The sequence below is a fragment of the Magallana gigas genome, chromosome 4 (assembly GCF_963853765.1).
Source record: "Magallana gigas chromosome 4, xbMagGiga1.1, whole genome shotgun sequence".
Taxonomy (NCBI): domain Eukaryota; kingdom Metazoa; phylum Mollusca; class Bivalvia; order Ostreida; family Ostreidae; genus Magallana; species Magallana gigas.
In genome coordinates, this window is record NC_088856.1 from 15154923 (window position 1) to 15288875 (window position 133953).

Sequence of the window (133953 nt, forward strand, 5' to 3'; positions counted from 1 at the left end):
CTTTCTTCCTGAACATGTTACTATTATCTGTGGAATTTCAACGGAAAGAGTTGTTTTGTATTGGGAGGGGGTTGAAGCGAAGTAAATGATTAAAAGGTTAATAGATATAGTTAATGGAAACATGCTTTTAAAAACTGCATTAAATATGTACATGTCAATGTATACCATGTCTAAAATAAGTCATAATAAACCTAAGAAAAGGTATAAATCGCAAAATCTTAAAATCACTACAAATTTGCATTAATTGCCTGATTAAAGCCCAAGAATTCTACCAGTCACTATTTTCACATTAGCTACGAATGCACATGCACTATTTATATTAGTTTGCCTTGATAGAGATCGGCAATAAATTTCATCACAAAGAAATCAAATAAACATAAAACACATTGTATCTTCATTATGGAGGCAAAAATTGTTATTATACAGCAAATGTTTTTGTATGTTGTAATACCTACGATCCTGACATGAACGCCCCTCTTGAATTAAACCTAGTTCAATTCAATTTTTAAAGTTCAAATTTTTAAATGTTGACTATTGATTACGTAGTAGTGTACGAGTTCTAGGCTTTTGTATTCTGCTGATCATGCAGACATCGGCTTTCTGAAAACGGTCTTATAACCACTGAATGACTCAGATTATTCCAAGTAAAGAAAGCGAAAGCACATATAACATTGGAAGAAGGTAAGAATCTATGTTTTTAATACAAGCGTAACCAAGATATGAAGGAAAAACTAAAACAAATACCATTTATTTAAAGAATATTTTAAATGAGAAAAGAACGTGAAGGAATCGACTTCCTCAAATTGTTGCAAAGTGATTTTTCTCGTTTTTAACTTGACAATATGTGCTCTTTCGCGAGTTAAGTTGACGCTAGGAACCTTGTTCTGTGTAGATTGATTGTCTGGTGACAAGAAGAAGAGATTTACACCATACACTCGTTACTCCTAATTAGTAACTCGTAATTAAAACAGAATGGAAACACAACAAGAAGACCTCTGCTGTTTGAGCAATGAAGAAAATCGGGCTAGTCCTGATGTCCCTCACACAGAGACAGGGAAAACCATCCAAATTACAGAAAACGGTCAATATTCTCCTGTTAAGATGACTGTACGTGATATTAAGGGCAATGGAACTGACGTAAATATCTATTGTGAAAGCAACGAAGCAGAGAAAACGCTTTCCGATGATATTATAAACTTGACGTCGCAAAACGACGGTCTGCAAGAAACCATTCCAGCTGCAACTTCCGAAAAGATAGAAATGCACGAGGAGCTATATACATCGTTTGTTAATACAGAATTGAATAAGAAAACCTATGATGTGGTAGAGATACAGGAAGATGTCACCGACTGTTTAATTGTTGGGTTTAAAGATAAAGAAACAAGGTCTGATGATCTTTGCGCAGACAGATGTACAACTCCACAAGACCGAATATCAAAAGACTCAGAATTGTGTAAGAAAACATATGATGTGGTAGAGACACAGGAAAATGTCACCGACTGTTTAAGTTTTGGCATAAAACATGAAGAAACAAGGTCTGATGATCTTAGCGCAGACAGAGGTAAAACTCCACAAGACCAAATAACAAAAGAAAGTCCATGCATTCCACCTGTAGAAAAGTTAAAAACTAAAACAAATGAAACATACAAGGATATAATCCAAGATGAGAAAAAGACAAAAACCGATGGACACGAAGGAAATCATACTGTTGAGTTCATGGACTTGAGGATTAGAAATATAATCAATGACCATGATATTCAATCCACATGTAATCCACAAGTGAAAACAGAGAAACAGGAGGAAAATCAACATTCATTAGACGTAAACTCGATACATGCTGCGGATTACAAAAACGGGAATACAAATAAATGCAAAGCAAAAGAAATATTGAACGCAAATGCAAGTACTCCTCAGTTTTTTGCAGGTGAAGGTGCTTATATTTCTGGACCATATTTAGCGCAAAACCCCCAAACTTGCAAATCGTTTTCATCAACGCCCATTGATAAAACAGAAAAAAACTCTCACACAGATTCAAAGATTTTAAAACAAATAAAAGAAGTTGACCCAAAACCTATAAGAATTGTTTTGATTGGACAGACTGGGACTGGAAAAAGTTCAACAGGAAACACAATTCTCGGAACAGAAACGTTCAGCGCTGTTACTTCCTTTGTCTCACATACATCAAAACCGCAAAAAGAAAGTTGCAAGTATAATGGACAAATTTTGGAAGTGATTGATACTCCTGGTTTATATGACACGTCCAAAACAGAAGAAATGGTCAAACAAGATCTAAAACTCTGTCTAGAGATGACATCTCCAGGCCCTCATGCGTTTTTGATTATTATGAGTGTTGGAAGAATAACAGAGCAAGAGAAGTGCACGTTGAAATATATGTCAGAGATGTTTGGGGATGAAGACTTCTTAAATCATACAATATTGGTTATAACACGAAAAGAAGACTTGGATCCTGAACTTGATTCGGATGATGAAGATGAAGATCTTGATGTTTCGGATCAACTGAAAACTTTTATTCAAGATTCAGAAGATCTTACTCGAATTGTAAAGCAATGTGGTGATCGATGTATGGCTGTTTCCAACTCTGGTCACGTTCAAAGCAGCAAACGCAGAAGAGATGCACGTAAAATAATCCAGTCAGTCTACATGTTGATAGATCAGAACAAGGGAGTTTGCTACAGCAATGATATGTTCAAAGAGTTGGAAAGACGAAAAGAAATCTTACGGAAGGAGGAAGAAGTAAAAAAACAGAAGTTAGCCGAAAAATATGAGAGAGAAGAGGTGGAGCGACAAATGCAGATCAAGATTCGAAAGGAAAATATTCAAAAGCTGGAGAAAAAAATTGAAAAAATGGCAAAGGAATCAGAAGACCAAATATCGAAGTCAGAAGATTTAAACCAAGAATTGAAAAGGGAGCTAGAAAAATTAGAGGCCGAAAATAAGGAAATTAGTCGAAGAACGAATGAAAAGATTGAAAAAATGAAAAGGGAAATCGAAGATATCGAGGACGAAAGTGAGGATTTGAATAACGAAATAACATGCAATCAAAGAAAAACAGTCCATGTAAAATCAAGTAGTAAGAGGAATTCCGCTTGTCAGATAATGTGACATCATTTCATGTCATGAAATTTGAACGTCACATTGGGTTTTAGATTGATGATCCAAAGGTCAATTCAATATTGTCTAACAAAGAAAAACGTATTCAAAGTAACAATATGTAACGTTTGTTAAAGCAATCACTCATTGATGCATTATCTTTTCATTAGTAACACTAACTAAATAAATTTTGTGTAATCAAATGCTGTGAGCATTTAAATTGTTCAGATTCATCTAAGGGTAACTAACATGCTTGTTCCTATAGGTATTATGTAAACCATCCAGAATAGTTTGCGAGCATATAACTGATCCTTACATTTATGCATAATTGAAATTTGAACTTGTATACAACCCATTCCTATTTTATAGTGCCTCGTGACTTGATATTCGAAAGAAAAAAAATTGATATACGTCAATGCATTTAAATTAGGATCTGCTATGCAGACATGGCAAATAAAATTTAGAAATATTTACCATTAGAAATCTTTTGAGGGTTGCCAAATATATACAGAACAAACAGTTGATCTCTGCACTGCAGAATGTAAGGAAATGTCAATGCAAATTGCGTGTAAATATCGACATCAATTGCTTTACGATGATAAGATAATTTTATTTTGTATCCCCATTATGATTAATAAAACTATTGTTGTCAAGTAAATGTGTTTTTAGGTTGAAGTCCCCTTAAGAAAAATACAACATTCACCTAGCCGAACCGAGAAGTACGTACAATATTCACCGGGCCATTATTGGCGAGGTAATTATTGTACATGGAGGGTAGCCAGATCATCGTTTTGATCGGGACCCCCCCCCCCCCCTCCCAGCAATAATTGTTCTATTATATGATTCAGCGGCGTACGATACGCACGTTATCAAGGAAAGAAAACCTTATTACCTCTTAGTTTGAGGCCATTGCCATCAAATTGAGAAACGCGATGTTTCATTGGACATCGTGAATAATGATTACAAGTCGTAGCAATTTTGAAATTCCCAATCTATTTTTCGTCCAATGTAGAAAACAATCAAATGTTATATTGACCCCTTTAGTAAGTGATTATTTTCTCTAGAATGCTGGATATCAGCCAATCAGAGAACTAGGAAAAAGCATATGATACAAACTTTTATTTCATTAATTAAATTACATGTCTAATATGTCATTGTATCTTATTTCTTTTTGTTGATTATGGATTTGATATGAATATATAATAAAATTATTTGTCAGTTTTTGATGTTGATTTTGAATTTCGTACAAATATTGTTTATAACTGCCGAGCTCGTTGCAAGCAACGAGGAGGTCTTCCGTTAAAGCTTTAAGTCAAGAAAGGATTGTCAATCAGTCTTGATAAAACCACCCCCTTCATCTTACGCTTGTCAGGGTCTGACAGATATTGTTAGGAGGTCATTTACACATTACGTTAACTTCTGACCAATTAGGGCTTTAGAAAATCAATTTGAACTCTTAAAGATTAGTTCATGCCTATTATCTATGCATGAATGTAACCACAGACTGCTGAGTATTGAAGAGTTAGACCTCTTGTAAAAGAGATAAAGGCACGTTTATAATAAGTTTGGGATATATTTAGACAAGAAAAGTGTTAGCTGCGACTTTAAAACACTATTACGCACATGAAGCTATTCCCTATAAGCAAAATGAAAGCGAGTATGCGTGTCTTCATGTGAAGCTTTTAACTCTCATATTACGCAATATCCAAACAATTCTATATTACAATTAGATTGCTAAGATAATGAAGAAGTACTTTTCCAGCGACATCATTATCGTAGCATGTATCGCTTTTTAGTTATACAGCAAAGACTTTCCAGGCACCTAGATCCCTTTTTTAAGGGACCAGCCCCTTTTTTCTGATCTAAAATGAAAACCCTTTAATTTATGCACAACTTTTGTTCTATATGCATTTAAAAAATATTTCAAACTAAAAAGTTAGGAAGCAAAAGCATGAGTAAAAATTAGCAATTAATAAACATAGATTTAGATTATATAATTCAAGTGGTAAAATTGGAAAAAACGAAAATGCAAAAATCAGAGGACAACATTCAATTTTAAAGATTTCTAACTTTGGATTATTTGCTACGGACCATTTCGGAGCCTTTGTCCGGAAACGAATGACCCTAAAATATTTTAAAAAGGGGAATAACTCAAACCCGGAAGTTACCATTTCTTATCTTTTTGTGACTTAAAAATTAAATTTAATTTACAATACATCCTGAAAATTAGAATGAAATCGGATGCCAAACAGAAAAGTTATTAAGGTTTGAAAAACGTCTAGAAGAAGAATAACAATAAGGAAGAATTACTATCGGAATCAGTACATGGTCTTTCGTTGGAAACGGAAGACCTTAATTAACATAATACATTAAAAAAAAAATGTTTGTGTGTTTTTTGGTTATGTGTGCACGTGAAAATAAAATATCATAGAAAGATAAACGGAAAAAAAATATGTTATATTTTTATACCCTTATAAATGATTGCATAATTCTGATTTTTAAAAGAACTATATTTTAAATTATTTTAAACAAATAAACATTGCCAGTCCGTCACAGACAGATGTGTTAATTTAGTAAAATAATCTTTTGTAAAATTTGATAATGGCAAGGTTACGTAACCATTGAAAGAAAATAAACACGACTGATATGAATGTATTCTTATTTTGTAGGTTAACTTTCAAACATAGCGAGGAGTTTGTACCTAATTAAACAGGTTGAGAGTGAACCTTGAAAACCATTAGCTTCCCAAGAATTAGAGAAAACTTTTAATACCCTGGTAAAATGGACCAAACCGCTAACGAAGAAACAACTGGAAAAGATATAAACATTAAAATTGAAAACGATCATAGGATTTTGGATGAGAAACAAATAACAGATTCTCCATTTACCGAGAATCATATTTCTAATACACGTTTTGGTCAAATGGATATACCAGGTGTAGATCAAGACGAAAACCCATGTCGGAGAAGAATAGAACAACACCGGGAAAATAATGAAAAAGAAAAACAGGAACTACATTTTGTGGAGGTTCACGACGATTCAACAACAACTCTTTCTACTGTATGTCATAAAAACGCGGCTGCTCTAGGAGAAAACCAAGATAGGAACATCCTCGGGGAAGGAACAAACAACGGCCTTAAAACCGACGAGAAAAACAAATCAGTACAACCCAAATTAAAAGATTGCAAATCGAAAGATGAAATCACAAATATTTCAGGTAACGAATTGCAGAATGGAGTTTTCATTGATAATACAATCCCATATGATGCTGAAATTACATCGCAATGTTTTGTCTCACATCAAACTGATAATAATAAAGGTGAGATGATCAGTAACTATGACGGAAACGAAGTCGGGAAAATCGAAAAAGCAACAGACACAGAGATCAAGAAGCCATGTTGTGTTGTCGATAGCGATGTTTCTGATGAAATATTGGATGTCGCAACTTCTATGAAAGATGAGTTACAAATGAATTGTTCGAAATTTGAAAAACCCGAACAACATCGTAATAACGATCTTCTGAAAGGTTCAAATGATGTTCTAAAATTGAATGCTGCGTCGAAGCAGTTCAAAAGCGATGAATGCACTGAAAAAGAAGAAAATAACCATAAAGATCTGAAAGACGAGTTGGTACAAAAAGAGCTGACTGAAGGAGACAGTGCCCAAAATTCAACTGTGAAAAATGAAGTGGTTATGAAAGCAAATAATGTAGAAACTTCAGCAACAAAAACAATCCGTGTCGTGTTGATTGGGCAGACAGGGGCAGGAAAAAGCTCAACTGGAAATACGTTATTGGGTGCCAACAGATTTAAAAATTCATTTTCCTCAAAATCTTGTACAGAAGTATCTCAGAGAGAATCGACAGTGAAAAGAGGGTTCATTCTAGAAGTCGTTGATACCCCGGGGTTGTTTGATACCCACAAACCACCAGAAGAATTAAGAAAGGAATTTTTGAATTGCATGATGATGACAAATCCCGGACCACACGCTTTCTTATTGATTCTTAAAATGAATCGTATCACAGAACAAGAGAAGAAGACCCTTCATTACTTAAAAGAAATATTTGGTGGAGATCAATTTCTGAACCACACAATAATTGTTATCACCAGGAGAGAGGATTTCGAAGAAACAGCTTTAAAAGGCACAGAAAAGACAAATGAAGACATACACGAATTATTTCAAGCCACCCTAGAAAATTCACCGGACCTGCACCACATGGTTATGCAATGTAAAAATCGCTGTTTTCTACTTTCTAACAAAAGAAGAGTTGATGGAACTAAACGTACCGATCAAGCTAATCAACTATTGTCATTAATTCTCGAAATGACACAAGCAAATGAAAACACGTTTTACAGTTACCAGTATTTTATTGACTTAGAAGAAGAACGGAAGCAAAAACTGAAAAGAGAGGCTGAAAAGAAAGAAGAAGAAGAGCGATTTAAAAGAGAAATGGAGCAAAAAGAAGAACTTGCAAAAATAAAAGAAGAGGAACTCCGATTGAAACTAGAACGCACAGAAATAAAACGCGAAAGAGACAAAGAAATAGCCAGGAGGGAAAAAGAGCGATTGGAAACCAAATTACGAAAGGCAGAACGTGTTAAAGAGGAGCTAAGAAGGCAAAGAGAGGAAGAGAGAGAACAAGAAAGATATTTAGAGAAGTTAGAAAGAGAAAAAGAACGTAAAGAACGCAAGCGGGAGAAACTTCGCCGAGAAGCCATACAGGCTAGGGAGGTCCAACACAGGTACACTGAAGAAAGTCCTAACTCAACATCATCGAGTCAATGGGGATGTGTGATGATGTAATATGAACACAATTGTGACAGTGGATTCCTTAAAACGTTTGTTTGAACTTTTGGTCACATGAAATAAGACAGATACATTATCTACTGATACAAGTGTCAATGAATATATAGAAGTATCCTTACTTCAACTTCATATAAAAGGTGTATATTATGTTATTTATGGGCGCGCTTGATTTTCCTGATAGTGTAAACCATGTACAATTTTGCTATTAATCGCGCCTTATATAATTAACTTTCCGTTATCCCTTGACACAGCTGTACTGCATCTTTATTTAGGAAGTATCAACAATGAACTTTAACTATCTACCTATTGAAAAAAGATCTTTCGAAAAGGTCGAAAATATCAAAGCAAAATATAATTAACTTGTAAGATGTTATATTTATAGAATTAATTGTCAAAATATCTTATTCTATTTTTTTGTAGTAGATTTTTTCTTTCAATATATTCTTTATTTTTTTCTAGCATCTGTGATTGTTTGGAGAAAAAATTGAATAAATTCATGATAATTATAAAGAATTATTTTATTCAATTATGTCTGCCTGGCCAAGTAAGTCGGACATGAAACACAAACGACTACTTGATATTCATGAATATACGTTAAAAATTCACGATGTGAATGACTGATTTGGTTTGACTTGATTTCAGATGTTATGCTAACCAAAAGATAAGGAGAATGATATATTTGATATAAGTACGACCATTTTGTAAATGTAACATCGCAAATGTAACCTTATACTAATGCAACGATTTTAAGACAATAATATTTTGGTTTCATAATTTAAAGGTACATTTCGTCGCTTGCACTGAGTATTTGTTCAAATGTCAAATTTATTATATATTCCTGTCTAGTAATATTATAGTCGTACAAACCTGTCTACAATTTTGAGATAGTGCTAGGTTTTTGTGAAAATAAACAATCTATATACAATGAAACAACAATCGATGCATTTTAAGCTTAAAATACAGATGTCAAAACTTTTTAAGTAAATGTCATCTTACATAACATATGCTGTAAAGACACACTCAGTAAAAATAATAGATGTAAGATGAATTTCAGATAATTGATGCAAATCAATTTTTTAAAAAAGGGCTATTATATGTTTAGATTTTTTAAAGCCAAACGCAGTTTGAGCGAAAGTTTTCCCTGTATACAGGGTATTTTGTGAAAATAATAATTGTATTTCTTCGTTATATTAAATGTAATCATTATTAGCAAGTTGTGTTAGCAAACAAAATATAGAAAACTTACAGTATGTAAATATGTAAGTTGACAGAAGTTAATTAGGTTATCTGTCCATTTAAAAGTTTTGTGACAAAAATGGAATCTAATAAAAACTTTTTGATAATCTTTATTTTAATATTGCAATATTGTAAGTGTAATAATAATGTATATGCATAGGTTACGTATGAACAATGTAGACTTCACAATTTCTATATTCAAATACATATTTCGATGAAGTAACATTTAAATAAATTTACATTGCAAAAAATGTTTATCTAATAAGAGTAAAATTTAACATCTTTTTTTTTCACACTGACCGATTCTAGACTAAGTCTTGCAAATTCTTCCAGTCTATACAGAGAGAAAAATTAGGGGGAGGGGGTGGCTGTCGTGTTGCAAACTTCAAAACAAAACTAGAGCCGATCTCGTTGCAAATCAACGAGTACGTCTTCCGTCGCAACTTCGTGTCGCGAAAGAATTGTCCATCAGTCTGATTAAAACACCTCCTTCTCCTCACACTTGTCAGAGCCTGACATACCCTGTATTGATAAAAGGTCATCTTTACACGATCATTTCTTCTTACCAATTAGAGCTTTAGAAAATTTATTGGAACTCTTCAAAAGGAGACAACAAATTAATTCATGCCTGTTTTCTATGTAACCTCTAGACTGAGTATTGCACCACTCATTAAACAGATAAAGGCATAACTTTGTTATGTAGGAGTTTATTTAGATTGTATGCAAATGTGGAGGTCAAGAGGAGATGATCTGTTATTGATACAGGTCTATCAGATCCTAACGAGTGTAAGGAGGTGGGAAATGGTTTTACTGAGACTGGATTATCAATATGATAAGTTCAAAAAATCGAAAACGAGACTCAGTTTTAAAGTATTATTTTCATACCAGGTAAGTTCTTCGTTTAATTTACTTCACGTTCAGGATTACTTTAAAAAGCACATCATATATGTACATGTTTATAATTAATTTAATTATAATAAAAGTGTGTGTGTGGCAGGAATGACCCAGAAACAATTTACTAAACGTTAACTTAAGGGAAATTTTGGTTGCGAGAAAGGGGGGGGGGGGCATTGCCCCCACTGGACCATCTAAAAAGTACTGTTAGCAAGCTCACAAATGATACCCCCGCTAAGAAAGAAGTCATTACTAATGTATTTCTCTATGAGAGAATAGTGGATGCTTCTTTTTCTTATAGTGAGTCAGACAAGACAGGGTATATATTTACAGGTCACATGTAATCTTTATGGCAAACTATAGCTTTTCCTTATTTCCTTTAATACAAGATATGACACATGTTAAATATGACTTTGAACTTGCGCAACTGACCCTGGGTCAAGTTCATGACACATCATCGGTCATAAGGAATCTTTACATGAAATAGAAACTCCCACTGTGCAGTTTTGTGAATTCCTTAAAGTAATCAATGGGTCTAATTTAAGATTTGTATGTGGTGATATGTTGAACTCGAATCTATCCCGATGAATGTCATTTTCAATGCCAAAGAAACTAATGGTCATACTCCCACCACAATTGAAAATCACTTAATCCAGAGAGAAATAGCATTTTGCTGTTTCCCTGACTTGTCCTTGACTATAATTGACCCAGTGACGGTGTCCGGTGGTCATAACATTGCAATAAAGACTAAGCAATGTTATAACTTTTAATCGCAAGTCTTTGATTGAGATTTTACTATTATCATGCCAAGACAAAAATAGTTCATCAAGGTCACGGATAAGAAGTACACAAATATTTTTTCATAGGTGCTTTTTGTAAATGTGCGAACTGTAGCATCTACCATATGCTTGACATTGTCAGACCTTGCTAAGCTCGGTGTACCAAAAGCACCATAGACTGTTTATAGACGCTGTTGCACAGTTAAAGGGGCATGGTCACGATTTTGGTCAAATCTTAATTTTCTGTTGTTATTATTTACAATGCTTTATGAATGCATTTCTAATGATCAAATGAAATTTGGGTGCCAGTCGCTGAGTTTTAGGCAAGATACAGGGCTCGCAATTCTTTGTCATGTAAACAAGGCTCATGCCCTGTTTTTGTTTACATAGGTTCAATATACCAGTAAAAAAAAATTCAAACTGATTTGTCTATCCCCTTATTCATCTTAAGCATGAATAAACTGTTCCTAATGATTAACACATTCATTTTGTGTTTAAAACTAGAATTTTCACTTCAACATTCAAAATGTAAACAATAGCTTTGTTTTCATAACGAAGAATTGAAAGCTCTGTAACTCGCTTATAACTCAACAAATGACACTCAAATTATAATTGCCCTTTTAGCCTTACTGATGCATTGTAAACATTTAGATTTAAAAAAAATTTTGACCAAAATCGTGACCATGCCCCTTTAAGCTTTGATCTTGGCCTATTTGAAGTCTCCGCCGAAGTTTGTAAGAAAGATACAATAATGTTTGACTGATCAGGCAGAATTCTTTTCCTTTTGTTACACAAAAGTCATTTACGAAACTGTTGTGAAGTGTCCAATTTTGCCAGCCCAGGGCGTTTACACCTAAGGATCTTAGGATGATAATACCAGAAATGTAAAATAATTCTGATAACCAACATGATATAACCGAGAAACAGTATTGGCTGCGCCGCATAGTAATTAATACATAGCATGTGCTACATAAAAAATAGTGGTTTTAAGATAATTTGGATTTAAATTGTACAAATTGGAAATAGTATAAGTTATAAGGAATTATTCTTTGAATATTATGAGGTGATAATTTCTGTCGGGGCATGGTCAAATCTATCATAAAGCCCTTTGGGCTTTATTGGATATGACCACGCCCCGACCAAAATTATCACCTCCTAATACTCAAAGAATGATTCCTTATTTCTTAATTGTACGAAACGCCTTTAAAATTAAATGACCTTTAATTCAATATCAGGAAAAGCTGTCTGGCACCTCAATGTAGGGGTCAAGAGTGGTTTAAATGTTTTAAACTAAAGCCCTTACACATGAAACAAAATAACTTCTGGCTCTTAGAATAAAGACCCCTTGCTTCTATTTCTTAATCATATTTAGCTGTTTTACAGGTGATACTCGATAAAAGATATTGAATTCAAATATTCAGGCATGGTAGACGAAGATTAAAGATGTGACTAAAGACATTTATTATTGCCTGCTTCAGAATCGGTGAAGCCCGCCTGTATCCGAAAATTTAGTTTAAAAAACGTCATGAATTTTATTCATTTTCTTTGTTTATCTCTTTTCTGAAAAAATATTTTGTTAACACATGTAAAAATAATTTAATTACACGAATGTTCGTTAATATCAAGAAATTAGTGTTGGCACGTAAGATTATGGACAAAGAGGGGTCTAAAATGTATCTATAGGACTTTTCTGACGGATATTTTGTAATATGTTATAGAAGCAAACATGTTTTTCCATACAATTATAAACCCATGCAATGATTTGCTCACGTGTTATGTAATTAGGGTTTTTCAGGGGTCAGAAGTTCGAAACTTTGATCATCTATATCTCGTAAAGGAAAACAAAATTGATAATCAGTAAAAAAAACAACCTAAAATGCTCATAATGATTCACTAAACAACATTCAACCATCAAAATTTCGTTAAATAGCCCCAATAAGAAGATAAGGGGTCGGTCCCTAAAACGTGTCTTGCAAGATATTTCAAGATAATACATTTCTAACACTTGTTGAAAAAAATGCATTACTCTTTACTGAGAGATATATAATTGTAAAATTATAGAAGCAATAGTATTTATCGTAGAGTTATTTACATATACCTGTATAATGATGATGATTTTAGGGACCAGAAGTAAAAATGTTTGATTTTTTTTTAAATCTAAAAGAAGAGAAATACAAGTATTTCAAAAACAATGTAGAAAAAAAAATATCCTCAAAAAATTGTACTTTATAGTATGCAACCACCAACATTTCGTTAAATGACCCCAAAAAGGAGGTTAGGGGTCTGCGCCTTAACGGTCTTTTTCCAAAAAAAAAACTCAGTTGTAACAAATTTATGAATACTTTTTAAACAACATATTTTAAGTCATCAAGCTATAATAGAGAATAATTGACCGGCTCCTCAAAATAGAGACTGGAATGTCTTAAGATTTGATCCCTTTTACTCCGATGAAACTTTATTAAAAAGAAATACAGAAAAGCATTACGACTTTTTCCCCTTTTTCCACATCATGTTTCGGTGGCGGAAATCAAAGTCGAGGTCATATCAACACAAAAAATTGGACGGAAGACCTCCTCGTTGATCGCAACGAGATCGTGTCTAGTTATTATTGCTATCATTTATGCTTATTGATGCTTGTATTACTTTACTCTATGATTATATTATATATATTTAGACACTTGACATTATGTGAATCATTTAACACAATTTTGCTCCTCATGTAGCATTATATTTAAATGGTTTGAACTAAATTGTAATACTTGAATAAAGTGTTTTTAGTTTTCGTATCCCATAGTTTTGGGTCGTACGTAAAAATAAAATAAACTCAGTACCGTTATCATTCGTTTTATCATTTTTGCTACTATCATGGTTAGATCGATAACCCTTAATAATGTGTCTTCCTAAACACATCGTTAGTGATCATGGCAGTGTTTATGCTTTAATCCGAATTTTAGTGATAAAGATAGTAAACTACCAAAAAAAACCCACTAAACCTGCTATCCTAGTTAACGTAATCTCAAAAGCCTGTGGTAACATTAGTTTTGGAAGGTGCGAATATTGGTGCGGGAAGAAATGTGTGAAGTAATCACACTAATACTCATAATGTCCAATTTTTTAAGAAATTTAAGTACATGTAGAATCTGTATGTTTAAGGTAGATCTTATAGGTTAATTTGTTGACCATCTAGCCTTAACTAAACTAAGCAAAGCACTCCATAGATAACATATACTATATACAAGGCTACCCCCCCCCCCCCTTCTACACTTGCAAACGGTTCCAGCAGTCTTAAATTCGCCAATACACGCTTGTGTACGAAAGACATCACTTTGGACATTGAGATTCGCCCAGTTTTAAATTTGCTCGCTGACAATTAGAGCGAAAAGGGCGAAAATAAAACGGGGCGAATATTTCCCTGTATACAGTAAATAATATTTAAATTTTTATCACCAAAGTGGACACTAGAATGTTTAATTTTTAAGGTTGCACGTAATTAAGAGTTAGGGATCATGTGTATGGGTTTAAAATCCTAAAATTATTGTTTTGATATGTAATAACTTTGACGTATATATTTCCATACAATTAAGAGATTTTGTTGATCTAAGAATTTTTTTTCTTTTGTTTTTTATTTGAAAATTTGAAAACTTTTATTTTGCAATAATTTATTTTATTTTTTAATGCACATAAATTATACATTCACTAGATTGCTTGAATACGTTGGGACAAATTCAATTATCATACTAATGTTTTGTCAAGTGCAACTAAAATTCTTTTGTGACTTGTGTCAATGTGTTGTATACATGGAAATACTGCAAATATAACGTGTTCCAAATCTACGAATAAAAAAAACCCCCGTAACATTTAATTTTTTATGTTGTAGTTTGGTATTTCCTAATGAGTAAATCACGGAACAACAACAGTGTCAATATGGCAACCCTCAGCGTCTTCCTTTTTACTGCCCTTTTGATTTTGCCGGAACACGTCTTCTCTCAGGGGTATAACCAAGCAATATATGGTCAAGGCGCATATTCTCAATACCCGGTTCTGCCTCAAACTCCACCGTTGGATGTTTCTGCTTTCATAGCTCCAGGCAATAACTGATATACCTTTAATTATCATCTTGATTACAATAATCATTAGTTGATCATGAACACAAATAGCCACATTCTTCTTGATAAGTAATTATATGTAAACCTAAAAATAATAATTTTCCAATACAAGTTCTAAACCTTTATAACCATTTTAAAGACATCGAAAGAAAAATATTACGGGTGTTCAAATATATAAGAAAAAAATTTATAAAGGAATGGCGACAGATTGTGGTAATTACCTTGAACTTGTCATTATCTTTTTAACATCAAAATTCTCATTATTTTCTTTAATTTGACGATTGTTTATTTTAAATAGCAATATTTGCCGGGTTGATTTTGGCCATCATACCTGTATTGATTGGTGGATCCTTGATTAACATAAACAAAAAAGATACAACAACAACTTCTACGACTATCCCGGCAAGAACAACAACAACAACAGCAACAACAACAACTACCGTGACTACTACAACGCCCCCGACGACCACATGGAGTTCCTGGTCACCATAAAACTGTAAACAGTTTTAGGCACGGACAAAGATTTTACTATTGTAAAATTATCACCTCATTCTTCTGTATATTAGGGAATTCGAATTGTCCAGGAAAACACTTGGTGGTGTTTAAACATATTATTTTTAAAGTGTGCACAGGAGAAATCGTTTGTGTTTTGTTGTTAAATTCAGCTTTATACAACAGTTTTGTATACGAACACCTAAGGATGATGTTTACTCAGAATGAAAAAATAAATATTGAATATTATGTCTATAATAATTTATATTATAAATACATTTTGTGCTTAGAACAAATGTTATGACAATGAACTTTATAGCAATCCCAATTTGACAACTCAAACCCTGAGTAAACAACATCCTTAATTCACCTTCATTCAAAATCATGCAAGCAAATTTAGGATATATATGATCCTGCAAGTCAACGTGTTAAATATGAAGAGGTTCATTTTAAAAAAGGGTTTGCAATAAAATTTAAAAATGAAGGTCATGACAGCCCACATTAAGGAGAAAAATTCATTATCTAAAGATTTTGATGATTCAAAAGTATGCAAGTATGAAAAAATTAAAAAAAGATTAAGTCATGATTACCTAATATTGGGTCAGCATTTTCAGGTCCTAAAATGCATCAATTGACAAAGACTTATGTAAATGTTAACAAAAACTTAAAGTTAATAAAAGGTCATATTTTGACAACTTTAAAGTGATCTAAAGAGCCTTGCGCTTTGCTCTTGAGTGATATTTTGAACAAAGGACTGTATATAATGATGAAAACCTAAAATGGTCCCCTATAATTAACACAATTTTACTGTAATTCTTTGTGTTCTTTGTACGGATATATACGTGATGTTTTTACATCATTTTCATATTGATTCAGCTGCCCACAATTTAGAAATATGACATTGGTAAGACAACAAAGACTCTAAGTTTTCTATCCCTTAACGTCTGCGGACTCAGGAAAAAAATTACAGTATCCTGATTTTGTTACTTTTGTTTGTAAATACGATATTTTATGCTTAGCTGAAACGAAAACCGACAATACTGATGTTATGAATATTCCAGGTTTTGTTGTATATATGAAAAATAGATTTGACATTGCAAAGGTAAAATCGGGAGGAATTATCTTAGCAATAAGAGAAAATGTGGTTAAATATATTGAAGTTTTAACAACTGAATGCGAGTATGTATTTTGGTTTAAGTTATTCAGAAACTTATCTAACAGTTCCTCAGATATATTGTTTGGAATTACATATGTTCCTCCGGAAAATACTAGATACTTGTCCAGCGACTGTTTTACTGACATAGAACAAGAAATGTTGAATATGTTAAAAACTACTCAGAATAAATGTTTGTTAGGCGATTTCAATGCAAGAACTGGCAAATTGAAAGATTATGTATGTTTAGATAATTTTTTAGCAAACCATAATAACATGGACGAAGAAACACGGCAATCATTAGAACAGGTTAATATATTGTTGGACTCAAATATTTCACTTGAAAGGTCAAGTTGTGATGATCACTGTAATAACTTTGGATACAAATTGATTGAACTGTGTAAGAATAACTATCTCTTCATTGTCAACGGCCGACTCGGAGAGAACCGGTTAACTTGTGAAGATAGAAGTACTGTAGATTATGTATTATGTAATGCGTCTTTGTTGCAGTCAGTTAATGGCTTTTTTATTCACGATTTTTGTAACTTATACTCCGATGTTCACAGTCCAATCACTTTTGAGCTTTTGGATCAATTACCAATAGAGAAACAATCAAGTAGCCAATCAGGCGAAAAAGTAGACTCAAACTTCTTCATTTGGGAGTCTGGAAAAGCTACAGAATTTGCACATAATATCAATAGCGATAAATGAAACGAAACTGTTAGAAATATTGAATATTTACAATGTAAACGCATTTTAGAACAGTACGATATGGACAAAATCACTAGTGAAGTCTGTAATATTTTTATTGCTTCAGCAGGAAAGACATTAAAAAATAAAACTCCCCCGAAGAAAAGACAAGACGATGCTAATAAACCATGGTTCAATAACACTTATCGCACAGTCAGAAGGAAATACCACATTGCAAAACGTTTATATAATACAGAATAATCAAATGAAACTTTTAATAATCTTAAAATGTATGGCAAAGAATACAAGAAAACATTGGATAAAAGCATCAAGGACTACAATAATAGTATTTCAGACAAGCTTAAGGAACTCCATAAAGGGAGACCTAAATAATACTGGGATATTTTAAATAGTACCAATAAGAAAGACAAAACTAGTGTAAATATTGATTTAATGTATGAGTTTATGAAAAAAAACAAACGAAGGCACAGTTGAAGACCAAGAGATAGATATAAACATAAATTTAGATAATGATAAACTTCTTAATCAGTCTATAACTTGTGAAGAAATTAGGAATGCTGTAAAAAAAATTGAAAAACAATCAAGCGCCTGGCGGTGACCATGTTATCAACGAATACATTAAGACAACTATGGAAACCTTCTTACCCTTATATGTAAACTTTTTCAATTTGGTTTTTGATAGTGGCCTAGTCCCAGACGACTGGCTATTAGGAATAATTAAGCCAATTTACAAAGGCAAGGGCGACATGAGTCAACCTGAAAATTAAAAACCTATTACATTACTCAGTTGTTTAGGAAAACTTTTTACTAGTATAATATGTGACCATTTAAACACCTTTGCTAACGAAATACACTTAATCAATGAAGCGCAAACAGGTTTTAGAAAGGGTTATTGTACATCAGATAATATATTTGTTATTGATTTTCTTTGTAAATATGCACTAAACAATAAGAGGAAAGTATTCTGTGCTTTCATTGATTTTAAGCAAGCTTTTGATACAGTTTGGCGAGATGGACTATGGACGAAAGTTCTTAAAAGTGGGATAGATGGAAAATGTTTGAGATTTATTATTAACATGTACAAGGGTATTAAATCAAAGGTAAAAATTGGTCAACATTTATCAGATTGTTTTATGTGTAACATAGGTGTAAGACAAGGAGAAAATTTGTCACCATTTTTATTTTCTCTTTTTTTTTTAACGATTTGGAAGATTATTTATTAAGAAACCAGATAGAGGGTTTTACTTGCCCGTCTCTTCAATGTTGAAAGTCTGTCTACTTTTTTATGCCGATGACACTGTCTTGCTATCTGAATCTGCGCCTGATTTACAAAAGGCATTAGATGTGTTTGCAAATTATTGTGATATATGGAAACTTAATGTCAATATAGCCAAAACAAAGATCCTCATTTTTTCAAAAGGTGCAATGTCAAAGCGTAAATTTCTGTATAAAGGAGTAACTACTGAAAACGTAAAATCATTTTGCTATTTGGGTATTGTTTTATCAAGAAGTGTAAAATTCAATAATGCTAAAAAGCATTTAGTAGAACAAACGTCAAAGGCATTATATGGTGTTTTACGAAAAATACGTTATTTTAGCCTACCAATTAATTGTCAGTTAGACCTATTTGACAAGGTCATTAACCCAATTTTACTTTACTCGTGCGAAGTGTGGGGTTACGAAAATTTAGATATTATTGAAAAGGTACATTTAAAATTTTTGAAATTTATTCTTAATCTTAAATCTAGTACTCCAAATTGTATGGTGTATGGAGAAACTGGAAGGTATCCATTGCCACTCTTTGTTAAAATTAAAATGATAATGTACTGGGCAAAAGTTTTGACAGCCCACGATTGTAAACTCACTAATGTAATCTATTTTTTTTTTTATAGATGTTACAAAAGTGGATCTTTTATACATCCATGGATAAAATGTATACATGATATACTCAACTCGTGTGGGTCATATATATGGGAAAATCAAACAATTTGTAGTTATAACTGGCTTCAGTCAATAGATAAAGAAATATTACAAAATCAATTTGTCCAAGATTGGAGAAGTATAGTAGATAACTCACCAAAATGTATTAATTATAGAATTTTTAAAACGTGCTTGAACAAAGAAACTTTTTTCTCACTTATTAGCCTTGGCTAGATTAATCTCTCATTAAAATATTTTTTTTGATATGCATGCGCTATATGTTTTCTGAAAGAAAATTGCTTGAAAACAAGCTGTTTTAAGCTAAAAAGCGAAATGGTGGGAAAAGGTTTTCTTATTTCAATTCAATTCTTTATTCACTCAAGACCAGTTCACTGGTATTTGAGGTTCTAAATCAGTGTATACAAATGTACACGAATACAGTCAAGGATCACATGTACAGTAGAAGTAATAATGACAAAAAAGTTAAAATCACAGTACAATAGGTTGTTAACGTTGGTTTCTGGAAGAACAAACTTTGAAAATTTTCTTAATAAATATTGACAAGTTTTTTAGTTTTTCTACATTAAAAGTATTCATGAGCTCGTTAAATTTTATAATATTTGGGTTTTCATAATATCTCTTGGGTAAAAACATTTTTCTGTCGTTTTCAAAATGTGTACATTCTTAAATATAATGAAATTCATCCCCAATACTATTAGAATCACACACTGTATATTTTCTTAAATGTTTTCCAATATTATGCGATCTACCTGTTTCAATGGGAAATCGATGATTACATGTTCGTAATTTTGTAAACGTGATCCGTAGATCTGTAGGTAAAATCAACAAGTACTTTTCTAAATTGAGATTTGCTTTAAAAATTCTATAATTAATACATTCAGTGTATGACGTCAGAAATGATAATTCAATCAAAATCAGTCAAAAATTAATATTTTTCTTATCTTTTTATGAATGGGAAATATAGAGCGCATGCTTGAACAAAGAAACTTTTTTTCTCACTTATTAGCCTTGGCTAGATTAATCTCTCATTAAAATATTTTGTTTGTTCATCATGCGCTATATGTTTTCTGAAAGAAAATTGCTTGAAAACAAGCTGTTTTAAGCTAAAAAGCGAAATGGTGGGAAAAGGTTTTCTTATTTCAATTCAATTCTTTATTCACTCAAGACCAGTTCACTGGTATTTGAGGTTCTAAATCAGTGTATACAAATGTACACGAATACAGTCAAGGATCACATGTACAGTAGAAGTAATAATGACAAAAAAGTTAAAATCACAATACAATAGGTTGTTAACGTTGGTTTCTGGAAGAACAAACTTTGAAAATTTTCTTAATAAATATTGACAAGTTTTTTAGTTTTTCTACATTAAAAGTATTCATGAGCTCGTTAAATTTTATAATATTTGGGTTTTCATAATATCTCTTGGGTAAAAACATTTTTCGGTCGTTTTCAAAATGTGTACATTCTTAAATATAATGAAATTCATCCCCAATACTATTAGAATCACACACTGTATATTTTCTTAAATGTTTTCCAATATTATGCCATCTACCTGTTTCAATGGGAAATCGATGATTACATGTTCGTAATTTTGTAAACGTGATCCGTAGATCTGTAGGTAAAATCAACAAGTACTTTTCTAAATTGAGATTTGCTTTAAAAATTCTATAATTAATACATTCAGTGTATGACGTCAGAAATGATAATTCAATCAAAATCAGTCAAAAATTAATATTTTTCTTATCTTTTTATGAATGGGAAATATAGAGCGCGTGCTTGAACAAAGAAACTTTTTTCTCACTTATTAGCCTTGGCTAGATTAATCTCTCATTAAAATATTTTTTTTGATATGCATGCGCTATATGTTTTCGGAAAGAAAATTGCTTGAAAACAAGCTGTTTTAAGCTAAAAAGCGAAATGGTGGGAAAAGGTTTTCTTATTTCAATTCAATTCTTTATTCACTCAAGACCAGTTCACTGGTATTTGAGGTTCTAAATCAGTGTATACAAATGTACACGAATACAGTCAAGGATCACATGTACAGTAGAAGTAATAAAAAGATAAGAAAAATATTAATTTTTGACTGATTTTGATTGAATTATCATTTCTGACGTCATACACTGAATGTATTAATTATAGAATTTTTAAAGCAAATCTCAATTTAGAAAAGTACTTGTTGATTTTACCTACAGATCTACGGATCACGTTTACAAAATTACGAACATGTAATCATCGATTTCCCATTGAAACAGGTAGATGGCATAATATTGGAAAACATTTAAGAAATAAACAATGTGTGATTCTAATAGTATTGGGGATGAATTCCATTATATTTAAGAATGTACACATTTTGTAAACGACCGAAAAATGTTTTTACCCAAGAGATATTATGAAAACCCAAATATTATAAAATTTAACGAGCTCATGAATACTTTTAATGTAGAAAAACTAAAAAACTTGTCAATATTTATTAAGAAAATTTTCAAAGTTTGTTCTTCCAGAAACCAACGTTAACAACCTATTGTACTGTGATTTTAACTTTATTGTCATTATTACTTCTACTGTACATGTGATCCTTGACTGTATTCGTGTACATTTGTATACACTGATTTAGAACCTCAAATACCAGTGAACTGGTCTTGAGTGAATAAAGAATTGAATTGAAATAAGAAAACCTTTTCCCACCATTTCGCTTTTTAGCTTAAAACAGCTTGTTTTCAAGCAATTTTCTTTCCGAAAACATATAGCGCATGCATATCAAAAAAAATATTTTAATGAGAGATTAATCTAGCCAAGGCTAATAAGTGAGAAAAAAGTTTCTTTGTTCAAGCACGCGCTCTATATTTCCCATTCATAAAAAGATAAGAAAAATATTAATTTTTGACTGATTTTGATTGAATTATCATTTCTGACGTCATACACTGAATGTATTAATTATAGAATTTTAAAGCAAATCTCAATTTAGAAAAGTACTTGTTGATTTTACCTACAGATCTACGGATCACGTTTACAAAATTACGAACATGTAATCATCGATTTCCCATTGAAACAGGTAGATGGCATAATATTGGAAAACATTTAAGAAAATGTACAATGTGTGATTCTAATAGTATTGGGGATGAATTTCATTATATTTAAGAATGTACACATTTTGTAAACGACAGAAAAATGTTTTTACCCAAGAGATATTATGAAAACCCAAATATTATAAAATTTAACGAGCTCATGAATACTTTTAATGTAGAAAAACTAAAAAACTTGTCAATATTTATTAAGAAAATTTTCAAAGTTTGTTCTTCCAGAAACCAACGTTAACAACCTATTGTACTGTGATTTTAACTTTTTTGTCATTATTACTTCTACTGTACATGTGATCCTTGACTGTATTCGTGTACATTTGTATACACTGATTTTGAACCTCAAATACCAGTGAACTGGTCTTGAGTGAATAAAGAATTGAATTGAAATAAGAAAACCTTTTCCCACCATTTCGCTTTTTAGCTTAAAACAGCTTGTTTTCAAGCAATTTTCTTTCAGAAAACATATAGCGCATGATGAACAAACAAAATATTTTAATGAGAGATTAATCTAGCCAAGGCTAATAAGTGAGAAAAAAAGTTTCTTTGTTCAAGCATGCGCTCTATATTTCCCATTCATAAAAAGATAAGAAAAATATTAATTTTTGACTGATTTTGATTGAATTATCATTTCTGACGTCATACACTGAATGTATTAATTATAGAATTTTTAAAACAAATCTCAATTTAGAAAAGTACTTGTTGATTTTACCTACAGATCTACGGATCACGTTTACAAAATTACGAACATGTAATCATCGATTTCCCATTGAAACAGGTAGATGGCATAATATTGGAAAACATTTAAGAAAATGTACAATGTGTGATTCTAATAGTATTGGGGATGAATTCCATTATATTTTAGAATGTACAAATTTCGTAAACGACAGAAAAATGTTTTTACCCAAGAGATATTATGAAAACCCAAATATTATAAAATTTAACGAGCTCATGAATACTTTTAATGTAGAAAAACTAAAAAACTTGTCAATATTTATTAAGAAAATTTTCAAAGTTTGTTCTTCCAGAAACCAACGTTAACAACCTATTGTATTGTGATTTTAACTTTTTTTGTCATTATTACTTCTACTGTACATGTGATTCTTGACTGTATTCGTGTACATTTGTATATACTGATTTAGAACCTCAAATACCAGTGAACTGGTCTTGAGTGAATAAAGAATTGAATTGAAATAAGAAATCCTTTTCCCACCATCTCGCTTTTTAGCTTAAAACAGCTTGTTTTCAAGCAATTTTCTTTCAGAAAACATATAGCGCATGCATGAACAAACAAAATATTTTAATGAGAGATAAATCTAGCCAAGGCTAATAAGTGAGAAAAAAAAGTTTCTTTGTTCAAGCATGCGCTCTATATTTCCCATTCATAAAAAGATAAGAAAAATATTAATTTTTGACTGATTTTGATTGAATTATCATTTCTGACGTCATACACTGCCAGTGAGTGCAAATGAATCAAATAAATAGGTGAAAAATGTATTTTACATCAACTCTTCTAAAATATAACATAACATTTGATTGTACCAGAAACAATTTTAAAAAATGGCAAATTATGGAGGCGAAAGTTAATTATATGTGATGTATTAACTTTGAAATTTCTTTGGCCAGTGACAACCATGTCTAAAGGCTTAAAAAGTTGACAAAATATCATAACTCAAGAGTGAAATTAAAACCCTTAAAATACATGTCTTAATACTGTTTATGAAATCAATGTATACCCAATCTTCCTCAAATTAAACAGATTTAACGCATTTTGCTGGTAAATTTGTTTAATATTAAAACTATAATTTTTAAAAATGATTATACAAAAGTGACACCAATATCGGCTTCCAGTTATTGTATGTGATTTTTTAAAAATAAAAACCGGAAATACAATTATCTTTAAACACATGTCAAAGAATAAATTATGAAAATGAAAAATCAAGAATTTACCCATGGATAAAAACTACAAATTGTCACTCTCATTAAACAGTAATTGCTATACAATCATATTTTATCGAGAAATTGAAACGAAATAGTGAAATTTAAGAAACATTGGAAAATCCTAAATTCGAACCGATCCCGGTTGTAATTAAACTGATTCCGAACAAAATCATATAAACTTGAAGTTATAATTTATCACAATTTTGCTTTGTGTTTAGCTGTAAAATCGGCTGGATATTTACTGACTTTATAATTCATATCAATCACTCAGAATAAACTGCAGCTTTTTTTGTAAAAAGATCACTTGTCTATACCAAAAGAATTAACCTACAGGGCCGATATTGGTTTCTGTCTTTACAAAAAGCATATTAATTTCTGTTCCACTTCTTGATTTTATCCCATACACATTAAACGTCTTGGTTCTAGTTTTCATAATGTATAATAATTGAAAAAAAAAGTTGCAGTATGACGCTTTTATAGTTTATTATCATTAAATCTCGTCTTCCGTTTACATGTAGTTATGGCATCTATGCTGGAAACGAAATTACTGTATTTCCTTACTGTCTTTGTTAGGTTTTGTTGATTGGCTCGTTGTGAGTCGTGCAATGACATGTAATTCCATATGTACATCGCCCCATTCGACTTGTCCTTTAGCGATCAGCAATCTAATATCCGTATCATAACCTTTCCAATTGCCCTTAGCATCTGCGAGGTCCTTAACCGCTTATAAGTGCTTGGCTAACCTTGCTGGTTGTTCCGGTTATTTGATACAGTCTATCGCAGCAAATCTGTTCCAGGCTGTAAGCCAATCATGAATATATACAACACTTAGCTCGTTTTGAGACTCGTTATCAACTAATGATGAATGATTATATTTCCTACATCACCCCTTCTGTTAATATTTGATTATTTCAATATGAAACGAGGGATGAGAAAGTTCCGGTCAATCAATTAAACAGCAAATATAACGTTATATATTACATATGTGTGCACATGTATTTGTTTAGTTTTTTTGCTGCTTTGAGAACAAACTTTTAAACATATGATTCTATCGATAAGCGGCGATTAAGCATTAGCAACTGAAAGTAGTAACTATTGATGAATTTATGAATAACTTTAAAGCGATAAGAGATACAACGAATGCATGATGCATTTATTTAGTTGTGGTATAAGTTGTCTTTGGTGAAGGATATTTGACAAATATTGATCTCTGTACATGTTTGTAATTACCTAATGGGCATCGCCAAGGTTTGATTTGTGACTGTTGTAGGATATTTGGTGTATTTAAAGATTTAAAAATACGCATGTGGGTTTATACTGAGATATGAAGCAGGTAATGCAAATATTAAAGTAAAAAAGAAAGGCACAATAAAGTAAATGGGTCTTAGAAGTACTAAATGTTTTGCAATGTAAATTGCATATGATAATTTTTAAAATTGATTTATTGTTTTTTCCCATTTTTTATTAATTAACCTTAACAATCATAAATGTAATACAAGAACATATCATTTATGATTATTTTAAAATATTTATTGCGCCATGGAATCATTTTCAAAACTTTGATCACCATGAAATAAGCTTTAGTTTATGAGTCATTTTGAGCAGATCGGATAACGATCGATTTCCGTTGTAATTAAACTGATCCCGAACGAAATCGTATTATCTTGAAGATAGAATATATCGCAATTTTGCAAAAATTCTAGGTTGTTAAGATTGCCTATTATGTATAATTCATATAAATTACTCAAAATAACTGCAGTATTTTTATAAAAAGGATCACCTGTATATACAAAAAGAATTGATCTACAGGGCTGTTATTGGTTTCTGTCTTTACAAAAAGCATATCAATTTCTGTTCCACTTCTTTATTTTAGACCATACGCATTAAACTCATTGGTTCTAGTTCTCATAATGTATAATGATTGAAAAAAAGTTGAAGTATGACGCTTTAATAGTTTATTATTATTAAATCTTATCTTCCGTTTATTACGATGAATTTACTTTAGATGCGTTTATCTACAACCAGGGACACATTAGCAACTACATGTATCAAAAGTCTCGCGTGACGCAATTTCAAAGGACGTTTTATGCATCAATTTTCTTTTTTCTATTGAAAAAATTAATATAGTATCCTTTAAAAAATAAGGAATGTGTTATTTCACTTCATTCATGTATAGGATCATTATAACGATGAATAAATTCTCACATATGCCGTGTCCACAGTTATGTTAAAATCGGGTATTTATTTTCGTTATATCTCATTCAGTTTTGAGCATGATAATTCAAAATTTACGAGACAGATTCGTATCAACAAGAAGAACACATTCATCGTCCACTCGCGGCAAATTTATCTGATGGTGTGCATGCACTTTAACATTCCCTGGACTTTCTCTGGGATTTTTTTTACGTTAAAAGACAGGTATATAATGCTATTGTCATTGTCCAAGTGTTGATGTTGTTTAAAGGTTTAAGTGCTGTTTTTTGGCCGTTTGTAGTTACCAGCTCACCTGTAACATGAGGGTCAGTCCGCAGGTCATGTGCCAGTTTTACTAACAATACACTGTCTCTGTAGGCCCCCTGTCCATATTAGGGGCACGTGACTGCCTATGGGGTCACAAATACTTGACTTGGCTGCTGGGCGACAAAATCGCACCTGCTCCCCAATCAAGAAACCTCCAATACAATGGCTTCTAACACTTGACCCAGAATCCAATCGGTTTACACAATCATTTCCAACAGCAGACGAATTCACTCCAAAAGTCAGTGGTGTTCATACCTGCGGCGTTCACGTTAAGGTGACCAAGGAGTTCACCGGTAACAATAAAAGACAAAGATGGACCCTGTGCTGCAGGCGTGATTTGGTCCTGCGAGACGACCTCTCGTGGGTGACGGATTCTTGGCTTAGCGGGTCCTCCAGTGCATTTCTTTCTGTTGACAGGGTTACAGTTGTAACAGCTTCGACCCTTTGATGATTTTGGGTGGCATTTTGTCCGATAGCCGCGGATACGTCTTGGCCTTTGAAAACAATAAAGATGTTTTCCGGCTAGTTTATCAGCAGATTGACTATGAAGAATCAGTTTGACTAGAGGCTTGATTATAAGCGCAATGCTTATCAAATTAATGGTCTCAAAAACCTTGACTCTGAACAAGCATGTACTAGTTGTCATTCCTGCACTGAAATTAAAAGTATTTATCTCCAAATGCAACTAAAGATGATGTGTTTATCTGAAATAGAGAATTTAATGTAGTAACATTAAATTCTCTATTTCAGATAAACATAAATATATATCATTCAAGTCACGAGCGGTAATGTTTTAACTCAGACTACTACGATCTGATTGGACAAGGTAAGTCCAAACGTTACTGGAGTTAACGCCTATTAAAAGTTTCTTTGTAATTTACTATAATGTGTAAAAGAATAAAACTAAAAATCGCCAACAAGTTAAGGTAGCTAAACACAGTTTCGTATAAAATCCAGGGGGGTTTTTCTCTGGGGAAAAGCATGATGGGTAGGGATTTTCCTGCTATTTTTATGCGGTATACATGAAAATAAAATTTTTAAACTCTCAGTTGCATAATATAGTGAATTATCTTTCGAATACATGAAAAAAGTATGTAGAAAATTTTTAAAAATTAATTCTGTGAGACTCTAAAATAAAGGGCGGTAACTCCAAAAACATCCGGATTTTACGCATGCAGAATTTCATGAATTTTTTAGCGGGTGACATAGCTCTTTAAAAAGCTGGCGAATGTACCCAGAAAATACTATGAAATGATGACTAAGGACTTGTTCTTGAAAATGTACAGAAATAAAAATGGCTGATTTGGTTGCATTCTGCTTTTAGGGGGAGCCTAAAATACATGGGTGTACTGCATTTAGAGGCACCCTTTTGTCTATTTTCCGCATGTTTTGAGTGCCAAATAAATTCTAGCATTAAGTTACATGTGCATTATTTTTAAATATTTATAAAATTCACGACTTTATCTTTCTATTGATATATAGATATATATGTAACATGTTTTAACAATTTATTTTTATGGGGGTCAGTTTTGCTTGCCCCTCATGTGAAAACGTCCTTATAACGTTACATATAAAACTGTGATTTGAACCCTAAACCTACAAATAAAGGTTTACAAAGTGTACATGTCATTTGAAGCTTCATTTCAAACATCTACACTGTCGTTATTTGTTATGTGTCAGGAACATTTGCATGTACACTTAACGTCCTATGGATGTAACAAGAATCAAAATACAATATCAAACGGTCCTGTGGTTAAGAAAATACAATAATTGTTTCACTACTATATTCAGAATTCCGCATAGGATTACGCGGAGTATTTTATTAAATAAAGACACATGAATGAAACAGAGTTTAGAAACTATTATGGGGTTGAACAAAGACAGTTTTTTTTTTCAATCAAGTATGATAAAATGTTGTTAATTTATTGAGAGCGTCTGAACATCAGCTGTCCTTAAAAGTTGCACCGACTTACAAGTAAGTCAACAGCAAAATATACAAATTAAAGCTGAAAAAGGTAATAGACTTTAAGGAAACAATTCTTATAGGCGAGAATATACGATACATTGAACATCTGTGGGGTTTTTGAATACATGTACATTTGTGCTCCCGAAAACAAATGTTGATGATGTAAAGATAGTAGTAAAATTTACATTGTAATTCATGTAAATGCACCTACTGTATAGTTTGAAACACATCAAATTACATTTATTATCCTTTAACCACAATGTTTTAATATTCACAGTAAATTTTATCCATTATAAGTTTATTAATGACAAAAGACAAATCATTTATGCATACATCAAGAACACATGAAACATGTACAATCTTACTAACAATTGCAACAACTTATTCATCAAATATAGAAATTTCTTTCAACACACTTTCTTATCAAGAGTAGGGACATTTTTATACATATAAATACTATTAAACAGAAAAATTAAAAATATAATAATAGGAGCAAATTTTCGTAGATCTCTTTGCGGCCCAGTTCTAAGTGCATCTGCTGTAATCTACATTACATCAGTTTGTGCCTGTTGATCCAAACCCACCGTCTCCCCGATCAGTGGCATCTAAAGACTGTCAACATACACATGTAAAATGAACAGATATATACTTTTGTAAGGTAAAACATATTCTAACTCCTCTTATATTTGCAAAGTTTCTACAATTTTAGGTTTTATCTTCTCTCTGCTTTATGAAAAACGTCATTTGAATTTAATAAGAGTTTCAAGAAATTATAAAATATTCAAAAGAAATCAAATATTCTGAGAAAGATTAGTATATTTTGTGACTTACTTCAACCTCTTGTAATTCTAGGATGAAAACTCTCTCACAAATCAATTGGGCAATTCTGTCACCTTTCTTCACTAAATCATGCAACAGATTTTGATGTTTCAAAGGCAAAATGTAAAATAACTAGCATGCATGTTACACAAAATTATGTTCGTTTTGTACCTCGAGCTCAGTACATGTAAGAAACCATAATGGTGGCTTTTACTCTGTTGAATACTTATGTAAATGTTACAGGAATATTCGATTCGCAATTTATTATCTTATAAGTGTCATCTGCCCTAACCTTATTTGTTTATATAGTCATTAGGTAGCACAGGAATGTATTCCTTATATCTTCGTTTAACTTTTACAGGTTATATCCAATCGAAATTGGATTGAGCACCGACTTCCAAAGAATTGTAGTCGTATTTTTTGGAGAAAAATATGAGTTTATCAAGATAAAAGTGAAACCTGATTAAAAATCTTTACAAGAACTCAAAACAAAGAAAGTTATAATAAATAGCTCACCTTTAAAATCTTCTTCACCGAAGTTGAACATGACCACGCCCACGTTACTTCTGTAATCTGGATCTATCACGCCAGCTTGTCAAGTGAAGTAGAAAACAATAAATAAACGATTTATTCCAAATATGGCTATATTCCTTATATCTAGATTTTGTTACAGTCTAATCGATATTCTTATTGAGATGTAATTCTAAATCGGACAAAAGAGCATACGAGGGAACATATTTTAATACTGGTAGCGATGAATTTAAATTAAATCCAGATGACCTTGAAGAGAGTATTATACTTTAAAAAATGTTTATATAGATATAGATATATATATATATATATATATATATATATATATATATATATATATATATATATATATATATATATATATATATATATATATATATATATATATATAATTTCCCAATACAACAAAAAATAAATCGGCACAGTTTTAAATAATTTAAAAATGATAAATATCCAGAATAAAATCACAAATTGATCCTATTAACCGCAAACGTTTTCGCCATTCCTGGCTCTTCAGGCAGTTATGTACAAATGACTAATATGTAACGTAGTAACGTCAATAAGCAAAAGTTCATTGTGACGTCATAATAACGTTAAAGTAGCGGAAAGTTAGAGTCACAGAGCAAAAAGGCGCTAAAAAAATAATAATCGCAAATATAACAAATGATTCAATTATATCACATGCATATAATAAATTTTTCACTGGGTGCGATTAAGTTTTGGTTTAAATAATTTAATAAAGTGGTCTTCCTTGGCTAAGCGCAGTATTTCATTTTCATTTGGAAGTTTATAAAATGGGAATAGGGTAAATTTTCCCTGGCCGCATTCAGCAAAATGTTCACAGCATGGAGTATTACGAACACTCGGGTCTTTAATCTGTTGCTTGTGGACACGAACACAATATAGTTAATTTATTCTTTAGCGAGCAATTAACAGAGTTTCAATATAGTTTGACGCCTTTAATATACTTTTGTATGTGAATTCGTTTTTCAAAAATTCGTTGATATTGCGTATTTAGGAAGAAACCAACTTACCTCCAATATCAATGAAGTGATCTTTTGCCAGACCAGATCTTGGTGCTGTAAAATAATATTTGAAATTCATAACTCGCATAAATCTGTCTGAACTGTATACGTATATTTCTGTTTCATACACGTGCATCTATTCATTAACATATATTTAGAGTAAGATCCTTGCATATAAAATCTAAGATTAAGAACTTCACTTTTTAAATACTAACAAAATCAAGATTTTGCCCTCCTCAAAACAAACAATGTGTTAATAACACATCCAGAGCAAGGTATTAAAATTTCTACAAGTGATTTTAAAAGATGAAATCGAATACAATCTGATCTCACATTTAGCAGAACCTACAACTTTATAAATGTTACTTACATCGAGAACTGAGGCTCTCGTGTTCATCAATTGGGTATTACTGAACCCTTCATGTGGCCTTTTTAACCCCAATTCAATTTATTCTATCAAAACTTCGGGTATATGCATACCATGTTTTAGATAATTTTGTCAAATGTATTATTTTGTGGTAGTTCAGTCTGAACATCAGCTGACCTGTCGGACTCCTCCATGTACTTTTTTTTTTACCCTGCCGGCCTCCCCCCCCCCTCCAATGTTGGAAAACATTAGAAATTTGGAATTCTGTAAATGTATTAGTTTTTCTTTATCAAGGTAGCAGCAGAACAGAGCTGCAAATGTGCTTCAGGTTATATCCAACAGTAATAGTAATGTAGGGTTTACCAGGATTTAAGAGCACATAATGTCCGTTTATTAGTCAGCTGCAAACCTGCTGGGATCTTCCCAGGGTTTGTTTCGTTTTCATCCTTAGTCATTGGATCTGGCAGACCCTGCTGGGCTCATCCAGGAGAGGAGTTTTCTCGTCATCGTTCTTAGAATCAAATTACTCAGAGCCTGCCGGACTCTCCTAAGTTTATTTGGTATTGTTTAGGTTTGTTGAGTAACCCCAAGAAGGCAATTTAGTTCATAGATAGAACATTTTGTTTTGTTCTCCGTTTTTTCATATCATAATCGTATTTTACATATGCATGTATTAGTTAAGCAATACAATATTTTTTTCTTGTACTGTTATAGGTATAGTTTTATATGTAGCTATGTAGATGCATAGTGCTGGCAAATGGCACGTGGCGATTATAAATGTATTTATCAAATCTGGAAAGTAATAAACATAAACTTACATCGAGAAATGTACATAAAAAAACTTAAATCTAGATGTCTTAAAATGTGCACATGTAGCTATTTAGCGTACATATTCTCATATGAAAAAAAATTGACATTGTGACTTAAACCGACTCCTTGTCTTTCACATGAACTTCCCATATAATACCTATTCTTCCATAGCAACCATTTGGTACTGCTATTTCAATATCTGTTTTCACAAAGGCTTTTCCTTTAGTTGGGATTGTGCAATCATATCCACTGTAAAGTGAAAAATACTATTTTCAAATTTTAATAAATGATCCAGTATGTCCTATTTAGTTTATATCAAAACATAATGTTTCACTAAAAAATACGGAAGAAGATACCAATATATATAGTATTTCTTATACATGTAGGATATGAAAATTGGTGTTACTATAAGTTTTAATGATTATATTTTTTGATGGAAACCATAGAATTACATGTATCTTGAAAATGAGAAATGATTTATCGTAACAGGATTTACATTCATTGGTGACAAAGACAAAATCATGATAAGTAAATATATATATTCATCTGACATAAAATTGCAATAAATAATACACAAATACTAACTAAGAATCGTTTCAAAAAAACATAAGAAATACCTGAATAAGTCAAATCCTACAGACCCGGGTGTTTGTCGTTTAGGAGTGGATGCATTTGCTGTACGTCTGACAAACCTGAGTATAGGCGGTTGATTAGGTGCATCTGCCATGATATATATCTCTCTAATAAGGATGTTTTTTTCTAAATATTATGATTGTCTTCTGCCGCACTAATACAATGCGCAGCGAAGTTTGATTCAATTTATATCGGATTTTATCGGAATCAATCGGATGACTTTAAAGTAAACCAATCAAAACAGTTTCATTTAAATACAGAGCATTAAAAATATGCATATGGAAAAAAATAATTTGTTACCATTTCTGCATTAGGCGGACGTTACTCAAACACTCTTGCAGTTTACAACTATAAGGCACTAATAGAGCAATGTCAGAGTTCTTCCATAATATAAATTCAAACTACGATTAATGGGACACGGAGTCTGCAAATAGAGCTTGTAACTGAGCAAATCAATGATTTGATAAGGATTTAGACCCATTCGGTGTAAACAAAACGCAAGTTGACACACACTGGTGTTGAAACACAAAAACCTGGAAAGTATAAACTATTGCTCAACATTAAATCAAAGTATTGAAGTACTGACGGGAGTTGATTTTATCGATTATCATTTATTTTAAAATCAACGCTATGTGATTTTGCATGGCAAGTAGTATCAGTAATCGAAATATTTCTGAGAAATGGTATGGACCCAGGCAAGACTGAACTCTAGTCTGTTCATCCAAATGCTCGGCTGTCTCCGTTTATCTCCGACAAGCAAAAATCGAGACTCTATGTTTTGTCGGATATTAACGCAGACAGCCGAGCATCTGGTTGAACGAGACTACATTGAACTCTAGCGGAGAAATACATACGACTTCAAAAAATATCTAAACTGTTTGTGCCATTTAAAATCTCACAAGGTTTAAATAATTTTTCCTGAAAAACAATGTTTCAGAATACATTCCATCGAATTTATCGATTATTTTAAAGAACTAAGTGTTGTCAGCGGTATTGGTTTGTGCTTAGGTCCAAACACTGTTTCACGTTCGGTTTTCTCGAGTAAGTACATAAGAGAGTTGATTAAAATCAACTCTCAAAAACTAGAATGCGCTTCGCAGCCATGCTCACTTGACCTACATATTGTCCTGGAGGTCAGACATTCATCTATTATAAGTTGTAAAAACAATCCAGCTTCACGCTATGAGGCATCCATCACAATTTACGTCCATTATTACTTTCCTCACATTTTGTGCTACGTTTATAATGTTACTAATTTATCATCAGAGTTGCTTTCCATATTTTCAAGTTCACTCAATTGGTTTTACCGGGCGGGTTCTTATCCCGTGCACTTAGGAATTCAGTCTGGGCGCAGCAATTGGAGGGAGCAGACGTTACCAACTAGCTCCCTCATTTCATAGGAAGCATTTCTTCATGTAATATAAGTATTACTGACCAGAGTCCAGCTATTCTGGGTAAGTTTGTTTTTATTTTATTTAGACGGATTTAAAGCCGTATTATTCCAAAAATGGCCAGATAACCTTATTCTATATTTTCCGTGAGTAATTTAGAAGTATTTGGAAGTGTTGTATGTATTTCAGAGTAAGGTGCGTAGTACTTGCCGCAAAATGAATGTATTTATGTATTACACAAGTATACGAAAGTGAAATACGCGTACGAGTCTAATGATTGTTTTAAAGTAAAGTATATGTAGTGAATTTGTAAAGTTTTGTACAGCTAAATGTGCAAATATAAGTGTAAATACAGGAAAATGAATTGAGTAAGTAATGTGCAGTAAAATGCAGTAAAAAGTATGAGTCAAAATAATGTTATCTGTGTATTTATCATTTCATTTATATTTCAGATCCCTTTTTGTACCCTTTATTTGATCTCTATGGAAGAGATGAAAATCTAATTGTCAATCAACATATGAATAAAAGCCTTGTAAACATACTGAAAATTATTATTTTGGAGCCGCAAAGTCACCCGGCGGCAAATGGCGTCAGAGGTGGGATGCTGCAGTGCATATCCAAAAATACCTGTTCAAGGATCCAGCAATATATATACAAAGATACCTATCCAGTGATCCTACATCGTTACGTTTAAGATACCTACACAGATAGATACCAATCCAGGGATACGTCTCCAAGGATACCAAATCAAAGATTTCAAGACCTACATCAGATTTCAATTCAACTAACCTACAGGAACAACTACTCATATCAATAATTTTTGAAATTATCCTCCAAGAGAAAATTGAAATATAATTATAAATATAATTTATAAATTGAATATAGTTCGACTCCGCAGACTAAATATCTACAATATTACTACACTCCTCAACGATGTCCTTATTAAAACCCAGGTACGTGATACAACAATTCCTCAAACAAGTTTTACTGTTTCTAAAACAAAACTTTATGTTTATAAAAAAAATGATTGTGTCTTGAAAAATAATCTGAAACAGAATTTTGACTTAAAAGTTATTGGATCAAAACAGATGAATTGGTTTGTACAATATTTATCTAAATTTAAGGTGTGTTCTACCATTCTTTATGATTGAATGCGCATTTGTTCATCTATTTAGTTATCATATATGTCTTTGTAGGAGAAACGGTCATTTGGTCATTTGGGATCCAGATCTCTAGAAGGGGTGTTGGTTGGACTTCCTCAGAGTGTGTTGAAACTGGTCAGGATAATTGTAGCGAAGTAAATGAAACAGAGTACAATTCTGTCGCCCATTCTAAAAAGTCAACTGCCAAAAGTTTTGCCATATTGTAATGAAGTTGGCTCATGAATCAATTATGTAAGGGCACTAAGTCTTAGCAATACAGGGAATTATTTTTTAGAATTTTGTTAGAATTCTTTTGGCCAGGTATGCAGTCTGAGATTAAACGGTTCTGTCAATCTTGTGATACCTGTCAAAGGACTTTGTCAAAAGGAAAGGTGAGTAAGGTTCCACTAGATAGATAGCATGCCTATGATAAATGTACCTTGTACCTGAAAGAGTTGCAGTCGACATTGTGGGTTCATTACATCCTCCTACTGATAAAGGTAATCGCCTCATTTTAACGTTAGTAGATTACTCTACAAGGTTTCCACAATCCATGGCTCTTCCTGGAATAGATACAGAGCGGGTAGCTGAAGCTCTTCTCGAATTCTTATACAGGCATCCCAGAGGAAATCTGGACAGACATCGGAAATCAGTTTACTTCAGGGCATATGAAGGAGGTAAGTAGACTCATTTCATTGAAACAGCTGACCACTACGCCATATCACCCTATGTGCAACGGGCTAGTGGAACGTTTTAACAGTACTCTCAAACAAATGCTGAAGCGTATGAATGGTACTGGAAGCAGACACCCTTTGGCATTGCGCTTTACTCTATTTCCTTACTGTCTTTGTTAGGTTTTGTTGATTGTCTCGTATGATTCTATCGATAAGCGGCGATTAAGCATTAGCGACTGAAAGAAGTAACTACTGATGAATTTATGAATAGCCTTAAAGCGATAAGAGATACAACGAATGAATGATGCATTTACTTTAGTTGTGGCATAAGTTGTTTTTGGTGAAGAATATTTGACAAATATTGATCTCGGTACATGTTTGTGAGTACCTAATGGGCATCGCCAAGGTTTGATTTGTGACTGTTGTAGGGTATTTGGTGTATTTAAAGACTTTCGGTTCTAACGAAAGCAAAGAACGGAGATTGGGTATGTAAAATATAGAATCATCTGTTTCTGGTTTTGGCCTGGTTGGATCACTGGTAAAATTTATAAGGCATAGCCAGTTGCACAGTTATTCAAGAACACTTATATCGTTTAGAAAATCTAAGAGCCATTTTCCTATTAATCGTATCATACATCACTGACACTTTTGTAGTGAACGATTACGCAATCAATTCTGTATGCCAAATTTAGCAACAAATTTTTACATGGGGTTTACGTTTTTCTTGTTGGCTAGTATGTAAATACGCTATCCTTTATATAATTCAAACAGCAAAGTTTTAAATAATTTCAAAATATTTAAAGATTAATAGTTCCGCTTTGTCCTACTGAGACAAAAAAATGTATTTTTGATGATTTTACTGTCACTTTTTTAAATTTGTTTTAGATTTTCTGAAGGTTTTATAAAATAAAAAAGAACAACTTACATTTGAACTTATTCTTCATACTTAAGAAAGGTGTAGTGTTTTATTTATCAGTAATAACTATTTTTTTTTCTTTTTTAAAAATGGCCCATTTATTATAGGTTATCTCCATACCTTTCCATTTATATTTTATAATAAAAAAAGGTATGTATAAAGGGTCCTGATTATATTGTCTACATTTAAACAATTGGTCCCCGAACACCAATTTTCCATAATCAATAGTTAGCTATGAATGGACTTTAAAATGCTCTCTGGTAGAATTCGTATTGATAGATTGGTGCAATATTTGATAAAAAAAAACCTGCACTTTTTCAAAATCAATTACAGGTATGACACTGGTTCATAATTCATGGGATTTTTTTTAAAGAAACGTGGTCATGATTTGAGCTATAGTATCAAACTTTTCGACAACAAAAGACTTTGTATCATTCAGGTTTGTTAGATGGTACATTTTGTAAACTCGACATATGGATAGTAGTACTAAAAAGTTGATCAATCAAACCCATTTTGTCTTTAGTATCATTCATGATCATTGTCAATTTTAATGTCAGAGGTCGTTTATTAATTTGTACATCTTATGATGTGTTAGTCAAATGATTCAGGTCTTCTCTACAGAATGAAAAGACAAACAGTTTGAAAATGGGACGTATGCTATCAAATATTTTTTTGCTTGTTAAAGCACTTGAGTTGGCAGCAGGAAATCCGGTGAGTACAAATATCAATAAATATTTTTAAAATTACGAATTATCTCGGGGAAAAAAAGTCCATTTGACAAAACCAGCTTGAAAACTGGGACAGGTGACCTTAATCACTATAGATGTGTGGAGAGGTTCACCAGTGGCTGTCCAACGACACCATATACCGATGATGAAATATACACACGTAGGTCTATTTTTTGTTCCAGACATATTATACAGTCAGACGGTATTTGAATAAAAAGTAAACATTTTCCGGGGAAAAAACACAGATTTAAGCACACGCTTGAATTTTTCTATAGTCGACGTTTACACCTCAAATTGGCTCAGTGGTTGTGGTCATTTTTATACAGTATTGATCTCCTTTAGAAGAAGAGCTCTATATAAAAATAAAATAAAATACCCAAATAAAAAAGTAAAAATCTATAGTTTTTTTTTAGTTAATAATAGATTATAGGTAAACAATTATATTTTAAAATTTTAGGTAGATCATAAAACTTAGACAAGCTCACTTTTGATCTAAGTCTCAGTTTTCTACTAAATATTCCTTGCGGAAAAGTGAGACTGAGATCAAAAGTGAGCTCATCTAACTTTTATGGCCCCGGGGCCTGATGGTTAATTTGTTGATCATCGAGCCTCCTTAATATTAAAATGAAGTGCCATAACACTGTACGTGTATCTCAATCATTATTCGATGGCTGGCACTCAAATTGTAGTTTACAATTGGAAATACCTCTTAAAATAAAGTTAAATTGAAAAAAGTGGAAAATTACAGCTGAAGTCGATTAAACTGGCACTAAAACCCATTTCAATTGACGCTGGTTGCAAGTGAAAGCGTATGGTGGTCGCCTGCTTGTTTTCTTTGAACAAGCTTCCTCCCACATCCATGACCTCCTCGCGCTAACATCAGTGCCAATACAAAAAAAGATAATAATATATTAAGTTATTGAACTTGTTTCTCAATCGTTGTAAAATAAGTAAAATTAATGTTAATATTTTGAATAAACTTAATATATTTTTTAAACTTCTTCGAAGTATTACCCATTTATACTTCAATGCTGTTGGAAAACGGTTTTTTTTTCAGTACGTTTTTGCTCAATATTATATAATGATCTAATGCAATTCACAAAAGACAACTGTGCTTCATCATTAAATCATGCATTCCGTCGCTGAAGCTAAATCATCAGTTTACATATCAAAAATTGTCAATGTATTATTCAAAGCTGCATGGTCCGATTTTTTCGCTATTACAGTATCAAATAATTTTCTATACAAACCAATTATCTTAGAAAGTTACGGACTTTTGCATATTTACACCAGCAGAGTCGGTCTCCTTTCAAAGTTATAGAATATTCAAAGTAAATAAAATAATTTCTTTTTGGGCAAACGAAAAAACACACCAAACTGCATCATGGGAATGTTTAGAAAAAGGAACCGTTTGGTTTCGTCCCCGCATGATTAGGTTTATTCAACCCGCATGTTATGCATCGAATGTTAACAAAGCAAACTTCAGAAATATTAGTGAACTTAATGTACACAGGTTCAATTTTGATTCGCCGAAAAATTATAACCTTTATATATAGCGATGACATCATTTCAAAGTCGTAATACTATCATAGCCGTCTCGACGCCAGGGGCGTATTTTAATATGAGACGAAATTACGCGGTAACCTTTTTGTGTCGCTTGTTTTCAAAATTAATTTTGAACATTATGTTTTCATTTAAATATGGCTTGATTGACCGGGAAAACTACTGCAATGTCCTTTATCATACACATACCTAGCAAACCCATCGTTTAAAAACGGTCACAAAATTTGATGTAAAATCGGACTAAGCAGCTTCAAAAAATTGTCACATCAGATAAATACCATAATATCGTGGTTCTTATTTTCACAACTAGAAATAGAATGATACTTTTATTTGCAAAATTGTAATTATTATACCCGCACTTTCTAAAGAAATTTCGGGTATACTGTTGTTACCCTGTTCTGTCTGTAAGTCTGTCTTGTTTTACTTTCTCAAACTGCTCTTACATCTTATAAACCAGCAAACTTAACTTTGAATTTGATTTGGGTTGTCATGATGTTTTGTAAAAAGGTTTCAAAAATCTCTAGTAGTTCTGGGGGTCAAATAATTGGTAAAACATGACGTTTTTCACAAAAACCTTCTTCCTCGTACTCCTCCTACATTTTCAACAGTAGACAAATCATCTCTTGAAATATGTTTTAGGGTATCCTATAGATGCACAATAAGGTTTTGGAAATTTCAATTTTGTCTTGGGGGTCATTTAATAGCTAAAAAAATGACGTTTTTTTGTTTTTTGTTTGTTTGGTTTTTTTTTTTTTTTTTTGTTTTTTTTTTTTTGTTTTTTTTTTTTACATTTTTTGCAGTAGCCAAATGATCTTCTAGAATATATTGGGGTGTCATTTTGGTGTGTGATCAGGTTACAGAATTTATTTTATTAAGGGGAAGAGTAGGCAACAAAAAATGACGTTTTTAGCAAAAAAAGTATGGTTCTCAGAACTCCTCTCACAACTTTTGGAGTAGCTACGTCATCTCTTGGGATATAATTGGGGCTGTCCTATAGATGTGCAATAAGGTTTTAAAATTTTTAATTTCATCAAGGGAGTCAAATAGTAGAAGAAAATTGACGTTTATCACTCAAAAAACACAGATCCCGGATCTCCTCTTATGATTTAATTGAGAGACACATCAAATTTTGGGATATGATAGGGATTGTTTTATAGATGTGCATTAAGGTTTTGAAAAACTAAATTTAACCCTGAAGCCCATGACCTACATACCGTTTGAGGGTCATGACTTACATACCATAATTATCTGATGCGCGATGACCAAAGGAGGAATGATATCTTTGGATTAAGGTGGGAATATCAATGGTTTTATGATATTTGATAATTTCAGGAAGAGCACATGGATCATGACCTACATACTATCTGAAATGCCTTGAACAAAGAAATAATAATATATGGCATTATATAGGATTCAAACACAGATATAGATCTATCGATCATTTATGTTTTGTAATACGTCCAATAAACATGTATATATACATGTATTAGTTTTCTAAACTATTCATGTTCATGACTGTAGTATGACTTAGTCTTATTTTAAATCACATCAAAAAATTGTCAAATATATGACTTGGAACCCTAACCCCCAAACAAACTCAAATAAAAACTGTTATATGCATGTGTATTCGCTTATTTGGGGCAGTGTAAAGTCTCCTAAACAAAGCAGTGTCATCATAAGGCTAGGAAATACCCACATGGATCAAACACTTCATATGAATAAGATAAGATACTTTATTATTTCTAGTTCTAGAATGTCAGAGTGTCTCCAAGGGGGCATAACCTATATACAATTTGATGCGCAATGACACAAAGAGCAGGAATAAATTATATGGTTTAGGGATGAGGATCTCAAAAGTAATCAAAATATACAGTGTATCATTATTTCCTATTTCATAAGGGGGTTAAAGACAACACATGGGGGTCATGTAGTTTTACACCATATGATGCATCATAATGACATTTGAAGATATTTTGTATTTTCCTGTTTCATTGGGTCAGAACAATCCCATAGGGTCATGGCCTATACATTGTATTTGATGTACTATTATTCATTAAGAAAGAACGCTACTTCCTATTATAACTCATATAAAAATTATAAGTCTCTACACTTACTAACATGTAATACACAAATTTAATACGAAATTGTTACAGGGTCAATATGTTAACTCAATAGTGTAAGTCTGACAAATGAAACTAGATGCTGTCATTAGACAGTAATACCCTCACCAAGTGTTTGCCCCTAAATAACACTGTTTTGTACCAGTTTAATTAAAAATGAAGGCCACATGCAAGTCTCATCATAATTTTCATAACTGAAGGATGAGAACCCTTCCCATAATACACATGAGCAGCAATTTATCTGCAATTTTGGGTTGACCCAGTGAATTTTCAGTTAATAAATAATCTTAACATTTCATGTCATAAAAAGTATAATGGTCTATATAATTATTACAAACACAATTAAAAATTAAATAATGCCCCCTCCCCGTGGCGGTTGCCGGCTTTAGATTTGCTTCTGTGTGCCTATATGTACATTATCGTGTGCACAGATTTAGAGAAGGGGTGGGAGTGAGGGGTCCAGACCCCCCCCCCCCCCCCCTCTACCCATGACAATTCAATATATCAATAGCAAAATTACCAAAAATACACCTTGGACCCCAATGCTCTTACAGACATGTAAACGCTCTAACCCATTGCGCTTCAATGTAAGGTAACATTATTTTGGGGGTAAATATTATAATTACACTTTATTGTTTATTTCAATAGGAAGTACACATCACAATATGCAGGTGTCGTTCACCACCAGAAAACTGTTATTTACCTAATCAAATAGTGCAAGGGGTTTTGAAAAATAGGTCATAAAAATGCATGCATGTTACAAATAACTGATCTTTGTCTGAAGTTAAGTACACAACACAGGTCTGCAGGTCTCATTAGCGGGTACAAGTTTTACCCAGCTCTTCGATTAGATGGGTTGTACATGTGTTTTCCATATGCAGAAAAGGATTAGTAAACATGCATAAACATTCCTTTTGTGATGCTCAGCTAAAGGAATTCATTATTGTGCTTTAATTGGATTATTATTATGATGTTGACCAATATAGGTAGGCATAATACATGTAGTAGCACAATATAATGAGATGCCAGCATAACATAAGTATTACTTTCACTTTCTAAATAAGAGATCTCCCTTTCACAGCAAACTGTATTATCATCTTTTAAGATTTAAAAAAGCTTATCATCGTTACCTATCATATCGCATTTTTAAAGTTTCTGTCATTTTAATTGCAAAAGTTATTTTTTCATTTGTCAGACTTACACTATTGAGTTGACCCTATATTGACCCTGTATAAACAATTTCTTATTAAATTTGTGTATTACATTTAAGTAAGTGTAGAGACTTATCATTTTTATATGAGTTATAATAGGAAGGACGGAAGGAGTATTTCTTTCTTAAAATGTATTATTATACATCAAATACAATGTAGGCCATGACCTTATGGGACTGTTCTGACCCCATGAAACAGGAAAATACAAAATATCTTCTAATGTCATTATGATGCATCAAACATATGGTGTAAAGTACATGACCCTCAGGTGTTGTCTTTAACCCCCCCCCCCTCCCTTTTTATGAAATAGAAAATAATAATATACGGTATATTTTGTTAACTTCTTAGATCCTCATCCGTAAACCATATAATTTATTCTTGCTCTTTGTGTCATTGCGCATCAAGTTGTATATAAGTTATGCCCCCTTGGAGACACCCTGACATTCTAGTTTGATCCATGTGGGTAATTCCTAGCCTTTTGATGACACTGCTTTGTTAAGGAGACTTTACAATTGCCCCAAATAAGCGAATACACATGCATATAACATTTTATTTCTAAATCTTAAAAAATGAATTAAGCAATTTCCAAAATGTTAATGTGCATTAGGAGAGAAAAAGCAATCAAGAAATGATTTAAAATTTGCTACTGTACAGAATGTAAGAAAACTGAATCTTTAGAACCAGGTTTGATTGGTTGGGGGGGGATGGATGTGGAGTATAAACATTTATAATTTGAATCATTTATTGTTATTAATTTTAACTTGTCAATGAATATTAGTTATTGATTCCAAGGTAGAAATATGACTTCTGATCATATCTCAATAGATCATTTGTCAATTATGCAAGGTGTAATGTATTTTTTTTAAGAATAACATTTTTTACTAATTTATAAAACTTTTTAGACCCCAATTATGTTTTTATTTTAAAAGATCATTCGACAATTAAAGGGGGGCAACAGTTTATATTTGAGTTTGTTTTGGGGTGGGGGTTCCAAGTCATATATTTGACATTTTTTTATGTAATTAAAAATAAGACTAAGCCATAATTCAGTCATGAACATGAATTGAAGACCAAAACACAAACTAATACATGTATATATATATATACATAAGAAGCATTACAAAACGTAGATTATTGATCTATATCTGGGTTCTTAAATTGAATCATATATCATGAACATATATTATTGTTTCTTTGTTCAAGGCATTTCAGATGGTATGTAGGTCATGATCCCAAGTGCTCTTCCCGATATTATCAAATATAACATATCACATAAGGGATCTCGATCATCCTTCAGTTATGAAAATTATAATTTAAAATGTATTACCGGAACTTGCATGTGGCCTTCATTTTTAATTAAACTGGTACAAAACAGTGTTATTTAGGGGCAAATACTTGGTGTGGGTATTACTGTCTAATGACAGCATCTAGTTTGAACTAAATATAAGAAAATTGGTTTTAAGGAACCAAATAACTTATTTTTAAATACGCCAAATTTTGATAGGAAAAGATTTATGTAATTACTGTAATAATTTAATCATTACATTAATAATATATCTATAATTCAAAGTGGCAGTAATGTAAATTGCAATTTTCATATAAATTACATTATAAATTATCTCACATACATGTACATAATAATCAAAATTAATATTTTGTTATGCTATTTAAGTTTGTACATGACATAATCATAAACAATATTATCTTAACAGACCCAATGTGCCTAGCGATCAACAGGAATTTGAAGTGATTTGCTGCTGAGAGAGATTGCATAGAAGGGTAATTTTGAATTTTTTAATGACTTTTAGCAGAAATTAAGGCTGTTTTATTTCCTTTTTTCTTTGGGTTCTGTCTAATGCTATTATCTATGAGTAAATTAAATCTTTTCTGCGCGTCGGTATTATGCAGTATTTTCTTAAATCTTGTTTGCTTTGGGTTTTTTTTTTTTTTTTTTTTAGACATTTAGCTTGATGTTATTTATTCCTTTACATACTCTTAACTTTTAAACTGGAACATATTACATTACTGTATAATAAATGAATGAATATCATTGTAATAGATAAATATTAACGCTTATCAAGCTACCTTCCATGGCTTTCTTTCATTTTGATGACAAAATGGGAAAGTTTTTCAGACTTTGCAACTTTGACATCGTAAACTATTTTATATTAAAATGGTAAATCATAAGTTCAATTGATTCGCTAAATCATACAATTTTACACGAGAAACACAATGCAGTGACGAATACATACTTCTTAGATCGAGGCACTTCATGCATTTCTACTTAAGAGTGTTTGAACAAATTATACAAAGCTTGTAACAAATAAAATGGGAAACGACATGGAAATTATGACGAAAGACTATCAGACTATATCACGATTTTATAAATTAGCATTTAAAGGTGAAGTTAATTGTTGATAATATTTGTAGATTACTATCTTCAACAACTGATTTACACGTGAATGGTTCTAAAACAGGAAATGGAGGATACAGTGCAAGAGCTGATCGTCGTAATACAACTGTCGTAATATTTATCTTCATGATCGTTTATCTGATTTTGACGGTAGGAATAGTGGAGTTTATCCTTTACAAAAGACGGGAAAAGGATAAAGGTAATATTTAGGATTATTTGAATCACAAAAACAAAATATTTTTGTAAGGTGTTTAGGGGGAAATCTATCCTTAATTCGGGACAAAATATAAAAGAATGTTCAGAAAATCTTCATAAAATCAAAGTACTGAAGTACTGACGGGATTTGATTTTATTGATCATAATATTTTTTAATTCAAAGATTTGTAATTTTGCATGATAATTAGTTTCTTAGCTGTATTTGAATAATTACGAGCTTTTTTCCTTATATGAATTCTAGGGATTTTCCTACAAGAATTTTGGGCTATAGACGGAAAACCCCATATGAATCATATTATGTAATATTTACTAGATATAATTAACGGCATCAAACTCAACGATTCATTAGATATGTATCAGTTATCGTAATATTTCTGGAAAATTGTATTCAAGCCATTTTTAACAAACAAATAATAAGTCAAGTTTACGCAAGTACTAGTTCTATCTTAAGATTGGATAGTCTGCTCTTGATTCTTCGTAATTAATGACAGCAAACCAGTCTTATTGACCTATAGCGTAAAAATACATATGACATCAAAAAATGTCTAAATTGTACCACTTATAAAAAATCTGGCTTTTTCAAGGCATTTATAAATAAGTTTCCTGGAAAAACCATGGTTTTGAATAAATTACATCGAATTAATCGATTATCAAAAACTAAGTCTTGTCAGCGGTGATGATTATTGCTTAGGTCCAAACACTGCTTCACTTCCGTTTTGCCATGTGCAGAGTAACTGCATGGGAGAGTTCATTAAAATCAACTCCCAAAAATTGGTCTATTTCACAAACTAGCACATTTTTTTTTACAAAAAAAAGAAAGGAAAACCACAGTAGTCTGATTGAGATGAATTTGTGCAAGACATTTAAAAATCGTTTGAGAGAAGTTTGATAAAAATCATTTATTAATGAGTCGTTTTGCGACCAATTACAAATAAAAAATAAGCTTACTTGGTATTAAAACTTAAAAAATCATTCATTAGAAAATATTATGAATTGCAATACAGTTTCTTTTCCATTATCGCTTTCCTGGTCATTTGATACAAGACAGGCAAATGTTTTGATAAATAATGAAAGTTTACAAAAATGTGTTCAATAAAATGTAAAATTTGGGGGCAACCACTCTGTCTCTAATTAAATAGTTCAACGATACAGTAAAGCTAGGGAAAATACATCATAAATAATTAAATACGATGATTTTTAAAAACAACAACACAAAAACAAGGTCACAATGTTTACTCATCCTTAAATTGAGCAAGCTAAGCTTAACAAATACATAGTTACGTCCATATTAAAAATTACTAAAACGTTAAAAAGATTCTATTTGCGTTAAAACAATTTTTATCAGTTTTTTATGATTTTTTTCTTTTCATATTCAAATGACAACGTTAATGACATTAATATACTGTGTACATGTATGTACATTTATTTGTTACAGAAAAAAACTCACTTTCTGGACTAGCAACAGGATTGGAACCTGATAAACCGCATTTTAAAACAAGTTCAATTTCCAGGAAAAATGAGAGTGAAAACGAACAGTTGATAAGTGTAGAAGCTGAAGTCAATCAACCAGATGAAAGCAAAGCAACAGAGGAAGTGATCAAACCTAAAACTGATACATATCAACCGAACACCGTTGAAACAGCACTGATTACTGCATGTTATAAAGGACAATTGAATCAGGTTGAAAAGTTGATTAAAAGTGGGGCTAATGTCAATCAAAAAGATAACGAAAAAACGCCTCTAACAACCGCATGTTATTTGGGACATTTAGATATAGTTAAAATACTTATCGAAAACAAAGCCGATACCAACCAAGGAGATGGAAATGAAACACCATTGACAGCTGCATGCTATTTGGGGCAATTAAGTGTAGTTGAAAAGTTGATAGAACATGGGGCTGACGTCAATCAAGAAGACAATAAATGTTCACCACTTGAGATTGCGTATGAACGAGGACATTTTAGTGTAGTTCGTGTGTTGATGGATGCGAACGCTGTTACGCCAAAAAAATATGAACATGATAATGACTTTCGTAAGTTTGTTGAAGAGTCAATAGAGAAAAGGCCGAACTTGAAGCCAAACAACAATTATCAATAGGAAAACTACTCTATTATATTAAGTACTCTTTATAATTGAATTTAGTTGTATATGTAGAATTTAGTTGTTGTATAGTTATAATTTAGCTGTTGAATAGTTATGATATAGTATTGTATATTTATAATTCTGTGGTTGCATATTTACAGTTTGGTTGTCAGCAAGTGTTGCTGCATTGCTAAAATTTAATTGTTATTAAGTTGAAATTTTGTAAAGTTACAATTTATATTTTAATTGTTGTATAGTAGTATGATAATTGTGATTAACTATAATTTAGCTGTTGTTTAGTTTAAATTTAATTGTTGGACGTAGGTATATATTCCACAATATTTTATGAACAAGAGCAAAACTCTAATGTAATGCAAACTGAGTTTTCTTTTGTGTGAATGGCATCCATAATCCATTTTTCAACCCTACATTGATAAACACTAACTATCCTGAGAAATGATGTACGCTATTGCGACATTTTGCAAAAAAAATAAAAAAGCTAAGTTCAACAGGTGGTATTTTTTCATCGATTATCAAACATAGGTAATCACATATTACAATGCTAACCAAGACGAGGTATCACCTTTAAGAGACCACCTTTATCATATAATATCATATCATATAAAAAGCATACTTCATGACCATTAAGAAAATATTGGATACTGTGGTGTAATTTGACAAAATATTATAATCGTATAACATCATATGATATAAAACTGTATGATAACCATATTATATGTTAATTTCATACTGTATTTTATGACACAATATTATTATTGTATTATCAATAAACTGTTATACAATACGATATTGTATCTTATGACACTAAACATGATTGTGTCATACGATATATCATAGCGAGCGAATCGAGCTCTAAGAACCAGTGCGCGTGGGAAAAAGAACGAGCTAAACCTACAGGTTCATCAAGAAATATTTTTGTCTACGTCTCATAATGCTCTCTAATGTTTTCTCCCGTAGTGCTATGCAAAAATGACTACTTTTTAACTCGTAAATTATGGTGCCTTGAGGTTTAAATACACCTTTTTAAGTACTGCACAAGCTTTGTTGAGACCAAAGACATTTTTTACATGTTTCCATCCCTTCGTACTGAGTCAAAACGTAAATTTTTAGAGGTGGACCAAACATATGAGTACGTGTACTAGCTGTTTCTGAATAGACTGTGATACCTGCCTCAGATAATGTTTTAATTTTTTTTTTGATAGAGAGAATATATATATATATATATATATATATATATATATATATATATATATATATATATATATATATATATATATATATATATATATATACACACACACACACACACTAGCAAGAGCCATACTTCACTGTCACGTCGCTCCAATTTTAAGCTAAATTTGCTTGCATGTTCAGTAAATATAAGTAGCGAAGCTTAAAAAAAAGGTCATTTTGACGGAATAAAAGGGAGAAAAAATTTCAGATAACAACATGGCACAAAAAAAAATAATTTTGACCAAATTAAACACAAAATACGTTTTACAGACTTTACTCTAAAAGTAAAGAACGGTTTTAAGTGGAAGGAAGCCAATGTATTTTGTATGAATTTTAAAACTGACAATCAAATCTCATAATTCTCTCTCTCCTTTCTTTCTCTCACTCCGTCTGTTCTCTGTCTCTCAAATTCTTTGATTTTAGTTGATAACTAAGTTGACAATGATGCAATGTATGTGTAATTCTTGGTGCGCTTGCCACAACGGTAGCACCGTAAATCATATTATGATACACTATAAAGTACAATATCATGACACAATATGATATCCTACAATATGATATATTAATTGAATCATGTATTATTGAGTCATATATGATATGATATTAAATAATATGATATTGTACTATATGATATTGATTTATATAATATCATATTATACTGTATCATTAAATTGTACCATATGATAGAATATCACATTATATTATACAATATCATATCATATGATACAAGATCAATTATTACAATTTCATCATACAATTTTATATTATGATATAAAAAATAATAAAATACCATATAATTTTATACAATTATGGACTTCATTGTAGGTCGATTGTTGATATGTTGTTATATGGACCCATGTCAAGTGATATCGCGTCAATATCGGAAAAGGACGAATGTCACGTGATGTGCTTTCAGCCAATGAAAATGACGAAAATTATTGTCTCATGTAATATTTTACAATATTATATCATATCATCTGAAGCTTCCATTGTGATTCATTTATATAGGTCAATCAATTATGCAAGTTTGAAATAGTACTATCATTTATAAAAACATATGACCAATTCCAAAAAAATTAACCTACTGAAACATCCAAAACCATTGGCTTAGATTCAGCGTCCACGCTTGTTAAGTGCATTATTATTATAAGATGCATCATCAAACCAAATTTGGTAAAGATTGGACCAAAAAAAACCCTAAAATTTGTCTTTAACCAGCTCAAAAAACCTTAACCTCTACCAGCATTCAAAACCTATGACTCATATTAAGCATTCAGGCCTATCAAGTGCACACGTATCACAAGACGCACCATCCATGAAAGTTTAATGAAGTTAGGACCAGTAGTAAGTAATATATATTCATCAAAGGGACCCTGCTCCAAAAACTTTAACCTCATCCAGCATCTGAAACTTATGGCTCAAATTCAGTATTTAAGCCTGTCTAACCATCTCACCAATTTGGTGAACTTAAGACCATAGTAAGTAAGTTATAATCATCAAAGGGCACCTGCTCTAAAAACTTTAACCAGCTCCAAAACCTTAACCTTATCCAGCATCCTAAACCAATGGCCCAAATTAAGCATTCAAGCCTTCAAGTTCAAAAGTATCATATAATAAGTAGGTCCAGATGCACAATCCATGCAAGTTTGGTGAAGGTAGGACAAGTAATAACTTAGAAACAGGATATGCTCCAAAAACTTTAAACAGGTACGGACACTGACACGTACAATATAGCATAAGCTCCCCCCCCCCCCAACCCCGACTTCCCCTCAGTGAGTTAAATATCGAAGTAACATGAACATCTCTGATATATGCTATTTACAATTTATTTGCAAAACAACTTCATAACTTGCAATTGAAAACTGTATGAGGAGTTATCCATACAATAGAGGTACCCTATATTTGATATTTTGCCATAAAAATAACTTAGTTCAACAGATGGTATTTTTTTAATAAATTATTAAAAATCAAAATCTAAGTAATATCTCTGAATTACAGTTGATCTGCAAAGAAAACATCCTTTCTTGAAAACTGTAGGAGGAGTTATCCATACTATAAGGGTACCATATATGCAGTATTTGGCATAAAATGACGAAGTTCAAGAGCTGGTATTTTTTTTCATAAATTATCAAAATTCAAAATACAAGTAATATGCACATCTCTGATACATATACAATTAATCTGTAAAAACAATTTTTCTATCTTGAATACTTCATGAGGAGTTATCTGTACAATAGGGGTACCCTTTATGCCGTATTAGGCATACAATGACTTAGTTCAACAGCAAGTATTTTTTTCATAAATTATCAAAAAACAAAATTCAAGTAAATTCAAATATCTGACACAATTGTTTGCAAAACTAGAAACTTTCCATCTTGAATACTGTAGGAGGAGTTAATTGCACAATAGGGGGTGCCTAATATCTCATGATATGCAAAAAAATGACCAAGTTCAGCAGGTGGTATTTTTGCATAAATTTACAAAAATCAAAATCCAATCCTATCCAATCTTTGAAAACTGTAGGAGTAGTTATATGTACAATAGGGTTTATACCCATCTACCCGCCTGCCCACCATTTTCACTATTTCAATAACCTGATTGTTCTTTGGAAAACTATTCTTACATAGCTGTTTGGTACCTTAATATCTTATATGGCTATCTTCTTAAATGAATTATATTCCAAAAACCTAACTAAAGCAGCAAAAAGAATAGGATATGTCACATAAATTCCATCATAATATTCATAGACCTAAATATCTATAGAAAGGATATGCATATTTTTCAACTACAAATGCAATGAAATAATGGCATAGCATTTAATTTGACTTATGTCATCACAATCAATAACACATACATGTATAGCATAATATTTGTAAAAATCTTTCATCTCTTACTTCACTTTAAACAAGGTAGAAAAAAAAAACATCAATACTATGAAGATGTACAGATTCAGTTATAAGCCACAGACATGTCTTTGTACAAAAAAGTCCAAATCACATTTTGTAACCTTGGCTAAAAAGTTCCATTTTTAAACATTAATGTTCTCTTTGCTTTTTATTAGCTTTTATCCCTTTCTTTCTCATTCTTGTCAATATATCACTATAGTAATCAAAATCATACATAGGTTTAAAGGCTTTTCCACATCTCATTTTCCTGAAATCTTTTAATCTATTTTTAGCATGACTATGAAAGTTCGATCTATTCAGTTCATATGCATCTGCAAGGTCTTTAGATGTGAAAACTGTGAAGTTCAGAAACATCCAGATCTGGACAATGGATGGAATATGGAGACCATTGAATCCCCATATTGGAATTCGATCCACACTCTGAAGCAGAACATCATTTTTGGGGTCATAGAAAAGTGCAGTCACATGATCCAGAGTGCAACCAATAGTCGGTATTAGCCACCCAGATAACGCTGGTGTCTTATTGACTTGGGAGAAGGCATTTGTGATTGTTTGTGCAATGAGCTGGTCCATTGCTTTCATTGATTTGTCCTCTTTGTGCTGTGAAGTCATATTAAGGGTGTCTCCTTCTTCATTGTCATCGTTTTCCATGCAGATTCTCTTTATTCTTGTTGGGCCTACCTCTTTTGCTGTAAAATCATCATCAAAAAAATCTGAAGGGTTGTCCTCCTCGCAATCATCCGGATAATCATCATGCTCAAATTGTTTGGTTTCCTCTTTCAATGGGCATTCCAAGAGTAAAGCTGCTACATTCTGATTCAAAATAATATCTACATAACCATGCCAGGTCTCTGGTGAACCTGCAAAGGGTAAATAAAAAAAGTCAATATCCCTACCTCTAAAAACAGAATAAACATATATTTTTAGCTAAAAGTTATCACTCTTTTAATCCCCTCCTCCTATTGGTCTTCAAGAAGAGAAGAATATGAAAATGTGAAAATGTAGCGATATCTGCTCTACTCACATGAAGTCACAATGCCTAGACTAATCATGTGACCTTAATTGTAATGAATAAAGAGATAGTCGAATCTAACTATGCACGTTTCTAATGAATCTGACAGTAAAATTGTGTGAAATTGTGATCATGCTTTTGGCTTTGCCTGACACAGACAACCACACCGTAGAATATAAATGTTAAAACATGCATACTGAAGGGTAAAATATTTGATTCATTTTTTTATCACGATACATCCATTTGGTAAATCAAAATATAATAATTTTCATCATTATGAAACGTATTATACCTGTGTGTTTTTTAATTCAAATGCAGAACTAATTTTTTTGCATTCCATAAGTGCTGGTCATAGAGAAAATGGACAAATGTAAGGGAGGAGGCTTTATTCTTGTGCAGTTTTTTGCTACAACCACTCCATCATGCACCAGATTCACAAGTACCCATTACTTTGAAAGCACTCAGCTTTGATGGGCTTGGATGCAGACACAACTTTATTGCCAGATGTCCCCATTTGTCAGACTAAAGTGAATGCCTAAATGCACTCACCCCCCCCCCCCCATGCAAGGGTTTTCTTTGAACCTTGCTTAAAGGGCTGAAAAGGACACCATATATACACACACATGCACAGCAGCAATGCTATATCCTCTTCATAACACGCTGCGCGAGGGGATAATAAATGTATCCATGAATATCAACACAGTTTTAATTAAAGCAGTTTACTTCACTTCAAAATATGGCACTGCGCCTTTGAAATAAACCAAAATGTCAATCTTCAAAGTTAAGACATCAATGAAGAATATGGGTTTTGAAAAATGTTGAGAGAATTGTCAAATGTACATGTACATGTATGTGTCACATATAAAGCAGGAAACTTATTATCAAAGAAGTTCACTTGAATCTTTACCTCAGGTAAAGTGTAAGGAATTACTAGCTGTCTGACCCCCTATGGTCTCCTGGGGCATGTTTAATGAATATAAATTTACATTTTTATCTAAGCAATCTAGAGAGCATTAGGTGTATATAATTGGGCAAGTAGTTTAAACTGTTAAAACATGTAATAGTATTACATGGCTCAAAATAAAATGCAATCAAACCTCATTATCTAAAACTCAATGGGACAGAGAAAAACCTTGAGATATATCCCAAGATTAAAGATATTGAGGTAATACTTAAACCACATTGAATCTGAGATCTGAGAAATCAAAGACTGACCTCCAAATCACTTCGACATATCCATGGTATTCTAGATATTGGTGTTTGAGAGCTATATTGAAGTTCAACAATACCGGTATTTGATTTACCTCGGACTGAAATGTTAAAATTTCATTACTTTAAACATGATACGCGACTACCAAATATCTCAATGTATGTCTTGTGAGAATAAATATTTGGCAATATGGCCAACACTTTGCTGAGTGATAAATCATTGACATTTCATAAAATTTAATACATAAATGTGTTCCTTAAGTTCTTCAAATATTTAGCATAGTTGCCCTCTGAAATTACTTTTACATGAAGAAAAAAGTGAGCAAGCTCACATATCACACCTTCAGCTATTACTTGACAATGATCCACATAATAAATGGCAAGGTGTGCATTAATACACAAATTATTTGATAACAGGCATAACTCACAAAACAATTTCTGCAAATATGCACATCTACTCCTTTGTCTTCAACAACTAAGTCATTTTAAGGTCAAAAGGGTCAAAATTTCCAAAAAAATAATGGAATCAGAATTTCCTTGTAACATGCAAATCTACACATTGTGTCCTAAATGCCTTATACAAAGTTTCACAATATTCTGTACAGTGGTTTAAAAGGAGTTGCCCTTACAAGAAAAACTGGATTGATGGACTGACTGACTAACTGACTGACTGACTGAGGGACCAGTCAAAAACATTAAACCCCTCGCAACTTTGCAAGAGGACAGACAGACAGACTGACTGACGGACCAGTCAAATTCAAAAACATTATACCCCTTGCAACCAACGTGGGGTATAATCAGAGTAGTTGCCCTTTGAATTGCTGTCACATTATCACATTATTGAGTCTGAAGCTGAATAAAATGGCAGCATCAAGATCTGCACTAATCACTGCAGAGGGAAGGGAGAAAACGATTAAATAGCAACAACTGTTAATTAAATTTTATTAAGTGAATGAGAGTGCAGGGTATATTTTCAAAGACATTTTGAAAGGTAAGAATGAGATTTTGAAAATCTCAGCTGATAAGCAAGACCATTTTTACATGGAGTTTTGAAAATCATCACTTCTTGTGAAATAAATGTCTCACTTGATAGTCCTTCAGAAAACAAAACACTTATTGGGTCTGACTGACGACAGAAATATATTGGGTTAATCAATCTCATGAATGGAGAGGTGAGGGCCGAGCCATCTATGAGATTGATTAACCTGATAAATTTCTGTAGTCTGTCGCTTCGCCATCTATGAGTTTGATCAACCCAATATATTTCCGTAGACAGTCAGTAACAAACCTTATAAGTACTATAGTAATATTATGGGTGGGTTAAAATTGCTGTAAGACAACTGGACACATGTACCTACCTATTGCTGTGCATCCACTTTTCATCAATGCTTTGCAATTTTCCTTTTCACATGGACAATACAGGTATCTTGGGAGGTTTTCTGATCTATTGTCCATCAAATAATCATTGCCTGCAATCAAGGGAGAGAACAGATGTTGTGCCATCACAGCTGTCAATGTGGCTGTATCCCCTACTCCTTTCATACCACACAAAGCTTCCTGGTGATGCTTTTTATCTGTTAAAAAAAACAAGAGGCAAATAATCACATCAGTCGACCGAACAGACTTATTGTTCCGTTAATGATATCACCTATTTGAATATGTGATGTTGCATACAACTTTTAATTTGATAACAAGGTGATACATCAGATATCACTCATTTGAATAAACTGATATCACCTATTCAAATAGGTGATATCACTTTTTTTAATTTGAAAAGGTGATTTTAGATATCGCCCATTTGAACAGGTGATATCACCTTTTTAATTTAAAAAAAAGCACTGGATGAAAAATCAAGTTTCAGCAAAACTGAAACTATATGGAAACCTTGCTGAAACTTGAAGTTGAATTTTCATGTATAGTTTCCGCAATGCGGAAACCATTATATCGATTCAGCAAGTATCCGTTAGGTTTCAGTCAGCAGAAACTTTAGTCTAAGATTCCTGATGGTTTCCGCAATGCGGAAACTATATTTGAATCATGTGAAAAGTTGTGTAAATTATTATGGAAATATCAATCAGTTTCAGAACATTTCCGCTAGGTTTCAGTATGCTGAAACTTTAAGTTAAGATTCCTGATGGTTTCCGCAATGCGGAAACTTAAACTAAAATTGATTTGAGTTTAATAGTGATATCATTTATTTTCAACAGGTTTAAGTTTAATTCTAGCCTAATGATAATGAATCCGTACATACTAAAATGTATAGTAAGGTTTCAGCGTGACTGAAACTATATGTATACATGTAACTATCTTCAAATGTGGAAAATAAGGCGATTAAGAACCTTACTAAGTAATTAATTGAATTTGAAAAGAAAAACTGATGTCTGATTTTGTTTAATGCATATGATGAAATCATTAATCTTAGGTACTCGGGCACGTGTATACATGTGTATACATTCTTTGTCCAGGTGACCTCCTCTGTGATTTTCCTGTATATTCTGTGTGGATTGCAGGGTTTTTTCTGTCAGGAGTGAACAAAAGACTGTTACATAACATATACACAGTACGAAGCGTGAGTTTATAACTGGAGCCCGGCGGGATTTTTTTTTCAATTTGTGTGTACCTGAGTTAGTAAAACTGATAAGTAAATTATAATTATTTAGTAAAATAAATTAATATACCTATTTTGTAAGACTCCTTCTTAAATCATTTAGTTATCATTTGAATGAACCTTGAGGTACAGTAACTAATTAAGCAAACATATTAAGGTAAAGTCGTTTGTAAATTTTTACAAATCGTACCAAATATTCGTACAACCTGAAGTTTAGAGCTAATTCATTTCTTTTTTAATACCACGCCAACACATGTACACAGGAATTTTTTTTAAAAAATTCTACATTTGATAATAACAAGTAAAACCCACTTGGAGTTTGAGTCTTATATAATAATTGTTTAATTATTTACATGCATTTCAGACTTTACTACATGTATGACTGTATCATGATTCACTGGCGTCGGAAGCAAATTGAAAGTGTAGGGGGGGGGCTAGACTAATCCTCAGAAATATTGAGAAAAAACCCTAATTCCCAAAATCATGAAAATCCTAATCCGTTGGGGGTGGGGGGGGGGGGGGGGGGTGGGGTGGGGTATACCTATACTATATACTTCCGAAAATAAATTTCCCTACCTAAATTTGTTTCCCCAAAATCATGAAATTCCTAATCCGTGTCGGGGGGGGGGGGGGGGGGGGGGCTAGTATGCCTATTACTCCAACTTCTCAATCTTTCAAGGTAAATTTAGGAACTATTACATTTCCGGCGAGAAAAAGTGGGGGGGGGGGGGGGCTATATGCCTATTGGTTAAGTCTAACTTTGCACTAAGCCCCCCCCCCCCCCTAGCGCCCCCCCCCCCCCCCCCGGTTCGACGCCTATGTGATTCGTGCATTTCTATACTTTGTATTTACTTTCTGTACTGTAAACACAGATATTGATACATGTTTATGAAACATGCACATGTTTCTGTTATAAGATATAATAAGCATTATTTATAATTTTACTGAAGTTATACGTTATATTACAAAATCAGTTTAAAATCCAGCACTAGCCATGTGGTGCACGTATACATTTGATGTAGAAAGTATACCAAATAATTAAGGTCTTCCGTTTCCAACGGAAGACCTTATTGTTATTCTTCGGTTTCTTTTTCCCTATTATTAAGGTCTTCCGTTTCCAACGGAAGACCTTCTTGTTATTGCTTTGTTTCTTTTTCCCTATTATTATTATTATTTTTCTGCCTTTTTTTGTGCACGCGATTTCTCAGAAACGACTCGGCCGATTTCAATCAAATTTTAGGATGTGATAGATAGTGATCTGAACTTGATTGGAAATTTTTTGTATTGATGACGTCACATCCGTTTTTGAGATATTGAGATTTTTCTAATTTTTTAATGGGTATTTTGTCTTCGGTTGTTCTCCTAAACTATAAGAGATATTAAGCTCAAATTTTTACGGTAGGTAAAGGAAAGATTGAAGTTTTGCATGATTGTTGTTTTGTATGTTTAGCACTACTGGCGCCAAAGCTCGCTATGGCTCGAAAATTGACATTAAAAAAGCGTCGTGAATTTTTGTGCTTTTCTCTCTTTATCTCTTTTCTGGAAAATATTTTGTTAAAACATGTAATGTAAAAAAAGTTTATATTTACAAGACCTTTCTGCTGATATCAAGAAAAAGGGGCTGGCCCCTCAAATAAGGGACCTAGAGGGCTCTAAAGTTTTTTACCCATAACTCTTTACTGAGTGATATTTTGTAATAAATTATATAAACAAATATGTTTATCTTACAGATATGAAGCCAAGCAGTATAACGATTTTCTCATATGTTACGTAATTAGGGATTTTTAGGGGTCAGAAGTCCAAAACTTTGACCACCTATATCTCAAAACGGAAAAATATTTTGAAATGCAATATAAAAGAAAAGATGCTCAAAATGATGTACCTAACACCATGCAACCTAAAAAATTTGGTTCAGCGGCCCCAATAAGGAGATAAGGGACCGGCCCCTAAAACATTCTTTCTGAGATATCTCAAGAATGGTAACGAATTTCTGAACACTTGTTGAACAAAATGTCTTTATGATTAAATGACCTTTCATTTGATTCCAAGAACAAGGGGCTGGCCCCTAATATTAGGGACCTAGAGGGCTCTAAAGTCTTTTTACTATAGTTCTTTACTGAGGGATATTTTGTAATAAATTATAGAAGCAAATATGTTTATCTTACAGTTATGAAGCCAAGCAGTATAACGATTTTCTCATATGTTACGTAATTAGGGATTTTTAGGGGTCAGAAGTCCAAAACTTTGACCACCTATATCTCAAAACGGAAAAATATTTTGAAATGCAGTAAAAAAGAAAAGATGCTCAAAATGATGTCCTTAACAACATGCAGCCTAAAAAATTTGGTTCAGCGGCCCCAATAAGGAGATAAGGGACCGGCCCCTAAAATATTCTTTCTGAGATATCTCAAGAATGGTAACGGATTTCTGAACACTTGTTGAACAAAATGTCTTTATAATCAAATGACCTTTCATTTGATACCATGAAAAAGGGGCTGGCCCCTAATATTAGGGACCTAGAGGGCTCTAAAGTCTTTTTACTGTAGTTCTTTACTGAGGGATATTTTGTAATAAATTATAGAAGCAAATATGTTTATCTTACAGTTATGAAGCCAAGCAGTATAACGATTTTCTCATATGTTACGTAATTAGGGATTTTTAGGGGTCAGAAGTCCAAAACTTTGACCACCTATATCTCAAAACGGAAAAATATTTTGAAATGCAGTAAAAAAGAAAAGATGCTCAAAATGATGTCCTTAACAACATGCAGCCTAAAAAATTTGGTTCAGCGGCCCCAATAAGGAGATAAGGGACCGGCCCCTAAAATATTCTTTCTGAGATATCTCAAGAATGGTAACGGATTTCTGAACACTTGTTGAACAAAATGTCTTTATAATCAAATGACCTTTCATTTGATACCATGAAAAAGGGGCTGGCCCCTAATATTAGGGACCTAGAGGGCTCTAAAGTCTTTTTCCTATAGTTCTTTACCGAGGGGTATTTCGTAATAGAATATAGAAGCAAATATGTTTATCTAACAGTTGTGTAGCCTAACATTATAATGATTTTTCTCATGTGTTACGTAATTAAGGATTTTTAGGGGTCAAAAGTCAAAAAATGTAATAACCTATATCTCAAAAAGAAAAAATATTTTGAAATGCAGTATAAAGGAAAAGATGCTCAAAATAATGTACCTACATGTAATAACATGCAACCTTACAATTTTTTTTCAGCGGCCCCAATAAGGAGATAAGGTCCGGCCCCTAAAATATTCTTTCTGAGATATCTCAAGAACGGTGGCGAATTTCTAAACACTTGTTGAACAAAGCTCGTACACCAGAAACAAAATAGTATCAGGCACTTAAAATGAAGATCCTCTTTTCCTGTTTTAAATCATGTATAGCTGTTAAATAGCAAATCAAGATCGAACATAAATCTCAATTTCTAAAATTAGACGGAAGACCTCCTCGTTGCTCGCAACGAGATCGTGTCTAGTTTTTATTCTTTTTTTTTCTTCCCATTTTTGTGCACGCGATTTCTCAGAAACGGCTTAACCGATCTCCATCAAATTTTCAGATGTGATAGATAGTGGTCTGAAGTTGATAGGAAATTTTTTGCACTGATGACGTCACATCCGTTTTGGAGATATTGAGATTTTTCTATTTTTTATATGGGTATTTTGTCTGCGGCCGTTCTCCTAAAATATAAGAGATTTTGAGCTCAAATTTCTACGGTTGGTAAACGAAAGATTGAAGTTTTGCATGATTGTTGTTTTGTATGTTTAGCACTACTGGCGCCAAAGCTCGCTATGGCTCGAAAATTGACATTAAAAAAGCGTCGTAATTTTTTGTGCTTTTCTCTCTTTATCTCTTTTCTGGAAAATATTTTGTTAAAACATGTAATGTAAAAAAAGTTTATATTTACAAGACCTTTCTGCTGATATCAGGACGAAGGGGCTGGCCCCTCAAATAAGGGACCTAAAGGGCTCTAAAGTCTTTTACCCATAACTCTTTACCGAGGGATATTTTGTAATAAATTATAGAAGCAAATATGTTTATCTTACAAATATGAAGCCAAGCAGTGTAACGATTTTCTCATATTTTACGTAATTAGGGGTTTTTAGGGGTCAGAAGTCCAAAACTTTGACCACCTATATCTCAAAAAGAAAAAATATTTTGAAATGCAGTATAAAAGAAAAGATGCTCAAAATGATGTACTTAACACCATGCAACCTAAAAAATTAGGTTCAGCGGCCCCAATAAGGAGATAAGGGACCGGCCCCTAAAACATTCTTTCTCAGATATCTCAAGAATGGTAACGAATTTCTGAACACTTGTTGAACAAAATGTCTTTATAATCAAATGACCTTTCATTTGATACCAAGAAAAAAGGGGCTGGCCCCTAATATTAGGGACCTAGAGGGCTCTAAAGTCTTTTTACTATAGTTCTTTACTGAGGGATATTTTGTAATAAATTATAGAAGCAAATATGTTTATCTTACAGTTATGAAGCCAAGCAGTATAACGATTTTCTCATGTGTTACGTAATTAAGGATTTTTAGGGGTCAAAAGTCCAAAACTTTGCTCACCTATATCTCAAAAAGAAAAAATATTTTGAAATGCAGTATAAAAGAAAAGATGCTCAAAATGATGTTCTTAACAACATGCAGCCTAAAAAATTTGGTTCAGCGGCCCCAATAAGGAGATAAGGGACCTGCCCCTAAAACATTCTTTCTCAGATATCTCAAGAATGGTAACGGATTTCTGAACACTTGTTGAACAAAATGTCTTTATAATCAAATGACCTTTCATTTGATACCATGAAAAAGGGGCTGGCCCCTAATATTAGGGACCTAGAGGGCTCTAAAGTCTTTTTCCTATAGTTCTTTACCGAGGGGTATTTCGTAATAGATTATAGAAGCAAATATGTTTATCTAACAGTTATGTAGCCTAACATTATAATGATTTTTCTCATGTGTTACGTAATTAAGGATTTTTAGGGGCAAAAGTCCAAAAATTTGATAACCTATATCTCAAAAAGAAAAAATATTTTGAAATGCAGTATAAAAGAAAAGATGCTCAAAAAAATGTACCTAATAACATGCAACCTTACAATTTTTGTTCAGCGGCCCCAATAAGGAGATAAGGTCCGGCCCCTAAAATATTCTTTCTGACATATCTCAAGAACGGTGACGAATTTCTAAACACCTGAAACAAAATAGTATCAGGTGTAACGTGTCTGCCTAAACACGCTAATATTTATAATGGGTCCCCTCAGATACCTTGCTGAGGTGTTTGATTTTTATGATAATTGTTTAAGATATATAATAATTTTCCTTATCGCTTGCCTAGCTTTTATTGATTCAAAACTCAATTAATTATATATACTTGAATATATGGGCCGTAGCCGAACTCTATGCGTCGCTCCGACACACCCCGTCGCTTCTATCAGTCACTTCAAGCGACCCGTCTCTTATATCGGTCGCTTCAAACAACCCGTCGCTTCTGTCGGTCACTTCAAAGCAACCCCACGAAGCACCCTCGTAACTGATAACAAATGTCAACTCGCTGAATCTAAGCAACGCTCACGAAGACAAGTTGCTTCTATACGCCAGTATTATTGTTCTGCAAATCGCTGAGCAATATTGACTTACGAACAATAAGCTTACCTTGAAGTATTCACTTCAGCGTCTACACTGCGACTGACTGCTGACTCACGGCATCTCGTATTTATACCCTTTGATCACGTGATCTGAGATACTCGGAACAATCAAAGAATCGGGCGTTTGCGACTTCAGAGTGTCTCTCGGTACTCATCACCCATTTTCATTTACCATTTATGTTACATTACCCACGCCTCCTTCTCAAGCGTCCTCGCTTGAATCCAGGAATAAAAACAAACAAGCAGTGTGTACAATTTTTCTTATTTACAATGATCGTAGATTATTTTTAACAATATTTTTAAACAAAAAGTGTTCCACAACAAGAAATGGTTATCTACCATTTTCGTACAACAAACAGAGTGTCTCTACACCATGTTCAGGCTCTTTTTCTTCTCAATCACCTTTACTTTCACTCCATTCTCCCACTTGGTTGTTACCTTCTTCGTGGAGTGTACATACAAAATTGGTTCTGTTTGCACGGCTACATCCCTTGTAGATGGCTCCAGATTGCTACTTTCGTTACGAACTTTTTGATCTCGATTGGTTTCTTCGGATCTGCGACCAGTGAACAAGACAGGTTGAGTTTTCTTCCTCACTATTCTTCCGATTTCTAGATCATTGTCTTCATCTTTTGCCATTGACTCTTCCTCTTCATCTGTCCCACTACACGATCCCAATAGAACTTCTTCTAGGTTGCCAGGGTCTTGCGTTTCCCATTCACTCGGGCTGTCATCCTCTTCTAAACCTGGTGTAGTGAGTGTGGATTCGATCCTTTCTGGGTCTTTCTCTAAAGACTGAGAGGGACTTAACTTCTGCTTTTTCGCTGGTGGCGTTACTGTAGCTGGTTGAGCGTGTCTCTTCATGTGTTTCAGAAGATAGCTGTTCTTCTTAAAGCGAACTCCACACGTCAGACATTTGTGTTTTTGGCCTGAGCATAAGATAACATGATCTTGCCAAGGCTCGTTTACTGGCTTGTCACAGAAAGGACATCCTTCCTGTTGCTTCGCTTTAGTTAACTTGGTATTAGCCATGGGTTTGGTTCTGAAAGGATACAAAAACCAATTTAATATATTTACTAGTCCGAGACATGAATACTCTTAACTCACAGGCATATAATACAACAATTCAAAATTAATCAAAACCTAACACATAGTCTGACAAATAAGCAGGAGCGCGTCTGTTTCTAACAGATCTTTGCGGTAACTCTTGTTCAGCTTCAATATTAATTAAACCCAACTTGTTATCATTTTCATCATCTATCTGATCACCAGATTCTCTTTCATCGAAATTTGACTCTAACTTAGGGACCTCCTCTTCATTAGTCAAAATCTGAGACTTAACCAACCTCATTCTATCAACATGTATCACTTGAGGAGAACCTTTGCTTCCACACGAAACTTTGTACGTGCATTCCGAGCACTTTTCGAGGACCGAAAACGGGCCCTGCCAAAAGCTTGTTAGTTTCGGCGATGTACCTAATTTTCTTCGCGGAAAATAAACGTAAACTTTATCTCCGGGGGAAAATATCTGCCACTTTAACTTTCTGTCGTGGTAACGCTTCTGTCGCAACATTTCTGCTTTTGTGTTTTCTCGTACGATGCGATGAGCTTGCTCCAGTCTCTCTTGGAGCAACCACGCCCATCGATTTTGTGGAATAGGTTTTCGTTGCACTTCCATTTCGTATACGAGATCTAACGGGGTAGTTGCTTCTCTACCGAGCATAAGATAATTTGGACTAAACCCAGTAGTATCATGTTCCGCCGATCTGTACGCCATCATGAGGTATGGTAGCTGCTTGTCCCAATCGGTGTGATTTTGGTTTACACATGAACTTAGCATGGCCTCCAGAGTTCTGTTAAACCGTTCCACCATACCATCGGATTGTGGATGGTAAGGTGTAGTATGAGTTTTCTCTACTTGCAAAAGGTTGCATACCTCCTTAAACAGTTCACTCTCATACTGACGCCCTTGGTCCGAATGGATAGTGTATGGTACCCCCAATCTTACTATAACCTCCTCCACTATTATCTGGGCCACTGTTTTAGCCTCCATGTTCGGCATAGCGAAACATTCAGTCCAACGAGTAAAATAATCGGATACCACGAGAATATACTTATTCCCTGAATCTGTCACGGGCAATTCACCCATTATGTCCGTTGCTAACCTATCCATTGGAAACCCACTCTGCACAATCTGCATCGGCGCTCTCTGTCCAGCGAACGAAGGTTTTCTTTTCCCACAAACCTCGCACCCGTTCACGTATCTTCGAACATCCTTGTTCAGGCCGGGCCAATAAAACTTGCTTCGTATCCTAGCTATCGTTTTATTTATCCCCAAGTGACCCGCTGTTCTTTTGTCATGACAATCCAGCAAGATGCGCCTCCTTTCCGACATAGGTACAACAACTTGTAAATTCTCTAATCCTGTGTCCGTGTCTTTTACTCGTCTGCAAACCAAATTGTTCTCTATAGTAAGTATATCTAACTGTGACCATAGTGAGCGTAAAAATACGCTTTGACTAGAGATCTCGCGAAACTTTGGCTTCTTTTCCTTGCCCATCCATTCTTTGACTAATTTAAGCTCTTTGTCATTATCTTGTATTGTCTTTATGTAAGGTCCTTCAAAAGCGAATTCTTTATCATCGGCTTTTGCCCTTCGAACATGCGGCTCTTTGTCATCATCAATATCATAGCCGCATTGCCTACAGGGTAGACGACTTAAGGCGTCTGCGTTCAGATGTTGCTTTCCTGGTCTGTGTTGTATTTCCATATCGAAGGTAGACAACACTTCAAGCCACCGAGCTAATTGACCCTCGGGATTCTTGAAAGAAGTTAACCATCTTAATGAGCTATGATCTGTCCGCAGAATGAATTTCCTCCCATAGAGGTAATGCTTAAAATACTTTGTGAAGTACACTACAGCCAGAAGTTCTTTCCTTGTCACACAATATTGCCTTTCCGACTTTGATAGAACTTTGCTAGCATAAGCAATTACCCTCTCTTTACCTTCATGAACCTGTGATAACACAGCCCCCATTGCAAAATTACTTGCGTCGGTGTCCAATATAAACGACTTGTTAAAGTCGGGATGTGCAAGTACTGGGGCGCTTATCAGGGCGGTTTTCAATTGATCGAAGGCAGTTTGACAATCTGTACTCCATGTAAAAGAATCGGTGTTGTTCTTCTCTGTCAATTTGTGTAAGGGTTTTGCAATACCGGCAAAGTTTTTAACAAACTTCCTGTAATATCCGCATATGCCCAAGAATGAGCGAAGTTCGCTGACATTGGCTGGTGCTTTCATTGTTTTGATTACCTCTACTTTCTTGCTGTCTGTAGTTATTCCTTTGTCGGATATGACATGCCCAAGATATTCTACAGACCTAGAGAACAAAGAACACTTCTTCGCTTTCAATTTTAGTCCAGCGCCAGCCAACCGACCAAACACTTTTGAAAGATTCTCTACCATCTCTTCGAATGTTTTGCTGATGACAATAATATCATCTAAGTAAATCAAACAAATTTCCCAGTTCAACCCGGCAAGTACGGTTTCCATAAGCCTCTCGAATGTTGCTCCAGCATTGCAGAGACCAAACGGCATTACCCGAAATTGAAATAAACCTTTTCTTGTCGCGAAGGCTGTTTTCGGCTTATCCTCAGGTTCCATTTCTACTTGCCAGTAGCCCATGCACAAATCGAGCGTTGAAAACCACGACGCACCGCTCAGGCTATCGAGCATGTCATCAATGCGCGGCAAAGGGTACGCATCTTTTAACGTTGCCGAATTTAAACGCCGATAATCTACACAGAAGCGTGTAGAACCATCTTTCTTCTTGACAAGCACAACCCCAGAGGCCCAGGGACTCGAAGACAGCTCTATGACATTTCGCCGTAGCATATCGTCTACTAATTTATCTGCCTCTTCCCTCATGTGGACTGGCAGTCGCCTTGGTGGTTGCTTTATAGGACGGGCATCTCCAGTGTCAATTCTATGTTTGACTACGTTTGTTCTCCCGAGATCGTTATCTGAACTAGCAAACAAAAAGGCATAGTTCTCAAGAAGCTTATCAACTGCCTTTCTTTGCTCTTGATTCAACCTGTATTTCGTGACTTCACTCAGAGTTTCAAGTTCCCTCGACCAATTCGTTTGGTGGTCGGTCGCTTTTGTAGTCTCTAACACTTTTTCGACTGGACAAAGTTGTCCAATGTTAGTCCCTTTATAAATAGTTTGAGGATCTTGTGAAAGATTCATAAACCGAACAGGTACTCTAGTTTCATTGTTTACTAAAGTCCTCCCCACCAGACTTCTATTTGTCGTAATCAAACAGTCCCTTGGCTCTACGATCCCCAAACCACTGCAAAGGTTTACCCCATCTGGCACGCACACATCACAAGTTGTGATGATTTCACTTCTAGCTGGAACAACGAACGATTCTGAAGCAACAACTCTGTAACACCCTAGCGTACCTTCAAGCAACAACGAGTGTTTCTCTCTGCCGATGCTTAATACCTTCTTAGGTATATCTAACGAACATTTATGTTCAGTCATGAAATCTAAGCCAATGATTCCATCCACAGTTATGTATGATATTACTATTTGTGAAAGATATTCCCTATCACCCAATTGAATATTGGTCACAATCTTTCCTAACACCCTCAAAGATCTGCCTTCAGCGGTCATAATATCTTGCTTTACTTTGTCTATAGCAAAGGTGCCATTTGATTGTTGAACTCTGTCGTAGGCTCTTTCCGAAAGCAAGGTAACAGTCGCTCCTGTATCTACCAACATTTTTATCTCAGTTCCGCCTATGCAGACAACGGCATACATTCCGGCCTCACTCGGTCTATTAAATGCCACTGAAGGTTGCTTAACTTCTTCCTCCGGTCTAGTTTTTGCTGCACTAACTGATGCAGGACGTGGCGCTTTAGGGCCGTAGTTGCTTTCTACTGGACGTTTTCTATTCTTTTGCTTTGATGGACATTGTCTGCTTATGTGTCCTTCTTCATGGCAATTGTAATATTTTATTGTTTTCGGCAAGTGTCTTTGCTTACTGCCATTTTGGGCTGATCGCCTTGAATCATCAGGCTTTCTCATTTCTCGTATTTCCGACTTAAGCTCATTCAAAGAGCTTTGTAAGCCTTTTAGACACTTCGTCAATTCATCGGTGTTGTCGGCATCATCATTTCTGGAGGAGTCACCATTAGCCACACGCAAGTGTGACTTCTGTTCTATTCTCCCGAAATCTGACTTTATGAAAGCCTCTAACTCTACTGCAAGCCTTATTGCATCGTTTAGACTCTGTGGTCTGGCCTGTTTGATTCTAAGGCGCATATCCGCATCCACCAAAGCATCAATGAATTGTTCCTTTGCGAGCGTTTCCCTCACGTCATTCGGTGCCGTTGGATAAGCTAAATGTGCCAATCTCCTTATTGTCTGGCCCAATTCTGGGAGCGTCTCTGTTGCTTTCTGTCTACGTTCTCTCAATTGAACTCTATATAGCTCTGTTTGATTTGCAGGTGCAAAGCGATCCTCTAAAGCCCTTACGAGTTCATTGTAGTTTCTACCTAATTCGCCAGCAAGGTTGCCTAACACTCCCTGGGCGTTTCCTCTTAAGGACACTGCTAAGTAGAGACCTTTTTCCCTGTCTGTCCACCCATTCAAGGCTGCACACGCTTCAAAATGCGATTTGTAATCTAGCCACGAAGCGCTGCCATCAAATGTCGCTGGCTTTATATAGTTGGATGGCTTCTTAAAAGAAGTATCGGGGTTTTTATATCCTCCCTCATCTTTTTCTGTGGGCGCTTCAAGCGGTCGTTGTCGCCTGACAGTAATTCGCGGTTCATTTTCCCTTACTTCTATTCGATTCTTCTCACGAAACCTCGGCGATGCCGTTAAATCGAGATCCTCTGGATATTCAGGGTCATACATTTGGTTATATTCTCTTCTTTTGAATCTGATTTCTGTTGGACCTTCAGACATAATTCCAGAGTCGCTTTTCCGAACAGTTTGATGTGCTGGAGTCGAGGTCTGCTGTTTCATATCTTCTCTAAGTTTCATCGAGTGTTCGAACGTCGTCCTGTTAAGCTCCTCAAGCTCCGCTTCAATTCTCTGTATTTCCTCGGTAATATTTTCCAATGCCATTTTTACAATAAAAACACGAGATTATTATTTAAAAACTTTAATGTACAAAAATCATACAATCAAACGTGGTCCCAACGTGGGCGCCAAATTTTGTAACGTGTCTGCCTAAACACGCTAATATTTATAATGGGTCCCCTCAGATACCTTGCTGAGGTGTTTGATTTTTATGATAATTGTTTAAGATATATAATAATTTTCCTTATCGCTTGCCTAGCTTTTATTGATTCAAAACTCAATTAATTATATATACTTGAATATATGGGCCGTAGCCGAACTCTATGCGTCGCTCCGACACACCCTGTCGCTTCTATCAGTCACTTCAAGCGACCCGTCGCTTATATCGGTCGCTTCAAACAACCCGTCGCTTCTGTCGGTCACTTCAAAGCAACCCCACGAAGCACCCTCGTAACTGATAACAAATGTCAACTCGCTGAATCTAAGCAACGCTCACGAAGACAAGTTGCTTCTATACGCCAGTATTATTGTTCTGCAAATCGCTGAGCAATATTGACTTACGAACAATAAGCTTACCTTGAAGTATTCACTTCAGCGTCTACACTGCGACTGACTGCTGACTCACGGCATCTCGTATTTATACCCTTTGATCACGTGATCTGAGATACTCGGAACAATCAAAGAATCGGGCGTTTGCGACTTCAGAGTGTCTCTCGGTACTCATCACCCATTTTCATTTACCATTTATGTTACATCAGGCACTTAAAATGAAGATCCTCTTTTCCTGTTTTAAATCATGTATAGCTGTTAAATAGCAAAATCAAGATCGAACATAAATCTCCATTTCTAAAATCAGACGGAAGACCTCCTCGTTGCTCGCAACGAGATCGTGTCTAGTTAAAATTATATTTTGTTTATATATCAGTCCGACGTGTACGGTTTACTTCCCGGCTTGTTTAACGCGTTTGTATTTTAATTTCATAAGTATTCTTAACGTACTGTTCATCGCATGACCAATCAGTGCACATGTGTAACTGTAAAATAATTGCCATCAATTCATCAGTTCATCGTAGTTGTAAATTCACCGTACCGGTGAACGCTGTTAACCGGACCCCGTTAATTGATCGGCATCAAATTATATTTGTGATTTCTGTGTGTTCATGCAGAACCTGCTCTGTGATGAACATAATATTTTCACACCTCTATATTTTGAATAAGAATATGACCGTGCTTAGAATCGCGGTGAAAATTGGACAAGTTACATAAATATGCAAGACTAACTTGTCAGTAAACTATATATGGCTCTATCATATTTAGTTTGGCAATCATCAGTACATGTAAATAAAATATAGTTAAAGACAAAATCTGATACATTTGTCTCATTAAAACTTGTTTAATTTCATTAGACATTTGTAAACAAACGGTCGGCCATTTTTTTTGGTTAATCACGTGTTACAAATACAATTGTAACAAACACACGCCAATACTTTGTCGTAATTAACCAGGAAATACTGACTCCGACAGTTCTTATTTAAAATAAATATACATGTAAAAAGTATACTATTCGGTAAAAAATGATAATTTTGTTTAAACATTATTCATTTTAAACTATCCCAAGATGCACTTTTCCAAGATTTAGCGGGTTCTGATTGGTCAGTATTGGCGCACTTTATGATTCCGAGCGAAGGTTAAAATGGACAAGAAGGTGCTGTTGTAAAATGGAGAATTGAGAAGCATTAATAGCCTCTACAACAAGGAGATAATGCAGGAACGAAGAACTCATATCAAGGTAACTTAATTCACAATAAAGATACTCCCAATAACATTTTCAAGGCTCTAATTTATCTCTCATTTGTAAACGAGATCTCGCGCCATCAAATCAAGATGGCGTCATTTTTTCAAACTTGGTTCGGTGTTTAAATTTTTATTACCGTATCTCTTTTAAATATACGTTTTGACCAAGTTAACCATTAACCAACTTTATATGCATGATAATCAAGATTATCCAGGGTATACACATATATAATTATATAAAGGTCCCTAATATATGAATGCTTGGTTGGTAAACAAGACGAACAATGAATCTTTCGCACATTATACAATTTACAAACTCTAAATGTAACGAAAAAAATTTATTAATTAAATCCGGAAAATGAAATCTTTCACGTTTTTCTTTTTCAGCATTGACAGCATACAAAGTCGATGTTTCCGGTGATTAGTTGCATCCTCCGTTCAGTGATTCGGGTGAATGTTTTGACCAGCTGGACAATGTGAACGCAAGGTATTGAAAGTTCTTGAAAAGGAGGTTGTTGGGGGGGGGGGGGGGGGTGAAACACACTTATTGTTGATAAGTTTGTCCATTGTACAACAAACAATAATTGAATCAAAATGAAAATAACATAGCTTCATACATAAATGAAACATTTTAGACCAGATACTACTGTAGTCATTATATGACATAGTTTAAACAGCAACTGGCAACTGCATAGTAGCTTCTGTATTCAGAATTTTATTCAGAATGCCTTTATTACATGTTAGGCTGAATGACTTATGTTTATTGTTTAAAAATCTAAATGAAACTTTATTATTCATGTTTAAGATAAATAGAACAGACATAAAGTACAGCCCAGTGAAAGGAACAAGTTCATTGCAAGAAGAAGAATTTTAATGCTACCACTGTCCAGAACTACTAAGTCTGCTGTAGCCATGATGTGATCATATAAGTGCTTCACCGGTCTGGACAATGCTCGAAAGTCCCCCAAAAAGGCCTATTTCCATAAACTACGACTCAGGTTACATCAACAACAGCCAAGGACACTCCTTATTGACACATTTCTATGACCCGACTAAAGCTCTGCAGAACAAGACTTTTTAACTGTAAAGTATTCTCATTTCAAAAAACCTATAAACTATAAAAGTACTTTTTTTATATGATCAAATACCAGTATATTACAATGTCTGTCTGTAAGCTAGAATCTTAGAAAATCACATGGTTTTGACTTATTAAATGATTGATTAGACCTTGCAGATATTAACTTTCATTTTCTTAAATAATTTGTTATATTTGCAAATATTGCATAAAATATTAGACTCCATGTAACATATATCCTCACACCTCCAAGTTGATAAGTGTTAACTACTTTTTTTTCCATTTTCTTTGTTTAAACATTTATTGATAACTTAGTTTTTATTTGGAGCAATATATGAAAAATTAAGAAACCAATCTTAAATGTAAAAACACTGCATTAGGAGATGAATGCATGGGTCATAGAAATGATAAAATACACCAAACAATATTCAATTATGTCGTATATGAAAATATATAAAGACAACATATACCCCATGTATTACAATTTTTATATAACAAAATTACTTGGATGGAAAGTTGTTTCCATGTGGGTTTTATTTTAATCTGTGTTATGTAACTAATATATAATTGGAATTAGCTTTTATATCATAAGTAAAATGCTGGTATTGATGAGAATTGTAAGGTGAATGATCTGTGTGATACTTTGTATTTTATACATTCATGCTACAAAAAGCAAGTACATGTACATGTAGTAATACTTGTCATATATAAACAATGTATATTTTACTTCATGTCTTGGATTTAAAAATATTAATGTAGGTGAAGTAGTGAAATGTAGGAAGGTAAACCGTGTGTAAAGAAGAATATTCATCAGGAATGAAGTGTGTTGCAATCAGCATAATTAATTAAATGTGTACATCATATTTTTGCACATGATTTGACAGACTGCTCCATTGTTAGCTTTTTATTGGCCAACAAGCTTTTCATATCTCCCTCTGGGTCATCTATTTAAATACTGACATGCTTATGATATTTAAATCTGATCAGTTGGTACATCATGGGTGGAAATGAAAAGTTCACTTTGGACTTAATGGATTATCAAAAAAATGATATCAAATCCTGTTCTATTGTAAAACATTAGATTATATTACTAACAAAGAAAAGGTTTATCCCAACTTGTAAGTGGGTCACTTTGACCTCATTTTGGAATTTATTGACATATTCAAATCAAATCTGGGTCATACCTCTATAGTCAACTACTATCTTGTAGTGTATTTTTTTTTTTAAAGATGGATACTTACGACTTTTCAAAAATATTTTATGGTGTACATATTCATTGTAGTTCAAAACAAATTGAGACAAGTGTATCATGTTCATGTAACAGTGAAGTTTTCTTTGTTTATTCATGTACGTGCATTTATTTTGTAAATTGCATTCATATTTTTAAAAAAGTAAGATCTTTGTTGCATTTTTAAAGGGAGATTTGATAGGCATTTAATCGAGATGAAAAAAAAATACAAATGTAAAGATTTCTATGGGAGTTTTTTTTCTTGTGCAATTTTATCATTTTTTAAATAAAAGTCCCTAATAAGGGAATTGCCATATGGATGTTTCTCCATTATTGTATCTTGGCTGTATTTTATTTATTATTGGAAACAATTTCAGATTTTTGAACAAAATAAATTTGGAACTGTTTGAAATTGTTTTGGTTTTACATAAAGTAGAAACCTTGCTCAGCTTTTGTGAAAGCAAAAATATAAAAAGTTTCAGTAAGTTTCAGTTGCGGAAACCCTTTGTAAACAATATGTTTCCCAATTGTATATGGAGGTTGAAACTATGCAGAAACTTCAAGTTTCAGTAAGTTTCCGTCGCGGAAACCATTTGTAAACAATATGTATCCCAAACGTATATGGAGATTGAAACTAGGCAGAAACTTCAAGTTTCAGTAAATTTCCGTTGCGGAAACCATTTGGATTCATGGACAGCCTAAGTTTCAGCACTGCGGAAACTTAATGAAACTTGAAGTTTCCGTGCTGAAACCTGTCGGAAACTTAAAGTAATCTTAAGTTTCCGCAGAGTTTCCAAAGGGTTTCCGCAGCGCTGAAACCAGATATTTCATCCAGTGAAGATAAAGACCCATTTACAATAACTGCGGTACTGCTCTCTTAATTGCAAGGCATATTGATCAATTTTGGCGGAAATTCATTTGGTAGATTATTAAATGACATTATATGATAGATTAAACAACTGATGTTATGTATGTGTATGTCATATTTCACCAAACTTGGTTATTTTGCCATGCAAAATAGCAGCACCACATTTACTGTGAAGGAGTTTATCAGATATCTGAACCATCTATGATATTATAACCCATTAATTTGAATGGGTGCATGATCTGCAGAACTTTACTGGCGTGCGACCAGATCTCGCCAAGTACCATTTCTCGTAAGTACATTGTGACATCATTTTTCGTATATAATTTTATGTGTTGATGAAATGACGTCACAGTACTGGCGAGAAATGGTACTCGGCGAGAACTGGTCGCACGCCAGTATTAAAATGACAATAAATACTATAACAGTGTCTCATACATTTTCTATAGATGATACCTGATAGGATAAATACCCAACAATATGATACTTACGCATGTAACGTTAATAACTAAGAAATTAAATAAGAAATCATTCTTTTAGTATTATGAGGCATGTCTGCGAATCTTTTTACCCACCACGAAGAAATTTCAACATTGCTAGAACAGCTGGCTTGCACTCTTCAGGCACTGCACATATACCGTGGTCAATCAATTCTTTCACCATCTCTGTATTAAACAGTTGGTCATATGCAACGATGGTGTATCCAACATCGGTGTTGCCTACGTCTAGCTCCTCGAAAGTCTCTGCACTGTAAGCTTTTTCTTTGGACAGTTCTAAATACATTGACTGTAAAACAACATCTGCGTTTACAAAGGGGACCGGTTTCAAGACGTTACAAGTTTCAATAACAAGATTCGCAAAATCATAGAATTCAAGATCTTTCAATGCTGTCCTTAAAAGTTTTTCTTCTACAGATCCTTCGAAGGTCTTCAACTCTCTAAAAACTGACATTTTGGTCTCCGCGCTATTTGACGGGAACCTAGTCGTTTCGGCACCACGACATTTCGGCGCCTAATCGACAAGGTAGCAGGACGTTTAGGCCCCTAGACGTTTAGGCACCCCCAAAAGTTTGGGACAATTTAAAGATGTTTCTAATGTTCTTAGTTCGTTACACTTATGCAAACAAACCATTTCCTATAATTATAAGAAAACGCATCATATTTAAATCAACATATGCATAAATACATTCGGTACTTTCGTCCACGAATCTTTTTTTTAAATCCATTATTCTCTCATTATTACGGAAGCTTATTGAGGCCAGTTCAATAAATAAATTAATTTATATTGCGTTAAATCGCAATAGTTATTGCGTTTTAATGCAATCTTTTGCGTTTATTCGCAATGTATTTTGCGTTTAAACGCAAAAGATTGCAATAAAACGCAAAAAGTTATGCGATTAAACGCAAAGTGGATTGCGTTTAAACGCAAAGTTCTGCGTTTAAACGCAATGTATTGCGTTTAATCGCAAAATCATTGCGTTTAAACACAAAACAAATATTGCGTTTAAACGCAAAGCTATTATTGCGTTTAAACGCAATATATTTTGCGAATAAACGCAAACGTTTTTGCGATTAAACGCAATAATTTTTGCGATTAAACGCAAACATTTTGCGATTAAATGCAATGATTTTGCGATTAAACGCAATGATTTTTGCGTTTAATCGCAATTACTTCATTTGCTTACATTAACTTAGTACATGTATATGTCCTAAGTCCGTGATGTGATGACATCACTTGACACATCACAAAGACTCAATTTCTGGTTTTCACTTGGAATAACTTATAATGAAATAGTAAGTTGTCATAACTTGAAAGCATCAGGCACTTCTAAGCAAACGTGTCCTAAAAAGAAGGATCGCGTTATAATAAATACAAGAGAGAGAATAAGTCTTTGCTTATATTTGTTTCCAAATTCTTCCTTAGAGATGACAAGCAAATGGCTATTGATGGATTCACCAGTGATGTTTGCTTGCCAGATACTTTGTATCTAGACTGTGAGAAATAGTTGGATTGATAAAACGGAAAAGACTCCATCGCAAAGAGCATTATGCCAAGGGGCCTTACAAATAGAGGCATGTCGATTCGTGTACAAATTAAAACAAATGGAACTTGCACAAACAGTTGCATTGACGGCTATACTATAAAAATTTATTGTCTCCAAGATACATGTATTACCAAATTGAATAGGTTATATAACCTTTTCAAAAAGTATAATCATCTATTTGAATAGGTGATTCCATCTATTCACACTGAAAGAGTGATACATGTATCATTGTTTTCAAATATGTGATATCCCTTGTTCACATCACAAGACAAATAAGTGATTGATAGGTAATAATACCAATTCTAATAAATGCTATCACTTTTTCAATTATAGGTGATATCACTAAATCAAATCAGTGATATAACAATTACAATTAATGCCAAATCAGTTCGTCATATTGAATAAACAGTATCACTTTCATTTGACAATGATATAATAAAGCATTATGGATGGCAGTAATACAGTGTATGCGCGGACTATTTGATTTTATTGAATAATTAAGATTCGATTTATGAGAAACAATATGAAAAACAATTAGAAATAGAGGAGAAAGCACGACGAAAAAAGCGAGAAATGTCTAACATAACGTTTAATGAACAGATTGACGGATGGTTGTGGCATAACATTAATAGTATGTCCTACTTATACATAACATACGTATGTCATAAACCTCTTCTTTTGGTCTGAATAGAAAAAGTCATGTTCAAATTTTAAAAAAAAGTTTTGCAATAAAACGCAATACCTATTGCGTTAAACCCAATACCTTTTGCGATTAAACGCAACGATTATTGCGTTTAATCGCAAAATTGTTGCGTTTAATCGCAAAAACGTTTGCGTTTATTCGCAAAAATTATTGCGTTAAAACGCAATATTACCTTTGCGTTTAAACGCAATATTTTTTTGCATTTAAACGCAATACTTTTGCGATTAAACGCAAAACTTTGCGTTTAAACGCAAACCTTTGTGTTAAAACGCAATGTTCTTTGCGTTTAAACGCAATTGCTATTGCGTTTAATTGCAATCTTTTGCGTTTAAACGCAAAACTTATTGCGATTTAACGCAAAAGATTGCGATTAAACGCAATAGTTATTGCGTTTAAACGCAAAAGAAATTATTTTTTCTGCTAAGCTGGCCTCAATAAGCTTCCGTACATTATGCTTTATGAAACCTGTATTCTAAATTATCTATCCAAATAAATTCGCCTAAGTATGCCCTGTGTTACATGTATGCGTGTTTCAATAAGTTGATATATTATATCCAAGATTTTTTGAAACGCTCAGTTTTTCTGATAGTGTTTCCATGACATAACCATGATATTTTCCCAAAATGCTGTCATTTACTCCTGCAGCAGCTGCCGCTATAGTGCCTCTTGACCTTAAACTATGTAATCCTGTATTCCAAACTGATCTAAACCAATATCTTCTAAGGCAGAATGAATAATATCTCTTGCTCTAGTGTATGATAATGGTTGTTATGGTATACAAGGGGGCAACTTTTTTTTCGCGTTTGGAAGTAGTTTAAAAATAAAGATATATATACAAATGTAATGAGAATATTTCCAGTGTAAATTTATCCTATTCTATTTTGCTGAGCATTTTATTTTATTTAGTACTGTTGGTTGTTTTCTTTCAGATTTTTATAGAACAGAGAGATTGCTGGGTTTTGGTTTTGTTTTCAAAATCTTATTTTTGCATGTTCCTGAAACTGCTTTTCTGCATGGGAGTCTTCATGAATAAACTGTTTAGGTACATAAAGTGTGCTTATTTTTGCACATTACAATGCCATATCATTAAAGTTTTATGATGCCTTTTTTTTTGTCAGACTGCCTGTACTTATAATGTAAGGCAAAGCAAGTTCAATGTTTTTACACAGTCACTTTCATAACGTGCAAATAAATTATTAGCGCATATAAAGGCATTGTTTAGGAGGGATTACCAGCCTCTTCTAGATCATAACACAACTTGACAGATTCTTTAGATGTCCGTATTGCTATGCCCTAGGAAATCTGCCATGATTGACCTGTATATTAAACCAGTGAGAGGGAAGGCTTGACATGGAGAAGGCTTACATAGGCATTGCCTGCTGCCTAATCCATTTATGTAAATGTATATTTGCATAATAAAATATGTTCAAATCAAACCAGTGAGAGGGATGACACACTTGCACTCATTAAAACCTGGAAATTTTAGCAATTTTAGTAGCATGATACAATGAAGGGGCTCTTGGAAAAGAACGCGCATGGAACTTATTTACCTCCAGATGTTTGAAATAACTTGAGGAATAGTTATTACATGTAAATATATGTATCCTTTATGTATTATTGGGTGAAGTGAAAATGTTACCAAATACATACGTTTATTGGAACACTTCTTGTGAATACTTACCGAGGTAAATTTAGAAACTTCCAAACAATAATTATTATGACATGTATACTTTTGATAATAGCCTGAGTGTTGCCAAGGGGGGGGGGGGGGGGTCATCAACCGGTTTCTCGTTAATTTTCCTGATCAAGTATATTTCTGTGATTATTCTTGAAAGTAAACATAGACACAGATGACCTCCTTTGCATTTGTTTGTAATTTTGCGTTCTCTGCCGATCAAAAACATTTTAACATTTTCAGCATTACCTCAAAGAAATGTTCATTAAAGAATTTTAAGTGGAAGGGGGAAGAAAGAAATCAACCCCACCCCGACACCAGACGCCTATATCGGAATATAACTGTTAATAGTACTTATTATCCTACTCTGAAAGACTGCATTCAATAATTTCTAATACGCTAGAGTACCAATAAAGAAACTGTGAAATTGATATTGGTACGTGCAGACTTCTATTTATTGCAAAGTTAAATGCATTTAGTATGTTTTTACTAATATTACATTTTACAGGCAATCTAAGTAAACGGTAATTAACTTTATATATATATATATATATATATATATATATATATATATATATATATATATATATATATATATATATATATATATATATATATATATATATATATATATATATATATATCATTGGATTTATCCAATGATTCTTTTGACATCCGTATCTTGAGCAGGGATGACTCTGGCTCAAACTGAACTTGGGTTTAAAAACTAAATCATGCAACAGTATATGTCACCAAACCTTTGCATCGCTTATCATCATGTATATTCATCATATATTTAAATAAATTAACTGTGGCTTAAACTAAGCACATATTGTAGGGTCGAGAGAACGACATTTTAATTCTAATGTTTGCAAATGAAAGCCCAAAATGCATTGATTATTTTTGTATTGTGTTATAACTGTTGCTGTTTTTTGAAACAAACAAAATCACATTAAAAAATAGACAGGTTTCTAATACATGTATATCATCACAACAAGAAGGTGAACAGATTTACCTTTTCTTTTTTTTTTTATAGAAACCTGTTCTTAATCGAGGAAACAAATTCAAGGTTATAAACTTTTAATTGATTAAAACAAAATATTAATATCACATAACAATTGCATAAGTAAAAAAACAAACCAAATTTACATTTTCGATGTTACGAAATGGTCGCCCTAATTTCAAAAACTTCACTTTCGTTTTTTCGGTAACAACACCTAAATGGCAAAGTTGCAAATATCTTCAGAATCTGTAACACGTCTTCATAAAAAGCATTAGTGGTAGTTCCAGGTATATATGTTACAGAATTTTCACTCGCCCGAACGTTGATCAAAACTTTTCATCATCTTTTTATAATAAAAAAAAAATACAAATGTTTTGCTATGATGTTTTCGACATCGTGGAAAATCGAATCGATTTCTATCCGTGAATTGTTATTTGTTTTATAATTAATGGCTATAGAATGAATAATTAAGATATAAGAAGACCAATTTGAGTTTATTGCGTAAAAACTATAATAGAAAATCTCTTCATTTTTTCAATTCTTTGTAATACATTGTATATACCTACGTTCGCTAGTATATTTGCAAAGTTTCAATTAAGAAAATTGCATGAGGGGCCATCTCTAAATTCATTTATTTTACTACACGAATATAAAGAAAATTGTCATTTTCCGCACTTTGAAGCAGATGAAAAAATACTGCAATTATTATAGCGATTTTTGTGAAATTATAATATGTGAATAGTAATATAATTCTCTTCCTTTTATTTAAAACGTACTAAATTCTACCATCTGGTTTTTCACAGGGGTTAATTCAAAATATCAATATACACCAAATTTTGCTACGTAATCAGAGTACTAGTATTACAAATACTAGACAAAGTATGATATGGAACAACGATTTCATTCAAAAAAATTAAGAAAAATAACCTTAAGTATACTAAGCATATTCACGTGGGTGAAATGTCAATCAAAGACTTTACTTTTTACCTTTTCTTTTATGTCTACTCTTTTAATATACTCCTAAAAAAATTCATATCATCATGACGTCATCAAAACACAGTGGCAACGCCCACCTACCGATCAACGGACAAATCGTTTTCTTTCACAATATGAATTATAATTAAGAAATAAAGTACGAGTTATCGTGAATGTTGCAGAATAACCTCCGAGGTTAAGAAATGTTGTTTTGAAATATAAAAGCCGAGGCGTTAGCCGAGGCTTTTATATTTCAAACAACATTTCGAAACCGAGGAGGTTATCCTGCAACATTCACGAAAACAAGAACTTTATTTCTATTCTACTAACAGCCCAGTTCGTTTCCCCTATAGAGAGACGATCTAGGTCATTTTGACGGCTGTTCCGTGTAACCCCAACGGTTTTGTTAGTAATGTTTACATGTGTATCGATCAAACGAATCACATGCAGACGACAGAATTTGTCTTTGGATTTTTGATACTCTTCGCTTATTTATAAAATATCTTTGAGTTATTTTCCTAATATTTTGAGGGCAATTTAATACGATTGTTACTACTACACGTTATATATTTTATGTAAAAACGCGCAGTGAAAATGTGCTGGGGAGGTCCTAGGAACAGCCGCATTGATCTCTTAAAATAAACATTTGAGGCAATACACATCGTTTTGACTGGAACTAACACGTGAAATTGACATAGTTTAAAAACTTTTTACGGTTTGAAGTTGTACTTTCAAGGTCAGTGCGAGACAAATAGGTATTTCTGATCTGATAATTTACTGATGACGTTCGTGGTATATTGGAGAATAATGTCCGCGGCATCTCTTTGATCTCGACAATAACTGTAGTAGAATTATCTGTATTTTGTTTATTGTGATCAATTTCATATGTGGTATCATAGTTTCTTAGAATGTATAAATACACTGTATTTTACTAGATTGCGCAAAAACATGCACAGTGAAAACTTAAGTTGGCTTCTCTAACACTATTGTGTCACTGGATGGCGGAAAGCTAATATACATGTATAGTATTACTTATATTATTAGACAATGCATCTGCATCGTTTTATGTGACGACAGTGTTATAAAATACATTTAAACAAATTAAGGAATCAAGGTTCATCAAAGTTCACTATTAATCAACATTACATCACGACACACCTCCATTGATTTTGTTCGATATATCTGCGTTCGGTCTCCCATCTGGCTTCCTGACGAAGTTTCTCCCGCTTGCGTTCTTTACGTTCTCTTTCTCTTTCTAACTCTGCTAAGTATCTCTCTCGGTCTCCTTGTTCTTTTATTTGCCCTTTTAACTGTTCCTGTCTAAGTTTAGCTTCCAATTGGGCTTTTTCATTCCTTGCTCTTTGTTTCTCACTTTCGCGTTCCATTTCTGCGTGTTCTAGTTCCAATTGGAGTTCTTTTTCTCTAATTTTTGCAAGTTCTTCCTTTTGCTCCATTTCTCTTTTGAATAGCTCATCTTCTTCTTTCTTTTCAGCTTCTCTTTTCAGTTTTTGCTTCCGTTCTTCTTCTAACTCAATGAAATACTGATAACTGTAAAACGTGTTTTTATTTTCTTGTGTCATTTCGAGAATCAATGACATTAGTTGATTTGCTTGCTCGGTACGTTTAATTCCATCAACTCTCCCTTTGTTAGAAAGTAGAAAATAGCGGTTTTTACATTGCCTAACCATGTGGTGCAGGTCCGGTGAATTTTCTAGAGTGGTTTGAAATAGTTCATGTATGTCTTCATTTGTCTTTTCTGTGTTTTTGAAACATGTTTCTTCAAAATCCTCCTTCCTGGTGATAACAATAATTGTGTAACTCAGAAATTGATCTCCACCAAATATTTCTTTTAAGTAACGAAGGGTCTTCTTCTCTTGTTCTGTGATGCGATTCATTTTAAGAATCAATAAGAAAACGTGTGGACCAGGATTTGTCATCATCATGCAATTCGAAAATTCCTTTCTCAATTCTTCTGGTGGTTTGTGGGTATCAAATAACCCTGGGGTATCAATGACTTCTAAAATCAACCCTCTCTTCACTGTCGATTCTCTTTGAGATACCTCTGTACACGATTTAGAAGACGATGATCTGTTAAATTTGTTGACACCCAATAGCGTGTTTCCAGTTGAGCTTTTCCCTGCACCTGTCTGCCCAATCAACACGAGACGGAGTGTTTTTACTGCTGAAGTTTTAACATCATTGGTTTTAATACCCACTTCAGTATTTCCAGCTGAATTTTGGTCACCGTCTCTTTTAGTCACATGCTCTTGTACAAACTCTTCTTTCAGATGTTTATTATTGTTTTCTTCTTTTCCATTCCATTCATCGCTTTGGAAGTTCCGCGAGGCAGCATTCAATTTTGAAACATCATTTGAACCTTTCGAGGCATCATAATTACAATATTTCGCGGGATTTTCAACTGTCGAACAATGCATATGTACATCATCTTTTATAGATGTTGAGACATCCGACATATCATCAAAAACGTCGCTATCGACAACAGAACATGGCTCCTTAATCTCAGTGTCTGTTGCTTTGTCGTTTTTCCCAGCTCCGTCATCTTCATTGACAATCTCACTTTTATAAACATCAGTTTGACTTGAGTCTGAGCTGGCCGCTACAGCTTTTTTGTTGTTAGGTTTTTCCCAAATGGAACTTTCATTTTGAAGTTCTGTTGTGTCCCTTTGGTCAACATACACAACAGGGAGCGAATCGTTCTTAACTCTTATAAGATTTAATTCCAGATTTTCATTATCATGCTTTACATTTAGATGAATTCGTCATGCACATGAATTCTCGCCTGCATTCGTTGCGTTTCCTTGGTTTGTACGTACATCATATGGTATATATTCAGTTACTGAGCCCCCTAACAAGTGTCCGTTTAAATCTATCCCAGGGGCATCTTTTGTGTTGATGTATGGTAAGTCTCTAGCATTTGAACTGGTTATGTCTCCAAGAACTGACGCAGGCTGTTTTTCTTCGTTCTTCTTTATGTTTTATATCTTGTTGAGTAGTATTTTCTGTAAAAGTTGTTTGGTCCATGTTTACAGTGTAATAATGTTTTCTCTAATTAGTGAGTAGGCTCTGTAGCGCTTTCTAGGTTCACCGTCAATATGTATTTGTGTCTTACTTTAAGTATTGTAAGATAAACCTACAAAATACGAAAAGATTTATATCAAATTTGTTTCTTAATCAAAATTGTCAATTTCCATTTTTTACGTTTCAAGGGATTATTTTATTAATTTAAAACCCCTGGTGGTGACGGCCTAGCAGAGCCTTGTATTATTGATAGTCAGGGTCACATATTTGATTAAAGATAAATTAGAAAACAATTCAAATTTATTCATTATGATATAGCGGGGTCTTTGCAATTAGTTAGAAACTAGAACGATCTCTTATCTCAAATTTGGAGATATTTAATCGCGGATTATATGTCAATGAAATGTCAAATATAGAATGTGATTTTGAATGGACTAAAACGATTAAATGCTAAGTCATGAACACATTGAACAATTTGACATCGAAGAAACACCGGATACAACATTATTATCTTTGCTTAATATTGTAAATATTTTAAAGTTATTTTGATGGCGAATAACCTTTTTGGCGAGTATAACAGGTTTTACTATAGATCGACAGATTTTTAAAAGACAAACAGATGGATGGATAGATAGATAGATAGATAGATAGATAGATAGATAGATAGATAGATAGATGTTAGATAGATAAAACGTATAATTCATCGTATTGATAGTTTAATATCAGAACGACGATTGAAATTAGTTGCTACATGCTCAATTTATGTATACGTAATTAATAGATACACATTTGACTTAGCTTTTTTTAAGCCACGTGGTTGTCGATTTTAATATCAAAGAGAGACATATATTATAATGTCTAAGCAACAAATGAAAGTGATGTACGTAGTTTTTTGTGTGTTTTATTGCAACCACTACCTACAGTGCTGCTATCCTGAAAGTTGACAAGGATAGGATACAGGATGCAGGATACATGATAGAAATAACGAAGTCAAATTCTATCCTATCCTATCCTGCATCATGTAGCCATTCAGATTCGAGTATAAATTTCAAAGTGGTTTTTCGAAACGAAAATTATTTCAGAAATACGTCAGTTTTATTTGTTAAACACAGTTAAACATTTAAAAATTAATAATTATGCTTTATATATATATATATATATATATATATATATATATATATATATATATATATATATATATATATATATATATATATATAACGCAGTTAAGAAAATTGATGGCTAACATAATTACTAAAGCGTAATGAAACGATACTACCGCACCATTGACAATTATTATCAACAAATTTTAATCTTCAGCTCTTTAGAGATCAAGAAGTAATTTTTGCCATCCTTTTGTTTTAGACTGTACGTTTTATAAAATATCAATTACTCAATGTGAGGTCCACATTAATAAGCACAATTACAGGGTGTAATTCAACTGCATTTTTCACATTATTCGGCAGGGGAAATTTCTCCCGCTTCTAGAATGTTGGCTGCATATCATTTCGTCGTATAAATCTTCGCTTTCGTAATCGAGATTTGCGATTTCTCTTTTTAAGTTTTCAATTCTTTCCTCCATTTTTAGATTCATTTCTTTATTTTCGGCCTTTAGTCTCTCTAGTTTCATTTCTAATTCTTGGTTTGTATACCCCAATATTAATTTCTCGTATTTATATCTTTTTGTCAATTCTTCAATTTTTCTCTCCAACTCTTTAATATTTTCTTCATGAATTGCTCTTTGGGTTTGTCGCTCCATCTCTTTCCTTTTATTTTTTTCGGTTAACCTCTGTTCTCGGAATTCGTCCTCTCTCCGTAATATTTCTTGTCGTCTTTTTAACTCTTTGAACATAAAATTGCTGTAGCAAACTCCTTTGTTCTGATCTATCAACTCATAAGCTGACTGAATTATACGTTGGGCTTCTCCCCTTCTGTTGCTGCTATGAACGAGGCCAGAGTTGGATATAGCCAAACATCGATCACCACATTGCTTCACAATTCGAGTAAGATCTTCTGAATCATATATAAACGTTTTCAGTTCATCGGTAACATCATAATCGTCATCCTCGTCATCCGAATTACGTTCAGGATCCAGGTCTTCTTTTCGTGTTATAACCAAAATTGTATGATTGAGAAAGTCTTCATCCCCAAACATCTCTGACATGTATTTCAACGTGTACTTTTCTTGCTCTGTTATTCTCCCAACACTCATGATGACCAAAAACATGTGAGGGCCTGGAGATGTCATTTCTAGACAAAGTTTAAGATCTCGTTTGACCAATTCTTCAGTTTTTGACGTGTCATATAAACCAGGCGTATCAATCACTTCAAAAATTTGTCCATTATGCTTGCAACTTTCTTTCTGCGGTTTTGAGGTACACGAGATAAAGGAAGAATCAGTGCTGAACTTTTCTTCACCTAGTATAGTGTTTCCTGTTGCACTTTTTCCAGTCCCCGTCTGTCCAATCAAAACGATTCGTATAGGCCTCTGGCTAACTTCGTTTTTTTGTTCCCGAATCGTTGAATTTGTTTGAAAGTTTTCTTCACTTTCAACGATTGGTGTTGATGAAAACAGCTGGCATGTTTGGGAGTTTTCCCCTGTAGTTGGTGTAGAAAAATAGCCCGCAATATTTTCCGTATTTCCGTCTTTTGAATGTTCATTTTCCTCATGTGTCACTATCGTTTTTAGTGGATTGGATTGAATATAATTTTTCCTTATTATATTACTAATCTTTGTGTCCGTGAACTCAGCAGTAATTTTTCCTTCTTGTCCATTCTTTTTTGTTCTTTTCTTACTATGGATTATAGTTTTGTCAGTTTCAAATGTGTCTACATGAGGAATGCATACACTCTCCTTTGTTATTTGGTCTTGTTCAGTGTTACCGCTGTATGCGCAAAGATCATCAGACCTTGTTTCTTCATCTTTCATCCCAACACTTAAAAAGTTGGTGGCTGCTTTCTGTTTTTCTTCCATACCAAATGTTTTCTTACATAAGTCCGTTTTAACATCTGTAGACTTTATCTCATTAGACGTTTCTATCTTCTCTAGGACTGCAGCTGGATTGGTATCTTGCAAAACATTGTTACTGTTAATCAAGTTCAGACAAATCATATTATGGGCAATCGTTTTCACTACTTCTTTGTTTTTGTTTTTTTTCTCATCACAAGAAATATTTTCGTCGGTTTCACTACTCTTAGTTTCACATATCGTCACCTTAACAGGAATACATTGGGTGTCATCTGTAATTTGGATAATTTTCATTGTTTCTTTGTGAAGGACATCGGGACTAGACTGATTTTCTTTATTACTTAAACAGTCATTTTGTTGTCTTTCCATTTTATTTTTTTGCACAGTTTTCTACTTCTCGTCACCAGACAATTAATCTACACAGAGTAAATTTCCTTATTTCAACTTAATTTCCGAAAGAACATATTCTTAAATGCAAAACGTAACAATACAATGCAACCAGCAAGTCGACCCCTTCCAAAAATTTATTTCATTGATAGGATTTGTAAAATTAGTGGAATGTTTTTAATTTTCTTAATTTTTTTTTTTAATTTTTCATGTATTTTGATTATTCTTGAATTGAAAGACCAATATTAAATTCTTACCTTCGAGCAATGATAAAGCGTGCTTCCGTTTTCTTTGCTTGAAATAATCTGAGCAACCCAGTGGTTAAAATCTATGCCTGCATGATCACCAAAATATTATAACGTAAATATAGTTAACTACGTTATCAACACTGAACTTGTAAAATTTAAAAATAAGGTAGTATTAGGTTTATTTCAAGGGGGGGGGGGGGGCGAACATATCTGGATAGTATATTACAGCATGCATTCATTCATTCAATCTTTATTTCCTTCTTGCGGAGATTTCATGTTGTAAATTACAATATATAAAGAAAATCAGTCAATCGTACAAAAATAAGGAAATAATTGTGATGACAACGTATATACATATATAGTAAGGAAAATATTTATAAATTGTTACATTTGCTCTTAGAATAATAGAGCTCTATTGAACCATGCTGCTGCACTACGTACAAATTTTGCGCAACTGCAGATAAATTTTTATTACAGCATGCAGAACATTTGCTGCAGAATGACACTTTTTTGCCTCCATTATGAAAAAAACCTGTTTTATTTTTATCTGATTTCTTTGTGCTGAAAATTTGTCCTAAAAGACATTTTTAAACAAAATCCATAGTCATTGAAAATGTCGAAGTAAATGGCTGGCACAGTTCTTGGACATTATTCAGATGATTGATGTTAATTTGTATGATTTTAAAGATTTTAATATTCTCTAAAGTGTAGTTTGACTCTATCTGATATGGTACACAATGACACAATGTATAACTGGGGTAGTTTTTTCTTAAAGAAATTTAGATATTGACATGTACTTGTTTTATTTCAAACTATGAATTAATAACTTTGCAACACCCCCAAACCCTTTCCCATAAAAAACAATATCTCGTGTCCTTGACAAGTCTGTTGACAATAGCGACATGCTCAGGAAGAATATTATTTGTTAAAAGGTGTTTCCAGTTCTTTATCTATTGAATAAATATTGAAATGAATGGGTTACTATGATATCCAAGCATTTACCAGAAATATAGCAGGTTTGTCCAAACTATGATGGGTTGTAAAGGAAATTATTCATTAAGTGGCGATTTGTGTCAAAATACAAAAACGTTGTATCGAACCCTTTTTCTTCATACATTAAGAATTGCACACTAGTTCTCGGGGATACCACTGATAGAAGAGCAATATGTGTACATGTATGCAATACATATGTGTGCACTTAGTGGCATTGGCAATGTTCCTGGACTTTTTTTTTTATGGATTTAGTGACTTTATTTATGTATATATAGGCAACAACAGGCACACATGAATCCTCTTTATCCTTATTGGAAAAATTATCTAAAAAATATACATTTTCCATTTAACATTCATTTGAGTTTAATCCAAGGATTAATTAAGGTCTTCCGTTTCCAACGGAAGACCTTATAGTTTTCGTACGATTTCTTATTATTATTAAGGTCTTCCGTTTCCAACGGAAAACCTTATAGTTTTCGTACTGTTTCTTATTTTTTTTTTCCAAATTTTGTGCACGAGATTTCTCGAAAACTATTCAACCGATTTCAACTATTTTTTCAGAGAAAATGAGACTTGATGTAAACTTAATACATTTTTGAGATTTTTCCTGTCGTCACTTCCGGTACCGATTTATCGGCCATTTTGTACATTTTTACGACCTATTTTGTGCAGAGCTGATCTCAGAAACTATCAGAGATATGACTATGAAATTTTCAGGATAGGTAGTCTATAGTTTGAAGTTGTGCACTATTATGTTGTTTAACGCCAGTGGCGCCATTTCTTGGAGCTCGCCTGGGCACAAAAATTGGGTACGAATTTTTATTCAAAACTTTCATACGTTTTGATCTGTATATTTTTATCAGTTGATATTTTCTTAAAACATATATAACAAAAGTAGTAGATAATCAAAAGTTCTTTCCAAAACAATCAAGAAAGAGGGGTTGGCCCCTTTATTTAAGGGGCAAAGACACTTGTAAACTCTATTACAGATATCTTTAAAACGATAAAAATGTTGTAATGCATTATAGAAGCAGAGTTGTTGATCGTTACAATATCTATCAGAAAAAATCATTGCCACGCCCATTTATTACGTAATAAGGGATTTTTAGGGGCCAAAGTACTTAAACTTTGACGCAATATATCTAGAAAAGGAGACATATTTTGTTAAGCATTGTAGAAGAGAAAATGTTTGCATTAATGATTCTAATCGATTCCATTTATCAAAGCACCAATGTTTGTCCCCATTAAGGATCTAGAGGGCTGGCCCCTAAACTATTCAATGTTTTGTATCTAAAAAATGAACAACAGTTCTAGATAAGTGTAAGAACAAAAAATGTTAGCATTCGTGAGACCTTTCGAATGAACTCAAGAAAAAGGGACTGGTCCCTTAAATTAGAGGCAAAGACACTCATAAAATCTATTACACATACTTTAAAAAAATAAAGATTTTGTAATGCATTATAGAAGCAGAATTGTTGATCGTTACAATATCTATCAGAAAAAATCATTGCAACGCCCATTTAATACGTAATTAGGGATTGTAGGGGCCAAAGTACTTAAACTTTGACGCAATATATCTAGAAAAGAAGACATATTTTGTAAAGCATTGTAGAAGACAAAATGTTTGCATTAATGATTCTAATCGATTACATTTATCAAAGCACCAATGTTTGTCCCCATTAAGGATCTAGAGGGCTGGCCCCTAAACTATTCAATGTTTTGTATCTAAAAAATGAACAACAATTCTACATAAGTGTAAGAACAAACATATTAGTATCCGTGAGATCTTTCGAATGAATACAAGAAAAAGGGGCTAGCCCCTTAAATTAAATCAAGATTTTGTAATGCATTACAGAAACAAAGTTGTTGGTCGTAGCAATATCAGTTTGTAAAACTCATTGCCAAACCAATTGATGACTTAAATAGGGATTTTAGGGGACTATAATCTTAAATTTTTTAATGTGCTGTATGTGAAAAAGCAAAACTCTTTGGTTAACATTTCAAGGGATATTGACAATCGTATGCATTATCTGAAATAGAGTGGTTGAGGGGGAATTCTGAAATTTCATTGATATCTTAATCGTATCGTTTAAAAATTGAACGGAAGACGTACTCGTTACTCGTAACGAGATCGTATCTAGTTATTATTATTTTTTTCCACAAATTTTGTGCACGCGATTTCTCGAAAACTATTCAACCGATTTCAACTATTTTTTCACAGAAGATGGGACTTGATGTAAACTTAATACATTTTTGAGATTTTTTCTGTCGTCACTTCCGGTACCGATTTATCGGCCATTTCGCACATTTTCACGACCTATTTTGTGCAGAGCTGATCTCAGAAACTATCAGAGATATGACTATGAAATTTCCAGGATAGATAGTCTATAGTTTGAAGTTGTGCACTATTATGTTGTTTTACGCCAGTGGCGCCATTTCTTGGAGCTCGCCTGGGCTCGAAAATTGAGTACGAATTTTCATTCAAAATTTTCATACGTTTTCATCTGTATCTTTTTATCAGTTGATATTTTGTTAAGACATATATAACAAAAGTAGGAGATAATTAAACGTTCTTTCCAACAAAATCAAGAAAAAGGGGCTTGCCCCTTAAACTAGGGGCCAAGATACTCGTAAACTCTATTACAAATAACTTTAAAAACGATCAAAATTTTGTAATGCAATATAGAAGCAAAGTTGTTGATTGTAGCAATATTTATCAGGTAAAATCATTTTCACACCCATTTATGACGTAATTAGGGATTTTAAGGGGCAAAAGAACTTAAACTTTGATGCAATATATCTAGAGAAGGAGACATATTTTGTTAGGCAATGTAGAAAAGAAAATGTTTGCAATGATGATTCTAATCGATTCCACTAATCAAAACTCTAAAGTCTGTCCCCATTAAGGATCTAGAGGGCTGGCCCCTAAAATATTCAATCATTTATATCTCAAAAATGAACAACAATTTTAGATGGGTGTAAGAACAAAAAATGTTCGTATTCGTGAGACATTTCGATTGAACTCAAGACAAAGGGGCTGGCCCCTTAAATGAGGGGCCAAGACACTCGTAAACTATATTACAGATAACTTGAAAACAATCAAGATTTCAAATATCTTTGGTACCTAGCCTTTTTACAAAATTGATACCAGCGAGATTTTAGTCACTGTAAGTGATTGAGACACAAACTTTTATAAATGATAGACAATCGATTGAAGATATATTTAACGGGTTTTCTTTTGTCAACCGTCACTTCCAGTACTCACCAGAGGAGTTCAAACAATTCATTTTTTTCACAAGTTTAACTGATTATCTTTGGTGTTTCATCTTCCATGATTAACAGTGGTGTACACTAAACAAATGTATAAAAAAAACCTAGCTTTTATTTTCATAAACCTCTTTTGTTTTCGAGACAAAAAACCTAGATTCACAAAGATCGCAGATTTGGCAGAGAATATCGATATTTTATCGTATCATGTGAAAACAAAATCGGACGGAAGACCTACTCGTAACGAGATCTAGTTCCCAATTATTATTGTTTAAGAGGTATTTTAGGGTATTGAAATATGAAATCATAAGTAATATAATTAAAAAATCAATGTTTACTTTTATAGAGTTACCGTCACCTAATCAATATCACTGTAAAAGGCAATTTTAATAACATATATATTTAAGTTATCTTGATCTACAATTCAATGATTTCATTTATTTGTCATTATCAGTTAGCCATGGTTTCCTTTCACATATGCTCTTGGGGAAAATGTTCTTAGTGAATTTTACAAAGAAATAAAATATTATTGTGTTTATTATTTTCAATTTTTTACTTTGCTTGTTAATACGTTGAAGATGTTGGAATGGCCGATAGGTACTGTGGAATCATCAGAATTCGTGGAGGTTCAATTTTCGTGGTATTCGTGGTTAGCTCTCACCCACGAATTTACATCCTCGATGATCTACTTATGAATGATTTAGTTTTCCTACTGAAACTAAACACCGACGCATCCACGAAATTACATCCTAACGCAAAAGAAAAAAACCCGACAATCCACCAAAATTGTCCCCTACGGAAATAAATGGTTCCATTGTAGTGCCAACAATTACAAAGACAAAGGAGAGGTTTAGCAACCAATTTGTAGGCGAACGTGTACATCCCTGCGAATGTTACTGCCATTTAAATTTAGATCACGTGGTTTATTTGACCCTTTCGGTTTCGCAGTAAAAACTGGGCCTCGTGTTTATAGTCTACTTCATAGAATCTATAGGTACTTGTAGTCAAATATAAAATATAGACGTTTATTGAGATAAAACTTTTTCTTTATTAATTGGTGGATAAATAATTTCTAAAAATAAATATGACAATAGTAATTACAGGCTTTTTCTGCTATTGCAACAATTAACATACTAATAGTAGCGATTCCAATTTTCGGATTATTTTTTATCCGCGCCTGACCAAATAATAGCATCAATAGTGAAACAGACTATAATATTAAATGGCCTCATATCTGTGTACAAAGCTCTGTATCTTGCTTATAAATTGAAGCATAACACTCAAGTATAGTTAGTAAATAGAACTGTAAACAATTAAATAGAAGGGGCATGCACTAAAACAAAGAGCACAATTAATTTTTCAAAATGAATCATATATACACATAGTACATATTTTCTTCAGTGATATTAAACTCTGCTTAAACAGAATAAACTCAAGCAAATACTGAACATCTCAACAAAACACATTGCATTAATCTACCATTACGCAAAAGATCATACCGAATTACCAATAGAATGAATTGTATTTTACTACTTTGTTAATACATCAGATTTTGCTTATTTGCACAGGTAAATAGTCAACTGTCTGATTTACCAAAGTCTATACAGGCGATAGTTCCCCAGGTTACAAAGCATAAATGATATGAAAATTAACGAAAATCAAAATAAGCTAACATACCAAAACCGTCATATGTGAAAACTGTCAACGCATTAAAATATTTAACCTCAACCTCAATTTCCTTCACAAAATCGGCTCCAATGTAGCAAAAAATTGCAGAATCGCTCCAAAACGATTTTGGAGAAAATTAATGAAGCTGCATTGAAAATGACAGTTAAATGATTCATAACAAACCATTTTGAGACTGTAAATACCTTTCATCTAAAAGTTTAATTTATGTTAATAAAGAATTCAACACTTTTTCACCAACGTTCTTACCCCATTCAAATTTAGACACCATGTTGACTTTCGGAACTCTCGGGATTTTTCATATTAAATGCACTGAGTTATCTTTTGTATTTTCTTTGATGAACAGATGAAACTTTACACGTATTTGTATTATCTTTTCTGAGTTTATCCATAAAAATGTGATATTGTGAAAACGTAAACTTAGCCTCCCGTGATTTAGCGTGAATGTAATGCGCATGCGCATGATTGTAAAATCCAAAAAACCAGATAAGTTCCGGAATTTTTAAAGGAATTTTCGCTGATTATTAATTAGCGAAGCTTGATTTAGAAAAATTAAAAACAAATTGGAAATCTTCAAGTACCCATGATGTTTTAAATATAGAAAACAAAAGACAGTACTCTTCCGATTTCTCGGTATAAAAGCCCAAAAAATCGAGTCTAATATTTTAATATAGTATTAAAGATATTGCATATGATCTTACTTTCGGTAAAAATGGTATTCCATAAGGTAAATATGTCAAAGATTATGTATATGCAAAAATAAGTGTAAATTTGGATATTCATTTTTAGGATTAATCTACCGAGGGGCCACATGACACAGTATCTTTTGAACGCCCATATAAAGCCAGCGTTGCTCAGGCGAGCGATGTGGCCCATTGGGCCTCCTGTTTAAAACTCGAATATCTTGCTTGTTTGTTGTCCTATAAAGTTTAAATTTTCAGGGCTTTTTGATAGGTACTATTTCTCAATATCTAACACTTTCGGTACCGAGTAATTCCCCTTTTTAAAAAAAAATAGCATTCTTGTGCACGCAAAGGCTCTGAAACCGCTCATAGCATGTGTTTCAATGTCACAAATCTTGAAAATAGATACTTCGAAAGTTGTCCTCCGATTTTTGTTTTTACAATTTCCCCCTTTAAAGTTTAAAAAAATTAATTTGAATTTGTGTTTTAAAACATGCTGATTTTTGGTTGTGTTTTGTCATGTAGCTCTTTAGTTTAAAATTTTCTCTGATCACAAATAGAACAAAATATGTGCAAAATATCAAGGGCTTACACTTGACAAAATTGAAAAAGGGCTGGCCCCAAAATAAGGGGTCTAGAACCCTTAAAATTCTTCGCTTTATAACTCAAAAAGGTTAATATTTCGCTATAGCTGTCGATAGAAAAGTTTTTTGGTTTTTTTTTATCTTTTATTAAAATCATTCTTCATCACAAAACATACATATTTTGATACTCGTATCGTATAAATATATCTTCTGTGTAATAAGCATAGTTTTATATGCATGAAAAAAAAACTATTGTAATACATATTAAATCTATTGTACAATAATTATAATAATTAGTATTCATCATAAACATACATCGTATTACTGTATCACATATCATATATCAAAAATATGGTACTTCATATTATAGAAAGTTTCCAACATTTTTATAAAAATCGTTTTTATTTCTACCAATACTGGTGATAATTACATTCTGGAGAAAAAGGGTATTTTTAAGCTTGTGCCTTAGGTCTTGCTCACACATTCTTTCTTTCTGAATTCTACATTTCATTTTATATTTATATATTGTAAAACTAATGAAAGACAAAAAGTTATTAAAAAAAGAAGTTTTCTCGCTAATTTCATTGTAAAAACCTAGTACAACAATTTTCCATGTGACATCAAATTTTAAGTACATGCTTATTCTCTCCCAGAAATGTTTGATAATTTTGCAATCATACAAAAGGTGTCTTATATCCTCGTTAACATTGCACACTTCGCACAATGGAGAGACAGTTTTGTTCCATTTACTGACACATACATTATTGTTCAATATACCATGAAGGAGTTTGTAATTAAATTCTGAGATTCTTTTTTCATATATTTCTTTGATTTTTGCAATGTACACATTTTCCCATAGACATAATGTGTCGTTAAAAACTTTTCTCCATCTATTTTCGTATATTGGTTTTTGAAACTTTTTATCAATAAACAATAAATAGTAAAAATTACTTTTAACATTGTTAACTGAATTAACGGTATTGTTTAGAAATAAAAAAGATACACACGGTTTGATTTTGACGTATTTTGAATAGCTGCAGTCAAATTTTTCTTTATAAGCTTTAAATGCTTTTCTTAGCATGATATATTCACATAAGATATTGTTTTTTCTAACCAGTTTTTGTGTAAAGTACATCATATCATAAAACTCTCCATTTTCATCAAAAATATCTTTAACATACAAAATTCCACTTTTTATCCAATTTTCAAAACTTAGTGGTTTATTTTCATACTGGAAAAGGTTATTGTTCCATATAAATTGACTCAGGAATTCGTCTCTATTTAGCGTATTCACATTTTTTTGTTTTTTACATCTGTTAAAAGCTGAAAATACATTTCCGTAAAAAACAGGAAGTTTCAGCATTTTGAAAAATGATGATTCCAAAAAGTTGTATTCTGTTGTTTTTAAAATATCAGAGATAGTAAGTTTATATTGTCTCATAACTGCACTAAGTGCTCTATGTATAACACTGTTTTCATTTAATATTCTACTTATCCATGACGCTTTGGCAGCATGGAATTTGCTTTCAATATCAATAACATCTATTCCACCTTGTTCGATTTTGCCAATTAGAGTATTTCTTTTAATTCGGTCTCGCTTTTTCCAAATAAAGTTATATATAAGTTTAGAAGCAGCTTTAAAAAAAGTCACTTTTAGGGTTTTCTAAAATATTGGCATTATATAATATTTTTGATATTGCTAGGGTATTGACTACAGTGCATTTACCAAATATGGTTAAATTTCGTCTTTTCCAGACACTTAGTAGTTTTTCTAGTTTTTCTAGTTTACTTATCCAATTTTTTTCATAGCATACAGTTTTATCATGTCTCAGGTAAATACCGAGCGATTTTATACAGGTCTTTGTTATTTTTATTCCATGTATATGAGAATCGTTGGAATACATATCGATAAATGAACCAGTTAACAGACACTCTGTTTTTTCTAAGTTAAGTTTAGGTCCAGCAACCTTACTAAATTCAAGGCCAGGACAACCCTTTATCCAACTTCTTTCCCTGCGATCTTCGCGTATTCGGGGAGCACCACAAAACAGCGGAGCACGCATATCAGCTCACAAAGGCCATTCGATCGGGGAACACGGATGCTGCACAGAAGGTGAGGGATGCAGAAACAGCCCTTGATGCTAAAAGGATTGGCAATTCAGTAAAAGACCCTCAAGGATGGAGTGACGATAAAGAGACTGTAATGGAGGAGATCGTTACTGCAAAGGCTGATCAAATAGCAGAAGTCAAGGCTGTCCTTGAAAAACTCGATGGTAGCATCACATTTGCCGAGGGAACCTTCGACATGTTCTGGGGGACTGGTCTGGACAAAGAGGCCACCCTATACACAAAAATCAACAAATGGCCTGGAAAAAACAAACTTGGACTCTACCAAAAGCTGGCTAACAAACACACCCGGAAGCTCAGGAGTTCTTCCTTACCCCGGAAAGGAGCATCGGCCGAGTGTCAACCGAACATTGAAGACTTTCTAAAAGATCTTCGAAGGCAGAGAAAAAAGAACGACAAGTGCGACAAGGGTGACAATCAATAGTAAGTCAGCAATGTAACTCTCATAAACCTATGAACGATACGACATTAACTTTTTTCTCATTAAATGTTCGAGGTTTAAATACGTACAAAAACGAACAATTCTTTTTGATTGGCTAAGGGATGTGAAATATGATGTAATATTTTTACAAGAAACTCATTTTGTAGAAAATCAAGAATGTATATATAATTCACGATGGTTTGGTGAAATAATTAATTGCTATTCAGAATCAGTTTACAGCAGAGGAATGTCAATTTTACTCAGGAAAAATAGCAATATAGAAATTATCAATTACCATAAATCACTAGACGGTAGAAGATTATTAGTCAATATAAGATATAATGAAAAAGTGGTAACTTTGGTGAATATTTATGCCCCAAACAACGAAAAAGATAGGGCTGATTTTTTCAAACGATTAAATTCTTGGATTAATAAAAATTCTCTAAACTTAGATAATGTTGTACTATGTGGTGATTTTAATTGCCAAATTAACAACGAATTAAGTGATAAAACTGTTAATATTCTAAAGAAAATTTTAAAAACTCTTAGTCGATAGAAGAGTTGTCGATTATGGTGTTATCAATGTCGTTACAAAATTATTTTGTACCGGTAATGCATATTATGAGTTCAAAAAGCTTGTCTCTTTAGCATGTACCTGTATTCATTTGGCAGGTAAGCATAACGTACATAAATTAACAGATGAGGGTGTACCAGCATAAACGGGATGCTTTAATTCATTTGAAAAAGTGTCTTAAAAGTACACGTGTACATGTTTTTCTTACAGCATTTTTTTTCGGGGGGGGGGGGGGTCACCTCTGTTTAGGTCTCATAGTGGACAACCGTTAAGAAAAACGAAAACGAAAACGAGAAAATATAAACGTTCTTTTTCTTATCTATTGTGAAACATAAACTGGATTTAAAAAAAAATAACTTCCACGAAATAGATTCGAGTCATTTTACTGCAAGCATTTCAAATCGACCTAAATTCTTTGTTGTGTGCATCAATACGTAACCCATTTCTCGCCCGTGGCAGAGAAAATCGGTCGCCATGGTCGCTGTTGGACTACCTAGCGGTCAGCGGTTATCTAATACACAAGAATCGCGTCTGTCATATGTGATTTCATTTAGCCGCAAACACAAGAATCGTACACATTAAAGTTTACTCTTCTTAATTTTAATTATTCTTAATTTAGTTTATTCATAAATGCCATTCTCAAACTAAAGCAGTATCAGACAGATAGACCAACTGTAGGATTTAAGAAAAAAAGCTTATATTAATTAGAGTGCAAACATTTTTATTCTTCCTGAGTTCTGAGCTCTCTATGTGTGTTTTACCTCTACGTAAGTTATCCGATCCCTCATCCGGTATCTAATAACAAGATATACTTGCTTGAGTTTATATACAAGAAGAGTTTAAATTTTATGTTCTAAAAGTTTGTTCACCTTCAATTTATTTGATTAAACATTAGAATATGAACTGGGAAGTCCTTCTAAAAATTGATAAAAGCGATATAATTTCAAATCCGAAACATCGTCAGACATAAATCAAAAGTGAATTTGTAAGTCTAAAATGTTCTAAAAGCTATAATATTAATGTTATAGATAAACAACGAAAACCACAAAGATTAAACCATAAAATGATGATCACCCCTAGCACATAGCCAAGGAGATCCCGAGCGAGTGGACAAGTGACCGCGGTTGCTTCGTGTTCTTCTACATGTACATTGAAAGACCATAGTTCAATTGACTTGCAGACTATAACATAGCGACTTTTTTGCCTCCCAAAAATGTATGCACTTAATTGCGATAGATATGTGTTCTTGGGGATTTTACTTATTGGTATATGCACATTGATAAAAAAAAAATCACTGAAGTTGTATAGTATGAGGTTGTAATGCAAATTAAGTGACCAAAAACTCAGCTGAATTTTATTTAAATCTGGCTTGTCGAAATGGAAGATTGTTAACTTGTAGCTTGTTAACTCTGAAAAATTCTAGAACAGAAGAAATAAATAAAGTCTTTATGGCTTCCGCTACATCTTCTTATTTATGTGTTCAATTACATAAAGCTTTTTTAGATTTTGTTTTACTATAAAAGAAAGGTGTTGCTTTTCTTAAAGGGGCATGGTCACGATATTGGTCATAAATTATTTTTCCGATTTGATATTTACAAAGCTTCAGAAAGGCATTTTTGATAAGCAACCTAAATTTGTTAAGCGAGTTACAGAGCTTGAAATGCTTCACCATGTAAACAAAGCGTTTGTATACATTTTGAACGATGAAGTAAAAATTTCAGTTTTAAACCTAAAACGAATGTGTTAAACGTTAGGAATAGTATATCTTTGCTTAAAATAAATAAAAAGATAGACAGATTAGCTGGAAAAAGATTTTTTACTGGTTTATGGAACCTTTGTAAACAAAAACAGGGCAAGAGCCTTGTTTACATGACAAAGAATTGAAGCGCTGTATCTTGCTGATAATTCTACGAATAACTCTCAAATTTAATTTGATCATTAGAAATGCATTTCTAAAGTATTGTAAATAATAAAAACATAAAAATAAAATTCGACCAAAACCGTGACCATGCCCCTTAACCTTAAATTTAGATCTATAGAAATTCAGTATCTACATGTAACATCTCAAAAGCTTTAATACCTTACCATTTGGAAATCATTTAGTGATGCATATAGACAAATGCCAATGAAAAGACATCATAGGTTTCCTATCCTTTCCGACAATGATGAGAAGAACTCAAATGTACATACAAATCAAACATTTATATGTATATTTATATCCGATATGATAGAAATAATTGACAAATATAGGTCGTTTTTTTCTGCTGCACAAAACGGGTGAGAAGGATTTTTATTACCCACAAAAATAAATTAGGGAGGAGGGAATAAAAATCACCTTGTCCGTCCGTCCGTCGTGTCCGGTCTATATCTTCATACAAATATTACACATTACCTGACGAAGCGTCATGACCTTAACCCATGGTCATTTGGACAAAGTAAAGGTCACTGGCAGGAAAAGTGCAAAATTTGTCTCCGGTCCACTTTGGAATTTTTTATTTCACAAAAAGATTGCTTATGACCTGAGAGTGTGTAATGATTTGTCCCTAATTCATTTAAAGAGAAACATTGGGAGTTCTATTTCATGTAAAGATTCCTTATGACCGATGATGTGTCATGAACTTGACCCAGGGTCAGTTGCGCAAGTTCAAAGTCATATTTAACATGTGTCATATCTTGTATTAAAGGAAATAAGTAAAAACTATAGTTTGCCATAACTTTGATTACTTGTGACCTGTAAATATATACCCTGCCTTGTCTGACTCAGTATAAGAAAAAGAAGCATTCATTATTCTCTAATAGAGAAATACATTAGTAATGACTTCTTTCTTAGCGGGGGGTATCATTTGTGAGCTTGCTAACAGTACTTTTTTAGATGGTTTCTCGCAACTAAAATTTCCCTTAAGATAACGTTTAGAAAATTGTTTTAGGTCATTCCCGCTACACACACACTTTTATTATAATTAAATTAATTGTACATATATGATGTGCTTTTTAAAGTAATCCTAAACGTGAAGTAAGTTAAACGAAGAACTTACCTGGTATGAAAATATTACTTTAAAATTAAATCTCGTTTTCGATTTTTTTAACTTACTATTATCATATTGATAATCCTGTCTCTGTATCAATAACAGATCATCTCCATTCGCATACAATCTAAATAAACTCCTACATAGCAAAGATATGCCTTTATCTGTGTAATGAGTGGTGCAATACTCAGTCTAGAGGTTACATAGAAAACAGGCATGAATTAATTTTTTTGTCTGCATTTGAAGAGTTCCAATAATTTTTTTAAGGTCTTCCGTTTTCCAACGGAAGACCTTATTGTTTTCGTTCGGTTTCTTTTTCCCTATTATTATAATTTTTTTTTCTTACAAAATTTGTGCAGGCGATTTTTCGGAAATGGCTTAGCCGATTTTCATGAAACTTTCAGATCTAATAGATATAAATCCGAACTTAATATACATTTTTTTTTATTTTGATGACGTCATTTCCGTTTTTGAGAAAATGACGTTTTAGCGATTTTTAGAGGGTCGGCTTGTCCAGGGATCTCCTAAACGGTAAAAGAAATTGAGTTCAAACTTTCAGGGATTTTAGACAAGAGTTTGTAGATATGCTATTTGGCATTCATATTTGTCATACTCAAAAGGCTTTAAAGCTCGCCTGGTCCCGAAAATTGAGACTAAAAAAACTTCATAATTTTTCATGGTTTTCTTAGTTTATCTTTTTTCTGAAAAATATTTTGTTAACACATGTAATGTAAAAAAAAGTTTATATTTACAAGACATTTTATATAATATCAAGAAAAAGGGGCTGGCCTCTCAAATTAGGGGACCAAAAAGCTCTAAAGTCTTCCATCTGTAGCCTTTAACTGAGGGATATTTTGTGACAGGTTATAGAAACAAATATGTTTATCTTACAGTAATGTATCCAAGCAATGTAATGATTTTATCATGTGTTGCGTAATTAGGGGTTTTTTAGGGACCATATGTCCAGAATTTTGATCACCCATATCACAGAAAGGGAAAATATTTTGAAATGCAGTAAAGAAGAAAAGATGCTCAAAATGATGTATTTAATAATATGCAATCTTCAAAATTACGTTAAACAGCCCCTAAAAGGAGATAAGGGATAGGCCCCTAAAACGTTGTGTCCCATATATCTTAAGAACGGGAACGAATTTCTAAACACTTGTTGAATAAAATGTGTTGATATTTAAATGAACTTTTATTTGATATCAAGAAAAAGGGGCTGGCCCCTCAAATTTGGGGTCAAAAGGTCTCTAAAGTCTTTCTTACACAGCACTTTACTAAGAAATATTTTGTAATATGTTTAAGAAGCAAACATGTTTATATTACAGTTATTCAACTATACATTGTAAAACAAATTTCATGCGTTACGTAATTAGGGATTTTAAGGGGCCAGAAGTCCAAAATATCGGTCACATATATCACAAAAAGGACAAATATTTTGAAAAGCAATTTAGAACAAAAGATGCTAAGAATGCTTATCTAAACAATATTCAACCATCAAAATTTCGTTCAATGGCCCCAATAAGATCAGGGGTGGGCCCCTAAAACTTTTTTTTCAGATAGCTCAAAACGGTAACGAATTTTCAAACAGTTGATTTTAAGAGACATTTCATTTGACATCAAGAAAAAGGGGCTGGCCCCTCAAATTAGACACTAAAAGGTCTCTGAAATCTTTCATCCATAGCACTTTACTGAGAAATATTTTGTAATATGTTTAAGAACCAAAAATGTTCATCTTATAGGTAATCAACTATACATTATAAAACAAATTTCATGCGTTACGTAATTAAGGGTTTAGAGGGGCCAGAAGTCCAAAATATCGATCACTTATATCCTAAAAAGGACAAATCTTTTGAAAAGCAATATAGAATAAAAGATGCTTAGAAAGCTTATCTAAACAATATTCAACTATCAAAATTTCGTTCCGTGGCCCCAATAAGGAGATCAGGGGTCGGACCCTAAAACGTTCTTTTCCAGATAGCTCTAGAATGGTAACGAATTTCTAAACACTTGTAGAACAAAATATGTTTGATATCAAAAGACCTTTCATTTGATATCAAGAAAAAGGGGCTGGTCCCTCAATTTAGGGACCAAAAGGGCTCTGGAGTTTTTCATCCATAGCACTTTACTGAGAAATATTTTGTGATATGTTAGAAGCAAAAATGTTAATCTTTCAGCAATGTATCCATTTATGATAAAAGTTTTCTCATATGTTACGTAATTAGGAATTTTAAGGGGCTAGAAATCTTTTAATAATAACTTTTAATTGTGAAATATTTTGTAATACATGGAAAGAATTATGTTCATCGAAACATTATAAACCTATAAATGACAATTATTTACTCCTTTGTTACGTAATTAGGGATTTTAAGGGGCCAGAAGTCAGAAATTTCAATCTTCAATATCTCAAAATGGAGACAAATTTTTGAAAAATAAAATTGAACAAATTATGCTCTAAAATAATGTGCTTAACAATATGTCACCATCATTTATTTTGTTTACCGGTCCCTAAAAGGAGTAATAGGATCAGCCCCTAAAATGATCTTTTCCAGATATCTCAAGAAAGGTATATAATTTCTAAACACTTGTTGAACATAATGTGTTTGACTTGACATTAGCTTTAAAAAGGGGCTGCCCCTTCAAATATAATCCTTCACCCAACGCACTTTAAATACCCCCTCCGCATTTCCTGATATGTTTCGTTAATGAATATCAAAGGTAATTTCATTTCCTCTTCTAAAAATCGGACGGAAGACCTCCTCGTTGCTCGCAACGAGATCGTGTCTAGTTTAAAGCTCTAATTGGTAAGATGAAATGGTCGTGTAAAGATGACCTTTTATCAATACAGGGTCTGTCATGCTCTGACAAGTGTGAGGAGAAGGGGGTGTTTTAATGAGACTGATGGGCAATTCTTTCGCGACACGAAGTTGCGACGGAAGACTTACTCGCTGCTATGCAACGAGATCGGCTCTAGATTTGTTTGGAAGTTTGCAACACGTCAACTACCCCCCCCCCCATTTTTCTCTCTGTATAGACTGGAAGAATCTTGCAAGTCTAGAATCAGTCAGTGTGAAAAAAAAGGATATTAAACTTTACTCTTATTAGATAAACATTTTCTGCAATGTAAATTTATTTAAATGTTACATCATCGAGAGATGTATTTGAATATAGAAATTGTGAAGTCTACATTGTTCATACGTAACCTATGCATAAATCAAAGTAAAATACTGCAATCATATTAATACATATACATTATTATTACACTTACAATATTGCAATATTAAAACAAAGATTATAAAAAAGTTTTTATTAGATTCCATTTTTGTCACAAAACTTTTAAATGGACAGATAACCTAATTAACTTCTGTCAACTTACATATTTACATACTGAAGTTTTCTATATTTTGTTTGCTCACACAACTTGCTAATAATGATTACATTTAATATAACGAAGAAATACAATTGTTAGTTTATTTTCACAAAAATGTCTTGTATACAGGGAAAACTTTCGCTCAAACTGCGTTTGGCTTTAAAAAATCTAAAAAAAATAATAGCCCTTTTTTAAAAATTTGATTTGCATCAATTTTTCTGAAATTCATCTTACATCTATTATTTTTACTGAATGTGTCTTTACAGCATATGTTATGTAAGATTACATTTACTTAAAACGTTTTGACATCTGTATTTTAAGCTTAAAATGCATCGATTGTTGTTTCATTGTATATAGATTGTTTATTTTCACAAAAACCTAGCACTATCTCAAAATTGTAGACAGGTTTGTACGACTATAATATTACTAGACATGAAGATATAATAAAGGACTATGTGCAGTATGGTCAAATATCTGCCCCCGATTTCAACCAATTTTTAAATAGTATCGTATAAAAATAAAATCTTCACAAATCATTGTATAGAGGATGCCTATAACTTTAATGATGATTTTAGTCATCATTGCTCATTCGCTGTGTATATATGACGTCACCTAAATGGTCCAAATCCCGCAAATTTGCAAACAAATGAAAATATTCTCTTTTTTGCTATATATTTTGCATTCGGAAGTATAAGGCGCAGGTCTGCTCAAGTGCGATTTTAACATATGTTTTTCTTCAGATAGTTATACACATAATACTAAAATATGGTACTTGAGCAAGCCTGCGCTCGATGTTTCCCAGTCGAAAAACCATCGGAAAACACCCATATTTCGCTACAAAACATCAATTTATCAAAATAATGCAATCTTCATGACGTCATTTCTACATTATGACGTCACTGTGGTGATAACCTTTTACACCTCTATCCAATATGATTTTAACTATCTTTCACCTTATTTTTAAAGCTCTTTCTAAAATTTTGATTTTGGGGGGCAAAAAATGCATAAAACCGCACATAGTCCTTTGACATTTTTGCACATTTTCAAATATGGAACAAATACTCAGTGCAAGCGACAAAATGTACCTTTAACATTATGAAACCAAAATATCATTGTCTTAAAATCGTTGCATTAGTATAAGGTTACATTTGCGATGTTACATTTACAAAATGGTCGTACTTATATCAAATATTCTCCTTATATTTTGGTTAGCATAACATCTGAAATCAAGTCAAACCAAATCAGTCATTCACATCGTGAATTTTTAACGTATATTCATAAATATCAAGTAGTCGTTTGTGTTTCATGTCCGACTTACTTGTGCAGGCAGACATACTTGAATTACTCAATAAAATAATTCTTTATAATTATCATGAATCTATTTATTTTTTTCCCAAAACAATCACAGATGATAGAAAAAAATTAAGAATATATTCAAAGAAAAAATCTACTATAAAAAATTGAATAAGATATTTTGACAATTAATTCTATAAATATAACATCATACAAGTTAATTATGTTTTGCTTTGATATTTTCGAACTTTTCGAAAAACCTTTTTTCAATAGGTAGATAGTTAAATTTCATTGTTGATACTTCCTAAATGAAGATGCAGTACAGCTGTGTCAAGGGATAACGGAAAGTTAATTATATAAGGCGCGATTGATAGAAAACAATCACAGATGATAGAAAAAAATAAAGAATATATTCAAAGAAAAAATCTACTATAAAAAATTGAATAAGATATTTTGACAATTAATTCTATAAATATAACATCTTACAAGTTAATTATGTTTTGCTTTGATATTTTCGACCTTTTCAAAAGACCTTTTTTCAATAGGTAGATAGTTAAATTTCATTGTTGATACTTCCTAAATGAAGATGCAGTACAGCTGTGTCAAGGGATAACGGAAAGTTAATTATATAAGGCGCGATTGATAGCAAAATTGTACATGGTTTACACTATCAGGAAAATCAAGCGCGCCCATAAATAACATAATATACACCTGTTATATGAAGTTGAAGTAAGGATAGTTTCTTGTATTAGTAGACATTATATCTGCCTTATTTCATGTGACCAAAAGTGTAAACAAACATTTTAAGGAATCAACAGTCACAATTGTGTTCATATTACATCATCACACACCCCCATTGACTCGATGATGTTGAGTTAGGTCTTTCTTCGGTGTACCAGCGTTCGGCCTCCCTAGCCTGTCTGGCTTCCCGGCGAAGTTTCTCCCGCTTGCGTTCTTTACGTTCTTTTTCTCTTTCTAACTGCGCTAAATATCTCTCTTGTTCTCTCTCTTCCTCTCTTTGCCTTTTTAACTCCTCTTTAATACGTTCTTCCTTTCTGAGTTTAGCTTCCAATCGCTCTCTTTCTCTCCTTGCTCTTTCTTTCTCTCTTTCCTGTTCCATATATGCGCGTTCTAGTTCCAATTCGAGTTCTTTTTCTCTAATTTTTGCAAGTTTTTCTTTTTGCTCCATTTCGCTTTTTAATCGCTCTTCTTCTTCTTTCTTTTCAGCCTCTCTTTTTTGTTTTAGCTTTCTTTCTTCTTCTAAGTCTATAAAATACTGGTAACTGTAAAACGTGTTTTCATTTGCTTGTGTCATTTCGAGAACTAATGACAATAGTTGATTAGCTTGATCGGTACGTTTAATTCCATCAACTCTCCCTCTGTTAGAAAGTAGAAAACAGCGTTTTTTACATTGCATAACCATGTGGTGCAGGTCCGGTGAATTTTCTAGGGTGGCTTGAAATAATTCGTGAATGTCTTCATTTGTCTTTTCTATGCCTTTTAAAGCCTTTTCTTCGAAATCCTCTTTCCTGGTGATAACAATTATTGTGTGGCTCAGAAATTGATCTCCACCAAATATTTCTTTTAAGTAATGAAGAGTTTTCTTCTCTTGTTCTGTGATACGATTCATTTTAAGAATCAATAAGAAAGCGTGTGGACCGGGACTTGTCATCATCATGCAATTCAAAAATTCCTTTCTTAATTCTTCTGGTGGTTTGTGGGTATCAAACAACCCCGGGGTATCAACGACTTCTAAAATTAACCCTCTCTTCAATGTCGATTCTCTCTGAGATACTTCTGTACAAGATTTTGAGGAAAATGAATTTCTAAATCTGTTGGCACTCAATAACGTATTTCCAGTTGAGCTTTTTCCTGCCCCTGTCTGCCCAATCAACACGACACGGATTGTTTTTGTTGCTGAAGTTTCTACATTATTTGTTTTCATAACCACATCCTTTTTTACAGTTGAATTTTGGGCATTGTCTCTTTCAGTCAGCTCTTTTTGTACCAACTCGTCTTTCAGATCTTCATGGTTTTTTTCTTCTTTTTCAGTGCATTCATCGCTTTGGAATTGCTTCGACGCAGCACTCAATTTTAGATCTTTATTTGAACCTTTCAGAAGATCATTATTACGATCTTGTTCGGGATTTTCAACTGTCGAACAATTCATTTGTAACTCATCTTTCATAGAAGTTGCGATATCCAACATTTCATCAGAAACATCGCTATCGACAACAGAACATGGCTCCTTGATCTCTGAGTCTGTTGCTTTTTCGATTTTCCTGACTTCGTTTTCGTCATAGTTACTGATCATCTCACCTTTATTGATATCAGTTTGATATGAGACAAAACACTGCGATGTAATTTCAACATCATATGGGATTGTATTATCAATGAAAACTCCATTCTGCAATTCGTTACCTGAAATACTTGTGATTTCATCTTTCGATTTGCAATCTTTTAATTTGGGTTGTACCGATGTGCTTTTCTCGTCGGCTTTATGGCTGTTGTTTGTTCCTTCCCCGAGGAAGTTCCTATCTTGGTTTTCTCCTAGAGCAGCAGCGTGTTTATGACATACAATAGAAAGAGATGTTGTTGAATCGCCGTGAACCTCTACAAAATTTAATTCCGGTTTTTCTTTTTCATTATTTTTCCGGTGTTGTTCTATTCCTCTTCGACATGAGTTTTCGTCTTGATCTACACCTGGTATATCCATTTGACCAAAACGGGCATTTAAAATATGATTCTCGGTAAATGAGGAATCTGATCTTTGTTTCTCATCCAAAATCGTATGATCAGTGATGGATTCAGTTCCTACTTCTAACAAGTCATCTGAATTTAGTTCCGCGATACCTTTTTCGTCCATGTGTGGCGAGTTTGCAATATTTGAAGTATGTATGCCACCAAGAACTGATGCCACTTTTCTATCGTTTTCAATTTTAATGTTTATATCTTTTCCAGTTGTTTCTTCGTTGGCGGTTTGGTCCATTTTACCAGGGTATTAAACGTTTTCTCTAAGTCCTGGCGAGTTAATGGTTTTCAAGGTCCACCCTCAACCTGTTTAATTAGGTTCAAACTTTTCGCTATGTTTACAATTAAAACCTACAAAATAAGAATACATTTATATCAGTCGTGTTCAATTCTTTTAAATTGTTACGTAAACTTGCATTATCAAATTGTACTAAAGATTATTTTACTAAATTAACACATCTGTCTGTGAAGAACTGGCAATGTTTATTTCTATAAAGTTCTTTTAAATATCAGAGCTATCCAATCATTTATAAATGTATAAAAATATAACAAATTTTATTCGTTTGTTTCTCTATGATGTTTTATTTTCAAGTGCACACAAAATCAAAACAAATAAAAAACCTTTAAAATGTATTATGTTAATTATACATAATATTTATACGAAATTCACAATCAACATCAGAAATTGAAAAAAAAAATTATTATATATTCATATAAAATCCGTAACCAACAAAAAGAAATAAGATACAATGACACATTACACATGTAATTTAATCAATGAAATAAAAGTGTGTATTATATGCTTATTTCCTAGCTCTCTGATTGGCTGATACTAGTATCCAGCATTCTAGAGAGAAAAAACATTATATTCACCATCACTTATCAAAGGGGTCAATATAACATTTGATTGTTTTCTACATTGGACGAAAAATAGATTGGGAATTTCAAAATTGCTACGACTTGTTATCATTATTCACGATGTCCAATGAAACATCGCATCAGTTTGATAGCAATGGCCTGAAACTTAGAGATGATAAGGTTTTCTTTCCTTGATAACGGACGTATCGTACGTCGCTGAATTATATAATAGAACAATTATTGCTGGGGTTTTTTCCCGGTGAAAACGATGACCTGGCTACCCTCGATGTACAATATTCACCTCACCAATGGTGAATATTGTACTTCTCGGTTTGGCTAGGTAAATATTGTACTTCTCCTAAAGGCGACTTTGACCTAAAAACACATTTACTTCACAAAAATAGTTTTATTAATCATAATGGGAGTGCAAAATAACATTATCTTATCATCGTTAAGTAATTAATATCGATATTTGCAGTGCAGAGTTCAAATGTTTGTTCTGTATTTTTTGGCAACCCTTAAAAGATCTAAGACTAATGGTAAATATTTCTATATTGTATTTGCCATGTCTGCATAGCAGATCCTTCTCTCGATATTTTAATGCACTTAAGAATACCAGATGTTTGCTTTCGAATATGAAGTCATGAGGCACTACAAAGAAGGAATGGGGTTTTATATATGTTCAAATTTCAATGTATAAATGTAATGATCAAGTTTGTGCTCGCAAACTTTTCTGGTCGGTTTTCTGAAAACAAGTACATGATACCGATAGGAACAAGCCAGTTAATTGCACTTAGATAAATCTGAACATTATAAATGCTTACAGAATTTGATTACACAAAATTCATTTAGTTATTGATCTGAAAAGATATGCATTAGTTAGCAATTGCATTAACAAACGTTACATATTGTTACTTTGAATAGGTTTTTCTTTGATAGACAATATTGAATTGACCTTTGATCAACCATCTAAAATCCAATGTGACGTTCAAATTTAATAACATTATGTCACATTATCCGACAAGTAGAATTCCTTTTACTACTTGATTTTACATGGACTGGTTTTATTTGACTGCGTGTTATTTCGTTATCCAAATCCTCGCTTTCGTCTTCGAGATCTTCGATTTCTCTTCTCATTTGTTCAATCCTTTCCTGCCTTCTTCGACTTTTTTCCTTATTTTCGGCCTCTAATTCTTCTAGCTCTCTTTTCAAATCTCGGTTTAAATCATCCAATTTCGATTTATGGTCTTCCTTTGCCATTTTTTCAATTTCTTTCTCCAGCTTTTGAATATTTTCTTTTCGAATCTTGATCTGCATTTGTCGCTTTTTTTCTTCCCTCTCATATATTTCGGCCAACCTCTGTTTCTTTAATTCTACCTCCTTCCGTAAAATTTCTTTTTGTCTTTCCAACTCTTTGAACATATCATTGCTGTAGCAAACTCCCTTGTTTTTATCTATCAACTTATATACTGACTGGATTATCCCATGGGCATCTCTTCTGCGTTTGCTGCTTTGAACGAGACCAGAGTTGGAAACAGCCAAACATCGGTCACCGCATTGCTTGACAATCCGAGTAAGATCTTCTGAATCCTGAATAAACGTTTTCAATTGATCCGAAACATCGTGATCTTCATCTTCATCATCCGAATCAAGTTCAGGATCCAAGTCTTCTTTTCGTGTTATAACCAATATTGTGTGATTTAAGAAGTCTTCATCCCCAAACATCTCTGACATGTATTTCAACGTGTACTTCTCTTGCTCTGTTATTCTCCCTACACTTATAATGATCAAAAACACGTGAGGGCCTGGAGATGTCATTTCTAAACAAAGTTTTAGATCTCGTTTGACTATTTCTTCCGTTTTTGACGTGTCATATAAACCAGGCGTATCAATCACTTCCAAAATTTGTCCATTATACTCGCAACTTTCTTTCTGCGGTTTTGAGGTACACGAGATGAAGGAAGAATCAGTGCTGAACTTTTCTGTTCCTAAAATTGTGTTTCCTGTTGCACTTTTTCCAGTCCCGGTCTGTCCAATCAAAACGATTCTTACAGATTTTGAGTCAACTTCTTTTATTTGTTTTAAAATCTTTGAATCTGTGTGAGAGTTCTCTTCTGTTTTATCAATGGGCGATGATGAAAACGATTTGCAGGTTTGGAGGTTTTGCGCTAAACATGGTCTAGAAATATAAGCGTCTTCGCCTGCAAGGAACTGAGGAGTACTTGCATTTGCGTTCAATATTTCCTTTGATTTGCATTTATTTGTATTTCCATCTCTGTAATCTGCAGCATGTATCGAATTTACGTCTAATGAATGTTGATTTTCCTCCTGTTTCTCTGTTTTCACTTGTGGATTACATGTGGGTTGAATATCATGGTCATTGATTATATTTCTTATTCTCAAGTCCATGAACTCAACAGTATGATTTCCTTCGTGTCCATCGGTTTTTGTCTTTTTCTCATCTTGGATTATAGCCTCGTTTGTTTCATTTGTTTTAGTTTTTAACTTTTCTACAGGTGGAATGCATGGACTTTCTTTTGTTATTTGGTCTTGTGGAGTTTTTCCTCTGTCTGCGCTAAGATCATCAGACCTTGTTTCTTCATGTTTTATGCCAAAACTTAAACAGTCGGTGACATTTTCCTGTGTCTCTACCACATCATATGTTTTCTTACACAATTCTGAGTCTTTTGTTATTCGGTCTTGTGGAGTTGTACATCTGTCTGCGCAAAGATCATCAGACCTTGTTTCTTCATCTTTAAACCCAACAATTAAACAGTCGGTGACATCTTCCTGTATCTCTACCACATCATAGGTTTTCTTATTCAATTCTGTATTAACAAACGATGTATATATCTCCTCGTGCATTTCTATCTTTTCGGAAGTTGCAGCTGGAATGGTTTCTTGCATACCGTCGTTTTGCGACGTCAAGTTTATAATATCATCGGAAAGCGTTTTCTCTGATTCGTTGCTTTCACAATAGATATTTACGTCAGTTCCATTGCCCTTAATATCACGTACAGTCATCTTAACAGAAGAATATTGACCGTCTTCTGTAATTTGGATGGTTTTCCCTGTCTCTGTGTGAGGGACATCAGGACTAGCCCGATTTTCTTCATTGCTCAAACAGCAGAGGTCTTCTTGTTGTGTTTCCATTCTGTTCTAATTACGAGTTACTAATTAGGAGTAACGAGTGTATGGTGTAAATCTCTTCTTGTCACCAGACAATCAATCTACACAGAACAAGGTTCCTAGCGTCAACTTAACTCGCGAAAGAGCACATATTGTCAAGTTAAAAACGAGAAAAATCACTTTACAACAATTTGAGGAAGTCGATTCCTTCACGTTCTTTTCTCATTTAAAATATTCTTTAAATAAATGGTATTTGTTTTAGTTTTTCCTTCATATCTTGGTTACGCTTGTATTAAAAACATAGATTCTTACCTTCTTCCAATGTTATATGTGCTTTCGCTTTCTTTACTTGGAATAATCTGAGTCATTCAGTGGTTATAAGACCGTTTTCAGAAAGCCGATGTCTGCATGATCAGCAGAATACAAAAGCCTAGAAATCGTACACTACTACGTAATCAATAGTCAACATTTAAAAATTTGATCTTTAAAAATTGAATTGAACTAGGTTTAATTCAAGAGGGGCGTTCATGTCAGGATCGTAGGTATTACAACATACAAAAACATTTGCTGTAGAATAACAAATTTTGCTTCCATAATGAAGATACAATGTGTTTTATGTTTATTTGATTTCTGTGTTATGAAATTTATTGCCGATCTCTAACAAGGCAAACTAATATAAATAGTGCATGTGCATTCGTAGCTAATGTGAAAATAGTGACTGGTAGAATTCTTGGGCTTTAATCAGGCAATTAATGCAAATTTGTAGTGATTTTAAGATTTTGCGATTTATACCTTTTCTTAGGTTTATTATGACTTATTTTAGACATGGTATACATTGACATGTACATATTTAATGCAGTTTTTAAAAGCATGTTTCCATTAACTGTATCTATTAACCTTTTAATCATTTACTTCGCTTCAACCCCCTCCCAATACAAAACAACTATTTCCGTTGAAATTCCAGATAACTTAACATGTTCAGGAAGAATGTTGCCTGTTAAAATGTGTTATTTGTTCGTTCTTTAATCGTTTGTTGTATAAATATTAAATTGACATGTTACTTTGCTATCCCATCATTTTACAAAATTATAGCAAGTTTGCCCAAACAAGGATGGGTTGTCAAGGAAATTAATTATTGAATGGCGATTTGTGTGAATTCTTTCAAAGGCAAAAATTGTTCAGTCGAACCCTCATTCTTCATACATGAAGTATTTCTGTTCTTCGGGTGAAGTAAAAATATTGAAAATTCTTAGAAACGATAAAAGACACCATATCTCAAAATTTTGATTACTGACCTCATATAATTTTATGCCAACAGAATTGGGTCAATGAAAGAGGTTGAATATTATAAATGTTTTTGTATTATCATCATTCATTTTTGTGTGGAAAATTGGATCAAAAATTGGTAAGGATTTGGAAAATGATAGAAGAAATTCGGACTGAAATATTATTTAAATTGTTGCTGAAATCCTACAGTAACTGCTTTATAATCTATTTAGTGCCACTTCTATTCATAAACTTTCATTTGTTTAAAATGTTTTATTATTTGTTGTTTTTTTGACAGTTAAAAAAATCTCAATCGTAGTGTAAACTTTTCTGAGATTTTTCAAAAAAATATTAAATTGCAGTGAACTAAAAAATAAGTCATTGACCTGCTTTTTTGAAAGCGAAAAAAAACTCACTACAATCAAAGATCTATAATATACAATAAATGTATTTTCATTATCATCAGTAAATTTTTTTTCATTCTGAGTAAATGTCATCCTTAATTTTGTAATTCTTTTTCAATGTTTTTCTAAGATTTGATTCAGTGTCAATTGAATGAATATTTCTCAGATACTAAACAAAAACATTTTTTGCGGATTATTTTGAATAAATGACAAATCAAGATGGTGTTAAGTAAATAAATTTACATTTTTCAGTGTCTTTGCCTGTGATAACACTGCGTATTGATTTTGTACTATACAGGCAATAAATTCAAATGACGTATAATTGGGGCACCTGCGGAGTTTGCTTATCTATGTCCAATATTTAATCGTACAATTGCTGAAAATCATATATAGGTAACAAGGAATCACTCCTTGAATATCATGGTGATAATTTCGGTCGGGGCGTGATCAAATTTATCATAAAGCCCTTCTGGCTTTATTGGATTTTATCACGCTCCGACCAAATTAAAATCCTCACATCATAAAACTCAAAGAATGGTACTTTATTGTTAAAACCATCTAGCAGAAATATGACCATTTCTTTTTTCTTTGGCAGAAAAAAAAATATATATGTGTGATTAAGTTCTATTGTGATGCAAACATTTGAGGAATAAGAAATAATTCTTTGAGTATTCTGAGATAATTATATCGGTCGGGGCGTGGTCAAGTCAAATAAAACCCCAAGGGCTTCATGACGTGATAATTTCGGTAAGGGCGTGGTCAAATCCAATAAAAGAAGGGCTTTATGATAGATTTGACCACGCTCCGACCGAAATTATCACTTCATAATATTTAATGAATGATTCATTACTTATATTTATATCATTTCCAATTTGTACACTATAAGGTAGTATGGGACATAAACTAATAAACTAACTTGTAAATAAAACAAGCTTTTTAACCAGAGCCAATGTGACAATCACAAAGCAAATAACATGAGTTAAAGAATATAATTCATACTTCAATGTTTACTCCATTAAGAATAAACATGTATTTAAGAAATCAGTTCTTTAATCTTTTTTAATTGACCAAATGAAGATCCTTTCTATATAATCTTTCATTCATTTATTCTTTTATTTTCATTACTCTTTCATTTTTAAATTTATCTGACACAAATTGTGAACATTTATACAACAGCATTTAAATGCCATGAGATGATCAAATCATATTCATGAAAATGTGAAACACTTATCAAAATTATACACGAGTGCAAAACATTCTTTTCATTCTTGGCAAAAGACATATACAAAGAGAACAGATGGCAGCAAGATGTTCTGAGGAAAATACATGTAAACAAAAGAATACTAATACATGTACTAACGTTTCTGTATATTGGAAACCAAAGATATAAGTAACATTTCTACATAATACCACTAATGACTATATACAATCTGAACACATGTGGTGGCATCATTTGCAAATGAACCAAGCAAAATAGTTTTACAAATTCATTATTTAAACAAGTCACATGCATGATTTAATAACTTTCAAGAACATGGCCATAGCAAATCAATATTTCAAGCTAACAACAAATACAAAATAAACTAGTTAATATGAACACTGAGCATAGGCAGGATTTTGATCAAGTAAAAAGTGTCCCCTGAATATCATGAAAAGTTATCAAGGAATGGAAGCTTGGTAAAGAAGAGAAAACTCTTCTATACAGTATTATTTTAATACATTCAAAACATTACCATTGTACATGTAATCAATCCCCTAACACTTGTAATGGTGCGTGGTTTTGGGAATTTTGCTTGATAGAGTTTTAAATATCACCAGCTGTTGGTTTTTTTTTCGTCTCTGGTGTAATCAAATTTTACTAGTTTTTCCTGTATTAGTTTTCAATATTATCAGTTTTTCTTCTGTTACAGTCAAATATCATCAGTTTTTTTCTGTCAATTACAGTCAATTATCATCAGTTTTTTCCCGTTGACCCAAATCCACCATCTCCGCGGTCTGTCTTATCTAAATCCTGTTAACATAAAAATTTGTGAATTACATCAAGTAGACCATTAAGGATACAAATCTAGTTTTTTTATTTTTACTTTTAAAAACTGTCATTAAAATTTTAATCAACGAAATGAGTTTATTTTTAATCAAAGTTGAGTCTCTTCAGTTTTTTTAATTCGTACTTCAATGACATTTTTAAAAAGAAATAGTAAATGCTATATCAATCATATTAATATATCAATTTTTCAAAGAGTGACTAAGAAATTGGACATTTTACGACTATGAAATAACATTGGGTTACCTCCAATGTTAGGGGGCCATAAAGGAAATTAAGATTCTATCAGTACTGTCGTGCGACCAGTTCTCGCAGAGTACCATTTCTCGCCAGAACATTGTGAGGTCATTTTATCAATATACGAAAAATGACGTCACAATGTACTGGCGAGAAATGGTACTCGGCGAGAACTGGTCGCACGCCAGTATGATAATTGCTGCTGTCCTACCTGACATTCCTGTAGCTCTGGGATGTAAATTCTCTCACAAATAAGCTGAGCTATTCTGTCGCCTTTCTTTACTATATAAAAAAGGAATGATTTTATAGATGATTTTAATGCAGAGATATATATCTATATGCAATACAGGTAAATTAAAAAAATATCACATACAGTATAACTCATTTAGTACCTAATAAGGATGTACTGAAGTTTTGCGAAGTCCTGGAATTCTTTAATAACAAATCCATGTAAAATTTTAACCACGTAACAATCTTGGATATAACAAATTTACATTTATAACTAACTGATTTTGAGCCCCGTAGAGGTAGAAAATAACGAAATTTACATCTATTATAACAAATAATTCAAATTATTTTAAATTGTAAGAAGTTGTCAATAAAATTGACATACTTGTTTATTTGAATTTATTTTTCACAAATATTTTATATTCTTAATCAGATTGTTAAAAAATTCCGAAAAGTTTTTTTCTAATTTATTGCCTAAGTGAATAAACACACAAATGGTTGTCATGCTGAAGTAAACATGTATATATAAAGAATTCCCTCTGCTTATTTCTTTGAATTCATAATACAATTATTACAAAAAATGGATAAAATAAATGAAATGGTCTTTAGGAATTCATTATAACCGAGTTTTTACAGAAAATACATGTAATAGCATGATGGCAGCCTTTATGAACCATGCAAAACATATCCACAGTATATCCACGATAGTAGCTTACCATATCATTTAATAATAAGAATCTTTGGTAATGAAAGCTATTTATAAAGTGTAGTACATGTACACATCACCAGGATGGTTACTTAGTATACAAAGCATTACATAAGATGGCTTCCATCAAAACTGACAATAAACTTGCTATTGTCCAAATAAATTGTAAATAGGGGTTAATTCTACCAGGAGAAAATGATTCTATAGCCTTGACCTTTGGCCTTAGGTCAAAATACTTTGGCCTTGATCTTCAAAGTAACATGTCAAAATATTGAAGCATAAATAACTTTATTTTATCAGACTAATTTAGCAAGCTGTTTTCTGTGCTTATTTGCTAAGGACATACAAATTAACAGCTGATTATTATTATTACAATCAGGAAAGTAGAATATTTCTAGGAACAAAAGGCTTATCGGCCACATCATTTTCTTGGGTGTCCCTTTTCATTTTTAGAACAAGCCCACTGGTTCCAAAGAAAATGTTAAATTGCAGCAAATAATGCTGACTACAAATGACAGTCTTATTTGAACAGAAGATCTCACTTAAGGATAAAACTCCAGTGAGCTAAAATCAATCTTTATAAACAAAATAATATTTTTTAAAGGCATTTTTAAGTTTACCTTCAAAATCTTGATCTGCATGGTTGAATAGAACAACTCCCACATTTCCTCTGTAGTCTTGGTCTATCACACCAGCTACAAAGTAAACATTTACGATGTAAAATATATAGAAACAACCATTTATATCAACTAAGACTATTATCTTTTATGCCGATATTTTTTTGATTTGCTATCCAGTAGATTCAATGTTAATATACCTACCCAAAAGTTATACCCCAGTGAAATTATAAAATTTGATTTGAAATACTGTCAATTGCATTTGTGTTATATTGTAAACAAATTTCTTTTTCTTTTGTGAGAAAAGTTCCCAAAGTACAATCATGTATTGAGAACATTGTTAATATCTCTTTTCACAAATGCCTTTACAAGTGTCGCATATTTGAGGTCCTTATCACTGAGTAACCTTCCTAATCTTATGGAAAAAGTAGTAAAAAAGGTTTATATCTATAAATAAGTATGAGGCCATGAATAAGCATTAGCTAACAGCATTAATAGGAATAAATCTAAACACTGACATCAAGAAATTGTTGTTGGACATTTGACCTACAAAATATCAAATAAAGTCACATTATTTCTTATAAATTCCAAAGTTAACAGTATATAAATAGTGCCTGTTTGGGAGGGTAACAGTTGAAATTGACACCCCGAGAAAACCATTGTCAACCGACGCGAAGCGGAGGTTGACAATGGTTTTCGAGGGGTGTCAATTTCAACTGTTATCCTCCCAAACAGGCACTATTTATTTTGTTATACTGAATGTCTTTTTTAAAATTTTTAAGAAAATTTTACTGCTTTTATATAGGAATAACGTGAATTCTACAGCGAACCGTACGCGCATAATTTTCGCGCATGTAACATTTTTTAATGTTACCCGTTGCCAAGTGCGTTGCTAACGCTGAGGGTAATAGTAAATATTATTAACTGCGTCTTAACCAATCAGATTTCAGTATTTAACATGAAAGTATAACAATTAAAAATACCATATAATGTCTCTACTTTGTGGCTAGTGTGCCTGAATAAAAGGAATGGTGGGGATTTAAAGATTTCGATTTAAACCATTTTTTTGTATGGTAATTGTTACAATTTTTAACAAATCATACATAAAAGCAAATGCAAGCACTGCAAAAGGATTTGTTTTTCTAATGCGATGTGAATCAAGTTAATTTATCTGTTCTGTTGTCAACTCGTAAATAAAATTTGAATTGTACACATAATATTAGATATTAGAAATGATTCAAGTTTTTATCTGGAGATTTTGGTGAAGCCCGTGAAAATGATTAGCATGATGATAAAATGGTACATGTATTGCAGTGTTTAAAATAATTAAAAATGTGAATAATTTTTGAAAAATTGATACACCTTACAACATAAAAATTGAATTACATGTAAATTGTCCCTTTTTTTCCACATTTTATTTATACCACGCAATGTTGATGCACTGTAAAAAAAAATTATACATGATTTACTTGATTAGCCTATTGGACAACAATATGTACAATTTTCACTAGTCTAATTGAAAGTTTGGTAACGTAAATAAAATCATCGAACTTCTATTTTTTCTCAATGAATGATTTACCAGTATATTTCATCCTACTTTGGAGGATTTGCATCACTCATTCATTTGGTACATTCAATACAAAAGAATATTGAAAAAATCAACCTATAATTGAACATAATTCTAAACTAATTTGTAAACAAGTGAAAAGCTCTCAATGTGACAGCAAACCAGGTTTTCTTTAATATGTAAACAGTATCCATAATCCATTTATCAATCCTGAATTTATAATCACTAACTATCCAGATAAATGTAGTAACCTATATGCAATACATGTATTCTGCAAAAAAAAGATATATATATATATATATTCTGCAAAAATAAAATAAAAATAAAAGTTCAACAAGTAGCATTTTTTTTCATAAATTTTCAAAAATTAAAATCCAAGTGTATGCACATCTCTGATTAATGTACAATTGATCTGCAATATATCAACTTCCTATCTTGAAAACTGTAGGAGGAGTTATCGTTACAATAAGGGTACCCTTTTGACAGCCACCCGCCCACCATTTTCACCATTTCAAAAATCAGATTTTTCCTTTGGAAAACCTGGTTAAAAACAAATTCAACTTACCTCCTACGTCAATGAAATGTTTTGCTGCAAGACCAGATCTTGGTGCTACAAAATAAAGACATTTCATAAGATGTTTCCATAAAGAGACACATCAAATTCATCACTTTAAGCAAAAAATTTAATATTTATAAAATAAATCAATTTACCAACTCTTCCATAGCATCCATTTGGTAATGCTATCTGAATATCTGTTTTTGCTATTACTTTCCCTTTTGCTGGAACTATGTAATCATAAGCACTGTAAAAAAAAATTTGAAAACTGTAAACATTGCCTTGAGAACAAGGTTTACTATGTCAATCAGTTTTTTAATTGATCTAATGGGCTAAATTGGTAAATTTCATGTTTAGACCAGCATTCATAGGAACTGGGTACGCTGAATATTACACATCGGCCCTGTTGAAAATTTGAAATGAGAAAAATCAAACACATGACATCTTCAATCGGTTTGCCAAAATTATTCGTATTACAAGACACCTTATTTATGAAAATAACATTCGTTTGCTAAAATTCACATGCATTTGGTAATTGTAAACTACAAAACCGGACCTTGTATATGGATTTTGGGAAATATTTATATGGTTTTTTTTATAATGTTTGATCTGATATTTGAGTAAGGCCATATTCCAGTACATACACCAACATTTCAGAATAGAACAATTTCAGACTGCTTATTAACGTGAACACTAACTTCAAGCTGTAACATTATCAGGTTGGGCACCAACCCCCGTTTGGTGGTTAGAGTCCCATTTGGTGGTTAAATGCCTGAATGGTATACCTATTTTACCTACCAAATGGGACTCATTTTTCGTTCAACTCGGATTACGTTTTTCTGGAGGAAAGGCGCATCACGTTTATTACCGGGGCAAGTACTCTGACATGTTTGCTTCATAATTAAACATTCGTTTAAAAATTTTAATGTGTCGATTTTTCCGCACATGTGTTTAAACAAGAGGCCCATGGGGCCACATCGCTCACCTGAGCAACAATTGGCGTTCAAAAGATATTGTGCCATATGGTCCCTCGGTAGAATAACAAAAAATAAATATTGTCAAGTATTCGAATTTTACACTTATTTTTGCATACACGTAATATTTGACATTGACCTTTATGAAATACTATTTTTTTACCAAAATAAGAAAATCCTACGCAAGATATAAAACTAAACATTTGGTAGGGGTACACTGTTAAGTTGTTTAAAACTTCCAATTCCCTATATTTTCGTTCTGCCCCCCCCCCCCCCCCCCCCCACTTTGTAAAGCGATCAAAATATGAGAGCATATAGGTACATTTGTTTCATCAACTACTTACTTGTTATTGTATTTAAAAAAAATATATAATAGTTATTGTATTTTATTTTAAAAATCCTACATGTACAGATGTGAAGAAGAAAATTGTACCTCAATGTGCTCAATTCCTCAAATTAAAACATTCAAAAATTTAATTTGTCTTCTCCATTATAATTAAATGACTGTTATTTACCTCGCGTACAAACCAGGATAATTTTCCGCTGTGATATTTTCTTAGGAATAGCGATAATTATTTTATCCCCATAACAGAAATGTGTCAGAACTATGGAAACTGTTTTAAAGAAGTCGTTTTTATTTACTCGTGTCTGAAAAACTATCAAAATTGATGTAGATTTCACATTATTTATTGTATAATGAGGGGACCCCAGAGAGTAGGTATATACAGAATATCATTCTTCTATTTTGTTTGTACAAGTATTTAACATACTCTAATTCATATAGAATTTCTAATGTTCAACCAAAATTTCAGCGTCAATCGTAGAATTATAAGCAAGATACAGAGCTCACAGTTTCCCTAGGTTTCAGTCATATTTTGTTGATATGACTTTATTACATTCAGCTTAAGATTTTTAACTTGGTATTTCCTATTCAGCATTTAAAATGGAAAAAAAGAATGGCCTAAGATTTTCAATTCTTTTATTCACTCAAGACCAGTTCATTGGTATTTAAGGTTCAAAATCAGTTTATACATATGTACACAAACACAGTCAAGGATCACATGTACAGTAGGAGTAATAATGACGAAAAAAGGTTAAGTTTACAATACAATAAGTTGTTAAAATTGGTTTCTGGCAGAACAGACTTCTTAATAAATATTGATATATTAATAAATATTGACAAATTTTTTACCTTTTCAATCTTTAGTTTTTAAGATCTGTGTACAAACATAGAATTGTGAGCAAATCTCTGTATCTTGCTTATAATTCGAAGCTTAACACTCAAATATGGTTAGTAAATAGAAATTGTAAACAATTAAACACAAGAAACATGCATGCACTATAACAAATAAAGAACACAATTTATTTTTTCGAAATGAATCATATATATACATGTATATATACCTACATATTTCCTTCAGCGATATCAAACTCTATTTAAACTGAATAAACTCGAGAAAATGCCGAGCATCGATCTCAACAAAACCTATTGCATTAATCTACCATTACGCAAAAGATAAAGCCGAATTACCGATAGAATGAATTGTATTTCAGTACTTTTTTGATACATCAGATTTTGCTTAATTTGCGCAGGTAAACAGTTAACTGTTTGATTTACCGAAGTCTCTGTTTGAATTGATACGTAAAAATCACGAAATACAAGAGTTCCCAGGTTAAATTACAAAGCATAAATAATGAAAACGAAACGAAAATCAGAACAAGCTAACACCAACGTCATGTGTGAAATCTGTCAACGCATTGAAATATTTAGCCTCAATTTACTTCACAAAATCGGCACCAATATATTTTGCATGTTTCAAAAATTTCCCTTCATACACGAACTGTTGCATAACAAGCAAATTCATCATAGTCAGATCGACCCTTTTTCGTATAATGTCATGGCTGCTTTAAACAAAGAACCTCGTTTTAGAAGTATTGAATACGAGTCTTGGTAAAATGGGTATGCAAACCCGGGCCGTGGCAAAATAAAAGCCAAGGCAGATCGACAATTGTCAATTCCAAATACGCATTATTTTGCGGCAATATTTACAGCGAATACAAATATAACTGGTCCATCAAATATCCTGAAATTTTAATGAGATTGGCAGATTAATAACTGCCAATCTTTTGTTTTGACCAGGCCAAGTCTTGCCTACCCATTTTAGCGGATGCCGAACCGAACCGAAGCTGAACACGCCTTTCCTTTATCATTATTTTCGTAATAACTCAGATTTGAAACTGAATTAGACCTTAATTTTTGCAATTTATATTTTCCTTCCCATAAGGACAATTTATGCTAAACTACGTTGAATTTGCCTCGGTAGTTCTTGAGAAGAAGATTTTTAAAAATGCACCCCCCTTTTTCTACAGTTTCAAGGTTTTCTCCGCTTTGAATACAGATCGGACTTTTATTTCTGCAATTTATATTCGCCATCCCATAAGGATGCTTTGTGCCAAATTTGGTTGAAATTGGATAAGCGGTTTTAGAGAAGAAGTTCAAAATGTAAAAAGTTTACAGACGGACGGACGGACGGACGGACGGACGGACAGACGGACAGACGGACGACGGACAAAATGTGATCAGAATAGCTCACTTGAGCTTTCAGCTCAGGTGAGCTAAAAAAGGCCGAAATGAAATGCTCCCCAGAAGTCGCGTATAAACATAGTGTTTATGTCTTCTAATAGATCGATTTTAATCAAAGTACGACATGGCCTCATTCCTTGAACTCTTTACTTTCAATTTCTATCATCCGGGCATGTGAAAAACAATTGCAGCCAATCAAAACAATGATCTTTACGTGCGTGTCAGAAGCTAATTTAGGTATGGAAGCCCAATCGCGCTATATTAAATTTCTCAGTAAAACTTACTTAAAATTTTAACTAACGAAATTTGTTTTCTTATAACATAAATAATGACTTATTACCATGTACTTTCGATATTATTTTCATAATCTGACTTTACTTTTGTCACGGAATTTTACTGAAGTCATGTACGATTGGGCCTCCATACCTAAATTGAGCTTTCATCGTATTTCACTTAAGATCACCGATTTCATTGGCTGGTATTGTTTTCCATTTGCTCGGATGATAGAAATTGAAAGTAAAGAGTTCAAAGAATGAGGCCATGTCGTACTTTGATTAAAATCGATCTATTAGAAGACATTAACGCTATGTTTATACGCGACTTCCGGGGAGCATTTCATATCGGCCTTTTTTTAAACACATGTGCGGAAAAATCGACACATGAATTTTTTTAAACGAATGCTTAATTATGAAGCAAACATGTCAGAGTACTTGACCCGCTAATAAACATGATGCGCCTTTCCTCCAGAAACACGTAATCCGAGTTGAACGAAAAATGAGTCCCATTTGGAAGGTAAAATAGGTATACCGTTCAGGCATTTAACCACCAAATGGGACTCCAACCACCAAACAGCGGTTGGTGCCCAACCTGATTATAGGGAAATCACAATATTATATCAAACATGTTTAATTATTTCCAGAAATAAGTTAATGCATTCCAACTAAATAAAAAAAAAACAAAACTAAACATAACAAAAAAAAACACACAAAAAAACATCATATCAATCCCACAGTGGCAGTGTCAGTTGACCAACAATTTTTCAAGTACGGCACAATTCAATTGAATACCTATACAAGTCGTATCCAGCGGCCAATTTGGATCCTCGTGTTGGAGAAAATGCATTTTTTGACAGTTTGGCAAACTGCATCATTACAGATTCGACTGGCATCTTGCAGAGTTTCTTGTTTGGTGGCTCCTGGATATTTTCTTTATTCTCAACAGCACTCATTTCCCGCGCAGTGAAATTTTGGCGCACTATTCTCGGAACTCCTCGGCTAAAATAAATCGTTCGTTCGTAAACTGTTTCGCGGAAATAGATATCGGGCTCGTTATTCCATCGTCATATTCACTTGGTTGAGAAAATTTGGAATGGACGAAAAAGCACTTGAGGAATCGTTGGAATTGTATAAATCACAGTTACTCCAAGTAGAACAGACTCTTCAGGCCGCGGGATCAGTGGAGAATGCAGATCTATTGCAATTACGTGAGGATCTCAAGGAACTGGTGTCCTTGACAGAAGATGGGTTGCTTTCGTTAAAAAAGAGCAACATTCTCAAAAGTTTAGAAAATGAAACCCCTGACAACTCTAAGGATGATGAGTACGCAGCATTTCAAGCAGCAATTGCCGCCGAGGAATGTAACGAGAAAGAGTCTGTTGACAGTGAACATGGTAAATTTACTGTGCATGATCATGATGATTATCCAACTTTCATAAATGGTGATAACAGTGCATCAAAGACTGAAACAAGCTGTTCTAGCAACACAGATCCTGTTTGTAAGCTAAAACAAAACATCAAGGAGGAGTTATCAGAAATAGTGGGGACTCTGTGCCGTGCACCATACCTACATGAATGGGGGTCATCAAGTTACCACAATGCCATGGTGACAGACATTGATATATCAGATGATAATGAAGTTATGGTGTCAGTGTTGTTTTGTAATCCGACTCATGAAGGCATGCTTCCGTGTGAGTATCATATAGAGGGGAAGTGCAAATTTTCGGCTGATCAGTGTAGATTCTCTCATGGAGACTCAGTAAAGCTCGAAGATCTTCGAGAGTACACAGAACCCAAGTACAGTTCACTGAAAATGGAGTCTCCTTGTTTAGCTCTTTTCACAGATGGTCTTTGGTATCGTGCAGTGATTGTTGACATTCTGGACAAAGATCACCAATTCACAGTGTCGTATGACAATTACGACGAAACCGCAACTCTGGATATGAAAGACATTCTGCCCCTTCACTCGACAGATTCTGGTTCAAGTGATGAGGAGGATGAGGATGGGGAAGAAAACTGGAAAACAAATTTTGGTGATGATGATGATTCAAACAATGATTCATCAGAGGAGGAAATGATGCCCAGGTACTTTATGAGACCAACCCAAACAACAGAGGCACTGGGAGTGTGGGAGGAACACACAAGGGGAATTGGGTCAAAGCTGATGGCCAAAATGGGGTACATCTTAGGGCAGGGACTGGGGAAAATGTGTCAAGGTCGGGCGGAGCCTGTTCCAATCCAGTTGATTCCTCAAGGAAAATCCCTGGACAAAATAATGGAGTTGAAAGAAAAAGCAGGAGATAGCGACATGTTCAATGTGTCTAAAAAAATGGGCAGGAAAAAACCAACAAAGAAAACTAATAGCTTATCACAAGGAAGTGTGAAATCCTCAGATGTGTTCCAGTTTATCAATAATAAGCTAGGTGGCAAGAAAGGAAATATCAAGGAGCTGATTCACCATCCGAATCCGAAATCCAAAAATGCTCCAGTCAGGATCCTAGAGAAGGAACTCTCTGGTAGAAGTGATAGGAATTTGAATGTTCAGCTACTCAAAACAGAGGAGGAAATCAGAACCACAGAGAGGGAACTTTCACGACTCAACCAAGCACTGAAGAGACATGAAAATAGAGATGAAGGAATGGCCAAGCAATACAGAGCCAAAATTGCTAAAACAGAGCATTATTTACAAGAATTAAAAACATCAGAAAAAACAATACAGAGCCATAAAACAAAAAGAGGAAATCATAAAAAGTTAACTATATTCTAGGTTTCTATTTAGTGTGCATTCATAACATTATTTGCAGTATCTGCAAGAATGATGGCAACCATTTTTTTTTTGCAAAATCTTTCAATTGCAATAAATACCAATGCATTAAAACATTTGGTTCATGCATATTTAGTGATCAGAATTTATGCTACTTTAAAGGGACATGGTCCCGATTTTGGCCAAATTCAATTTTTACTATTTTTATTATTTGCAATGCTGTAGGAATGTATTTCTAATGGTCAAGTGAAATTTTAGGGTCAGTCTAAAGCTATGAGCAAGATACGAGGCTCACAACTCTTTGTCATTTAAACAAGGCTCGTTTCCTGTTTTTGGTTACATATAGGTTGATTATACCAGCAAAAAATGTTTTTCAAGCTGATTTGTCGATCTTTATTTATTTTAAGCATAATAAACAGTTTCTAACGTTTAACATATTCAGTTTAGGTCTAAGATTGGAAGAATTACCTCAACATTCAAAATGAAAACAAAAGATTTGTTTACATGGCAAGGAATTGTAAGCTCTGTAAACTCACTTTAAACTCAACAAATGATGCTCAAATTTTGGTTGCCTATTAAAAATGCCTTACTGAGGTGTTGTAAACATTAACAAGAGGCCCAGGGGCCACATCGCTCACCTGAGCAACAATTGCCTTAATGCTGATCAAATTAGCATTACAGTATCAAAATATCTTGACAACTAAGTACAGTAGATCTTGCTAAAAAAATTGAAAATCTGCAAATTTTTATCCACCTCTTTTTTTTGGTAAATACCAAGCCCCTTTTGTTGTTGTACCTGTAAGAAGATTTTTCTCTATCCTATATACCCCTACCCCCCATTTCGTGGCCCCACTTTTCTCTAGGGAATCATGGTTTCATCAAACTTAAATCTGCATAACCTGTGCTTTCACACATAGTACTGAGTTTTGTAATGAAAACTTTCCCAGAATATTTTTTAAGATTTTCTCTATATATTCCTATGTAAAAATTCAAACCGCCATCATGGCCCCGCCCTACCACTAGGGACTGTGATTTCGAAAACTTGAATTTACACTACCCAAGGATGCCTGTACACAACTTTAAGCTTTTCTGGCCAAATAGTCTTTAAAAAGAAGATTTTTAAAGATTTTCTCAATATATTCCTATGTAAAAATTCATCCCCCATTGTGGCCTCACCCTACCCCTGGACTATTATTTAAACAAACTTGAATCTATATGATCTGGGGATGCTTCCACTCAAATTTGGGCTTTCCTGGCCTAATAGTTTTGAGAAGAAGATTTTTAAAGATTTTCTCTATTTATAAAAATTCATCCCCCATTGTGGTCCCGCCCTACCCCCAGGGACCATGATTTGAACAAACTTAAATCTACATTATCTGAGGATGGTTACACACCAATTTGAACTTTCTTGGCCAAATAGTTATTAAAAGAATTTTTTTAATGATTTTCTCTATATATTCCTGTATAAAATGTATCCCCCAATTGTGGCCCCACCCTACCCCGAGGGACCATGATTTGAACAAACTTGAATCTACACTATCTGAGGATGCTGCCATTTTAATTTTAGCTTTTCTGGCCTAATAGTTTTTGAAAAGAAGATTTTTAAAGATTTTCTCTATATATTCCTATGTTAAACTTGATCCCCTAATTGTGGCCCCACCCTACCCACAGGGACTATGATTTGAACAAACTTGAATCTACACTATCTGAGGATGCTTCCACTCAAATTTGAGCTTTCCTGGCCTAATAGTTTTTGAGAAGAAGATTTTTAAAGATTTTCTCTATATATTTCCTATGTAAAACTTGATCCCCCAATTGTGGCCCCACCCTACCCACAAAGACTATGATTTGAACAAACTTGAATCTACACTATCTGAGGATGCTTCCACTCAAATTTGAGCTTTCCTGACCTAATAGTTTTTTAAAAGAAGATTTTTAAAGATTTTCTCTATATATTCCTATGTAAAACTTGATCCCCCAATTGTGGCCCCACCCTACCCCCAGGGACTATGATTTGAACAAACTTGAATCTACACTATCTGAGGATGCTTCCACTCAAATTTGAGCTTTCCTGGCCTAATAGTTTTTGAGAAGAAGATTTTTAAAGATTTTCTCTATATATTTCCTATGTAAAACTTGATCCCCCAATTGTGGCCCCACCCTACCCACAAAGACTATGATTTGAACAAACTTGAATCTACACTATCTGAGGATGCTTCCACTCAAATTTGAGCTTTCCTGGCCTAATAGTTTTTGAGAAGAAGATTTTTAAAGATTTTCTCTATATATTTCCTATGTAAAACTTGATCCCCCAATTGTGGCCCCACCCTACCCACAAAGACTATGATTTGAACAAACTTGAATCTACACTATCTGAGGATGCTTCCACTCAAATTTGAGCTTTCCTGACCTAATAGTTTTTTAAAAGAAGATTTTTAAAGATTTTCTCTATATATTCCTATGTAAAACTTGATCCCCTAATTGTGGCCCCACCCTACCCACAGGGACTATGATTTGAACAAACTTGAATCTACACTATCTGAGGATGCTTCCACTCAAATTTGAGCTTTCCTGGCCTAATAGTTTTTGAGAAGAAGATTTTTAAAGATTTTCTCTATATATTTCCTATGTAAAACTTGATCCCCCAATTGTGGCCCCACCCTACCCACAAAGACTATGATTTGAACAAACTTGAATCTACACTATCTGAGGATGCTTCCACTCAAATTTGAGCTTTCCTGGCCTAATAGTTTTTGAGAAGAAGATTTTTAAAGATTTTCTCTATATATTTCCTATGTAAAACTTGATCCCCCAATTGTGGTCCCACCCTACCCACAAAGACTATGATTTGAACAAACTTGAATCTACACTATCTGAGGATGCTTCCACTCAAATTTGAGCTTTCCTGACCTAATAGTTTTTTAAAAGAAGATTTTTAAAGATTTTCTCTATATATTCCTATGTAAAACTTGATCCCCTAATTGTGGCCCCACCCTACCCACAGGGACTATGATTTGAACAAACTTGAATCTACACTATCTGAGGATGCTTCCACTCAAATTTGAGCTTTCCTGGCCTAATAGTTTTTGAGAAGAAGATTTTTAAAGATTTTCTCTATATATTTCCTATGTAAAACTTGATCCCCTAATTGTGGCCCCACCCTACCCACAGGGACTATGATTTGAACAAACTTGAATCTACACTATCTGAGGATACTTCCATTTTAATTTGAGCTTTCCTGGCCTAATAGTTTTTGAGAAGAAGATTTTTAAAGATTTTCTCTATATATTCCTATGTAAAACTTGATCCCCCAATTGTGGCCCCACCCTACCCATAGAGACTATGATTTAAACAAACTTGAATCTACACTATCTGAGGATGCTGCCATTTTAATTTTAGCTTTTCTGGCCTAATAGTTTTTTTAAAGATGATTTTTAAAGATTTTCTCTATATATTCCTATGTAAAACTTGATCCCCCAATTGTGGCCCCACCCTACCCATAGAGACTATGATTTGAACAAACTTGAATCTACACTATCTGAGGATGCTACCATTTTAATTTTAGCTTTTCTGGTCTATTAGTTTTTGAGAAGAAGATTTTTAAAGATTTTCTCTATATATTCCTATGTTAAACTTGATCCCCCTCTTGTGGCCCCTCCCTACCCCCGGGGACCATAATTTGAACAAACTTGAATCTACACTACCTGAGGATGCCTCCACACAAGTTTAAGCTTTTCAGGCCGATTAGTTTTTGAGAAGAAGATTTCTGAAAAATACCAACAAATTTTCAATAATTCTCAATTATCTCCCCTTTAAAGAGGGCGTGGCCCTTCATTTGAACAAACTTGAATCCCCTTCACCTAGTGGTGCTTTGTGCCAAATTTGGTTGAAATCTGCCCAGTGGTTCTTGAGAAGAAGATGAAAATGTGAAAAGTTTACAACGACGACGACAACAACGACGACGACGACTACGACAACGACAGACAACGGACAAATTGTGATCAGAAAAGCTCACTTGAGCCTTTGGTTCAGGTGAGCTAAAAACGGAAAAAAAAATTTTTGACCAAAATCGTGACCCTTTAAGGTTAGAGGACACATTCCTTAATTTTATATAACTTTTTCTATGAATTTGTTATTGATTTTCTACTACTTTGACAAGCTTTCTTGCAAAAAAAATTAGGGTACCTTATACGGGGCATTTGTTCAAGATACTAGAATAATATGCAATTTATCATTTTTCGAGGAATGTGTCGTCTGATCTTAATTAACTAATAATAGATAGTAAAATAAAGAAATATTAATGAGAAAATCAGCGATTATTCAGAAGAAGCAGTAAAAATATTAATAAGAGGCCCATGGGTTACATCACTCACCTGAACAACAGTTCCTGGTATCATTCTTTTTTATAATTAAAAAATTTCCCTATACTTGAATGTTAAACTTTGAACTCTTTGTGCCCCAGTATTAGTAGGGGGTCACATATTTAACAATTTAAAATCTACAATGTGTGAAGATGCGTGCATAATAATTTCATAAATTGTTGTTACAGAGAAGAAATTTCTAAATGTTTGTAATTGTAGTTCTTGAAAAAAAAACAAAACAAGGAGACTGATTTTTTAAAACATTTTTCCTATACTTCTGTGTTAATATTGAACCTCATTTAAGGCCCCGGTATTAGTACGGGGATCACGATTTTAACAAATTAGATTCAAATTGTATAGTAACTTCACAAAATGTAGCATTGTAGTTCGAAAATTTTTAAACATGTCCCCCTATATATTCTATGTTAAACTTTGAACCCCTCTGGGCCTGAGTTTTAGAACGAGGGTCATAATATCTACACTATCTTAGAATGCTTGCATAGTAATTTCACGCACGGACGGGCAACGGGTGATCAGAAAAGCTAACTTGAACCTTCGGTTCAGGTGAGCTAATAAAAGAATTGTTTACCGACTCATTAAATGCAATGCACCTAACCCAAATATATATTTTTTTCTTTATATAGTGTATCATATGTTGTAAAATAAATCAATTGATCATCATCTATAATTGTAAATTGTATATATTTTCATTAAAAACCTTGGAACAATCAATAAATCAAGAAATATCGATCGCTTAATTTAATTTTTTTACAGCATCCATTCTGGTTTCTTTAATAATCAACGTTGCATCCGTATTATCAAAGCATGCTATTCGCTCTAAATGACAAGTTTTGGAAACTTTGATACAATTTCGAGTGTTTGAGACCGTTCTTTTACATTTGACTTTGCACTAAATTACCAACGTCAATCGGAGCTTGTTCGATGAAATCTAAAAGCAGGGGTTTATTGTTGGGTGAATCTCCTCGTAGTTGTGGAGATTATCAACAGATGCCAAGTATCGTAGAAAATGTCAGCCGTCGTTATTATGACTTTAGAGAATGTATTTTTATGGATATTGGATGCTTTTTGATTGAAATAAACATACTTGTCAATAAAGTACGAAAATGGAGGGAAAAAATTCAAAGATTTATTTGTCGATACATCATCTTTTTTTTTACCCGAAGAGTTTGACAGGAACGAAACAAACATTCAATTTGGGAAACGTTTACATCTTTTCTCCATTAGGAAGTACTCGGGACACCTCGCACAATTTTCTAACGTTATCATCCGGGGTACTTTCAAGTTTTTTGCAATGCAAAATCCCAGACTTTCTATTTTTGGCGGTGTTTTGAAACCTGAAGCGATAGAGGGGGCGTTTCAAAACAGATAATCTGGACTTTTTCATTCTAGTAAATGGAGGTAGAATTTGGGCGCAAAGATATCTATGATTATCGAGATTATTACGCAAACAGTGGTAGAAGCAGAAACTTGGGACATACATGTAGTATAATCGTTAAACTATAGTGTAGATTTCAGCCCTGTCAGTTTATATGGCGCCGTAAACTACCTAAAAATATAGGAGAAAATACACAGTGAATGTAAACTGGTGAACAAATTTATGGTTGCATAATTCTACCACCACCTTTCAACTGATTTATAGTCTGTCCCAAGTTATTGCTTCCATCACTTTTTGATGATTTTTAATAAAATTACACATACCTGTGAAAGAAATACAGTTGAAATCGTTAAAAGGGAATATATCCAAGATATCTTCATTGAACAATTATCCCTTTCCACTCACAAAAATTCACAGGAACTAAAACAGATTCCTTACGGGGATTTATAATGGGGAATGTTTACATCTTTTCTCCATTCGGAATACACTCGAAATACATCGCGCAATTTTTCAACGTTATCATCCGGGCTTATTAATGGCTGTTGCAATGCAAAATCTCCATAGACTTTCAATTTCGGGATGTGTATTGAAACCTGAAGCGGTAGAGGGGGCGTTTCAAAACAGATAATCTGGACATTTTTTATTTTGTGGATGAACGTAGTTTGTGTACAAAGGTATTTACTATTATTGAAATATCAAGCAAAAAGTGGTGGAAGCAAAAACTCGGGACAGAGTATAGTTGACTTGGAAGATCTTAATGTCGACTTGTCAAATAATTATTATCCGACAAGTTGATATAATTATCTAACATGTCGACATAACTTTCTGTAAAAACGATATAACATCTGCCAAGTTCCAACATCATTATCTTTATCTAACAAGTCGACTTAATAATGTGAATGATTTTTTCAATCTATAGATTTTATTCCTAGCCCATCTTTACTACCCCCGGTCTACCTTTTGTAATATCCTTCTGGGTCGTTTTAGCAAAAACACAATTGGCGAAATGTTATTCAAAAAACAAATTAAACCAATTAATAATAATCATCTTTAATCGATAATAATTACGAAATAATTACGTCAACTTGTCGCATACTGAGTATATATCAGGACGATAAGTAAATAGCAGATTAGGTGCTTTAAAAACAAAATCTGACAAGTCGCGATCGACATACAGATCATGACACGCCGACATAATCATCTGACAATTTAGTGATGGCAGACCTATATATGCCACCATAGAAATCCACAAAGGAGTATATACATATGTTTACGAGAAAGAAATTCATGTAAAAGCCAAACTTTGTTGTTATCTAAACAGTTATCTAGACTGCATACCCACGGTCACCTATATGATATTTGACCTTTGTATTACAATGGGTTTTTTTAATTGATAAATTAAAATTATTTATAAAATTGATCAGGTGGCCATTAAACAAACAGGTGCCATTTGAATGAAAACGACAAAGAATCAGAATTTAATTACGTTTTCAGTATTGGTTTTACACAATGCAGGGTAAACATAAAAAATCTTGGATCAGCCAATAGTTGCGCTCCACGGGCTTATCTGCATTAAACCGGCGGTACCGTCAATAGATATGACCTATATATTGAAAAAGAAACTACATTTTGTGAATTTCGAGAATAATTAATAGTTATAACATTTGAACCGTTTTAAAGAAGTTCAAACTGTGTGGAACTTATTATAACGTATTTTACAGACCAAGAACAGTTACTTGTAAAGCGATGACACGGCAACTGCGCAGTTTTACGCTACTGTTGTTAGCGACGGTCGTCGAAGGTATTTTTGGAAGATACGTAATACGAAAGAGAATCCTCGTTTGTCATAGTAACGCCAAAATGACGCATAAATAAGCATGCTTCAAATTATATTGGTTAAAAGGGGTCACGTGCCGGGTCATGCCGTGACAAAATCAATCTGAAATGAAGTATTTATAGAATGTGGCCGGGATAAGTATAGTCAAAAGGGCATAATTATATAGGTACATTGCAGTATTTTTATATTTTTATCAAAGTGCAATATTTTTATAGTTTTATCAAAGTTGGATCATTTCCTAGATGTGCTGGCTATGCAGGCACGTAGCATCAGGGGGGGCCATGGGGGGCCCCCACTTTTTCCCGCAGCAACAATTTTTTTTAAATTTACATATAAAAAAATGATTTATAATGGAGTTGGCCCCCCCCCCCCCACTTTTTTGGAAGTATGTAGAAAACTGATATGAAAATAACGAAATGAGGAGTGAAATTGAAGTTACCCCCCCCCCCCCCCCCCACGGATTAGGAATTTCATGATTTGGAGGGAAAAAAGTTTTGGTAGGTAAGAAATTTTTTTTTTGGGAAGTATAGTTTACTCCCTCTCCCCCCCCCCCCCCCCCCCCCCCCCCCCCAACACGGATTAGGATTTTGTGGAAACTTTTAATTTCCTTTTTTTTTTTTTTTTTTTTTTTTTGCTTGTCAAGATTTTTTGGATGGGTCTGGCCCCCCCCCCCCCCCACCTTTAAAAACGATGCTACGTGCCTTCTATGTTGAGTTAGTTGAGGAAAAGATAGTAATATAAAATAATGTTCAACAAAAGTAATTGACACAATTTAACTTATATAGAGGTGCTCTCTCTCTCTCTCCCTCTCTCTCTCTCTCTCTCTCTCTCTCTCTCTCTCTCTCTCTCTCTCTCTCTCTCTCTGTAGATCTCTCTCCGCCCGATAGGCGTGGATGACACTAGTGAGTGAATAAGCATTTTAATTCATTACGGGAAAGAATATATATCATTTTGCAACATAAAATTGAATAAGATACATGAATACTATGACAATTTTGAGTTTCTACAGACGATACCAATATTACTGCATGTCATCATCAGTTCACACACACCACAGTGATCGGTCTCTTGATTGATTATGATGTAAACCCAAAGGAAAATGCAATGTATTTAAAAAGTATTTGATCAGTCATGATAAAAATGGAGTATTAAATAACTTAGTTGTCTTTTTAACTTTGCTATATACACAGTGTACTTTAAAAGTCGTCGTCCACTGTAAATGTTTGTTGGTCTTATTTATTTGATACAGT

General features: G+C 33.2%; 8 protein-coding genes and 1 long non-coding RNA gene across 13 annotated transcripts; 3 read left to right on the top strand and 6 right to left on the bottom strand.

Moving 5' to 3' along the window:
- Positions 1-523: 523 nt before the first annotated feature.
- On the top strand, positions 524-17701 carry LOC136269423 (uncharacterized). Of its 4 annotated transcripts, none has more exons than XR_010712859.1 (3): positions 524-681; positions 14704-14818; positions 15231-17701. XR_010712859.1 is itself a non-coding variant. In XM_066081432.1 (2 exons), the coding sequence occupies exon 2, from the start codon at positions 5893-5895 to the stop codon at positions 7912-7914; it is 2022 nt and encodes a 673-aa protein (XP_065937504.1). In that variant the 5' UTR covers positions 537-681; positions 5781-5892; the 3' UTR covers positions 7915-9266. The 4 variants fall into 4 exon arrangements, 2 of the variants coding, with proteins under 2 accessions (XP_065937504.1, XP_011449218.3); XR_010712858.1 differs by having other exon boundaries at positions 527-681; positions 14704-14913; positions 15231-17684; XM_066081432.1 differs by lacking the exons at positions 14704-14818; positions 15231-17701 and adding an exon at positions 5781-9266 and having other exon boundaries at positions 537-681.
- Positions 17702-29244: 11543 nt separating this feature from the next.
- On the bottom strand, positions 29245-33097 carry LOC136274492 (deoxyuridine 5'-triphosphate nucleotidohydrolase-like). Its single transcript, XM_066081435.1, has 6 exons — positions 32903-33097; positions 32443-32534; positions 31118-31162; positions 30069-30143; positions 29565-29635; positions 29245-29345 (listed from the first exon to the last, which is right to left on the bottom strand). The coding sequence occupies exons 1-6, from the start codon at positions 33010-33012 to the stop codon at positions 29289-29291; spliced, it is 450 nt and encodes a 149-aa protein (XP_065937507.1). The 5' UTR covers positions 33013-33097; the 3' UTR covers positions 29245-29288.
- Positions 33098-37838: 4741 nt separating this feature from the next.
- Positions 37839-48583, top strand: LOC136274491 (uncharacterized). The gene is made up of 4 exons (XR_010712860.1): positions 37839-37929; positions 44376-44442; positions 45094-45275; positions 46728-48583. It is a non-coding gene; the product is annotated as an uncharacterized lncRNA (long non-coding RNA).
- A 2938-nt stretch (positions 48584-51521) lies between these two features.
- On the bottom strand, positions 51522-74088 carry LOC105343524 (uncharacterized). Its single transcript, XM_011450915.4, has 3 exons — positions 73656-74088; positions 55114-55329; positions 51522-52394 (listed from the first exon to the last, which is right to left on the bottom strand). Exons 1-3 carry the CDS (start codon positions 74029-74031, stop codon positions 51664-51666), a joined length of 1323 nt encoding a protein of 440 aa, XP_011449217.3. The 5' UTR covers positions 74032-74088; the 3' UTR covers positions 51522-51663.
- A 5723-nt stretch (positions 74089-79811) lies between these two features.
- Positions 79812-82256, bottom strand: LOC136269547 (GTPase IMAP family member 4-like). Its single transcript, XM_066081433.1, has one exon. The coding sequence runs from the start codon at positions 81952-81954 to the stop codon at positions 80623-80625; it is 1332 nt and encodes a 443-aa protein (XP_065937505.1). The 5' UTR covers positions 81955-82256; the 3' UTR covers positions 79812-80622.
- Positions 82257-83746: 1490 nt separating this feature from the next.
- On the bottom strand, positions 83747-86255 carry LOC117683007 (GTPase IMAP family member 7). Of its 2 annotated transcripts, none has more exons than XM_034451714.2 (2): positions 86132-86255; positions 83747-85588 (listed from the first exon to the last, which is right to left on the bottom strand). In XM_034451714.2, the coding sequence occupies exon 2, from the start codon at positions 85491-85493 to the stop codon at positions 83970-83972; it is 1524 nt and encodes a 507-aa protein (XP_034307605.2). In that variant the 5' UTR covers positions 85494-85588; positions 86132-86255; the 3' UTR covers positions 83747-83969. The 2 variants fall into 2 exon arrangements, with proteins under 2 accessions (XP_034307605.2, XP_034307604.2); XM_034451713.2 differs by having other exon boundaries at positions 83747-85903.
- An 18589-nt stretch (positions 86256-104844) lies between these two features.
- Positions 104845-111306, bottom strand: LOC105343525 (myb-like protein X). The gene is made up of 3 exons (XM_066082418.1): positions 111200-111306; positions 108771-110988; positions 104845-107151 (listed from the first exon to the last, which is right to left on the bottom strand). Exons 2-3 carry the CDS (start codon positions 110909-110911, stop codon positions 104985-104987), a joined length of 4308 nt encoding a protein of 1435 aa, XP_065938490.1. The 5' UTR covers positions 110912-110988; positions 111200-111306; the 3' UTR covers positions 104845-104984.
- A 3013-nt stretch (positions 111307-114319) lies between these two features.
- On the bottom strand, positions 114320-123346 carry LOC105343526 (deoxyuridine 5'-triphosphate nucleotidohydrolase). The gene is made up of 6 exons (XM_066081434.1): positions 123138-123346; positions 118668-118759; positions 118522-118566; positions 116393-116467; positions 115050-115120; positions 114320-114568 (listed from the first exon to the last, which is right to left on the bottom strand). Exons 1-6 carry the CDS (start codon positions 123296-123298, stop codon positions 114512-114514), a joined length of 501 nt encoding a protein of 166 aa, XP_065937506.1. The 5' UTR covers positions 123299-123346; the 3' UTR covers positions 114320-114511.
- Positions 123347-123389: 43 nt separating this feature from the next.
- Positions 123390-125208, top strand: LOC105343527 (zinc finger CCCH-type with G patch domain-containing protein). The gene has a single exon (XM_011450919.4). The coding sequence runs from the start codon at positions 123439-123441 to the stop codon at positions 125110-125112; it is 1674 nt and encodes a 557-aa protein (XP_011449221.3). The 5' UTR covers positions 123390-123438; the 3' UTR covers positions 125113-125208.
- Positions 125209-133953: the final 8745 nt, after the last annotated feature.

Excerpts from the sequence above, each read along its gene's own strand:
- LOC136269423 (XM_011450916.4), top strand. The coding sequence starts at position 973 with ATGGAAACACAACAAGAAGACCTCTGCTGTTTGAGCAATGAAGAAAAT.
- LOC136274492 (XM_066081435.1), bottom strand. The coding sequence starts at position 33,012 with ATGGCAGATGCACCTAATCAACCGCCTATACTCAGGTTTGTCAGACGT. Across the intron at positions 29,636-30,068 it reads CGGTGAAGAAGATTTTAAAG|TGAAGAAAGGTGACAGAATT; the intron begins GTGAGCTATTTA and ends TGCATGATTTAG. Across the intron at positions 29,346-29,564 it reads TAGAATTACAAGAGGTTGAA|TCTTTAGATGCCACTGATCG; the intron begins GTAAGTCACAAA and ends GTATGTTGACAG.
- LOC105343524 (XM_011450915.4), bottom strand. The coding sequence starts at position 74,031 with ATGTCAGTTTTTAGAGAGTTGAAGACCTTCGAAGGATCTGTAGAAGAA. Across the intron at positions 55,330-73,655 it reads AATGTTGAAATTTCTTCGTG|ATAAAAAGCATCACCAGGAA; the intron begins GTGGGTAAAAAG and ends TTTTTTTAACAG. Across the intron at positions 52,395-55,113 it reads AAGTGGATGCACAGCAATAG|GTTCACCAGAGACCTGGCAT; the intron begins GTAGGTACATGT and ends TACCCTTTGCAG.
- LOC136269547 (XM_066081433.1), bottom strand. The coding sequence starts at position 81,954 with ATGTCGGATGTCTCAACATCTATAAAAGATGATGTACATATGCATTGT.
- LOC117683007 (XM_034451713.2), bottom strand. The coding sequence starts at position 85,856 with ATGGAAAGACAACAAAATGACTGTTTAAGTAATAAAGAAAATCAGTCT.
- LOC105343525 (XM_066082418.1), bottom strand. The coding sequence starts at position 110,911 with ATGGAAACACAACAAGAAGACCTCTGCTGTTTGAGCAATGAAGAAAAT. Across the intron at positions 107,152-108,770 it reads AATTCTACTTGTCGGATAAT|ATACCCTGGTAAAATGGACC; the intron begins GTGACATAATGT and ends AGAAAACGTTTA.
- LOC105343526 (XM_066081434.1), bottom strand. The coding sequence starts at position 123,298 with ATGAGTGCTGTTGAGAATAAAGAAAATATCCAGGAGCCACCAAACAAG. Across the intron at positions 118,567-118,667 it reads TGGATGCTATGGAAGAGTTG|CACCAAGATCTGGTCTTGCA; the intron begins GTAAATTGATTT and ends TTTATTTTGTAG. Across the intron at positions 116,468-118,521 it reads ACATTTCATTGACGTAGGAG|CTGGTGTGATAGACCAAGAC; the intron begins GTAAGTTGAATT and ends TTTACTTTGTAG.
- LOC105343527 (XM_011450919.4), top strand. The coding sequence starts at position 123,439 with ATGGACGAAAAAGCACTTGAGGAATCGTTGGAATTGTATAAATCACAG.